This window comes from Erinaceus europaeus, chromosome 10 (assembly GCF_950295315.1).
Source record: "Erinaceus europaeus chromosome 10, mEriEur2.1, whole genome shotgun sequence".
In the NCBI taxonomy this organism is placed as follows: domain Eukaryota; kingdom Metazoa; phylum Chordata; class Mammalia; order Eulipotyphla; family Erinaceidae; genus Erinaceus; species Erinaceus europaeus.
The window spans coordinates 81655002-81798069 of NC_080171.1; the positions used below are offsets into that span (position 1 = coordinate 81655002).

Below are 143068 nucleotides of genomic sequence, written 5' to 3' on the forward strand. Positions count from 1 at the left end.
GTGGCCAGGAGTTGAGGTCAGAGTGACCCAGAGCTAGAAGGCGTCGGTAGTCTGCATGCTCCACAGCATCCGGCGTCTCCTCCCCTAGCAACAAGGCGCGCCTCCTAGGGCGGGAGTCTCCGCAAAAACCTTCCGGGCGCCCTCGCCCACCACCGAACTTCAGTTCCGCTTGCCTCCAGTGACCTGTGGATCAGAGTACGCCCCGCCCTGCTGTTTTCATTTCAACAGTGCTTTGACAAAGTTCCACAGAAGACACAGATTTCCAAGACCACGCTTCCAGAGAGCTACATAACTCAGAGGCCATGTGGTGACGCATCTGGTTAAGCACACACACACTACCGTGCGCATAGACCTGGGTTCAAACGCCTAGCCCCCTCCTGCACGGAAAAGCTTCAGTGGTAAAGTAGAATTGAAATTAAAGTAGAAGAGTGGTAAAGTAGAATTGCAGGTCTCTCTGTCTCGCTTCCTCTCTATCTCCACCTCCCTTCTCAATTTCTGATTCTATCCAATAATAAATAAAATATTTTTATTAAAAATTTTTAAAAGACAGAGAAACTGCGTAATTCAAGGAAAGTGGGTATTGTGGTAATAGCCACAGAGAAATAGCTTTATAAAAGCGTTATGCTTTAAATTAGTATTCGCCCAGCGGGATATACTGCTTTATTTCTATGCAGCTTTCCTTGATTCTATCCTGGCAAAGATTCCACCTTTGGCCACTTCTTCAGGATCTAACTCCCCCCCCCCCTTTTTTTTTTTTCACTTTTCCTTTCCTCAAATCTTTAGTCCTGACTTTACTACCTTTCAGTGTGAAGCAGGTTCTAGAAAACAATAACTACAAGAGAAAATATTTGCAGCTTGCAGTCATAATGCTTCAAAACCAGAGTCTGCTCAATGCTGTATTCTTACAGAACAGAGCTTAGTTTAGAGTAGGGGTTATTGAATGTTGAATTTATGAGGGAATGAATAAATGAATGTCTGAGATCCTTGTCTCTTGCACAGTAGATGTCTCCTGTAGTGCCAATCTCCATCACAGATTCCTTCAGTGTTGACTGTGGAGTCTCTGAAAGTTGGGTACCTGTGGAAGTGGGTAGTTGTAGCAAAGGTAATTTACTTTCACAGAATATGAGAGCTGGTCATTGGGCCTCTCAATCCAGAGTAGGAAACATTCTTCCAGCATCCCTGATGGAGTTTCCTTTAATATCTATTGAACTTCCCTCAGTGGTGATGCATTCATTACATTCTGAATCAGTGACCTTTTGTTAGCGAACTTCCTGGTAGGAACTGGATCTGCTTTCATGCCATTTGCAACAGTTTGTTGTTGTTTTGTTTATTGTTTTTAGAGAGACAGAGAGAGAGACCAAGACCCCTGAAGCACTGCTTTACTGCTAGTGAAGCTTTCCCTCTGCAGGTGGAGCCTGAGGACTTGAACCCAGTAGCTTGTGCACAGTAATGTGTATGTTCTACTGGGTGTGTCACTGCTCCACCCACAATTTACAACTCTCTCCTTTTTTTATTGGGGAAGATTAATGGTTTATAGTAAATAAAGTTTTTGATACATGTGTAAAATTTCTCAATTTTCTGTAAAAGACTCTCAACGCCAACCTAGGTTCTTCTCCACCATCATGAGTCTGAGGCCCCTCCCCCCAGAGTCCTGTACTTTGGTACAATACACCAACACTTAGCTCAGAGCTTTGGGTTCACCCTACAAACTTAATTCCTCTTTTTCCACTATAGCTGAGCAACCTTCAACCAGGAGAGACTAGTTGCTTTGCCCTGGAATACTGGGATATACTCAATAAAGGTAGTATTGACTTAACCAGATTCTTGCCCTCAAGATGTTCCAGTTCTGGGGATGCTGGAGAATCCAGCTTCTAGAAGTTGCTGTAGGCATCATAAGGTGCCTGAGACTTCCAAGCTGGTATCTCAAGCCAGACTTCTCCCTGAACCTGTATATCCACATGCTTTCTGCCCATCTCACCTGGCTGTGTAAAAGATATCTAATCCTTGATGTGACTCACATTGGAAATATCCTTTCCCATCACCACTACCCAAACTTGTTCCTCCTCTTTTCTCTCATGGAGCACTACCACTCATCAATCAAACACTCCAAGGATTTTGAGATAATTTGTAATTTCACTGTATCTTTCTTGCCCAGAAATAATCCCTAAGACTTCTCACTTCTGCCTCATAAATAGCCCCCAAATAAAAGTCACTTTAACTCTATCTGCTACTCTGGCTCAAGCCAACACCATCCCATAGTGTGAAAGATTTAAGATGACTTCAAGTTCTTTGTGGTTTCTGCCGGCATGCCTGACACTTTAATTTGAAAAAAAGTGACATTGTACTTCTTGTGAGTATAAGCCACAAAAGAACTTGTAATTTTTACTCTCATCTTCTTGGAGCACTTCCACCATGGGAGAAAGCTCAGTCTAGCCTGTTTAAGACTAAGTACAAATTCCTTCATTAGTTCTATAAGGCTATATAAAGTATGTATCACTTAAGCCTGTTTGACTTCTGTTATGTATCCCCCCCAAATTCATTTTGCTGTGAATTTTGAATCCTTGCACCTCATTCTGTCTTTGCTTGGGACATCTCCTTTACATTTACTCACCTAGCACTGTCTGGTTAACCATTTCCCGTTTTATTTATTTTCCCTTTTGTTGCCCTTTTTTATTGTTGTTGTAGCTATTATTGTTGTCATTATTGACGTCTTTGTCGTTAAATAGGACAGAGAAATGGAGAGAGGAGGGGAAGACAGAGAGGGGGAGAGAAAGATAGACGCCTTCAGACCTGCTTCACCACCACCAGCGGGACCTTGTGCTATGTGGGCTTAACCCCCTGCGCTACCAACCGACTCCCCCATTTCCCTTTCTATCTTTGTCTTTTCCAACCACTCCTCTCCTCTTTTAGGTTTGTGCTTCCAAAGTTCCCACTTTCCCCACTGACATCTCTTTCATTTGACTGTGAGCTCCATGAGGGCAGTGACTGAATCTTATACTGGTACTGCTGGTATCTCATACGAAGTGCTAGCACAATGCTGTAACAGAGTTTTCAACTATTTTGGAAATGTTCTATATCTGCATTGTCCAACATGCTATCCCCTAGCCACTTGAAATGTGGCCAGTGCTACTAACATTTAAATTATATTTAATTTTAGGGGATAGAGTAGTGACTTAGTGGTAGAACATGCGCTTTGCATGTATGAGGCTCTAGGATTGATCTCCTATTGCATACAATTTAAAATATTTTGGGGACAGGTGGTGGCACACCTGGTTGAATGCACATGTTGTAATCCGCAAGGACCCAGGTTTGAGCCTCCAGTCCCCACCTGCAGGGGGAAAGCTTTGCGAGTGGTGAAGCAGGGCTGCAGGTGTCTTTCTGTATCTCTCCCTATCTCCCCCTTGCCTTTCAATTTCTGGCTATCTCTATCCAATAAATAAAATAAATATTTAAAAATTTAAATAATAATAATTTAAAATATTTTAATTTTTTTTAAATTTTACTGAGTGGGAGAGAGTGACAGAGAGGAAGATACAGAGAAAAAGACCAGGGCACTGCTTAGCTCTGGTTTATGGTGTGTCTAGGGATTGAATCTGGGACTTCAGGGCCTCAGGAATGAAAGTTTTTTGCATAACCATTATTATTGCATATAATTTAAATTTAGCTTTATCTAGCCACCTGTGGCTAGCAGCTACAGTATTGAACAGTACAGACTTAGCACATAGAAGATGCTCACTTTGTATTTTTGAAGAAAGAATGGAGAGAAAACAATCATGGGACACAAGCTAAAATGCTAATGGACAGGGGGCCCGGCAGTTGAGCACACGTGACGCAAATCTCAAGGACCCGCATAAGGATCCTGGTTCGAGCCCCCGGCTCCCCACCTGCAGGGGAGTTGCTTCACAGCCAGTGAAACAGGTATGAAGGTGTCTTTCTCTCTCCCTCTCTGTCTTCCCCTCCTCTCTCCATTTCTCTCTGTCCTGACCAACAACGACGACAGCAATAATAGTGACGACAGCAATAATAGTAACAACAACACCGTTCAACAAGGGCAGCAAAAGGGAAAAAAAATGGCCTCCAGGAGCCGTGGATTCGTGGTGTAGGCACCGAGCCCCAGCGATAACCCAGGAGGCAAAAAAAAAAAAAAAAAGAAAAAAAATGCTATGGACATAAGAAGATAATTTTATGTATATCCTCAGTCTATGTCTCCAACTCTGCCTTATATAAATGCAATCCTAGTTCTGGTTTTTCTGTTCAATCTGATTATTCATTTGATAATATTTCTCCTATGAAGTGGCCTGGTCCTTAAGAGCCCTCTGGATACCAGATCTGGTCTCATCCTGTCTGATCTGGTTTGGTCTGATCCCATAAGAGAGGATTCTCCTTGGGGCCTTGAACTTTAATCACGTGAGACCTCTGTGGTTTGAGTTCGTCTGTACTGGTAAGCCTCCAAGTCCCTCTTAAAGGTGACCACTGAAGCTGGTTGTACTATGAAAACATCACAGGAGGGAAGAAAAAAAAAAAGTAAAGAAAGAAAGAAAGTCACAACACTGAGAGTCCTGGAAACCACAAAAACCTCAGTCAGATGATTTCCAGCCCTGGTGTTAAAGTTGTTGATCAAGATCTGAAAAGGAAGGAGGCTTGAGGACAGAGTGAAGGGGACAGGCAGTACTTGGCCAGGGGCCCTGCCAGCCAGGAAGAAAGCAGTGGTTGTGCATTTGAAGAGCACACTGAGGGAAGGTTGGGGAGACAGCATCTTTCTGTCTTATGCAAAAGACTCTCATGCTTGAGGCTCTGTGCTCTTAGGTTTAATCCCTAGCACCACCACAAATCAGAGCTGTGCAGTGTTCTTATGTCTCTCTCTTCATAATTAAAACTAAATAAGAAAAATATTAAAAAATAGACTCAAAAAAATAAAGAGCAGGCTGAGGGAGAGGGAAAGCCAAGATAGAGCTCATGCTTTGCATGTAGGAATCCCTAGGTTCCATCTTGGCACACATACACAAAATAAAACAAAAACCAGTAGTTGTAGCATCTTTTCAGAATAAAAAAAAAAATGTATGATTCTTTGGTGAGTGAGAGCAGAGTTCATCACCACTTCAAAAGAAATGTCATCCTTGCTATTATTACCTCTTACTGGGAAACTGTCTCCTAGATATTCTCATAGTTTGCTTGCTATCTTTTTCCAGGGCACAGTCTCAGTGCCATTCCTCCAAGAAACTTCCTAAATCATTCTTTTTAGATCAGCAACTCCATCAAGCTTTCTTTCTGAAAATGGTTCAATCTATCCACAACTCTTAGCACTTACTGATTACTGTATTACTGAGATTTCTATTTTATTACTATATATTTCTATATCTATGGTGTTTATATATAATTTATATATATTACTGGTATAACTATATTTCATATATATATCACAAAGATAGCTTTGCAAGTAGAGTGCTTGCCTTGCCATGCACATGTCCCTGGTTCAAGCCCTAGCATTACATGGGATTGCCACAGCACCAGTGGAAGATCCAGTGCTACGTAGTGCTTCTCTTCTCTCTGTCTCTCTATCTGAATGAAAAAATTGGGATGGGAACAGTGAACTTGTACATGACCAAGGCCCCAGCTCTGTAAAAATAAATAAATAATCCTTTCTTAAATAAAAAATTAAAAATAAATAAATAAATAATAAAGACAATAATAGGTTTTAAATGGAGGTTTTTATTAAATTCCAAACTTCATCAAAATTTAAAACCTAATCTAACTGCATTTTCAGGATCTCCCAATAGTAATATCTGAGCCAATCTGAATTTTCTGATCTGCAATATTGGGGCCGTCTGTATATAAGACCCTGCAGTCTGATCTGAGATAAGGTGGCGTTGTCTGAAATCACCTTTTCTCCCCAACTTATTTATTTATTTATTTATTGGGTAGAGACAGCCAGAAATTGAGAGGGAGATATAATGGGAGAGAGCCAGAGAGATATCTACAGCACTGCTTCACCACTTGCAAAACTTTCCCCCTACAGGTGGGAACTAGGGGCTTGAACCTCAGTCTTTGCACATTATAATATGTGTGCTTCACCAGGTGTGCCATCACCCAGCCTCTGAAATAATCTTTTTTTCTTTTCTTTCACCAGAGCACTCTCAGCTCTGTTGTTGTTTTTTTTTTTTTTTCGTGTGTGTGTTTGTGTGTGTGTGTATGTGTGTGTGTGTGGTGCTGGGGTTTGAACCTGGGTCCTTTGGAGTCTCAGGCATTAAAATATTTTCATATAACCACTGTGCTAATCTCCCTAGTCCCTATTCCCCCTTTTTGACTACAAAAACAAAACCAAAAAAACCTATCATTTTGACAGTTTGGTAAAGGGTGAGGTGTGCTAACATCTCTCTTGGGAGATGTGAAATTGTACCATTCTGATAACAGTCTTGTAAATCAAAATTTTCCCAATAAAGTGATACAATATTTTTTTGTGTTTTTTTCACCTTTTGTTGTTTTATTGTTGTAGTTTTTCTGCCTTTTGTTGTTTTATTGTTTTCCCTTGTTGTTTTGTTGTTGTTGTAGTTATTGTTGTTGGGATACAATACTTTTTAGAAAGCTTTTACTTTGTAACATGAATGCTCTACCAGGTTCACCACTACCCAGGCTTCACTTTGTATAGTCCTTTGCTGTGCCTTTCTATGTGTTGCATGGAATGGTGCCCAATTCATAAATCATTTAACTAAGTCAATTAGATCTTCAGAAAAACTTTGTTAGATATTTTGCTGTTATTATTTTAACATTACATAACCATGTATTATATTTATCCAGTAGAGTAGACTTTGTTCTCTGTAATTATAGCCTCAGTGCCTTTTTCTAAAAATAGATATTTTTAAATTTTATTTTGGATAAAAAAAGAGAGAAATTGGGAGGGAAGTGGGAGATAGAGAGAAAGAAACATTTGCAGCACATCTTTACTACTCATGAAGCTTACCCTCTGTAAGGTGAGGATGGGAGACTTGAACCAGGGTCCTTGAATATGGTAACGTGTGCTTTACCAGGTGTGCCACTCCCCCCTCCTTGCAGTGTCTTTTAAATAAATATGCCTGGTACATAGGCTCAATAAATCTGCTCAATGGCTAAAATGTAACAAAGGTGTGTATTCTTCTCTGTCTCCAGCTTAGGGTTTCCCATCTAGGCAAATCCTAAAGTCCAGCCTTCCCCACTGCCACTGAGACTCCAAAGGTCCCCTTAGAGCAGCAGGTTTCAGACTTTTGAACCATGATTCTCAGAGTTGGGCGGTAGTGCAGCGGGTTAAGTGCATGTGGCGCTAAGTGCAAAGACCAGCATAAGGATCCTGGTTTGAGCCCCTGGCTCCCCACCTGCAGGGAAGTCCCTTCACAGGCGGTGAAGTAAGTCTGCAGGTGTCTGTCTTTCTCTCCCTCTCTGTCTTCCCCTCATCTCTCCATTTCTCTCTGTCCTATCTAACAACAACAGCAATAATAACTACAATAAAAACAATAAGGGAACAAAAGGGAAAGTAAATAAATAAAAATAAAAAAGAAATACTTGTATGTTGGTATGCTTCTAAAATCTGCTATTAAGACCCCTTCTGTTTCATTGGTTTGGTCCTCCCTGCTTGGCACTGTGTTCTATTTACATAACCACTGTTAACTGAGCACCCCCTGCCTCCCGGACATTGGTTTAATCCTCACTGGTCCATGTTTTTTCCTTCTCCCCGCCCCCTATCCTACATACTTCCTTTTTTCCTGACTCTTCCGCCTCAGGAGAGAGGCAGGAGAGAGTTGTGTTGTGATTAGAAGAGATTAGATTGTTGAACCGCATCCCCGCTCCTCAATAAAGAGATACTGCTTCCCAGCTCAGCCATGATCGTGTCTCTCTCCCGCCCGCGAGGCTATCCCGGCACTTGTATATATAAATGTAACTGAAAAAGAAAAAGTAGATGAAACAAATAAAAGTCTTACTATGAGCAATGTTTCCTAGTTTTCCTTTTTCTGTAAGATGTTGACATCCACCCTGTAAATTGACTTTACCTATTAAAAGTACTTTTGCGACCTTAGGACCATGTTTCTAGGATCAGTTAGAGGGTTCATTAGACCCAAGCAACAGTTACAGATGTAAGTTCCTGGCTCTGCCCCAAGCTTGCTTAATGAATAAGGTTCCCACTGGAAAGTCTACCTGTTTAACTCTTCTCAGCCCACCCACCTCACTCACAGCTGAGGTGATTCTGAAGTCACTTGAGAGTCATCATGTAGGAGTTTATGAAGATCCTGGATGTACTTTTATGGAAAGGACTGATTTTTACACAGCCAGAACAAGTCAGCCCCTGAGTGGTGAAATAGATAGTTCCAATTTTATAAAAATAAATCCACTCCCACCATAACCTTTAGACTTTCAAGTCGCTCTTCCCAGAGGTGATTCTGCAGCTCTCCTTTCCTTCCTTCCTTCCTTCCCTCCTTCTTTCCTTCCTTCCTTCCTCCCTTCCTCCTCTCCTCCCTTCCCGCCACCCTCCTCTCCTCCCTTCCCCCCTTCCTCCCTTCCCCCCTTCCTCCCTTCCTGCCTTCCTCCCTTCCTTCTGCAGACAGACAGAAAGAACCTGCAGCACCAAAGCTTCTTTCAATGTGGTGGGAGCCAGGCTTGAACCTGCCTGGGTCATATATTTGGCAAAAAGATTGAACCTGGGACTTCAGAGTCTCAGGCATGAGAGTTTCTTTGCATAACCATTATGCTATCTACCCGAGCTCTCATAGTCTTAACTTCTGCTGATTTTGCTTCTGCCTTCATCTTCTCCTCCTCCTTCTTCTTTCTCTTCTTTTGTATTTATATATGAAGTGTTTATAAATTACATATAGTACTACTTTCTGTAACACATTTATATGCATACAATCCTTTATGTCTTTTTTTCTTTACTGGGGGGGGGAATTAATGGCTTATAGTCAACAGTAAAATACAGTAGTTTGTACAGTGTAAGCTACTTCCTTCTTGACTTCATCCTTCCTAGGGCCTCTGACCACTCTAGAACCACATCTAACAAAGAATTCCCTTTTCCCCCTAGGACTGTAACCCCTCCCCACCAACTCTTCCAATTCTTTTCTCTTTAGATTGCACACAAAATCACTTTGTCTCCTTTCTTTGTTCTTACTGTATTTGTATCTTTGTTCTTACTATATTTGTATCTTACTGTGTTCTGTGTTCTTACTTTGTTCAACAGACCCCCTCCTTAGACTAAAACAATTACAACCACAGCCTACAATTATGGTGCCCCAATGTACCCTTCCCTGCCCCAAAAAGGTAAACACCTTTATGAGACTTTCACTTTCCCACTGGGATGCATTAGAAACTTCTTTTGATCCCAGAAACACTGCACCACCACTCCAAATTTACACAAGTTACATTCTGAAGCCTGCTATAATTATGTTTATATATATATGTGTGTATATGTATGTATCACATTTATGAACTATCTCTTTAGTATATGCCAGTCACCCAAACTAAGCACCTTGAAAATAAAATCTCATTTAATTATTTTTTTCCAGAGCACTCCTCAGTTCTGACTTATGGATTAAACTGAAGGCCTCCAGTGCCTCATGCTGTTGTGCTACCACTGTGGTATCCCCCTGCCCTTGAAATAGCCTTAAGAGATAGGTATTATTATCGTGCCTGATTTAGAGATGAAGAAACTGAGGTACAGAGGAACTGTACCGGACCAAGAGTACATGCATAACCAGAGATCTGGTACTGAAGCTGTTGGTTTGAATCAAAGGAAAGGTTCTCCTAATCATTTGTGTTGCTTAGAAAGCATAAGGGTAGAAGTGCCTAAATTCCAGCACTCAATATGGTATAGTAGTGTTTCCCTCTGGGATTTTGATCTGACACAAGTTCAGACTTACTAACTATAGGATACTCTCTTGGGTCCAAGGACTGATCTCTTCTCTTTTAGCTGGCTCCTCTCATCAATCCTCTGTCAGGGCTTCTTAGTGTGGAGTTGGGGTGTTAGAGAGTAGTTTTCTCCTTATATGTGCAGGTAGCATGGAGTGGTTCTCCTGCAAAGAGTTCTATCTGGGCCTACACAGGTTTCTCAAATTCATTATTTTATTTTAATTGCCACCATGGTTATCTTTGGGACTCTGTGCCTACACGATGAACCCACTACTCTCAGCAGCCATTTTTTTTTAAATCCTTTATTTGATAGGACAGAGAGAAATTGAGAGGGGAGGGAAGATAGAGAAGGAGAGAGACAGACACATGCCACACTTGCTTCATCACTTGTAAAGCTTCCTCCTTGCAAGTTGGGACTGGGAGCTTGAACCCTATTTCTTGAGCATGATAACATATGTGCTCAGCTGGGTGAGCCACCACCTATCCCCAGATTTATCAAATTCTAATTAAACATCTCCAAGAGTTTAGTTACATTTTGGCAGTAGTTCTTTCTGGAGATGAGACTTTCACTCACATGCCTATTTGCACATTCTATTTTCTCCAATAAGCATAATTTCCCAACACTAGTTAAAAATTCAAACTGAGAACATTTAGATATAAATATTTTGGGGAAATCAACCCAAGATGAATGTTTTCTCATGGGCCTTACCATGCAATTTAAAAATCTATTTCATGGGAATCACTTGACTTCCATGGTAATAAAGGACCATAGTACCATTTTCCTAGCCCTGTTAGCAGCATCTGTATGTTTTACAGATACTTATTTAATGTTTTTCTTTTTTTAAATTAAGCTTTTGCTTGTTTGGTTTTTTTTTTTTTTTTTTTTCCCTACTAGAGCGCTGCTCAGCTTTGGCTTATGGTGGTGGCGTTGGGGACTGAATCTGGTACTTCAGATCCTCAGGCATGAAAGCCTTTTGCATAACCATAATGTTGTTTCCTCCACCCTAAATTAATGGTGTTTGTTTAAAAAGATATATTTATGAAAACAAGAGGAAGAGGGAAAGAGAACCAGACTCAGGCACACTCAATGCTGGGAATTGAACTTAAGGCTATGCTTATGAGTTCACTACTTTATCCACTACACCACGTTTAGGGCGGCACTGACTTAATGTTTAAAGTGATTGACTCTTCACAAGACTGTGGGTTACATACTCTCATTCCTATTTTATGGGTGAAACCCTTAAGGGTATTCAGTCAAATAGCAGTTAATTGGAATATGAGCTTTAGCAATCTGACCCTGGAATCTCATTTTAAACTACTTTTTTTTTAATCTTTTAATATTTATTTTATTTATTTATTCCCTTTTTGTTGCCCTTGTTGTTTTATTGTTGTAGTTATTATTGTTGTTGTCGTTGTTGGATAGGACAGAGAGAAATGGAGAGAGGAGGGGAAGACAGAGAGGAGGAGAGAAAGATAGACACCTGCAGACCTGCTTCACCGCCTGTGAAGTGACTCCCCTGCAGGTGGGGAGCCGGGGTTCGAACCGGGATCCTTATGCCGGTCCTTGTGCTTTGCGCCAACTGCGCTTAACCCGCTGCGCTACAGCCCGACTCCCTTAAACTACTTTTTTAAATCTGTCCCTGTAAAAGGACTATTATGATAATTAGGTGAGAAAACGTTTGTAAAGCTCTTAGCAAAAGACTGGCACTTTTTAAGTGCTCACTAAAGTTTTCTATGGCTATATTAATGTTTGATTTTTACATTTGTTATAAAACAACACGCAAGCAATATGCTTTGACTTAGCAAAACACTTTTTTATTGGGGGATTAATGTTTTACAGTCGACAGTAAATACACTAGTTTTATACACGTATAACGTTTTCCAGTTTCCCACATAACAATACAACCCTCACTGGGTCCGCTGCCATCACGTTCCAGGACTTGAACCCTCCCCCCACCCACCCCAGAGTCTTTTACTTTAGTGCAATACACCAACTCCATTCCAAGTTCTAGCAAAAAACACTTTTTATAAAAGACTTGGGACCCCAACCGGAGCGGGGCAGTGGTGCAGAGCAAGCGAGGGCGGAGCAGCCAGAGGCTGGCGGCCGCAGGAAGCTTAGTAGTGGCCCCCAGAACCCCGGGTTTGAGCCCGGGGCGGGGTCAAGGCGCCCCGCCCACAGCCACCTGCGGCAGGTGCGGCGCCTGGCCATGTCCGCCGAGAACGCAGGGCAGGTCTCGGGGTCCGGGAGGCCCCGCCCAGCAGCCACCTGCCTCAGGTGGAGCGCTCTGTGCCCGGCGCTCGGCCATGTCCGCCGAGAACGCGGGGCCGGGGCCCGGACAGGGGTCGGAGCCAGGGCCGCTGTGCCTCGAGCATGGCCAGGCGCTGAGCTGGTTTTGCTGCTCTGAGCGACTGCCAGTGTGTGCCGCCTGCGTGGGGCTGGGCGGCCGCTGCCGGGGACACCGCATCCGCCGGGCCGAGGAGCGCGCGGAGGAGCTCCGGGTGAGCGGACGAGGAAGGGCGGCCGGGTTTGGGGCTGCGCTCTGGGCCTGGCGCGGCGCGGGCTCGGGAGCCGGGGAACCGCAGACCCCGCGGCTGGTCAGGGGCCGCACGCTCCGCGGTGTTGTGGGCCGGTGGAATCCGACGGTTAAGGGTGTGGCCTCTGGAATCCGTAGACTTGAATTCCAATTCTGCTTCTCCAGACTGAGTCCTCTCGGAGTACGGTGACTGATTCTCTGTAATCTCGTCTGTAGTTGGGGTGCAGTACTAGACGCGTGTGTTACAGTCGTGAGACATAAGTAAGGCAGAGTGGGCTGCCATTTAGCTGTCGCACCTATCTTACAGTGGCAGATCCACCTGCCTGCCCCCTTCCCATCCCTTCCTTGCTAGTGAGGGGTTCAGAAAGGAGATTGTCCTTTGGACAATAAAGAATTCCGTTGATGCGTGGGTGGGAGGCGGTAATAGCATAATGGCTATGCAATAAGACTCCCGTGCCTGCCGCTCTGGCTCCGAGGTCCCAAGTTCAATCCTTCCACTCCACTGTAAGCCAGAGATGAGCAGTGCCCTGGTAAAATAAATAATAATATTACTTTACTACAGTTGCCTGGGATAAGTTGTGCCTCCTTGGTGAAAGGTTATTTTTAAAATTTATTTATTTATTTATTTTCCCTTTTGTTGCCCTTTTTTTTTTATTGTTGTTTTAGTTATTATTATTGAAGCGACTCCTCTGCAGATGGGGAGCCGAGGCTCAAACTGGGATCCTTACACCGGTCCTTGCGCTTTGCGCTGTGCTGCCGCCCGGCTCCCGAAAGGTTATTTCTTAAAGTCGTTTTTCCTCTTCACTCCTCAGAGCCCAGGTAGCCTCCTCCCCCAGTTGTCCATTCTTCAGGCTTCCCGGAAAGGTGATTTTTACTTTTAAGGATTGATCTCTACTGAGGAGGTGACAGGGTGAGTGTCAGGATGTTGCTGCTGGAACCCTTCACCTAGGGGTTTCTTCCCACTTTTTCTTTCTGTTTGATTCTAATCAGATCATCATTCCTCCTGAGCTGTTGAGATTGGAGGGAGTGGAAGTCATCCTGTGATTTGCACCTTCCTGCTTTAGTCCCTAAGGATTTCCTGGCAATTTGATTAAAGGGGTTGATTATTTCAACCTCTCTCAAGTTCTGAGAGTTCTCAAGTTCACCTACTTCTCTGGATTGTACTAAGCACAACTGATGGAATGCTGTAGAGGGGAGGGATTCAGCTATTCAGGAAAACTTTTGGTTTGCCTCATTTGGACACTATCTACAGTAGTCATGATGTAAACAAACTTGAATATTTACTTATGATAGGATAGACACTGCAAGTTTTCAAAGTACTTAAACATCCATTATTTCATTCAATTCAGATCAAGCCTTCATTGGTCTTTTTAAAAAGTATTTTAATTATTTTTTAAAATTAACTAATTAATTAATTTATTTATTCCCTTTTGTTGCCCTTGTTTTATTGTTGTAGTTATTGGTGTTATTGATGTTGGATAGGACAGAGAGAAATGGAGAGAGGAGGGGAAGACAGAGGGGGAGGAGAGAAAGACAGTCACCTGCAGACCTGCTTCACCGCCTGTGAAGCCACTCCCCTGCAGGTGGGGAGCCGGGGGCTTGAACCAGGATCCTTATGCTGGTCTTTGCGCTTTGTGCCACCTGCGCTTAACCCGCTGCGCTACCGCCTGACTCCCTTTTAATTATTTTTTTAATGAGAGAAACTTCAGAACACAATTTTGGCATCTGTGAAAGGGATGGGTATGTGTATGAAGGGGGAGGTCGTGGTGATCAAACTACTTCATGTGCTGTTTAAGAAAAAAAAAAATCTTGTGGTCCGGGAAGTGGCACAGTGGATAAAGCACTGAACTCTCAAGCATGAGGTCCTGAATTCAGTCCCCGGCAGCACATGTACCAGAGTGATGTCTGGTTCTCTTTCCCCTATCTTTCTTATGAATAAATAAATAAAATCTTTAAAAAAAAAAGAAAAAAATCTTTGGGAATTAGGCGGTAGCACAGCAGGTTAAACGCAGGTGGCACAAAGCATTAGGACCGATGTGTAAGGATCCTGGTTCGAGCCCCTGGCACCCCACCTGCTGGGGAGTTACTTCACAAGCGGTGAAGCAGGTCTGCAGATGTCTATCTTACTCTCCCCCTCTGTATTTCCCTTCTCTCTCCATTTCTTTATGTCCTATCCAACAATGATGGCATCAATAATAACTACAACAATAAAAAAAAAAAAACAAGGGCAACAAAAGGAAATAAGTAAATATTTTTTAAAAAACTTTAAAAAAAATCTTTGAGAGGGAGACAATAGACCAAGCAGTTCTACCTCTGTTTTATAGATGAGGAAACTGAGGCCCAAACCAAGGCATTAAGTTACCCCTCCAAAATCGTTAGTGTTCAGGGGCTGATCAAGGGAGTCACTGACTAGACCAGAGGAAACTACCTCTTTGCTGCAGTGGTTAGAAAGAGGAAGTGATACTATTAGAGTGAGACTTTAGTTAAAACTGAAAAGAAAAGAAAAAAATATATCACTGAATAAAAGTGGCAGATTAAGATAAATGGCCTGGTGTTTGTATTCAGATTCACTCTTCCAGGTATGTAACCCTGGAATATTTCTGATACTCTAAGCAAATTCATCTCCTTTGATCAAAGAGAGGTCGTTTTTAGAGCTTGCTCTTTCCATCTAGAGTAGTTTATGATTTTACATCCTCTTTCCCCTATCCTTCAGTAAAGAAATTCTAACCCATGGCAAACTTGTTGCTAATTTAAGCAAAATACAGCACTACCTCAACAACTCTCTGACCTAGGTTCCCACCTCTTTAGTTTTTTCAGAAGTTAGTCTCAGTTCCCCCAGTCTTGTGGTGTATAGTGATCACAACTTCCTCCCAGTTGTGTTTGTATATTTTATGTGATACTCAGGATTGAACTCAGCCTCACTCATGCGAGGTATGTACTCTACCCACCACTGAGCCAGCTCCCTACCCTTCCCTATAACTTAGTATCTGGACCAGGAAAATAAAAGACTGATTACCAAGTGTGATAAGAAGATTTTTACAAGGGATTCTCAAAAGTATTTTAGCTGCCCAAGAGGTGCCACAGTGGCTAAAGTATTAGACTATCAAGTATGATGTCCTGAGTTTCATCCCCAGCCTTGCACATGCCAATTTGGGTCTTTCTCCCCCCCTTATTAATAAATAAATCAAAAAATTAATTTCTTTATTGGTAAATTAATGGTTTACAGTTGACATTAAAATACAATTGTTTGAATATGCATTAACATTTCCCAATTTTCCACAGAACAGTTCTACCCCCACTAGGTCCTCCTCTGCCATCATGTTCCAGGACCCGAACCCTCCCCCATCCCAGAATCTTTTATTTCCTTTATTGGGGGATTAATGTTTTACATTTGACAGTAAATACAATAGTTTGTATATGCATAATATTTCCCAGTTTTCCACATAACAATACAACCTCCACTAGGTCCTCTGTCATCCTTCTCCAGGACCTGTACTCTTCCCTCCCACCCACTCCAGAGTCTTACTTTGGTGCAATCCACCAACTCCAGTTCAAGTTCTGCTTAGTGTTTTCCCTTCTGATCTTGTTTTATTATTATTATCTTTATTTATTTATTTACTGGATAGAGACAGTCAGAAATCGAGAGGGAAGGGGGTGACAGAGAGGGAAAGCCAGAGAGACACCTACAAACTGCTTCACCACTCATGAAGCTTTCCCCTTGCAGGTGGGGACCAGGGGCTCAAACCTGGGTCCTTGTGCAATCAGGTGTGCCACCACCCGACCCCAAATCTTAAAAATTTAATGGGAGGGAGTCGGGCGGTAGTGCAGCAGGTTAAACGCACATGGCGCAAAGCACAAGGACGGGCGTAAGGATCCCGGTCCCCCCCCCCACCAGCAGGGGAGTCGCTTCACAGGTGGTGAAGCAGGACTGCAGGTGTCTTTCTCTCCTGCCTCTGTCTTTCCCTACTCTCTCCATTTCCCTCTGTCCTACCTAACAATGACAACAACAACTACAACAACAATGAAAAACAACAAGGGCAACAAAAAGGGATAATAAATAAATATTAAAAAAAAATTTAATGGGAAGTATTTGAATTGCTTTTTGACAGATATGAAGTTCATAGAGAAGTAGTAGGGGCAACTGCCTAGAAAGTCCCTAATTGTTACCTAGTTAGCCAAGTCACTTCTCTGTGGATTTAGCTTCTTCATTTCTAAAACTTTCCCCAGCTCTCAGGGGTAAAGGTCACAGCTGTGGGCATGTCAGATTTGTGAACCCCTTGTGTTCAAGGAAGTGGGTGTTAATCCATTCAATAAATATTTATCCAGGGCCTTCTTTTGTAGGAACTCTCTCATAGATAGTGGAACTTAGAAACAAGTCAAAATTGTGATGTTATCCAGTGGGGGTAGAGGAGGGAAAAGACACAAAACAGAGAATTGGATTCTCAAGCATGAAGTCCCTAGCAGCACATGTACCAGAGTGATGTCTACTTCTTTTTCTCTCCTATCTTTCTCATAAATAAATAAATTAAATATTTTTAAAAGATACAAAACAGGGAATCGGGCAGTAGCACAGCGGGTTAAGCACACATGGTGCAAAGCTCAAGGACTGGTGTGAGAATCCCAGTTCGAGACCCTGGCTCCTCACCTGTAGGGTAGTCGCTTCACAGGCAGTGAAGCAGGTTTGCAGGTGTCTGTCTTTCTCTCCCCTTCTTTGTCTCCCCCTCCTCTCTCCACTTCTGTGTCCTATCCAACAATGACAACATCAGTAACAACAACAATAATAACTACAACAATAAAACAACAAGGGCAGGGGGTCAGGTGGTAGCGCAGTGGGTTAAGCGCACATGGTGTGAAGCGCAAGGGCTGGGTGTAAGGATCCTGGTTCAAGCCCCTGGCTCCCCACCTGTAGGGGAGTCGCTTCACGGGTGGTGAAGCAGGTCTGCAGGTGTCTATCTTTCTCTCTCCCTCTCTGTCTTCCCCTCCTCTCTCTATTTCTCTCTGTCCTGTCCAACAACAACATCATCAATGACAACAATAATAATAACCACAACAATGATAAAACAACAAGGGCAGCAAAAGGGAAGAAATAAATAGCCTCCAGGAGCAGTGGATTTGTGGTGCAGGCACCAAACCCCAGCGATAACCCTAGAGACAAAAAAAAAAAAAAGAAAAAGAAAATTAAGAACAAGGGCAACAAAAAGGAAATAAATAAATCTTTTTTAAAAAGATACAAAACAGAGCAAATAAGAATATACTGCCATCAAATGATAAGTACAGGGTAAAAAAATAAGCAAAGTAAAAGAATGCTATATAGAGAAGGTCTGGTAAGGCTTCTGGAGAAGTGACCTGAATGGGGGTGGGGGGACAGGATATGTGTGTGAATATGTATGTATATACACACAGAGAAGAAAAGATGGCTGAAGACAGAAGAAACAACAGACACAAGTCTTATTTACCTGTAAAACAAAAGGAAGACCTGTGTGGAGGGTGGGAGGAGGCGATTTTGGATAGAAGGCAGAATTACATCAGGTAGGGAGGGCCCTGTAGGTGATGGGAAGCTGCTTGATCTCCTGGGTCTTCTGACTCCTAGGCCAGTGCTTCTGGTATATTCCACTGCCTCATCTTTGCCAGTAGATTTATTGCCACTGTTAATTTGTGTATGTATCAGAAAGCCTTTGGAGAATTTTGAGCAGTGACATTTTGGAATGGAGTGACTAGACTCCATTATTTTTATTTTTCCCCCTTTTGTTGCCCTTGTTGTTTATCGTCGTTATTGTTGTTATTATTGCTGTCGTTGTTTGTGGACAGGACAGAGAGAAATCGAGAGATGAGGGCAAGACATAGAGAAGGAGCAAAAGATAGACACCTGTAGACCTTCACTGCAGTGATCCCCCTCTAGGTGTGGAGTCTGGGGCTCGAACCAGGCTTCTTTTTTAAAAAATTATTTATTTATTTTTCCCTTTTGGTGCCCTTGTTGTCTTTTTATTGTTGATGTAGTTATTATTGTTGTTGTTACTGATGTTGTCGTTGTTAGATAGGACAGAGAGAAATGGAGAGAGGAGGGGAAGACAGAGAGGGGGAGAGAAAGACACCTGCAGACCTGCTTCACCACCTATGAAGGGCTTCCCCTGCAGGTGGGGAGCCAGGGCTCGAACTGGGATCTTTACACCTGTCCTTGCACTTTGAGCCACATGCGCTTAACCCACTGCACCACCACCCTGCTCCCTATACTCCATTATTATTTCATTATGGAAGATCTCAAGGGCTAACTGTGGGAGTCAAAACCAGAAACTTAGTTGGAGACACTAACAATGTTTTCATTTATATATATATATATATTTTTCCCTTTTGTTGCCCTTGTTTTTTTATTGTTGTTGTAGTTATATTATTGTTGTTGTTGATGATGTCGTCATTGTTAGATAGGACAGAGAGAAATGGAGAGAGGAGGGGAAGACAGAGAGGGGAGAGAAAAATAGACATCTGCAGACCTGCTTCACCACCTGTAAAGCAACTCCCTTGCAGGTGGGGAGCTGGGGGCTTGAACCAGATTCTTAAGCCGGCCCTTGCGCCATGTGCACTTAACCTGCTGTGCTACCACCGGACACCTACAATGTTTTCTTTGAGAGATAATGGTGGTCTGGCTAGAACATCAGGAGCGGAGGTGACTAGCAGTAGCATGGGGTGAGAGACTAAGGAGATAAAACTGATAGTACTGATGGGTTAGATGCAGGCTGGGGAGTAACTTGTGCATTTGGGGCCTGGATAACGAGAGCGCTCATTGCTGGTGCTGCTTGATAAGTGAGTATAATGGAAAATGTATTTCAGGAGCTATGTGCTTCTGCTCAGGGACAGGTGTGGAGAGTCAGAGGATTGTATAAGAGGAAGTATGTGCAAGAAAGTGATTATCACATGATTCACAAGATTTCAGGATAAAGAGGCAAGGCACTCAAAGAAGATGATGGACAATGAAAAGTAGTGAGACTAATATATTGACAGCTCCAAATGAACTGAAGAATTGCTGGAAATTCTAAAGTTAGTAATCTTAAAGGCTAGAGAATGCTGGGCAGAGTAAAGGACCTTTGGAGTAAATATTTCAGAGTTGGTATTATTTCAGTATTTTCAAAGAATGACCGTGGAAATAGGTAGTTGAAGTAGATTAAGAGAGAAAAGTCTTTGGAATGGAATGATTAGATAAACGTAGATTGATATACCGTGAATGTCCTTTGTGTTCCAGAACAAGATTGTGGACCAGTGTGAGAAGCTGCAGTTGCAGAGTGCTGGAATCAACAAGTATGTTGCTGAGGTCCTTCCAGGAAAGAACCAGAAAGCAGTGGTAGGTAATTCTTTTCCTTTCCCTTCCTTTTTCTTGCTAGGACTACACCCCAGTCTTCGGGGCTTGGGCCAATTGCTAGGTCTCCTCCTAACCTCACATATTTAAAAAAAAAATATTTATCAGCTAGAGACAGAGAAATTTAGAGAAGAAGGGAAGTAGAGAGGGAAAGAGACAGAGAAAGAGGGACCTGCAACCCTACTTCACCACTTGTGAAGCCTTCCCTCTGCAAGTGGGGACCAGGGGCTTGAACCTGGGCTCTTGCACACTGTAATGTGTGCACTTAACTGGGTGTGCCACTGCCTATTCCCCTCCCCAGCCTCACAGACTTCATTGTGCTACTGGCAAAGCTGGACAACCAGAAAGAATAGTTTCCTGTCTCTCTTAACTTTATTTGTTTGTTTGTTTATTTACCTACTTATTTTTTACCAGAGCCCTGTTCAGCTCTGGCTTGTGGTGGTGCGGGGGATTGAACCTGGGACTTTGGAGCCTCAAGCATGAGAGTCTCTTTGCATAACCATTATGTTATCTACTCCTGCCTAATTATTTATTTAACCATCGGAACAGACTGAACTCTTGTTAGTACTGTACTGGATACAAAAATTCTTACTGAAAACTGCTTTCTTGGTATGGGGGATCAAGAAACATTCTTCTGCCATTGAATTAATTTGTGTTTAGCTCCGGGAATATAAAAAAGCAAGAGTTTTTATATTGAGTATTTTTTTTTCAAGTGTTATATATTCTTAATAGTCAATAACATACATTGTTAGTGAGTACAACATGCATTTTGTTCTCAGTATTCATTGGGTACATCTTATGTACATTATATCATAAAGTATATTGACTGGTGGACCGATAAATTCTTATGGTCTACTCACCCAGCTAGAGAATATGCCCTGCATGCCCCAATGAGGCTGTTTATCTCAGAAGCCTGCTACTGAGTCAGTTTCCTCATTCAGCTCTAGCTGAGTTCTTGACTCAAGAATCTAGGTCCCAGCACCTGCCCAAGCACTGTTTCTCTTATCTGAGAAGAGGAATAAAAGCAAAGACACACCCAGAAGTAGTAAGAGGTTTAGGTGTGACGTGGAGAGGAAGTACAGGCAGGACCATAGGAAAAAATGGGCACACAGACACAAACACAGAGTCAGTCCATGTCTGTGACCTTGGGAGAACCACTGTAGTTTCCAGTGGAAGAAATGGGGACACAAAACTCTGGTGGTGGGAATGGTGTGAAATTATACCCCTATTATCTTCTAATTTTATAAATCAATATTAAATCAATAATAAAATAATATTAAAAAAGAAAAATTCCATTTCTTTTTTTTCCCCAAGTTGATTTTACTTACCAACACTCTGATGGATGTTTAGGATGTTTAGACTCTTGGCGGGCTCCGAGTCTGACAACAAGGATGTGAGGTTCCCCCTGGTCTCCTTATCTGGATCCTCTTTCAGAAGTCTAACAGGATGTGATTTGGACTAAGCTTCCCTGTGAGTAGTAGCTTTGAAGCCTATGGCTTTGGCATCCTGGTTGAAACTCCTTCAGGTCACTGGTAACTCAAGCCTCATAGTGAGCATGTCAGACTGAGAGAAAAGGCATCATAAAAAAACGTTTCTGGCACAACTGGGTAGGTTAGTGGGGCCCAGAGACTTAGAAATCTGAGCTGCGGCTTCTTCCAGATCATTTCTCTTGCCTTACCTCCCCTCACCTCCCCACCCCCCTCACTCAGAAACATGTGCATTTGCCAGACTCCAGGACGGTGTGATTATCCGCCCAAATCTCCAAGTATCTAGATGTCCGTATTTTTTTTTTTTTCCTCCAGGGTTATTGCTGGGCTGGATGCCTGCACCATGAATCCACCACTCCTGGAGGCCTTTTTCCCCGCTTTTTTGTTGCCCTTGTTGTTGTAGCCTCGTTGTGGTTATTATTATTGCCATTGTTGATGTTGTTCGTTGTTGGATAGGACAGAGAGAAATGGAGAGAGGAGGGAAAGACAGAGAGGAGGAGAGAAAGATAGACACCTGCAGACCTGCTTCACTGCCTGTGAAGCGACTCCCCTACAGGTGGGGAGCCGGGGGCTTAAACCAGGATCCTTACGCCGGTCCCTGCGCTTTGCGCCACATGCACCTAACCCACTGCACCACCGCCGGACCTCCATGTCTGTATTTTTAAAAATAAGATTTACTTATCCATAAATATGAGGGGGACAGAGAAAAAAACAATATTGGATGCCAGGATGGAGCTTGGGACCTCATGCTTTTAAGTCCAACACTACGCCACATCCTGGGCTACTGCATATTCTTATTTATTTATTTATTTATTATTATTGAATTAATAATGATCGACAAGATTGTGGGATAAGAGGGGTACAATTCTTTTTTTTTAAAGATTTTTAAAATATTTATTTCCTTTTTGTTGCCTTGTTTTTATTGTTGCAGTAGTTATTATTGTTGATGTCATCAGTGTTGGATAGGACAGAGAGAAATGGATAGAGGAGGGTAAGACAGAGAGGGGGAGAGAAAGATAGACGCCTGCAGACCTGCTTCACCGCTTGTGAAGTGACCCCTGCAAGTGAGGAGCTGGGGGCTGGAACTGGGTTCCTCACTCAGGTTTTTGTGCTTTGCGCCACGTGGGCTTAACCCGCTGAGCTACCAACAGACTCCCCAAGAGGGGTACAATTCTATATAGTTCCTACTACCAGAGTTTCGTATCCCATCCCCTCCATTGGAAGGTCTCCTATTCTTTATCCCTCTGGGATCAAAGATATTTATGTGGAGCAGATGGTGGGAGGTCTGGCTTCTGTAATTGCTTCTCCACTGGACATGGGTGTTGGCAGGTCGATCCATACCCCCTGCCTGTTTAAGTATCCTCCTCCTTTTTTTTTTTTTTTTTGTCTCCAGGGTTATCGCTGGGTCTCGGTTCCTGCACTAGGAATCCACTGCTCCTGGAGGCCATTTTTCCCATTTTGTTGCCTTTGTTGTCATTATTATTATTGTTGTCATTGTTGGCTAGGACAGAGAGAAATGGGGAGAGGAGGGGAAGACAGAGAGGGGGAGAGAAAGATAGACACCTGCAGACCTGCTTCACTGCCTGTGAAGCCACTCCCCTGCAGGTGGGGAGCCGGGGGCTCGAACCGGGATCCTTACGCCAGTCCTTGTGCTTTGTACCATGTGCGTTTAACCTGCTGCACAACAGCCCGACCCTCCTGTTTAAGTATTCTTTGGGTTTTTTTTTCACTTTTTTTTTAATTGGGGAATTAATGTTTCACATTCAACAGTAAATACAATAGTTTGTACATGCATAACATTCCCCAGTTTCCCATTTAACAATACAACCCCCACTAGGTCCTCTGTCATCCTTCTTGGACCTGTATTCTCCCCAGAGTCTTTTACTTTGGTGCGATAGGCCAATTCTGGTTCAGGTTCTACTTGTGTGTGTGTGTTTTTTTTTTTTTTTTATGATCTTGTTTTTCAACTTCAGCCTGAGAGTGAGATCATCCCATATTCATCCTTCTGTTTCTGACTTATTTCACTTAACATGAATTCTTCAAGGTCCATCCAAGATTGGCTGAAAACGGTGAAGTCACCACTTTTTACATCTGAGTAGTATTCCATTGTGTCTATATACCACAACTTGCTCAGCCACTCATCTTTTGTGGGACACCTGGGTTGCTTCCAGGTTTTGGCTTCCAGGTTCTTGCTGCCAAGAATATACGTGTACACAGATCTTTTTGGATGGATGTGTGGGTTCCTTGGGATATATCCCCAGGAGAGGAATTGCAGGATCATAGGGTAGGTCCATTTCTAGCCTTCTGAGAGTTCTCCAGACTGTTCTCCACAGAGGTTGGACCAATTTACATTCCCACCAGCAGTGTAGGAGGGTTCCTTAGACCCCACACCCTCTCCCGCATTTGCTGCTGTTAGCTTTTCTGATGTATGACATTCTCACAGGAGTGAAGTGGTATCTCATTGTTGTCTTTATTTGCATTTATCCGACAATCAGAGACAAATAGATATTAATGCCTGTGATCCGGGAGGTGGCACAGATAAGGCTTTGGACTCTAAAGCATGAGGTCCCGAGTTCAATTCCTGGCAGCACATGTACCAGAGTGATGTCTGGTTCTTTCTCTCTCTCCTCCTCTCATTTCTCATGAATAAATAAATAAACTCTAAAAAAATGTTTTTAATGCCAAAGACTCTGAGGTCCCAGGCTTAATCTCCAGCCAGGGCTGAGGAGTTCTCTGGTCTCTCTCTGTGTATATCTCTCTTTAATTAAAAAAAAAAACCATATATCTCACCCTGGGCTCTCAGATTTAAAAAAAATTTTTTTTAATTTTATTTTTGAGAGCGATACAGAGAGAGAGAGAGAGAGAAACACTAGAGCACTGCTCAGTTCTGGCTTATGGTGGTGCGGGGGATTGAACCTGGGACTTTGGAGCCTCAGGCATGAGAGTCTTTTGCATAACCATTAGGCTATCTACCCCCACCCCTCTCAGATTTCTTTCTTTCTTTAATATTTTATTTATTAATGAGAAAGGGAGAGAGAGAGAGAGAGAACACCATACATCACTCTGTTACAAGTGCTGCCAGAGATTGAACTTGTAGCCTCATGCTTGAGAGTTCAATGCTTGATCCACTGCATCACCTCCCAGATCACTCAAATTTCTTTACCCTAAACCATTTTTGAGAAATCTTATGGTGGGGACTGGTGGTGGTGCGCGTGGCTAGATACACATACTGAAATGCATAAGAACCTGGGTTCAGGCTCCTAGTCCCCACTTGCAGGGGGAAATCTCCACAAGTGGTGAAGTAGGGCTGCAGATGTCTCTCTGCCTCTATTCCTCTCTAGTCCCCCTCCCTTCTCAGTTTCTCTCTGTCTCTATCCAGTAATAAATAATTTTTTTAAAAGACAGACTGAATAATAATAATAATAGAGAAATCTTATGACTTAAACACTATTTCACCTAATACTATACCCATGACAGACAGCACTAATCAGTCTTCCTTCCAGGTGGATTGGGGCTTTTCCAGGACCTGACTCTGTTTTATCTTTTGTCAGAGCACAGCTAGTGCAGCGAGAGAGCAGGTCATCCAAAGGTTGGGTCTTGTGAGGAGTCTATGTGAGAGTGAGGAGCAGCGTCTGCTAGAAGTGGTGCATGGTGAAGAAGAGCGGGCCCACCAGAGTATCTTGACACAGCGAGTCCACTGGGCTGAAGCGCTTCAGAAGCTGGACACCATTCGCACCAGCCTGGTGGGCATGCTTACCCATCTGGATGACCTCCAACTGATTGTAAGTCAGCTAAGACTCCCCAAATTTCTGAGAACAGTAGGCTGGGTGGTAGCACGCCAAGTTGAATGCACACATTACCATGTATAAGGACTCAGGTTCAAGCACCCAGTGCCCAGCCTACTGGCAATTTCATGAGTGGTGAAACCGTGCTGCAGGTGTCTCTCTCTCTCCCTCTGTATTTTCCTTTTTCCTCTCGGTTTCCCCCTGACTCTGCTGAAAGAGAGAAAGAGAAAGAGAGAGGATGAACACAAAGAGAGAATGAGAGCAGAGTGTATTCATTACTAGGAGGCTGGACAGGAAATGATAATTTGGAGCTGGGATGGGGAAGGAAAATGAAGTTATAGATTTTTGGGGGGAGGCATCTCATTATTAATTTCAATAATGATAAAATATTTCCTAAGTCCTACTACATGCTAAGCATTGTCCTGTGGGATGGTAGGATACAGATGTTAATGACTTATAACCTTACAGAGAAGAGGAATATATAAAATTATGATTGGACAGAGACTCTTAGGCCTTTACCAAGTTCACACTTTAGGTCCCACTGCTCCTGGGACAGTTAGGATATAGAGGGTACTCTGTTATGCTGGGTGATACCACTGAGAGCTAGGGACTGCATAGCCTGGACTTGAGGGGAGTGGTAGGGAAGCCTTTGAAGATAAATTAAATGCCCCAAAGATAAGAGCAACAGTTATATTAATGGAAATAGGGAAGAGGTAAGAGGTCAAACAGAGAATACAGCCTACAAGGAGCCCAGTATGGAAATATAGAACTTCATCCTACACCTTGAAGTTCTCATGACTACTATTTTGGTAGTATCCTTTCTAAGTATCTTACATAGATATGCAGATACCTGTGGTTTTAAGGGAACAGTGTGATGTCTGAGTAAATCTATCTAAAAGAGAAATGAGAATGTGGAACAACTGAGCTGTCCCATTACAGTCCAAGTAGGGCAGTTTCCTATTCAGTCACACTGCTTTTAAGTACAGAGTACCTTCTGTCCTAAGCACTGGTATAGCCACAGTAGAAAATTCAGAAGCAGTTTAGTTCATATTGACACTGACAGTCTTCATGTGGAATGGAATAATAATGTTGAGTAAACATGTGATTGTCCTAAAATGTAACTGATGGAAATTCAGGACAGTATGGGACACCTGGCCCAGACTGAATCATTCTGTGTGATGGAATATGCAAAGAAGATTCCATAATGCTAATGCTGGACTTTAAAAGGAGCAAAACTTTTTTTTCTATTCAAGAATCACTGTCCAGTTGGAATGCTCTATACTGGTTGAATATATTTATGTCTTGACTGCTTTCTGGGTGTCTGGTGCTATGTCTGACACTGTTTTCTCTCCTCCACAGCAGAAGGAGCAGGAGATTTTTGAGAGGTAAGTAATGATCCCTATAATGTACTTGGGCAACTGTAGAAGGCTCTTAGGCTGCTATCTAGTTCACTGCATTTCATGTCCCCTCTGCTCCTAGGAGAAAGCCCAGGGTATGTGGCTTCCCTGGAGTGGGGCTCAGTGGACACAGGTCTTCCTGACCTAGCTTCAACAACTGTTGTAATCCTCAGTGGAATAAACAGATGCTTATCAGGGACCTGCCATAGGCTTTCTATCTTTGAAAAAAAAAAGGGGGGGGGAGTCGGGCGGTAGCACAGCAGGTTAAGCACAGGTGGCGCAAAGTGCAAGGACCGGCATAAGGATCCTGGTTCGAGCCCCTGGCCCCCCACCTACAGGGGAGTTGCTTCACAAGTGGTGAAGCAGGTCTGCAGGTGTCTATCTTTCTCTCCCCCTCTCTGTCTTCCCCTCCTCTCTCAGCGTAAGGATTCCAGTTCGAGCCCCTGGCTCCCCACCTGCAGGGAAGTCACTTCACAAGCAGTGACACAGGTCTGCAAGTGTCTATCTTTCTCTTTCCCCCATCTTCTCCTCCTCTCTACATTTCTCTCTGTCCTATCTCACAATGAAGACATCAATAACAACAATAATAACCACAACAATAAAACAACAAGGGCAACAAAAAGGAATAAATAAATAAATATATTTATTAAAAACAATTATATTTAAATGAGAGATACAGAGAAAGATACATACAGAAAGAGACCAGAGCACTTCTCAATTCTGGTGTATGGTGGTGCTGGGGTTTGAATGTGGGACATCAAAACCTCAGGTATGAGAGTCTTCCTTGTTCACACTATGCTATCTCTCTAGCCCACCATGGACTTCCTTAAATGTTGTCCTGTTATAAACATTTTATAGTCATCCTGTTGGAAGTTTATCATCACTGCCCAGAAGCTGAACCTCCAAGAGGGGACAGGACTTGCCCTAGCGCTGGGACGTGGACCCATACTTGACACATGTGCGGTGCTGTCCTTTTTTCTTTTCTTTTCTCTTCTTCTCTTTTCTCTTCCTTTGTCTTTTCTTTCTTTCTTTTAAAATATTTATTTATTCCTTTTTGTTGACCTTGTTGTTTTATTGTTGTGGTTATTATTGTTGTCATCGTTATTGGATAGGACAGAGAGAAATGGAGAGAGGAGGGGAAGACAGAGAGGGGGAGAGAAAGACACCTGCAGACCTGCTTCACCGCTTGTGAAGCGACTCCCCTGCAGGTGGGGAGCTGGGGCTCAAACCGGGATCCTTAAGCCGGTCCTTAAGCTTTGTGCCACCTGCATTTAACCCACTGCGCTACCACCAACTCCTTCTTTCTTTCTTTCTTTCTTTCTTCCTTCCTTCTTTCCTTTTTTTCTTTCTTTTACAGCAGGAAGCTAAAGATACATTTTAATTAAGATAACATTGAATTCATGTTACAGGAGATTTAAGATCGTTCTAGTGGTTGGACACAATACTTGTATAGATGAAAAAAAGAAATATTTTATATTTACAATTTCAAAAAAGAGAAGACTTACAGGTAAGGTTATGGAAGAGTTATACCCAGGAACTCAGTAACTGGGTATAACTAGTAAGCTGGACCTATAATGAACATCTTACATACAGGGGAAATGGGTCAGTTATATATTTTTTGGAATTCTGTGAATTACAAGTTTAGTTTCAGGGTACATAAGGATTGCTCTTATTTTTCTCATACCTACTGTATGATGACTATGGCAGTTATGAAATGACCTCACATATGTAAGTAAGCAGAATGTGGACTTAATCACCTACTCAAAACTAAAAACTGGGGAGTCAAGCGGTAGCGCAATGGGCGCAGGTAGCACACAGCGCAAGGACCAGCGTGAGGATCTCAGTTCGAGTCCCCAGCTCCCCACCTGCAGGGGAATTGCTTCACAGGCAGTGAAGCAGGTCTGCAGGTGTCTACCTTCCTCTCCCCCTCTCTGTCTTCCCCTCCCCTCTCTGTCCTATCCAACAACAACGATCTCAATAACAACAATAATAACTACAACAATAAAACAACAAGGCCAACAAAAGGGAATAAGTAAATAAAATAAATATTTTAAAAAAGAATGATTGGAAATCTTCTTTTAAAATAAATAAATAAAAAAAAATTAGCCAGTCCTCTGTCAGGGTCTCAATTGGTTTAATCCAATGTTAATATAACAACAAAACATGTAAGCTTTTAATATAATTTATTAGCAAGTAATCTCAGAATTTAGTAACCTCAGGGTTATTGCTAGGGCTTGGTGCCTCCTCCACAAATCCACTGTTCCTGGAGGCCATTTTTTCCCCATTTTTGTTGCCCTTGTTGTTATTATTGTTATTGTTGTTATTGCTGTTGTTATTGGATAGGACAGAGAGAAATTGAAAAGGAAAGGAAGACGGGGAGAGAAAGATAGACATCTGCAGACTTGCCTCACCACTTGTGAAGTAACCCCCCCATTCAGGTGGGAAGCTGGGGGCTCAAACTGGGGTTCTTGAGCTTTGCGCCATGTGTGCTTAATCCCCAGCACTACCGCCCAGCCTCCGCAGTGCTATCTTTTCTATTTCACTTCCCTTTCCTGTGGTGAAGGACTGTTTTGATATTCGAGTCTGCATTACCATTCGTTTAAATTTTTTATTATACAATAATAAAATAATTTATCTAAGGGACTGGGTGGTGGTGAACCCAGTAAAGTGCATGTTACCATGCAGTGAGAACTCAGACTTAAGTAGGAGAGGGAAACTTCATGAGCAGTCTTTCCTTTTCTCTGTTTCTCTCTCCCCCTCACTCTTTCTCTGTCTCTCACTGTTCATCAAAGAAAAATTGTCACTGAGAGCTGTGGAGTTGTAGAGGCACTGAGCCCCCAGTGATAAGCCTGGTGACAAAAGAGAGAGAGAGGGAAGAGAAGAAAAAAAAAGGGAGGGGGGACTTTGCTAGGCTTTTCCAGGGCCAAGGTCCTGAAAGTCTAACACCCATAAGCCCAAGGGAATAGCCAAGAGGATGGGATGTACCTCCCATGTGGTATTTAGGGCTTGAAGCTGGGCCTGCCCATGACAGGCAGATACCCTATCTGATGAGCACTCTCTCTCCAGCTCTACTTGTGCTGTTTAGTTTGTATTTTTAAATTTAATTATTTGTTTTCATTATTATTGTTACCTATATTTTATTTATTTATATTTTTATTATATTTTATTTATCTGAAGCCTATGTTATAAAGAAGTTTCTCTGACTTTTAAAATAAACTGATTTTGTTGGAGGCTGGGCGGTAGTGCAGCAGATTAAGCACATGTAGTGCCAAGCGCAAGGACCAGCGTAAGGGTCCTGGTTCGAGCCCCCGGCTCCCCACCTACAGGAGGGTTGCTTCACAAGCGGTGAAGCAGGTCTGCAGGTGTCTGTCTTTCTCTCCCCCTCTCTGTCTTCCCCTCCTCTCTCAATTTCTCTCTGTCCTATCCAACAGCAATGACAGCAATAACAACAATAATAGTAACAACAGTGATGAAGAACAAGGGCAACAAAAGGGTACAAATAGCCTCCAGAAATAGGAGGAGTGGATTCACAGTGCAGGCACCAAGCCCCAGCAATAACCTTGGTGGCAAAAAATAAAATAAAATAAAATAAAATAAAATAAATAAACTGATTTTGGGGCCTGAGCACAGTAACATGTGATCTAAACTGACTGCACCACCTGGCCCCTGTTGTTTATTTTACTGTATACTTGACTGATTCACACATCTTCGCTCTTATAATCTTTATACACTTTTGCTAGTCTTCTTTTTAGTGTACTTCATCAACTTCCTACAATACAGTCTACGAATATTAAGCTGAGCTATTTTTTTTGTTTTAGAATGTTTCATTTATTGTTTTTACAAAGTAATAACTTTAATATAAAATGACTTCAGATGGGGGTCGGGTGGTAGTGCACCAGGTTAAGCCCACATAGTTCTTCTAGCGTTTGCCCTTCTTCCGTAGCCAGTCAACAGCGTCAGGTTGAGCCTGATGTAAAGTTTCGAGACCTCCTTTGAATCTGGAGAGGTGGCTGTCATTGACTATGTGGGTCATAGTCTGTCTGGAGCTGCAGGGGCAGTTCGGGTCGTCTCTGGCTCCCCAGCGATGGAACATAGCGGCGCACCGGCCATGGCTTGTTCGATAGCGATTGAGGAGGGCCCAATCATAACGTGCTAGGTCAAAGCCGGGTTGACGCTTGCAGGGGTCTGTGATGAGGTGTTTGTTCTTTACCTCAGCTGACTGCCAACTCTGTTTCCAAGAGACTGAAACAGAGAAGTTCAGTGTAGGCGTAGGGGACCAGATTGGGTGACGAGACGTCAAGCATTGGACAGGGTGGGCGAAGATGTCCGCGTATATTGGCAGGTCTGGTCGAGCGTAGACGTGGGAAATGAATTTAGATGATGCCACATCCCGACGAATATCTGGCGGGGCGATGTTGCTAAGAACTGGCAGCCATGGAACCGGGGTGGGATGGATGGTTCCAGAAATTATCCTCATGGAGGAATATAATTTGGAATCGACCAAGTGGACATGGGGGCTACGGAACCATACTGGGGCACAGTATTCTGCAGTGGAATAGCATAATGCCAGAGATGATGATCGCAGTGTGGAAGCGCTCGCACCCCATGAGGAGCTGGCCAGACTTGCAATGATGTTATTCCTCGCGCCCACCTTTGCTGCAGTTTTTATGAGATGTTTGTGAAATGACAGAGTGCGATCGAGAGTAACGCCAAGATAGACTGGCTGGGCTTCATGCCGGATTCTCATATCGCCAAGCTGCACATTAAGCTCACGCGAGGCCGAGGCATGGTGTAGATGGAAAACAGATGATACCGTTTTTGCAGTGCTAGGGATTAGTCGCCATTTTTTACAGTAATCAGATATCAGAAACATGTCTTTCGTGAGTGTTTCCTCGAGGATGTCAAACTTGGATGCCTGAGTTGCACAGCAGATGTCATCGGCATAGATGAACTTCCTTGAAGAAGTTTCTGGGAGGTCATTGATGTAAATATTAAATAGCGTAGGAGCCAGAACAGAGCCCTGGGGGAGGCCACTTGAGAAAGTCTCCATCTGCTAGACTTGTCACTCAGATGTACCCGGAATCTTCTGTTTTGGAGAAGAAACGATATAGTGTTGGCCACCCATGGAGGCAGGCATCTTGAGATCTTGACTAGGAGACCACGGTGCCAGCCCACATAGTATGAAGCACAAAGACCTGCACAAGGATCCTGGTTCAAGCCCCTGGCTCCCCACCTGCAGGTCACTTCACAAGTGGTGAAGCAGGTCTGCAGGTGTCTATCTTTCTCTCCTCCTCTCTGTCTTCCCCATCTCTCTCCATATCTCTCTGTCCTATCCAACAACGACGACAACAATAGTAACTACAACAACAAAAAAAGAAACAAGGGCAACAAAAGGGAATAAATAAGTAGAATAAAAAATAAATTAAAAGAGATAGGTACTCATAGAATGATGTTTAGTTTGGAAGCTACTTTGGAGAGTACATTGGTAACATCAGCAGGCATCTTAAAAATTTCTACATTTAGGAGTCGGACGGTAGCACAGTGGGTTAAGCCCACGTGGCACACAGCGCAAGAAAGAGCATAAGGATCCTGGTTCGAGCCCCTGGCTTCCCACCTGCAGGGGACTCACTTCACAGGTGGTGAAGCAGGTCTGCAGGTGTCTGTCTTTCTCCTTCTCTGTCTTCCCCTCCTCTCTCCACTTCTCTCTGACCTATCCAACAATGACAACATCATCAACAACAACAACGATAACTACAACAATAAAACAAGAGCAACAAAAGGGAATAAATATTTTTTTTAAATTTTCTACATTTATCTTGATTTCTCTACTTTTTTTTTAAATTGATTTAATAATGATTGACAAGACGGTAGGACAAGAGAGGTACAATTCCACACAATACCCCCCCCCCAGAGTTCCATATCCTGTCCCCTCCATTGGAAACTTTTTTATCCCATTGCCAGTATGGACTCAGGATCACTATGGGGTGCAGAAGGTGGAAGGTCTGGCTTCTGTAATTGCTTCTTCGCTGGACATGGGCATTGGCAGGTCAGTCCATACTCTCTAGCCTGTCTTTGTCTTTCCCTAGTGGGGTGGGAATCTGGAGAGGTGGGGCTCCAAGACACATTGGTGAGGTAGTCTGCCTAGGGAAGTCAGGTTGGCATCTGCAACTTGGTAGCTGAAAAAGAGTTAAGATATAAAGCGGGAGTCGGGCTGTAGTGCAGCGGACTAAGCGCAGGTGGCACAAAGCATAAGGACCGGCATAAGGATCCCGGTTCAAACCCCGGCTCCCCACCTGCAGGGGAGTCGCTTCACAGGCGGTGAAGCAGGTCTGCAGGTGTCTGTCTTTCTCTCCCATTCTCTGTCTTCCCCTCCTCTCTCCATTTCTCTCTGTCCTATCCAACAACGACAACAACAATAATAACTACAACAATAAAACAACAAGGGCAACAAAAGGGAATAAATAAATAAAAAAAAAAGAGTTTCAAAAAAAAAAGATATAAAGCAGAGGGAGTTGGGCGGTAGCGCAGGGGGATAAGCGCATGTGTCTCAAAGTGCAAGGACCGGTGTAAGGATCTGGGTTTGAGCCCCCGGTTCCCCACCTGCAGGGGAGTAGCTTCACAGGTGGTAAAGCAGGTCTGCAGGTATCTATCTTTCTCTCCCTCTTTCTGTCTTCCCCTCCTCTCTCCATTTCTCTCTGTTCTATCCAACAACGACGACATCAATAACTACAACAATAAAACAAGGGCAACAAAAGGGAATAAATAAGATTTTAAAAATCTATGTAAAAAAAAGATATAAAGCAGAACAAATTGTTTAATAATCAGCAATCTAAAGGTAAGAATATAACATGAGATTTATGGTCTTAACGTTGGAAGATGCTAGGAATTCTATTTTAGATATATTCCAAGGGGTTCATGACTTTACTAATTTTTGCCTGAACCCAATAGCTAACATGCAGGTAGGCTAAAGGTATTGTCTGGGGAGAAGGTGTCAGAGTTGGAAATAGGACTAGAATGCTGGATCAGGGATGAGAGTAGTTCCCAAATCTGGGAAAAGTATATAATTACCATTAACTGTAAACGACTACTCTGCTTTTTTAAACACTAAGAAAACAAAAAAGGGGGCTGGGTGGTGGCACACCTGGTTGAGTGTACATGTTACAGTGTGCAAGGACCTGTTCTAGCCCCCAGTACCCATCTGCAGGCGGAAAGCTTTGCAAGTGGTGAAGCAGTGTTGCACGTGCCTCTCTCTCTCTCTATTACACCTTCCCCTGTTGATTTCTGACTGTGTCTATCCAATAAATAAAGATTAAAAAAATAAGAAAAAACAAAAAAGTGCTCAGGGATTTATGTAGCATAATTTTTACATCATGGTGGTGAACAGTAATCTAAATATTCCATAATAAAGAGTTGGTAACATCAAAATATAGTTGGAGATACAATGGGCTATTGAAGTGTGAATAAGAGGTTTTTAATGTCACGTGACACACTCACATTTAGAAATTTTTTAATCCCCTTTTGTTGCCTTTGTTTTATTGTTATTATTATTGTTGCTGTTGTTATTGATGTCGTCGGTGCCAGATAGGACAGAGAGAAATGGAGAGAGGAGGGGGAGACAGAGAATGGGAGAGAAAGACAGACACCTGCAGACCTGCTTCACCACCTGTGAAGCAACCCCCCTGCAGGTGGGGAGCCGGGGGCTCAAACCGGGATCCTTACGCTGGTTCTTGCACTTTGTGCCACCTGTGCTTAACCCATGGTGCTACCACCCAACTCCTCCCATTTAGAACTTTTTAAGTGGTTGCACATATATCACTCTCAATTTTTTTCTTTATTGGGGGAATTAATGGTTTATAGTCAACAGTAAAATGTAGTAGTTTGTACATGTGTAACATTTCTCAGTTTTCCATATAACAATTCAATCCCCTCTAGGTCCTCCTATGCCATCATGTTTCAGGACCTGAACTCTCCCTACACCCCCAGAATCTTGTACTTTGGTACAATACTCCAAACCCAAGTTCAGCACTCAATTTTTACGACCAGACTATTCCTTTTCCAGGTGCATATTACAGAACTAGTCAGTTCTCTTATACCCATCACCAATACTGACATGGCACAACATTAATATTGCATTAAATGTAATTTTAACTTTCTTTCATAATTTATTGGGCATTTCAGTGTGTCTTAGTTCATGAATCATCTTTATGAATACTTTGCCTTAAGGGTAAAGAGATTTAAGTGGTCAATCACTGCTAGGCTTCTACCAGCTCTTACTCATCTCCACAAGATCCCTTCCCACAGGTTTCTCATATTACCAGTTATTTTACTCTTACAGCATAAAAGAACTAAGCCACAAAATTACTTAAAATTACTTAAAATTTATTTGTTACATATGAGAGACATTAGACAGCAAGAAAGAAACAGAGCCCATGCTGGTACATGCTATACCAGAAAACTAAGTATGCTAATCCAGTGCTCCACCTCCCTAACTACTAAAATTATTTTGAATAATTAAATCAATCTCTACTACAGTTATTTTCTTAATTATACATATCTGAATACTATTAACTTTGCTGCTTAAGGCATGATTTAATAGAAATTGGTTCAAAAATGGCTCTTATCGGGCCTGTGGTAACGCACCAGACCAGGTTAAACGCAGGCAGTGAAACAGGTCTGCAGGTGTATATCTTTCTCCCCCCCACACCCCCAGTCTTCCCTTTCTCAGTTTCTCTCTGTCCTATTCAACAACAATAGCAGCAGCAATAACAGCAACAATGGAAAAAAGATGGGTGCCAGGAGCAGTGGATAACCCTGAAGACAAAAAAAAAAAAAAAAAAGAAAGAAAAGAAAAGAAAAGGGAGGGGAAAGGCTTTTATGAGAGCTACTTATTAATGGTAAGATAAAAAAAATAGTAATTAAGGGGAGTCGAGTGGTAGCGCAGCAGGTTAAGCACATGCACGTGGCTCAAAGCACAAGGACCACGTAAGGATCCCAGTTCGAGCCCCTGGCTCCCCACCTGCAGAGGAGTCGCTTCACAGGCAGTGAAGCAGATCTGTAGGTGTCTTTCTCTGCCCCTCTGTCTTCCCCTCCTCTCTCCACATCTCTCTGTCCTATCCAACAAGGACAACATCAATAACAACAATAATAACTACAACAATACAACAACCAGGGTAACAAAAGGGAATAAATAAAATATAAAAAATAGTAATTAATAGAAAGTAAACAGTGATATTTAATGCAACAGTTTTGAGTTTTCTGCATAGCAACCCTGTTTTTTGTCTGTTCTCTTTTTTTATTCTTCAGTCTTCACAAAACATCAATAGTTCTGACCAAAATCTCTGGATATTTTCCTATTTATCTTTTTTTTTTAATCCACCCATAGCCAATTCTGTGATTTCTATAATCAAAATTCCATAATCAACCTCGTTATGTCCTACCACCTCCATTTCAGCCACTCTGTCCCAAGCCTATTATTCAACATTTAAAAAAAAATTTATTTATTTTCCCTTTTGTTGCCCTTGTTGTCTTTTTATTGTTGTTGTAGTTATTATTGTTGTTATTGATGTCGTCGTTGTTAGGACAGAGAGAAATGGAGAGAGGAGGGGAAGACAGAGAAGGTGAGAGAAAGATAGACACCTGCACACCTGCTTCACTGCCTGTGAAGTGACTCTCCTGCAGGTGGGGAGCCGGGGGCTCGAACTGGGATCCTTATGCTCTTTCTTGCGCTTTGCGCCACTTGCCCTTAACCTGCTGCACCACCACCCGACTCCCTGCTCCAGATTTCTATCTTCCTTCTTTCACAGCAAAAGCCCTGGCTCCCAACAATAGTGTTGTACTTACTCACTTGCTCAGTCTGATAATACACACAAAGCATTTGAGAACTGCTGAACCATACTGCTATTGACAACCCTACTAATAGAGTTCAAGATTTCTTTGAGGTTCTTTTTTTTTTTTTTCCTCCAGGGTTATTGCTGGGCTCGGTGCCTGCACCATGAATCCACCGCTCCTGGAGGCCATTTTTCCCCCTTTTTGTTGCCCTAGTTGTTGCACCCTCGTTGCGGTTATTATTGCCATTGTTGACGTTGCTTTGTTGTTGGATAGGACAGAGAGAAATGGAGAGAGGAGGGGAAGACAGAGAGAGAGGGGGAGAGAAAGATAGACACCTGCAGACGTGCTTCACCGCCTGTGAAGCGACTCCCATGCAGGTGGGGAGCCGGGGCTCGAACCGGGATCCTTACCCCGGTCCCTGCGCATTGCGCCACGTGCGCTTAACCCACTGCGCCACCGCCCGACCCCCATTCTTTGAGGTTCTTTGTGCCATTTGACCAAGGATAGAATCTCTCAAATTATTGTATTCAAGAGTTGTCAAGCCCCATTCTAGCTGGGAACTCACTTGTCTTAAGAAATGTCATTGTTGGTTCCAGTGTGTTCATATCCACGGCTGGGCTGTGCTTTGGCCTGCCACGAACAGATGGGGCATTCTGATCCCAGCCAGGACCCTGCTGTATCTGAGCTCTGTTTTTTAAAATTTATTTATCCCCTTTTGTTGCCCTTGTTGTTTTATTGTTGTGGTTATTATTCTTTTTGTTATTGATGTCATCGTTGTTAGCTAGGACAGAGAGAAATGGAGAGAGGAGGGGAAGACAGAGAAGGGGAGAGAAAGATAGACACCTGCAGACCTGCTTCACCACCTGTGAAGCAATTCCCCTGCAGGTGGGAAGCCAGGGGCTTGAAATGGGATCCTTATGCCGGTCCTTGCACTGTGCCACATGCACTTAACCTGCTGCACTATTGCCTGACTCCCCTGAGCTCTATTTTTTAAAAGAATTTATTTATTTATTCATGAGAATGATAGGAGAAAGAGCAAGAACCAGACATCACTCTGGTACATGTTGCCACGGATTGAACTTGGCACCTCATGACTGAGAATCCAATGCTTTATGCACTGAGCCACCTCTCACACCACTGAGCCCTATTTTTGTCCTTTAGAGTCATACATTTTTTTCTTCTGTGCTGAGGTAGCTGGACCAGCTGGTTCTCTAAAATCCAGTGTCTCAGATTTTTCCTGGGATAATAATAGCATTACCAACTTCAGCTCTGCACCCCCTCCCCTACCTGATGACTGGGCTTCCTCCATACATAGCTTCTGTGCTTTGAGAGATACCAACAGACCCTCTCTTGTCCCGATTACAAAGAACCTTTGTTACCAGAGCCTGCTCTCAGCTTTTCTAGGGCTCTGTTCACTTCACTCTTACTAAGCAAGATAGTCAGCAACAATCTTCAGAAAACTGGCATTCATCTGTCTATGTCCTGCCTTCTGTCTCCCCTCCTTCATTTATGGATGGAGCCATGAGATTTGAGGAAAAGGTGTGTACTCTCAAAAGTCATCTTTGGGGCTAGAGGTGGTGGGAAAGTTCTATCTTGGGACCCAGTCCAGGGGCTCAAACAGTTCCAAGGTGAAGCCTCACTTTGCCCTGCATCCCTTTGAGATGCCACTTTAGGTTAAAAGAAAAATGATGTTGAATGGTGCTTAGACTCCAGCCTGGGTTTATTGTTTTGCACAGTAGCCAGACTTGAATCCGGCTCTCCTTGTTAGCCAGCTATCTCCTCTGAATCTTTGTTCATTCTTTCCAGTTTAAAGCAAAGGTTACAAGGGATTGGAAATAGAAAGCAGCCAACTGAGAGCCAGGCTACTTAATCCATAGAGATGCTCCCTTTTTAGGTATGTCCTCCAAATCTCTCCAACTGCTCAGTTTTTACAGTGAGCTAAGGAACCATAGTTATTGGGAGGAAGATGCTATGGCTAGGTTGGGTTGATAACTGATAGTCCTTTCCTGTATGAGTCTTCAGGCCTATTTGCTTTTGAAGAGCAAAGTGACTCCTTCCTCACCTAGCTGATAGCCTTTACAGAAGTAAGTTTTGGAAGGAAGCAAGGTTTCCTCCTGAACTGGCTGGTGGAGTGGAAAGACTGTTCCACAGTAGCTGGGTGGTTGTGCATTCAGTAGAGCACATATGCACAAAGACCCTGGCTCACACCACCACTCCCCACCTACAGGGGGAAGCTTCAGGAGCAGTGCTCCAGGTGTCTCTCTCCCTCTCTTTTTTTTTTAATCGTTTATTTTTATTTTTTACTATCTTTATTGATTAGATAGAGAAAGCCAGGCATTGAGAGGAAGGGGGAAATAGAGAGGGAGAGAAACAGAGAGACACTTGCAGCCCTGCTTCACCACTTGTGAAGCTTTCCTCCTACAGGTGGGGACTGGGGGCTTGAACCCAGGTCTTTGCACATTGCAATGTAGTGCTCAACCAGGTGTGCCACCACCTGGCCCCTCTCCCTCTCTATCCCCCCCCCCAATTTCTCTCTATCCTATCAAATAAAAGATATGGGAAAAACAAGGAAAATAAATGGCCAGAGGAAGTGGTGGATTCTTCATATAGGCACCAAGCTCCAGCAATAACTGTGGTGGCTGTATATAGAAAACAAAAACAGAAACTATTCCACTAGGTTTCCAGAAATCCAGGTCCTAGTCCCAACTCTGCTACTAATTTACTGAGTTGCTGCTTCTCTTGCAGAGCAGATTGGCTTCAGGTTCTAATATGTCAAATATTACCTTCCTATAAACAGTCCTGGTTTACTTTGCTGGAATTAAGGTTTATGAGAGAATGACCTCCTCCCCTTTTGATTCAACACCCCCTTTTTAAGGTTTCCTGTATAGGACCTCTTGATTCAAATCTCCTTTAAGGGCTCCTGTCTTCCTCCTTATGGGAAGAGGGTTTTACCTCTGTTACTCTGTATTGCTCTACATAGATTTCAAGACCCTTCCTGAATGTCTCTTTTCTCTTTTCTCCGCATAAGGTCTGAAGAAGCAGAGGGCATTTTGGATCCCCAGGAGTCGGAAAAGTTAAACTTTAACGAGAAGTGCACTCGGAGCTCACTACTGACACAACTCTGGGCGACAGCGGTGCTTGGGTCTCTCTCAGGTTAGGAGTTGCCAAAATCCAGACAAGTTGGACACCTGAATTTCTATCTGGGGTCCTTGCTAGGGGTCACAATGAGGACCAGTGTATCTGGGACGGTGATTTAAGTAGTCAGTGATGCTGGGTACAGACCTGTCAGTGGAGACAAGACTCTAGACAGGCCAGAGGAAGCAAGCCCAGTCCTCCTGGTTTTTAGACCAACCTGTGCTATGGTTGGGTCTAGAATAATCTTTGTTCCTGTAAATTACATCTTCCTTATGTCCTGCCCCACTGATATAGGTTATTTTTTTTTTCTTGAAAACCTGGTTTGTTAACAGATATAATTGATGGTCAGTTGACAAGCATCTGGACCAAGAACTGAGCTGCCAGGATATGTCTCATTTCCTCACTTCAATATTAACTTGGGCTGTGGGCCTAGCTCCTGTTACATCCTGTGGTGACAGAGGTTAATGTGACATTGCTTCCTGCCTTGAAGGATTCCCACTTTGCATAGGGATTCTCAAAGCAGATCCCCCCCACCCCCAGCTGGATGGAAGCTTCCATACTCCCATTTGTGGTCTTTGAACAATTCACAGAAAGACTAGGCTTTCTTTGGGTTGAAGACTTTCTCAGTTATTTTTAATGTGGTGCCAAGGAACATACCTTGCACATACACACCACTGAGTATCTCTCTGTCCAAATTTTTGAGACACCAAAGCACCACTCCACCATCCATTCTATCCATGGTGCTTCCATGTGGTGCTAGGGGTTGAACCAAGGGCCTCTCACATGGTAAGTAAGGCATTTGTTTTACCTACTGAGCCATCTTCCAGGCCCTTAAATTTTAACACTCTCCCACTACGTGTCATACTATATATATATATATATATATATATATATATATATATATATATATATATTTTTTTTTTTTTTTACTTATTTTGGATAGAAACATAAATTGAGAGGGAAGGGGGTAAGACAGACAGACACCTGCAGCACTGTGAAGCTTCACAGTGCTAAACTTCCCTCTTGCAGGTGGGGACTTGGGGCTTGTGCACTGGAATGTGTGCCTTTAACCAGATGTGGCACCACACAGCCCCTCAATCTCATGTGTTTCTTAAATCCTGGTACAAGCATGTCTACTCTAGATTCTGGTATCACAGTAACTGACTTACTAATAGTTGGAAAGTGATATCTGATACTTCTTGTGTCAGGTGTGTCTTCAGGCTGCAGCAATGCTCACAATTCTTGGATCTTCATTTTGGCCCTACCACTAATTAGGTTCATGGTCTTGTATGACTTGTTTCTTTTCTCTGGACCTTATTTTTATCAATGTTTACAGATGAGGCTTTGGGATTACTAATAGCTATTGTTCTCAAGGCCACAGTATATAACTGAGTGCTTATTATATGTAAAGTACTTTATACATATCACCTCATTCAAGACTCAGTTCATACCTGTGATGTCTTATGTTGATTCCCATTATTATAGATAAGACTGAGGCTTAGAGAAAGTAAATGGCTTGCCTGTCAGTGAATGAATGAGGCACAAGCACTTTGCTACCTGGCAAACCAAGTGAGGGCAGAAGGTAGGCAACTCAGACTTCTTTTTGGCAGGCACAGAGGATGTACGGATTGATGAGAGGACTGTCAGCCCCTTCTTGCAATTGTCAGATGATCAGAGGACCCTGACCTTCAATGCCAAGAAGTCTAAGGCCTATACAGATGGCCCAGAGCGCTTTGATCACTGGCCCAATGCCCTGGCGGCTACCTCCTTCCAAGCTGGACTGCATGCCTGGAAAGTAAATGTCCAAAATAGTTGCGCCTACAAGGTGGGTGTGGCCCTGGGCCAGCTGCCCCGAAAGGGTTCTGGCAATGACTCTCGGCTGGGCCACAATGCCTTTTCTTGGGTCTTCTCCCGCTATGACCAGGAATTCCGCTTTTCGCATGATGGTCAACATGAGCCCCTGGTGCTGCTGCGTTGTCCAGACCAGCTGGGTGTACTACTGGACCTGCAGGCACAGGAGCTGCTGTTCTATGAGCCAGCCTCTGGCACTGTGCTCTACACCCACCATGGGTCCTTCCCTGGGCCCCTCTTCCCAGTCTTTGCTGTGGCCGACCAGACCATTTCCATTGTCAGCTGTTAGCCACAGGGAGGCCACATCTACCTCCCACCACCCTTGCAGGCCAAGTTCTATCCCATATTCTTTTCTCAACTGTTGCCTATGCCCAGTGGGTAATTTTAGGAGTGAAGATCTGTCTCAGATCTGTTAAATACTGGTGTCTGGAGTGGGAAAACTGCTGTTTCCCAAATCTAATGTTTTAGCCCCTCCAAGGGTGTCTGGTTCACCATTTTCTCTCTAACTTGGTGCCTGGTATACAGTGAGTGTGCAATAAATAGCTGGCAAATCGATTGGATGGATGGCTGAGTACATGATAGAATCTTATGGTGAAACACTGCTTTTTAGCTTCCTGCCCCAAGCTTCTAGCATGTGAAAGTACTTCTCTGGTGGAACTATCTATGACTAGAACTCTCATCTGCTCAGTTCAGTGGTTCTCAATCCTTCTCAGGACATGGCACATAGGGAAAATATTTTTCTAGAACACAAAGACAACATGTTAGGAATTTAGAGCTCCTGCCAGGATGCTTCTGGTGAGGGGACTCTGGTAGGAGGTTGGGGTGTCTGTCTCATCTGACACTCTCCACTCTTCTCTGGAAGATTCCGGGAATACTGTCTCTGGGTAACCTGACTGCAACACAGTGCAGCGCTGCCTCAGACTTTCAAGTTGAGCTGCAGCCTGTACCCACTTGGATTCAGGGGTGAGGACATCAGCCAGAAAGATCTAAGAGAATAAGGGAACAAGCCTTAGGGGATATGTACATCATTAAAGGTTTTAAAAAAAATGAGGAGTTTGTATTTATTGGTAATCTGGGTAGCTATTATGTATTATCCCAAGTGCCAGCTCAAAGCATAAATGTGTATATGGTGGGGGAATCAGTATCTCCTCATTCTCAGCCACATTCCCAGAATAAAAGGGCAACAGCTCATCATACATAGAAAGAGCTTGGCCATGAGGTTCTGTATGTTGCTTCTATGAGGGCAAGTACCTTCCTGTTGTCCTCTGAGAAGGTTGTATAAAGTGGCCTTCACATTTTGTTTCATCTGGGAATACAAAAGAAAGTCAACTTGCCTATATATTCACAAGCCTCCAAATGGGAGTCAGTTCCCAACGTAATCAATTTCCTTGAAATACTGAGCAGATAAAATTGAGCCCACAGACAACTGGCAGGTGGATTGGGGATTGACATGATCACTGTCACACTTATAGTCTAAGATCACAGCTCATAACTATGTTCTCACTGTCTGCACTCACAAATTGATCACCTGCCCTTAACATCAGGGCCAAGGTAGATAGACTCAGAAGGCTGGCCAAATCTTATTAGAGCTTACTGCAGTGTAGAAGGTGGTATAGTTAATGCAGAGACTCTCATGACTGAGGCTCAGGTTCAATCTCCTACACCACCATAAACCAGAGGTTAACAGTGCTCTGGTACAGAGAGAGAGAGAGAAAAAAAAAAAAGTGGTGCCATGAAAAAAAAATTGGACTCTCAAGCATGAGATCCCAAGTTCCATCGCTGGCATTTCATGTGGCAAAGTGATGCTCTAATTCTCCCTTTCCTACTATCATAAATAGGTAAATGAACTTCCCTGTCTACCTGGATATAGCCTCTGAACAAAAACCTGGTCAAAGTCAGTTCCTTTTACATTGCCCCCAAGACATCATGTCAATGTTCCCTAAAACTACCAGTCTACCTCCCCGACATCCTTCAGTCTAGATTTGCTGCCTGGAATACCTCTTATCTCTGCCCATGAAAATGAAAATGCCACCCCCCCACCCCGGATCAGGTCTACCCCAGAGCCCTCCCTGGTGTGGAGATCAGAATCTACATGATATTCCCATGCATTTCTTACCTGTTGGATCTGTGCTACTGGGCAAAGCGTAGGTGATTAGAAAGTACCAGATTGAGGGGGAGCTGGGTGATGGCACACCTGGTTAGTCACACATAGTACTAAGTGCAAGGATCTATACAAGGGACCCTCACTCCCCACTTGCAGTGGGGACACTTCATGAGTGGTGAAGCAGGTCTGCAGGTGTATCTTTTTCTCTCCCTCTCTGCCTTACCTTCCCCCCAATGTCTCTGTCCTATCGAATGAAAGAAAGAAAAAGGCCACTGGGAGCAGTGATTGCTGGCATGGAGTGATAACCCTGGAGGCCAAAAAAAAAAAAAAAGGAAATTGAGAGAGAGATGAAGAAGTGAAGAGAAGAGAGAGACATGGAATTAAAAAACCCAACCTATGTGGTCCAGGAAGTGGTACAGTGGGTAAATCATTAGACTTGTGCATGAGGTCCCAAGTTCCATCCCTGGCATATGCCAGATTGATACTCTGGTTCTCTTCCTCTCTCATAGAAAAACCAAACAGGGCAGGGGTAGACAGCATAATGGTTATGCAAACAGACTCTCATGCCTGAGGCTCTGTCAAGTCCCAGGTTCAATCCCCCGCACCACCATAAGCCAGAGCTGAGCAGTGCTCTGGTTAAAAAATAAAATAAAAAAGAAATTGTTTATATAAAAAAAAGAAAAAAACATGGGAGTTGGGGCAGTAGCGCAGCGGGTTAAGCCCAGGTGGCCCAAAGTGCAAGGACCAGCATAAGGATCCCGGTTCCAGCCCCCGGCTCCCCACCTGCAGGGGAGTCGCTTCACAGGCAGTGAAGCAGGTCTGCAGGTGTCTATCTTTCTCTCCTCCTCTCTGTCTTTCCCTCCTCTCTCCATTTCTCTCTGTCCTATCCAACAATGATGACATCAATAATAACTACAACAATAAAACAACAAGGGCAACAAAAGGGAATAAATAAATGAGTGTCATTTAAAAAAAAAAACCCTACTTCAATTTCTGGCAAGATTCCCTCCATATTCCCTATAATTTTGCCACCTCATGTTCTGGCCCTGTCTCCTGTACTTTTCTACCCCTTCATGAGCCCCTATGACTGGGGTGTACTTCGAAACTGACATCCTTTAATTCCCCTTCAGCCCTGGATCCCAGCTGTGCTTAACCTCCAGTGACATAGCCCTTTCTACATTCTACCTAGTGGTCAAACCAATAGGCTTTAGAGTCAGATGCCTAAATCGAAACTCCAGCCAATCTTTCATGTATTAGCTATGATCACCTAACCTAAATCCCTTCCTTCAGTTGTAGAGCAAGGGCCACACCACCTATATATACACCCAATAGCTTTGAGGGTTAAATATCAAAAACCAGCACAGAACCTAAAATATACATGGTGGGTATAAACAGTTTCTTCTCATGACTAACCAAGGTGTCCCATGTTAAAAATCTTTTTAGATTTTTATTACTGATAAAGAGAGAGGGTGAGCCAAAGTATCGCTCTAGCACATGTAGTGCCAAGGATCAAACCTGGAACACCTCATGCCTGACAATCCAATGCTTTACCCAGTACACCACATCCCAGGTTACCCTTCTCTATAATCTAATACTGTGTACTCCTAGAAGACAGTATCCCAAAAGCATGGATTTATGCCTTGGTAGTCTATGCCCAACCCCTTCCCCCTTTTTTTTTCCCAGAGGTGTTGGGCATTATGCCCTGCTCCATCGTTGATCCTATGGTCTATTTACATAATCATTGTTTTGCCTGAGACCCACCCTGCCTGCAGGGTATTGGCTTATCCCACTGGTTAGAATCTTTGCAACAGGTGCTATGGAAGCTTTCTATGTTAGCACTTTTTAAAAAAATATTTATTTTATTTATTCTCTTTTGTTGCCCTTGTTTTATTGTTGTAGTTATTATTGTTGTCATCATTGTTGGATAGGACAGAGAGAAATGGAGAGAGGAGGGGGAGAGAAAGGTAGACACCTGCAGACCTGCTTCACCACTTGTGAAGTGATTCCCTTGCAGGTGGGGAGCCAGGGCTCGAACTGGGATCCTTACGCAGGTCCTTGTATTTTTGCGCCACCTGCGCTTAACCCTCTGCACTACAGCCCAACTCCCTAGCGCTCTTTTTCTTTTCTCCACCCCTTCTCCTAGCCATTTCCTTTTCCCACTTGCCACTTCCGGTTAAACAGATATATAAAAAGCGGTGTCTCTGATCAATAAAGGCATTGCATTGTGTTCCCGCTCAGCCACGAGTTCCTGGTTCCTCTACCGCGTCACTGAGTAAGCAGCAGCCCAAGTTGGCTCCCGTCGAGTTCTCTCCAACCCAGAGAGCATGTGCCCGGGAAGAAACACCCTCACGCTAGCCTGGCACAGAGGCATGACCTTTTTTGGGGTATGGTAAATAGTCTATAATTAACAAGAAAACTCCAGGTTACTTAAACTACTCTAGTCAGTGGTATAAGTAGCATAGCTTATGACTAGATGAAATTCCCATTATTTTTTCCTTACAGGGCAAGTTTCATCATTCTTTATTCCACTTGAATATGTCAACATTATCTTCATTAAGAAATAAAAACTTGGGAGTCGGTCTGTAGTGCAGCGGGTTAAGCGCAGGTGGCACAAAGCGCAGGACTGGCGTTAAGGATCCCGGTTCTAGTCCTGGCTCCCCACCTGCAGGGGAATCGCTTCACAAGTGGTGAAGCAGGTCTGCAGGTGTCTATCTTTCTCTCCCCCTCTGTCTTCCCCCTCCTCTCTCCATTTCTCTCTGTCCTATCTAATAACAACATAAATAATAACAATAATAACTACAACAATAAAAGACAACAAGGGAAACAAAAGGGAAAATAAATATATATATAAAAAAAAAAAGAAATAAAAACTCTGTGGTCCGCAAGGTGGTGCAGTGGATAAAGCACTGGATTCTCAACCATGAGGTCCTGAGTTCAATCCCTGACAGCACATGTACCAGAGTGATGTCTGGTTCTCTCTCTCCTCCTATCTTTCTCATGAATAAATAAATTATTAAAAAAAAAGAAATAAAAACTCAGCTCTGGCTTATCGTAGTGCTGGGGATTGAATTTGGGACCTCAGAGCCTCAATCATTATGCTCTCTTCCCAGCCCCCTTCCTTTCTTCTGTCTCTTCAAAGCTTATTTAATTATCTATTTAGAGAGAACCAGATAATTAATTTGGCACATGTGATGCAGGAGACTGAACTCAAGACTTTATGTTTGGAATGCTCTCTACTCACTAAACTACCTTTGTGGACCACGTACCCTGGTTTTCAAACTAAACCCTTGAGGTATATTAACTTGAACAAGGTGCACTTTGCTTCAACTGAAGCAGTTTGTTTGTTTTTCCTGTTTAGCATATAGGGGGTCTCATATAGTCTCTCCCTTCATAAAAGATTTTCTTCTGCTAATATAGAATTTTTAAGTGCCTGGTTTTTGAAGCTCATTGGGCCCTGAAGGAATCTTGCTGGAGAAGAGGGAAATGCACAGTGGAATAGAAACTCAAGTGTGACAAATGAATCAGTTTGGTGATGGTAGTGATGGTAGTGCTAAAAGCCCCCCCACACACACACTATATACATATATATATATATATATATATTTTTTTTTTTTAATAATTAGAACATCTTACAGAGGTTGCAGGGGGGAAAGACCAAAGGCCAAATCTCAGGAAAGAAGGGCATCCCTGTTCAGTGCTGGGCCTAGTCACTTCCCTGACCAGATTTAGACTTTGGTGGGTGAGCCTTCCAGGCGATCAAGGGCAGGCAAGAGCTGGGGCAATGCGGATAGGATGTGCTCTTGGGGTACAGAATCCCTAACCACAGGGTCCAAAGATCCTGAGCCAACCACCAAGAAGCTGTGCATGCCCACAGCACGTGCACCCTGGTAATCACGGCGGTAGTTATCCCCAATATGGGCTGACACTGCGGGTTCCACCTGACCAAGTCTCAAAGCCTCATGGAAGATGCGGGGGTCTGGCTTGGGCCAGCCGGTAGCCTCGGAGGTCAACACAAAGTCAAAGTGCTCCCGCAGGCCAAGACCCATTAGAATGTTCTCTAGTCTCTGATCAAAGTTGGAGACCACTGCCAGCTTCAGACTCCGCTTGCGGCACATCATGAGGGTAGCCTCAGCCCCATCTAATACCTGCCAGGTGCAGGGACTGCTGAAGTCCTCATACAGCTGCTCTGCGAGGGGGGTCAGGGCTTGGGCATCCAGAACACCTGCCAGATGGAAGGTCTGAAGGACGACATCCAGCCACCACTGGCGGGATGTGAGACCGTGGCTCAGGCCATAATTGGGGAAACTCAGGTTCTGAGCCCTGTAAGCCTTCCCGAAGGCTTCTCTCAGGGCCCCGGCCTCCACCTCCAGCCCATAAGCCTTGGCTTTAGTGGCATATTCCTCCCCAACAGGGCGGCGGAGCCTAAGCAATGTGTCCTTCACGTCCCATGTCAGCAGTTGTAGCCGAAGCCTGTGTGCCATGGGTCTGCAGTAAGGGGTCACATCTAACACAGGTCTGCCACAAATCTCAAGACCAGAAGAAAATGGAATGGTGACAACTCCTCCATGACAATGTAAATAAAAGTCTTCACTTTCCAGACCTTGAGGGTCAGCTTTGCTGACAACTGGGAAAACAATTCCTGTAACACAAGTTCCTGAAATGAGATACAGTAAGTGAGGCAGGGAATTCCAGACATTGGTGTCAGACTCCAAGTTCCATACTGAGGCACTACCAATTCACTGTGTGAGTCTAGGAGTCACTTGAATCCCTGTCAACTCCTGTGGAGCACACTGACCTCAAACTGACAACTGTTACACTAAATGAGGTCATCTGTCCATCCCACAGTTACTGAGCACTTATTATGTAGATGATGCTGATGCTGGGGATGAGGGTAGATTTCCAGCATTTACAGGCATTAAAAAACAGGGGAAGGAGACTGCGTGATGGCTCATCTAGTTTAGTCATGTCACCATGAACAAGGACCCAGGCTTGTGCTCCTGCTCAACACCTACAGGGGAAAGTTTCATAAGTGGTGAGCTTCTATTTCCCTAGCTCCTTTTCTCTCTCAATTTCAATCTGTTTCATCAAACAAAGGAAAAGAAAAATGGCTACCAGGAGTGGTGGATTCATCATGCAGGAACTAAAACTCAATGATAACCCTAGTAGCAATAAAAAAATAACAGAAGCAGCCTGTGCAGTCAATAAAGTGTTGAACCCTCAAGTATAAGATCCTGAGTTAAATTCCTGGCAATAGATATGCCACAGTGATGTTCTGGTTCTCTCTCCCACTTTTTGTCATAAAAACATTTAAGCATAAAAAAGGCAGCATAGGTAGTCGGGCGGTAGCGCAGTGGATTAAAGCACACGTGGCGCAAAGCGTAAGGACAGGCATAAGGATCCCGGTTTGAGCCCCTAGCTCCCCACCTGCAGGGGAGTCGCTTCACAGGCGGTAAAGCAGGTCTGCAGGTGTCTATCTTTCTCTCCCCCTCTGTCTTCCCCTCCTCTCTCGATTTCTCTCTGTCCTATCTAACGACAGCAATAAAAACAATAATAATAACCACAACAATGGTAAAACAACAAGGGCAACAAAAGGGGAAAAAATGGTCTCCAGGAGCAGTAGATTTGTGGTACAGGCACCGAGCCCTGGCAATAACCCTGGAGGCAAAAAAAAAAAAAGGCAGCCTGCCCCATGGGGATATAAATCCAGGGACCTGACCCAATATTGTTACTAAGTTAGTGACTATATAGGAACTAGAAGGGCTGAAAACAGCAAAGGTACTGAGGTAAGACAAGGAGATGGACACTTTGCATACATAGGGGCTATATCTGGCAGAGCCTTGCAATTAGAGAAATAATTATGACTGTTATTTTCATCATTAGGATTACCAAAGATAAAAGGATTGTTGCAGAACATTTGACAGGAATGACAGAAGGGCAGATACTTGCCCAAGATTACAGTGAGTCAGCATAACAGCCAAAGTTAAAATACAAACTTCAGGCTCTCTAGCCAGTGCCCCCACTGTTTGGACATCTTTTATTTTGTGTTTCATTTGAGAGAAAGAAGCCAGAACACCAGTCCTATACATGGGGCACCAGGGATTGATCTGAGCATCTCAGACATGCATGTTCAGTCTTCTACTAGCCGTGTAATCTTCTAGCTGCTACTTATACATGGATTAAAAAAAAAAAAGTGAGACAGGATGGTAGTGTATCTGGTAGAGAGCACATATTACTATGCCAGAGGATCAAAGTTTAAACCCTGGTCCTTGGGACCTGGTGGTGGTGTTCCCTGTTAAACCCATGTTCAAGCCCCTGGTTTCCACATGCAGGGGGGAAGCTTCATAAGCAGTGAAGCAGGGCTGTAGGTATCTTTTGCTCTCCCTCTCAAGGTCTCTGTATAGATCCAATATAAGTAATTGATTTAAAAAGTATATAAACCCCAGCCCCCACAAGCAGGCAGGTAGTAAATTCCATGAGTTGTGAAGCAGTGCTACAAGTGTTTCTATCCCTATTTCTTAGAAAAAGGAAAGGGAAAAAAAAAATGGCTGCCAGGAATGGTAGAGTTACAGTGTGGGCACTGAGTCCTAGCAATAACTCTGGTGACAAAAAAAGGGGTGGGGCTATAGAGACAGCACAGTGGCTTCTGCAACTGATTTTCTTGCCAAAGACTCCCTCCCAAGGTCTCAGGTTTAATTTCCCACAAGACCGTAAAGATTCTGGCGTTGGTGAACTTGTACAACACAGGGCAAAAGGGCAGGAGAGAGCAGCCTAGTCCTACCTATCTCTAAACAAATCTTTATCTAACTTCATCTTTATGGAGGTAGTAACACCTTTTTGGGTGGAGAGCAGATGAAAGGCTAATCTGATGCAGTGCAGTGATTCCTCAGCCTGTACCCAGAGGCTGGATGCAGCGTCTTTCCCCATACAGAGTTGATTGTAGAATGCCCAAGTTATCTAGCTGAAACCCCAGGGACGAGAATTCAAAGCAAAAAGTTATTGCGGAGGAAGGGACAGGGCTAGTGAAGTTTATCAAGGGAGGCTGGGGAGACAACATAATAGTTATGCAAAAGAATTTCAGGCCTGAGGCTCCAGGTTCAATCCCAGCACCATCATAAACCAGAGCTGTGTAGTGCTCTAATCTCTCATTAAAATAAAATATTAGGACGAGAAGTTTATCAAGGAAATGAATTTGAATCAGTTTGGAATGTAGGAAATACCCACCCTGAGACCCTAATTTTTCAGGTTTGGTACTGGGTAGAGTCACTCCAGATCACAGGGGAGGGGATAGGGGACACTAGTACAACTAAGACATGAACAAATGCTCCCGGGGTAGGAGGTAGATAGCATAATGGTCATGCAGAGACTCATGCCTAAGGCTCTAAAGCCAGTGCTCTGGAAATAAATAATAATAAACTAAACGCTCTTGCACCCGACCCACAGCCACAGCTTCTTCCATTTCCAGAAGCCTGAGTTGGGGACTCTGGGCTGCAGGCCTTAACAGTTCACCCTTCCTCCCCACCTGCGGGTCCCGCCAGCGGTAAAGTCAGACAGACCCCGCAGTTAAACAGCCGCCGTGGTTGCAGCGTGACCTGGGGCGGAGGGTTCTCGGGCCGTCGCGCTCCCTGGTCACCTTCTCGGCTCCGGCGCGCTCCAACAGCTCTGAGTTCCTGGCCCACCGCTTCACGGTGCAGTAGTCGGGGGAAGGCGAGTCCGCAGGCCCGCGCCAGGAAGCGCCGTCTCCGCCTGGCCCGCACTCGCCCCTCCTCCACACGTTACGGGTCGCGCTCTACACGCCGCCTCCTCCGCCCACGAGCCCCTCCACTTCCTTCTCCGCGCGCTCACCCCCACGTCCGTGCCCACCGCCCTGCTCGCCCAGCCTGCCGGTCCTTGCGCTCCCTTTTCCTCCCGCCCGGCCCTACAGACACACTTTCAGGTTACGGGGTGCGCCTCCTACTCTGCCTACGTGCACCTTTCCTCGCTCTCCCGCCCTCCCCAGCCTCTCCACCTTCCTTGGGTCGGCCCCTCCAGAAGGTGCCGGGAGTTGTGTTAATCAGAATTTGGATCCCGCCCAGGTTTACTGAGTGCTGTGTGGATTTGGGCAGGGCACGCACCTCTCTGGTCTAGGTACCCAAGTCGTTACCAGGAGGGAATTGCATTTGGTTGGAAACCTTCAGTCCACTTTGTTGAATGTAGAGATCTTTGCAGTAACCTAGCAGCTCTCCCCCACCCCACCCCCTTGTTGGAAAAATTGCATATTCACCTCGAGATGTTAAAAAATACGAAGCATACTGTGTAAAACAGAAAATCCCGCCTTATTTACTACTTACGGCTCTCCGCTTTACCTTCTCCTCAACTAAGGATACACTGAGAAATACACTGCTTTCGTAGGCCATGAAAGAGACAGGCAGAAATCAAAGATAAAAATAAGACTTCAGAGAGGGACAAGTATTACGGAGGCAATAAAACAGCATGGTTTCAGGAAGTGACTGGGGGCCTCTTTGGATAAATTAGGGGAGGAGCAAGATCTGAATGGCAGACAGGTGAAGATTAAGTTACAAATACTCCAGGTGAGGAATCACAAGTACAGAGGTGCCCCTGGGGCCCAGAAAGTTTGCTGAGCCAGGGCAACTGCCATGGGAAGGTATGGGAGAAAGGAGCACCTCCCTACCTCCAAGGGTTGCAGCAAATGGCAGATTTTAGTTAACATACTCTCATTTTTTTCTGGGCAAATACAAGCATGCATGTAGTTATGTTTTCCTTCTTTCCACAATCCCTTTAAATTTATGTATAGTCAACCTTGGGAGATCAAGTCAGGACTTCATACTTTTCCCCCCTTTTTTTTCTTTTTTATTAGTGATTTAATATTGATTTACAAAATTCCACACCGTTCCCACCACCAGAGTTCTGTACCCCCACTCCCTCCATTGGAACCTACAGTAGTTCTCTCAAAGTTGCAGATATGGGTTGACTATTATTTCTATAACTATATATATTAGCCCATTTTTTCTTTTTAAAAATTTTTTTATTTATAAAAAGGAAACATTGACAAAACCATAGGATAAGGGGTACAGCTTTGCACAATTCCCACCACCAGAACTCTGTATCCCATCCCATCCCCTGACAGCTCTCCTATTCTTTAACCCTTTGGGAGTATGGACCCAAGGTCATTGTGGGCTGTAGAAGGTGGAAGGTCTGGCTTCTGTGATTGCTTCTCTGATGAACATAGGCATTGGCAGGTCAATCCATACTCCCAGCCTGTCTCTCTCTTTCCCTAGTATGGAAGGCCTCTGGGGAATCAGAACTCCAGGACACATTGGTGGGGTTGTCTGTCCAGGGAAGCCTGGTTGGCATCATGCTAGCATCTGGAACCTGGTGTTTGACAAGAGAGTTAACATACAAAGCCAAACAAGTTGTTGACCAATAATGGACCTAAGGGCTGGAATAGTGCAGATGAAGAGTTGGGAGGTCCTCCATTTTGTAGTTAGCTAGTGGGCATATTTTAGTTAAATTCCTAAGGACCTGTGGCTATACTAGTTTTTTTGTTTGTTTTTTCCTTTTTCTTTTTGCCCCTGAGCCTGAAATCTGATATGCCAGTGGATCCAAGTTATTGTCTGGGGAGATGATGTCATAGCTGGAAAAAGGACCAGAAAGCTGGATCAAGGAACAGAGTAACCCTCGAATATCGGAAAGGTGTATAAATATTGTTGACTGTAAACCCCACCGATTTGATGTGCTCTGGGGCCCATAATTAGCTTAGGAGCCTATGTGACCTCTGCATCCCTCTAGATCTGAGCCCATTTTTTTATTTTAAATATAGGACCTCATACTTTTATGTACAACTTTCTAGCTCCCAGGCTACTTTTTAAAAAATATTTATTTTCCTTTTTTGTTGCCCTTGTTTTTATCATTGTTGTGGTTATTATTATTGTTGTTATTGATGTTGTTGTTGCCAGATAGGACAGAGAAATGGAGAAAGGAGGGGAAGACACAAATGGGGAGAGAAAGACACCTGCAGACCTGCTTCTCCACTTGTGAAGCGACCCCCCCCTACACAGGTGGGGAGTCGGGGGCTGGAACCAGGATCCTTATGCTAGTTCTTGTGCTTCGCACCATGTACGCTTAACCCACTGTGTTACAGCCTGGGGCCTCCACCCCCAGGGTACTTTTCTCTTTTGTTAAGATTCATTAATGAAGGGCTGGGGTTATGCAAAAAGTCTCTTTCTTAAGGCACCAAAGGTTCCAGTTTAAATCCCCAGCACTATCACCATAAGCTAGAGCTGAACAGTGCTCTGGTTGTAAAAACAAATGAACAAACAAAAAAGCCAAGAGTATCACTCCAACACATGACACTGAGGTTAGAACCTAGGGCTTCATGTTTGAGAGAATTTACTACTTTGTCATTACATCACCTCCTAGGCTGTTTTCTTTTCTTCTTCTTCTTTTTAACCACAGCATTTAGTTTTGGCTTATGGTGGTAATGACTGAACCTGGGATCTTTGTTACCTCAAGCATGAAAAGTCCTTTTGCATAACCTTTATGCTGTCTCCTCAGCACTGTTTTCTTTTGCTTGAACAAAAACTTCCAAGGCTGGCTTGTTCACTTCATTCAGAACCACCTCATCCTCACTTGTGCTTAGGCCTGGAAGGAAGTACATATATGGGGTATGCAAGGAAGAACCTCATTTTAGACTTGCTAGCAAAATATGCAGTGTGTCAATAGCAGGAGTCCCAAAAAATGGGAGTGGAAAAGGTGACTGGGTGGCCAGTGACTCACCTGCATATCACAGGAGCTGAGGATGTCTAAGATTGCCCTCTTTCTGGGGTTGCCTAAAACCCAATCCCACAGATCCTAGTTCCAACTTTGCCACCTGACCCTCTGTGAGCCCCCCACTGAACTACCCTTTTTGAGCCTGAGTCTCCAATATGAAAAATGGGGGTTGCAAAAATAACTTCTAGGTAAAGTCCAGGCTAACTCTAAATTAATTTCCAAAATAACCACCCTTGCCCCTGGAACCAACCTCTATTTCTCCAAATACAGAGTATGTCTACTATAACAGGATCCAAAGAAAGCACAGAGAAAGGTCCTTTGAGAAGTAGACTGCTTTCTGTTGAGAAAATTGAGTCTCCAGAAAAATTAGGGTTTTTGCTCTGGGTCACATGACTACCATTACACAAAAGGGATATATGATCTGTGAATGTGTCCTCTGAAGTTGTAGGTCTAATTTAATTACGTGACCTCTAGATTCTGCCCTTCACTCTCTGAGTACTTTTTCTAGAATAATGAAATCCATCACAGGAAATCCACTGAAAGCTCCCTGTTATTCTGAGATAGGCCTTTTTGCCAATTTAGACATGGCAGATGCAACAAGTACTTTCTCCACTATGTCAGATGACAGAAATCCCTGGAAGGTTTTTATCCTCTATCTATAGACCCAGTGGTTGTGTTACTATACTTAGGATTGGCTTGGCTGATTCTTGAGAAACCAACTTACACAAGGATTTTTTACTTGAGATTTTTTTTAAACTTTTTTTTAAAATTAATTAATTATTCCTTTTGTTGCCCTTGTTGTTTTGTTGTTGTAGTTATTATTGATGTCATCGTTGTTGGATAGGACAGAGAGAAATGGAGAGAGGAGGGGAAGACAGAGAGGGGGAGAGAAAGACGGACACCTACAGAGCTGCTTCACCGCCTGTGAAGCGACTCCCCTGCAGGTGGGGAGCCGGGGGCTCAAACCAGGATCCTTCCGCTGGTCCTTGTGCTTAGCGCCACCTGCGCTTAACCCGCTGCGCTACCGCCCGACTCCCTACTTGAGATTTTTATACACAGAGTAAGCAAACCCAGAAATTTCTGTATAACCACTGTGCTACTTCCCACTACCCACCCTCCTCCCCCCCTTTTTTTAAATCAAAGCATTGCAGTTCTGGCTTATGGACTGAATGAGAGAGCTCTGACATGAGTATGTAACATTAATGATGGTATTATCTCCCCTGTCCACGCTTTGTGACTCATCAAGTACTAATTTTTGCTGACCATCACCCAAAGGCTGGGGAAAAAATAAAACCAAGTTTTAAAAAAATATTTATTCCCTTTTGTTGCCCTAGTTGTTGTTATTGTTGTCATCGTTGTTGGATAGGACAGAGAGAAATGGAGAGAGGAGGGTAAGACAGAGAGGGGGAGAGAAAGATGGACACCTGCAGACCTGCTTCTTTGCTTGTGGGGCCACCTCCCTGCAGGTTGGGAGCCAGGGGCCTGAACCGGGATTCTTACTCTGGTCCTTGCGCTTTGCACCACGTGCACTTAACCCACTGTGCTACTGCCTGCCCCCCAATAAGTTCAGGTTTTAAAGTGAGTTGTCTACAGTTCTGAGGAAGAGCACCAGGACTTGAGAGGCCTAGTCTGCAGGAGTTGCTGGACAATCCACTGTTTAAAATGGGTATACTGCTTTAAGCTCTTTATTGAATGTGCTTTGGCCCTAGAGTTAAAGATTCCATTTTGCACAAAGATAGTTGGACTTGCAAGCTGGCTAAGGAGTAGCTGGATCTCACCCATCATTATGTCTTGTCAAAATGAATTGAAACCACCTATCCAATAGCTTGTCAGAAATTCTTGTTTCTCTATCCCTCCATCAACCCTATGTTTAATGCATCTGCCTGCCAGTTGTTTCCAAATTACATATCAAACACATATGCATCTTCCTCTCTCCACTGCTACCACCTTGACCCAGGCCACTGTTACTACTCACTGGGCTCTTGCACTCTGCTTTCTTCTCACTTGTTTTTGCATTACAGCAGAATATGGGAAATTGGTGTATACAACTTCTGTGTCAGGTCCTTTGAATGGCTATCAGATGCAGAATATATGTGAATCTTCCCACAAGGTGCAGAATTTACCTTTCCAGTCTCAGTTCTGTAACCAACCCTTCCTCCCCCACTCCCAGCAGGATCTTTGCACATTTCCTGTCATTCTCATAGCTCCTCATATGCTCTCTGTAAGGATCTTTCCTGGTTGTTCAACATGGTGGCTTCTCAGCTAACCTTCAATAATCTTGGCTTGTTACTTACCTTTTTTTTTTTTTTTTTTTTGCCTCCAGGGCTATCGCTGGGGCTCAGTTACGGTTCTGGCACTTTTAATGCATTGCTCTTGATGGTCATTTTTAAAATTTTTATTTTATTATTTATTCCCTTTTGTTGCCCTTGTTGTTTTATTGTTGTGGTTATTATTGTTGATGTCATCATTGTTGGATAGGACAGAGAGAAATGGAGAGAGGAGGGGTAGACAGAAAGGGGAAGAGAAAGATAGACACCTGCACACTTGCTTCACCACCTGTGAAGCAACTCCCCTGCAGGTGGGGAGCTGGGGGCTCGAACCGGGATCCTTATGCTGGTCCTTGTGCTTTGCGCCATGTGCGCTTAACTTGCTATGCTACCACCTGACTCCCCATTTTTTCCATAAAAAATTATTTATTTTCCCTTTTGTTGTTCTTGTTTTATCACTGCAGACCTGCTTCACAGCTTGTGAGGTGATGCCCCTGCAGGTGGGGAGCTGGGGGCTTGAACCAGGATCCTTACCCAGTCCTCGTGCTTTGTGCCATGTGCACTTAACCCTCTGCACTACCACCCGACCCCCCTCATTTTTTCCATTTTTATTGGATAGGACAGAGAGTAGTTGAGAGAGGTAGGGGTGGGTAGAAAGGGAGAAAGATAGACACCTGCAGACCTGCTGTGTCACTTGTGAAGCATCCACACAGCAGGTGGGGAGCCAGAGGCTGGGACCTGGATCCTTGTGCTTAGTACTATGTGTGCTTAACGGGTGTGCCATCGCCTAGCTCCCTGGGCTTGTTACTTTCGATTTCAGACCCTTTCTCTCCTTCAAAGTAATCAGTACAATTCAAAACTGCTTTATTTATCTGCTTCTTGTTGCCCATCTCCCTCATTCTCCTTGTAAGGATTCCACACAGAGAAAAGCTGAGGTACATACTGCTATCTCCCCAAGCACCATGCCTCTGCCAAAAGCATACATTCTCAAACATTAGTTCTTTAATAAAAAGCCTTTTCAGTGGTAGAATCCCCAACAGTCAAGAACTCTCTTGGCTTCTGAAGTTTGATCCTTAGGTAATAATTCTGCTCATTAAATAGCAATTCTTCTTTGGGTTTATGGCTCAGAGTAGAACAAAATCTCAGATGGTCAGGCAACCACTGGGCTATGCTGGAAGTGCCTTCAGTGAAATTACAGAAAGTCTCAACTCTAAGGACTTTCCAGAACTTAAGATTCAAGATCCAACGACTCTCCTCTTACTTAGTGTTCCAAGTCCCTCTTCTAGGGTCCACCAAACTTGAGTCCAGGACTCTCAGCTGGTTTCTCCCTTAAATCAGAGGGTGGCAGAAAGGAGTGGGCCTTAAAGCTGATGCAAGGGAAGGGAGGGGAAACTTGGGAAAGTCTGTGAGGATGTGGGTGCAGAGGTAACATCTGGCAAGCTGCAGAAAACATCCAGGGCTGGGTAACAGTGAGCAGGAAGATGGCAAGAGGGCATGGTTCAGAAAGATCATTTACTTTGGTTTGCACTTCTCTGAGGCTCTGGAAACTTTCCAAAAGTTGTAGTTCTTGTGTTCTCTGTCACTCCTTCAGCCACTGCAAGAGCTGAGGTGTGTAGTAGGTGATGATGATGTCAGCACCTATGTTGGGAGAGAAGCCGGGGACAGAGGAGGTTGCAACACCTGGGAGTTGGTAGAGGGAGGCTACCAAGAGGAGGCACAGCCCCTGGGCATCACAAAAAGATGGAGCCTAGCTCTGTATATTGCGAGACTGTGGCAAGTTGTTTTCTCTTTCTAGGCCTGTTTGTCAGTGTATAATATACACAGTGCAAGTGGCAGGGGAAATAATCTAGCTGGTAGAGTACAGAATTTGCAAGCCTGAAGCTCCCAGTTTGATTTCCAGAGCCCACATGTACCACAGCAGTGCTCTGGTTTCTCTTTTTCATTTGCTCTTTCTCTTGCATATGAATTTCTCTGTAGCTCATATGAAATGAATAAAATAAATATTAATTATCATTTATTTTTACCAGAGCACTGTTCAGCTCTGGTTATGGTAGTGCAGGGGATTCAATTTGGGACTTTGCAGTTGCAAGCATGAGAGTCTCTTAGCGTAATCATTATGCTATCTCCCCTGCCCAAAATAAATCTTTTTAATTTTTTTTTTTTAACCAGATCACTGCTCAGCTCTGGCTTATGGTGGTGTAGGGAATTGAACCTAGGACTTGAGAGCCTCAGGCATGAAAGTCTCTTTGCATAACCATTATGCTATACCCCCACCCATCTTTTTAATTTTTATTGCCACCAGGGTTTTACATGAGAGTCTCTTTGCATGACCATTATTCTATCTCCTCTGCCCAAAATAAATACATTTTTTAAATTGCTACCAGGGTTATCATTGGGGCTCAGTGCTGGCACTATGAATCCACTGCTTCCCATGGCCATTTTTGTTTTTCCTTTTCTATTTTCTTTGACAGGACAGAAAGAAATTGGGGGGGGAGGGATGATATGAGGGAGAAAGACAGATACTTGCAGACCTGCTTCACCATTTGTGAACACCTCTGTAGGTGGAAAGTGGGTTCAAACCCGGGTCCTTGTGCATGGTGATATGTATACTTAACCAGATGTACTGCCACCCAGCCTGCCTCCCTCCCCTCAAAGAAACAAAAAAAATCTTTAAAACAAAAGCATGGGAGTTGGGTGGTAGTGCATTGGGTTAAGTGCAGGCGGCACAAAACTCAAGGACCAGTGAAAGGATCCTGGTTGGAGCTTCTGGCTCCCCACCTGCAGGGAGTCACTTCACAAGTGGTGAAGCAAGTCTGCAGGTGTTTACCTTTCTCTCTTCCTCTCTGCCTTCCTTCCCCTCCTCTCTCCATTTCTCTCTGTTCTATCCAACAATGATGACATCAATAACAATAATAACTACAACAATAAAAAAACAACAAGGGCAACAAAAGGGAATAAATAAATAAATATTTAAAAAAACACAAAAGCACAAGACAGGATATAGGCAAGCTGTGAGTTCTCTTCACATGCCCTGTGCTCTATACCAGTAAACTCAATTCTCACTAGCAGAGACATAAGCATATGCCGATTAAACAATTGCCTCATTTAATCCTCTCAATGATCATATACCAGATATCTTTTTTTCTTTTTAAAAAATATTTATTTATTCCCTTTTGTTGCCCTTGTTGTTTATTGCCGTTGTTGTTATTGCTGTCGTCGCTGGATAGGACAGAGAGGGGGAGAGAAAGAGAGACACCTACAGACCTGCCTCACCGCTTGTGAATCGACTCCCCTGCAGGTGGGGAGCCGGGGGCTCGAACTGGGATCCTTATACCAATCCCCTTGTGCTTTGCGCCACCTGCGCTTAACCCGCTGCGCTACCGCCCGACTCCTGCACCAGCTACCTTATCCTTCACTTAGTTATGAGGCCATTGAGGTTCAGCAAAGCCAAAACACAACAGCAGGCTCTGTTCTCAAAACCAAAACACAATAGTAGGCTCTGCTTTCTTCACTGTCCATGTTCTGCTCTGTGGTTCCAGCTCCCTTTCTCAACCTGTGTCTGCTTAACTCACCAGTTATTTCCAGGTGTAAATCTCTAGGCTGTCATATGACTTTGTTTCATTTTCTGTGGGACCGGTCAGCCCCACAACCCCCCCCCCCCCCCGCCCTGTCTGCTCACCTGCTCTGCGGAAGGCGGTCATAGCCTCCAGTACAGCGGCCTTGAGATCAAATGCCCCAGCCTGGGCTCCGTGCCACAACATGGCAAACTCTCCAGAAACATGGTACACAGCCAGTGGGAGCTCTGGGTGCTGCAGGTAAGTCATGGTGGGCAAAAAGGTTGAAATGGAGGGTGGGCATGCCTCTAGACACCTCTTTGCCTCCTTACCCCATCTGAGACTATCTGGAACAACCAATCTTGAATTATTGTGGCTGGTAGCCTGATGTCCCTTTTTTTTTTTTTTTTTTTTTTTTTAAGATAAAGACAGGCAGAGAAACAAGAGGAGACAGAGAAAAGGAGACTACAGCACTGAAGCTCTCTTTACCGTGGAGGGTGTGGGCTCAAACCTGGGTTGTGCACATGACAAAGCAGTATATTATCCAAGTGAGCTATTTTGCAGGGCCTGGTACCCTAAGACCATTCTTCAGAATGTGGGTTTTTTTTTTTTTTTTTAACCAAATCACTACTCAGTTCTGGCTTATGGTGGTATGGAGCAGGGGATTGAACCTGTGATTTCCAGACCTCAGGCATGAGTTTTTTTTTTTTTTTTCTTTTTTTATAACCATTAGGTTATCTCTCCAGCATGCCTACCTCCAGCCCATTCTTTTTGTTTATTTTTATTGAGACAGAGAAGAGAGAGAGAGGGGGAGAGGGAGAGGGAGAGGGAGAGGGAGAGGGAGAGGGAGAGGGAGAGCGAGCCCATAGGATGAAGCAAGCTTCAGTGCAATGGGGGCCAGGCTCAAGCCTGAATCTCATACATGGCAAAGCAGCACACTATCCAAGTAAGCTATTTCGCTAGCCAGCCCAGTCTATTCTTAAACTATTGGAGCAGAGATGCTCAAAGAGCAATTCAACAAGCATGGCCCAGATACATGAAGTTCTTGGGCAGGAACAGGGAGCAGAGGGTTCCTGGTCAGGGGTGGGGTGCTTCCAATACTGAGATCCTGCAGCACTTTAATCTAAGGTCCCAGAGCCTGCAGATGCACTCATCTCCTAGAGTGTCCTCTTGTCTGCCCCATGCACACCTTGTCTTTGACCTCACGCACAAGGTCCAGGTAGGGCATTCCTGGCTTCACCATGAGCATGTCAGCTCCTTCTCGTACATCCCGGTCCTAAGGGATAAGAAGGTATATATGGTATAAGTGACACTCAGGATATGAGGTAAGAGGGGGGCAGGCTGGGAAGAGTCAGGTTCCTATGACTCACCACTGCACGGAGGGCCAGGCCTCGTGCTCCGGGTGGCAGCTGGTAGCAGCGGCGGTCTCCAAAGGCTGGGCTTGATTTAGCCGCATCTCTGGGAAGCAGAGGCATTGGGGTAGGCTCCACTCTGGGGCAAACAGGTCAGATATTCCAGCTTTGGGCTAATAGGTCAGGTATTTCCCCACTCACCGGAAAGGTCCATAGAAGCAGGAAGCAAATTTGGCACTATAGCTCATCACTGATACCTAACAGGGAGACAGGGGGGTGGTCTAGTCTCAGTGAACCCTCTCCAAATGTCCCAGGGGGGTGTGGCAGGGACAGGAAGGACCTAGGCTGGGATGCAGAGTGTCTGTGGTTTAATCCCATTAAAGTTCTGGGGCTGAGTCTTGATTTCCCCACCTTGGAAGCAGAGGTTGAGGCAGATCCCAAAGGCTTTGTTCAGCTTTGTCTGGTTCTCTGATCCTTGGCAGATGGGGTCAGTTGGCCCAAATTCTTCCCTCACCTTTCCACAACCTCCGCTGTATCCCTGGTCCCTACCCTGTTTCCAAGTCCATGTGCCATCAGAGCTTCTTTGATGGCCTCCACTCGTCCATCCATCATGTCTGATGGGGCTATCACCTGACATCCTGAGGGACAAAAGTGTGGCCTTCAGAAATCTCCTAACCATTCTGCCACCTCCCTGACCCAAAGGTGTCATCCCTGTTGATGGCTCACTCACCTGCCTTGGCATAGGCTAATGCTACCTCTGCCAGCCGGCGGCGGCTCTCCTCAGCCAGAAATGCCCCATTCTCACTCAGAAGACCTGCAGGACAGAGAGTTGGGCCTTGCAGGTACCTGTTGGTCTTTCTCTTCTAGGAAAAGCTGAACAATGGGAGTGCATAGGACTGCCAGGCTGGCTGGAGGGAGCTCACCACAGTGCCCATGGGAGGTGTAGGGGCACAGGCAGACATCACAGGCCACCAGGAGGCTGGGGAAGATCTTGCGCAATAGACGGATAGCCTCAATAGCTGGGGAGTCCTCAGAGTCAGCTGCAGAGCCCCGCTCATCCTAGTGGGAGGACAGACAAAATGGCTTGTGTTAGAGAAAGCCTTTGGAGGAATATGAGCACCTTCTTCAATCACAGCCTCTGGATGTGGAAGCACAGTGCCCCCATTTTGCAGAGGGACTTGATTTGTCAAGTTAGGGTGGCATAGTCTTGGCACTCCATGGGAGCTGTTTAAGGGCAGGGGCCACATCCAATGCAGAACCTCAGTTACTCCCACCTCCCCTGCCAGTCTCCCGCTATCATCTTTTACCTTGGGTACTCGACTAGGGACGCCAAAGAGCAGGACACAGCGCAGGCCTTCTTCCACCAGGGGCTTCAGCATCTCTTCTAGCCGGTTCACACCATACCTGCGTGGGAGCAGGGTAGAAGGGCTGAAACAAGGCAGGCCCCTCAACCCCTTTTGTCTATGCCCCTGTTAACAGCCAAACTGCACAGGGCATCAGGGAGGGGGCAGGAACTCCCCCAGAGAACAGGAAGCAAAACCTAGGCCCCAAGTAGCAAGGTTAAGGAGCTCAGCTATGGGAGACTTCTTCTCTCCCACTGCCTCTGCCAGGACACCTCTTTCAGAGGCTGCATCTTCGATTGTAGAAAAGCTCTGCCTCTGGGGTAACCCTTGTCCCTACTGAGCTGCAGTTAGCCTCTTCAGGGCCTGCTTCTGCTTCCTGACACCTCCTCCTGTATAGCTTCTCCCTCTCATCCCTCGGGCCTTCCCCACCACTTGTCTTACCTGGCCACACCTGGGAGGCTGGCGATGGGCTGAACATCCTCGGGAACATCCCTGCAAGAGTAGGGGGTAGACAATGGACTGGTAGCTGTGGGAGCGGTCAGTGGTAGTGGTGGGGTCACTGGGAGGGATGTAGGGGAACTGGGAATGGACATGAAAGTGGGGATGGTGGGAGGAAGATGGGGTTCAGAGTCTAGTACCCATGCCTGGCAGAGCCCAGGGCCTGAAATAATAATAGGTGCAACAAGAACAACAGTGACAACAACAGCAATTGTCATAAAAGAATAGCAGTCATACAAGTGACAAGTGGGTAAAAGCCTGAGTTCTGAAGTGTGAAGGGCCTTCCTTGCTATCACAGTCATTTAGTGACTAAATGGCACTGACTGAGCTCTACCATATCTTTGAGCCTAGGGTCTTTCATCTAGGTGAACTCATTCATTCAAATATTCATTTTGCACTTATTCACCAGTTACAGTTCTAGGCTCTGGTAGTACAACAATGAGCAGAATAGACAAAAATCCCTGTCCTCTGGAATTACCCTAGGGGATACTATCCATACTTTCCTCATATGAATGCTGTCAGGATTGAATGAGAATACATATGTAGGTGCTTAGCATAGTACCTGGTACCCAGTAAGTACTTAATAAATATCAGCTGTTGCTATGATTAATAACCGCAACATATATAGGCTATGAACACCATTTCAACTTTTGCTTTATTGCAAAAGCTCAAGGGACAGAAAAACAGTTCACTTGGATAATGTATTGCACTGAAGGAAGCTTTGGAGTTGTGATCTCTTTCACACTCTCTCTGCCTCTCTGTAAAATGAAAAAGGGGGGGGGGGCACGGGTAGTAGTGGTGCACCCAGCACAGCACACAAATACTACAATTAGCAAGGACCTGGGTTTAAGTTCCTGGTTCACACCTGGAGGGGGAAACTTTATAAGTGGTGAAACAGTACTGCAGATGTCTCTATGTCTCTTTTGTTTTCTTTATTTCACTCTTCTTTCAAATTCTGTATCCAAAAAAAAAAAAAAAAAGTTGGTAGATTCATAGTGCAGGCACCAAGCCCCAGCAATAGCCCTGGTGGCAACTAATTAACTAACTACACTCAGAATGACAAGTCTTCTCACTCCTTAAACAAGAAGACTTGAGATCTTTCCAAGGCTTATTCCATCTATCCCAAGATGCTTCTTCTCATGCCTTGAGCTCCAAGCTGACAGTGGACTTCACTACCCTCCAACAAACACCTGCCTCAGTCATACCTATACACAGACCCCATGCAAAGCAGTGTGCTGGCGCCTTCATAGAGACTCACGTGACAAAGATGGGGTAGATGAGATTGGAGGCATTGAGGGTGGAGGTTGAAGCCTGCCATGTTCGAAGCAAGGGGTGGAAGTAGCCACTGTGCAGAACAGACTGGGGCTGCATGGTGGATGGCACGGGGGCAGGCACAGCTGACTCGTTGAAACTGAGGGCTCCTGAGGTGTCTGCAGTGTGCTCAGCTCTGTGAGGCAATGGGAGGCACATGAGACAAGTCCCTGTTTCTATAAGGCGATCACATATACCCAGGTTCTTCCAGACTCCTGCTTCCCCTGCTCAGGCCAGTTGTTACTCCGAGTAATAGTTCACCAATCCCTCTTAGTTTACACAAGCTGAGTGGACAAATGAATTAAGGCCTTCAGAAACTCTTAGAACAGTTTTTCAAAATCCAGTTAATAATAATAATAAACATGTCATATTAGTTTCAGAACTCCAACACACTGATATGATATGTGTATACATAAAGAAATGATTTCTGGGGAGTCGGGTGATAGTGCAGCGGGTTAAGCGCACGTGGCGCAAAGTGCAAGGACCCAGCGTAAGGTGCCCGGTTCGAGCCCCCGGCTCCCCACCTGCAGGGGAGTCGCTTCACAGGTGGTGAAGCAGGTCTGCAGGTGTTTTTCTCTCCCCCCCCCCGTTTTCCCCTCCTCTCTCCATTTCTCTCTGTCCTATCCAACAACAATAATAACTACAACAATAAAACAACAAGAGCAACAAAAGGAAATAAATAAAAACAAACAAAAAAAACAGGTTAAAAAAAAATGAAATGATTTCTGGGGCTGGGCAGTAGCGCACCAGGTGAAATGCACATATAGTGTGAAGCACAAGGACCTGAGCAAGCATCCTGGTTCAAGTCTCTCACTTCCCACCTGTGTGTGTGTGGGAGGTCACTTCACAAGCAGTGAAGCAGGTCTGCAGGTGTTTATCTTTCTTTTCCCCTCTCTATCTTCCCCTCCTCTCTCAGCTCCTATCCTATCATCCTACCCTACCCTACCCTACCCTACCCTACCCTACCCTACCCTACCCTACCCTACAACAACAATGGCAGCAACAATAACTTAACAGCAACAACAATGGAAAAAAGATGGCCTCCAGGAGCAGTCATAGTGCAGGCACTGAGCCCCAGAATAACTCTGGAAGCAAGAGAAAAAAAATAAATGATTCCCACAGTACACGGAGTTAATATCCATCACCATGAATAATTAAAATGTTTTTCTTCTAGTAAGATTTTTTTTAGCCTCTAGGATTATTGCTGGGGCTCAGTGCCTGCACTACAAATCCACTGCTCCTGGAGGGTATTTTTTCCCCTTTGTTGCCCTGTTGTTTATCGTTGTTATTATTATTGTCATTGCTGTCATTGTTGTTGGATAGGACAGAAACGGAGAGAGGAGGGGGAGATAGGGGGAGAGAAAGACACCTGCAGACCTACTCCACCACTTGTAAAGTGACCTAACTGCAGGTGGGGAGTCGGGGGCTTGAGCCGGGATCCTTACTCAGGTCCTTGTGCTTGTGCCATGTGCATTTAACCCACTAGTAAGAATTTTTTAAAAAATATTTATTTATTCCCTTTTGTTGCCCTTGTTGTTTTATTGTTGTAGTTATAGGTGTCGTTGTTGTTGGATAGGACAGAGAGAAATAGAGAGAGGAAGGGAGACAGAGAGGGGGAGAGAAAGACACCTGCAGACCTGCTTCACCGCCTGTGAAGCAACTCCCCTGCAGGTGGGGAGCCAGGGGCTCGAACCAGGATCCTTACGCTGGTCCTTGGCACTCTGTGCTACCTGCGTTTAGCCCGCTGAGCTATTGCCCAACTCCCCATAGTAAGAATTTTTAGCATTTACTCTCAGCAACCTTCTTTTTTTAAATTTTATCTTTTTAATATTTATTTATTTATTCCCTTTTGTTGCCCTTGTTGTAGTTATTTTTGTTGTTGCTATTGATGTCATTGTTGTTGGATAGGACAGAGAGAAATGGAGAGGAGGGGAAGACAGAAAGAGTGAAGCAACTACTTTGCAGGTGGGGAGCTGGGGGCTTGAACCAAGATCCTTATGCCAGTCCTTGTGCTTTGCGCCACCTGGGCTTAACCCGCTGTGCTACCGCCCAACTCCCCCTTCTTTGTTATTTTAAAGATTCTTCCCTCTTATTTAAAAACAATCTCTTATGGGAGGGGAAACAACTTAGTGGTTATAAAAAGATTCATATGCTGTGGTCCGGGAGGTGGCACAGTAGATGAAACATTGGATTCTCAACCATGGGGTACCAAGTTCGATCCCAGGCAGCACATGTACCAGAGTGATGTCTGGTTCTCTCTCTCCTCCCATCTTTCTCATGAATAAATAAACAAATTCTTTAAAAAAAAAAAACAACTCATATGCCTGAGGGTCCAAGGCCCCAAGTTCAATTCCCCTGCACTATTGAAAACCAGACTTGAAGAGTGCTCTAACCCGCCAGATATTCGTCGGGATGCGGCATCATCTAAGTTCATTTCCCACGTCTACGCTCGACCGGACCTGCCAATATACGCGGATATCTTCGCCCACCCTGTCCAACGCTTGACGTCTCGTCACCCAATCTGGTCCCCTATGCCTACACTGAACTTCTCTGTTCCAGTCTCTTGGAAACAGAGTTGGCAGTCAGCTGAGGTAAAGAACAAACACCTCATCACAGACCCCTGCAAGCGTCAACCCAGCTTTGACCTAGCACGTTATGATTGGGCCCTCCTCAATCGCTATCGAACAGGCTATGGCCGGTGCGCTGCTATGTTCCATCGCTGGGGAGCCAGAGATGACCCAAATTGCCCCTGCGGCTACAGACAGACTATGACCCACATAGTCAATGACTGCCACCTCTCCAGATTCAAAGGAGGTCTTGAAACTTTACATCAGGCTCAACCTGACGCTGTTGACTGGCTATGGAAGAAGGGCAAATGCTAGAAGAAGAAGAGTGCTCTGGCAAAGAAAAAAAAAGTTTTATTTATTTATTTATTTATTTATTGTGGTGACCCCAGCAGGAGTTTGGGACTATTAGCATACAAATGACCTCACCCTGAGGAGGTGCTTCAGAGAAGGGAATGTATAAAAGCAAGGGACTTGGAGCACATGGCTCTCTTTGGCTGGTTGCTGCTGCTGCTTTTGGTCAGAAGCTTCTTCTGGTCAAGTGTGCCATGGCTGCTTTTCCTGGGAACTGAACACATGTGACTCTGCTAGCCAGTAAACTTTTAGAGCCCTCTACAGCCATGAGTAACCTTTATTAGAGCTGATAATTGTTTATCTTATGGGACTAAACTTTGATAACCATATTCAGACAGCATACGCTTAGCCCTTGATAAGTGCTTATTTTGCCGTTTACCTGTTTCACCCTAATAAACCCTGTATTGATTAAACCGGTTCCCAGCTCCCGCTGTGAATTCCTTTATATGCGCCACAAGCATCCCCAACCCCCCATACCTCTTTTTAAGTTAATTTACAACATTTATTACCTGAGCACTGCTCAGCTCTGGCTTATGGTAGTGTGGGGGATTGAACTTGGGACTTTGGAGCCTCAGGCATGACAGTCTCTTTGCATAACCATTATGCTATCTACCCCCACCCCCCCAAAAAAAAAAGTTATTTATTCAGGACAGAGGCAGAGAGAAATTGAGAGGAACAGAAGAGAAAGAGAGGACACACACGCGCACACCCCTACAGCACTGCTTTACTGCTCATGAAACTTTGCCCCTTGCAGGTGAGGACCCAGGGCTTGAATACAGGTCCTTGTGCTCTGTAACACATGTACTCTACTGGGTGTGTCACTGCCAGGCTTCTTAGCAATTCTGAAATGTAAAATATATTTTTAATTTGACAGGACAGAGAGAAATTGAGAGGAGAAAGGGATATAGAGAGGGAGAGAGACAGAGAAACATCTGCAGCCCTGCTTCACTGCTTGTAATGCTTCCCACTTGCAGATGGTAGAGCTAGGTTTTGAACCGGGGTGCACTCAACCAGGTGCACCACCGCCCAGCCCCACAATAGATACGTTTTGATTTGATAGAGACAGAAATCAAAAGGGGATGTGGAGATAGAGACAACTGCAGCACTGCTTTGGCACTTGTGAAGTTCGCCCCCCTCCCCACCCACTGCTGGTGGGGACTGGGGGCTAGACTCCAGGTCCTTATGCATTATTATTATATTTTAATTTTTTCATTATCCTTAGTTATTTGATAGATGGCCAGAAATTGAAAGGGGTATATATATATATATATATATATATATATAGAGAGAGAGAGAGAGAGAGAGAGAGAGACACACACAGAGAGAGAGACAGAGAGATACCTGTAGCACTATTTGACCACTTGAGAAGCTTTCCCTCCTGTGGGTGGGGACAAGGGGCTTGAACCTAAGTCTTTGAGCATTATAGCATGTGTACTCAACCAGGTGTGCCACCACCTGGCCCCTTAAAATCTAAGTGGACAATTTGATTTTTTTCCTCCCAAAGCACTGCTCAGCACTGGTCCTTGCATTTATAACACGCTCAACTGGCTACACCACCACCTAGCCCCCCTCACAATATATTCATAAAATTATTAATAAGATTCACCAGATTACACATGCTACCCCCAGGGCTGATTTTTTTCAAGACTTGTTTATAATATTAATGAGAGAGAGAGAGAGAAAGAGACAGTGAGAGAAACAGAGCATTACTGTGGCACATGCAACGCCAGGGACTGAATTTGTGTCCTCATACTTGAAATAGCAGAGTACTACCTCCTGGGTTGCCCACCACAACTTTATAACTGAAGGGCTACACATTTCAACCCACTCACCCATCTCTGGCTTCCATTATATTTTAAGTCTAAAATACAAAATTTGTTTTTGTATTTTACATGACCTCTCTATTAATTTTTTCTTTAGTAATTGACTTTGATTATAAGGAATCTGTAATTGAAAATAAATGTTTGATAAATTAGAAATTAGTATGAGAAGCACTGACAAGAACAGCATTTAAACTTTATTTATTTATTTCCAGAGTATTACTCAGCTCTGGTTTATAATAGTGCCAATGATTGAACTTGGGTCATCAGAGCCTCAGGCGTAAGTCTACTGCTTTAACCACTGTGTTGTTTTCCCGGCCCCACTTAAGCTTGTTTATACTATGAAAAACATTCACCAGCCTGGCAGAAATTCTAGAAGAGTACAAATAAGCAAAAGGGAAATAAAATTCCTGCAATTCTCCCTTTAGAGAAAAGCACTGCAGGGGCTAGGTGGTGGTGCATCTGGTTGAGTGCATGTTACAATGCACAAGGACCAGGGTTCAAGCCCTCAGTCCCCACCTGCAAGGGGAAAGCTTTGCAAGTGGTGAAGCAGTGTTGGAGGTGTCTGTGTCTCTCCCTCTATCTCTCCTTCCCCTCTCAATTTCTGACATTCTCTATCCAATACATAAATAAAATAATTTTAAAGAGAGAGAGAAAAGCACTGCTACCCCCCCTTTACAGGGATTTATCAGGCACAACACACAGGAAGAGAATGAAACAGCACCATGCCTGAGCCTGATAGGCAGACATGCCTGAAGCAGCCATGAGAGCTCTCCTCCAGTCCCAGAGTCTCTGGCTGCTTCCCAGGAACAAGTATGCTAAGCCACCTCCTCTTGGCTTTGCTCACCTTGTTCCTTTTCTCTGGGTGGCTTGTGTTCTCTCCTCACAGATAAATGCTAGCAAGTTCTCCTTGAGATGCCTTCCTCTTTAGCCTGCTCCCACTGTGGCTTCTCTGGAGTAGACTACGTATGATCCCTTATGTAACAGCACTCTCTGGACCTCTCTTATCTACTCCTAGTGATCTGAGCACCAGCAGGGCAGGGTCCAGGATTAGTTCACTCTGACACAGCAGATAGTGAATTACATAAAGTGCATGACATTATGCTCTAAAAAAATAATGTTATGTCAAATAAGTGATCCAAGACACTTGGATGTATTTGATATTTGTTTCTGGTCTACCTACTGTGTGCCAGACCATGCTGGGCCCCCGTACATGTGCCTTTTCAAGGAACTGGGACTATAGCCCTGGAAGGCTGGACTGAGAGCCTTTCAAAACCTGGGACCTCCCGTGCCTTATCATGTCATCTCCCCTGCCCTTGAATTCTATTTTGTAGGGTTGGTAGACTCAACTTGGCCAAGGGGCCATAATGGATGTACTCTTAGGAAGAGACAAAGGGGGAAAAGGTAGGGAAGGAAGGAAGGAAGGAAGGAAGGAAGGAAGGAAGGAAGGAAGGAAGGCAGGCAGGCAGGCAGGCTGGCTGGCCAAGACTGCTCTGAGAACTGGAGGCAATAAAGTCGTGTGAGTAAGAAGGCAAAAGACCAAGAGCACCAGACTGAGGACAGGGAAGATTTCTTTGCAGGGGGTAGGGAACTGGTCTGGCCAGAGTCTGGCTTTAGGAGGGTCATCAGAGAAAGCAGACAGGAAGCAGAGGAACACAGAGGCTGGGGGTGGGGGGCAGGGAAGTGGAGAAGGAAGGGCCATCAGCAGCAGCCAAGAAGACAGTCTCTGGGGGGCAGATGCTTCTAGTCTGTAGGGCCCCAAGGGCAATGAGAGAGGGACAAGGCAGGAAGAGGGCTGTGGGCTGCCACACTTGCAGAGGAGATGGAGAAACTTTTAGAAGCTTATTTTTGCATATGTCTGTGGGAACACTCAGTAGCTATGTTGTGAGCGGGCTGGGGGGCAGTTTATCCAATCTATTCTCCTGAGAATGGAACCTCAAGGCCCAGAAAGGGGAAGAGACTTACCCAAGGCTACACAGCAAGTAGGTTAAAGCAGCAGAACCTGAGTCTTGACGCCCAGTGCAGATGAAGTATGTCTCCCAGGTCCTTCTAGCTCTCCCCCAACCTATACTGGGGCCTATTTTATCCAATTCTCTTCCCTGGTGGGGCTGGGGTTATCAGGAACCACACAGGGACTCGCCCCAGCACTATGCACTGGGCCAGCCGTATCTCTGACACAGGTGCATATCAGGGCTCCCCAAAGATGTCCCAACCCCCAAATGAGAAAAAGTCCTAATGTCCCCTTCGTGCAAGATTTTGCTCAGTTTAGTGAGGCTAAGTAACTTGCCCAAAAACATACAACTAGTTAGTTATTGGGCTAGAATATGAATTTCTAACAGTGCAGAGTTTTATCTACTATATACCAGAGTGCTAATAAACACCTCATTTAGGGGAGTCGGGTGGTAGCGCAGCGGGTTAAGCACAGGTGGCACAAAGCGCAAGGACCAGAGCAATACGCAAGGACCGGAGCAAGGATTCCGATTCGAGCCCCCAGCTCCCCACCTGCAGGGAAGTGGCTTCACAAGCGGTGAAGCAGGTCTGCAGGTGTCTTTTTCTCCCCCCTGTCTTCCCCTCCTTTCACCATTTCTCTGTCTTATCTAATAACAACAATAACTACAACAATAAAACAACAAGGGCAACAAAAAGGAATAAATAAATAAATATTTTTAAAAGTTTTAAAAATTAAAAAAAAATAAACACCTGATTCAGTCAGTGGTTATCTCTGCTTATACTATCTCTGTCTTGGGGGCTGGAGAGATAAAAAGAAAAACATACTTAATATATGTTAAATGCTAGACACTAAGAACTAGACTATGTAACTAGTATGTAACTATGTAACTATGTAACTAGTCTATGTAACTAGACTAAAAAGCTAGACTATGTCCTCTAAATGCAGGGAGAGTCTAGCTTTAGTGAAACAGGTTGAAAGAGGTAGGGTGATTTATTCAATGTCACTCAGAAGAGTCAAGTCAGATTTTGAAGTTAGGTCTACAGGTCTCTAACTCACTTCCCAGAGTATAATCTTTGTAAGTAGGCCCTTGGCTTCTGGAATCCAAAACCATATTCCACTAGCTCTAATTTTCTATTTGTGTTAGAAGGTTAAGGGAGGGAGCAAATGTCTCAGCTTATGAGAAGAAACAGAGTAGGGCCCCCTAGGAGCTTTAGCTGTTGGGAGAGCAGGGAGCAAGAGAAAAAGATGAGGGCATGAGGGAAGGCCACAGAGAACAGACTCACTTTTATCTGTTTTTACAATCTTAGGGTTAGGAGAGATATTTGAGTAGATGTTGTTAGAGCTGAAAATAACTTTAGAAGTCTAACATCACCAATCCTAGTTAATCCTTTATTCTGCTATGGAAAGTGGGGTACAGAGAGGTATAGGACTTGTCTGACATCCACAGCGAGGCAGGGATAGAGCTGGCTATGACCAGGGGTAAAGCTGGCCATGACCTGATTCCAGTCCAGTGTCCTGTTACCTATACCACACACAGACATCCTGTTGTAATAGATGCTTAATATATATCTGTGGAATAGGAAAAAACATTTCTGGAGCAACAGAATTGTGTCTCTGTTGGCATAGTCAAATGCAGGCCAGGTTTCACTGTTGATATATATATATGTATATATGTATTTTTTTTTCTCCAGGGCTATCACTGGGGCTTGGTGCCTGCACTACAAATCCACTGTTCCTAGAGGCTATTTTTTTCCCTATTTTTTGTTGCCCTTGTTGTTTATCGTTGTTGTTGCTGTCACTGTTGGATAGGACAGAGAGAAGTCAAGATAGGAGGAAAGATGGGGGTGGGGGTGGGTGGGTGGGGATAGACACTTGCACATCTGCTTCACTGCTTGTGAAGCGACCCTCCCTGCACGTGGGGAGTCAGAGGCTTGAACCAGGATTATTTTTTTAATACTTTTTTTTTTAATATTTATTTCCCCATTTGTTGCCCTTTTTCAAAAATTGTTGTTGTAGTTATTGTTGTTGTCATTGTCGTTGGATAGGACAGAGAGAAATGGAGAGAGGAGGGGAAGACAGCGAGGGGGAGAGAAAGATAGACACCTGCAGACCTGCTTCACCGCCTGTGAAGCGACCGCCCTGTAGGTGGGGAGCTGGAGGCTCTAACTGGAATCCTTGTGCTGGTCCTTGCACTTTGTGCCACTTGCGCTTAACCCGCTCTCCCACCGCCCGACTCCTGAACCAGGATTATTACACCAGTCCTTGCACTTGACCTACTGCACTACCACCTGGCCCCATTTATATATATATATATTTTTTACCAGAGCACTGCTCAGCTCTGGTTTATGGTGGTGCGGGGGACTGAACCTGGGACTTGACTGAGCCTCAGGCTTGAGAGTTTATTTGTATAACCATTATGCTATTTACCCCTACCCTGTTTTAATATTTTTAAAACTTATTTTGGACAAAGGGAGAAGTTGGGTGGGAGATAGATAGATAGATAGATAGAGACAGGGAGACACCTGCAGCACTGATTCTGAAGCTTCCACCAGGGCTTGAGGTGGGGTCCTTGCACACTGAAATGTATGCATTCAACCAGGTGCACCACCACCACCCTGCCCCTAAGCCAGGATTTGCTTAGCAAAAAGTCTTTCAAAGATCGGGAGACTGTCACACACATAGGAGGGCATTTCTTCCAAATCAAGGGAGCCTACAAGTCACAACTTGAATCCTATGACACCACACCAAAGGCAACTTATCCCTTGAGATCCAGCACCTCAGCCCACCCACATTAGAAACAGGTCCGCTTAGCTACAAGGCAATTTCGAACCATGAGAAAGTATAGAAAATGGTGCAGGAAGAACAATGTTTCAGGGTAAAATGGTTACAGGCCTGCCCTGTGCTGTGTGTCCTTCAGAAAGGCTTTTAGAATATTCATTTTGCAATCTATAAAATGGGAATGATACTATCAATCGTGCAAAGTCATGGAGAAGATTGGAGAAAGTGAATTAGTACGAGTCTGGCAGTTAGCATCTATATAGTAAACATGTAAGTACTTTTATGATTCTCATTTGGAGGAAAACTGAATGGGACCTCTGGGAGTGCTATCACAGCTGTGTCTTCTGCTCCACACAGAAGGAAGAACTTTCACTCACTGATGAAAGTCAAAGGGTATACTAAGATACTTTAGCAGGTGGAGGTGAAGTCCTTTCCTTTCAGAAGTTTGCATGGTAGAGGAAAAGTATTCACTATGTAGGGTAGAAGGGTGAACCAGGTACTGGTTCTCTCGGATTCAAGGAGAGGGCTTCATGTAAGATGGGACACGGAGGGAGTGCGTAGTTTTGTTTTTTTTTTGTCTTGAAGGTTTCTCCTTCCTTAGAGGGCAATTTCCTAATCTGAGAGTAACATCAGCTGGAGAAGTTGTCTCCAGAGAACTGCTACCAGGTGGAAAGGGGTGGGGGTGGGTGAGGCTAAGAAAGAGCAGCAGGACCTGAACCCCCACGCTTTACTTCCAAGGATTCCAGAGCCTGCAGTCTTGGCACTGAGTTTTGGGAGCTGCTGCCAGCTCTGGTAGAACTCTGCTACTAGCCAAGGAGGAGGCAGTCAGGAGAGCCATCTAGGCAGAAGGTGACCAGGGCTAAGACATCTAAAACCCCAGGAGGGTCAGCATAGCAACCACCAAGGCAATTCTGAAAAGGTACTGACTGCTCGTTTATTCAACTCACATTTCCTGAATATCTACTCTGAACCTGCCCCTATGCTAGACAGAAGCACTGAAGAGAAGGGTGAGACCCAGCCCTTGACCTACCCTTCCCAGCGGCTTTGAAAAGCCCAGCCACTGCTGGACTTAGCCATTTGTAACAACAAGGAGAACAGGCTAGTTCTATAAACTCCTTAAAGCTTTTTGACTGTATCACTGAAATGCTGGTAGAAAGAAGCTCAGAGGGCAGGCATGAATCTAAGCCTTGCAGGGGGTTTGAGGAAGATCTGGGGCTACAATTCAGGTGTTAGCCGGTCAGTCTTCAATGCCTACCATTATCCACCCCCCCCTCCACACACACACTTTAGTACAGATTTAAAAGTTGCTTGCAGCAAAGTTGGGGTTGTAGATAGCTCTGGGGGTAGGGGATAGGTGGTGGAGGCGGGGTTGGCAAAATAGAGACTGGTGACACCAGACCAGGTTGCAGCTAGCGAGAAGGTTAAGACAGACCTGGGTTCAAATCCTGGTTGTCATGGGCCAGGTGGTGGTGCATCTGGCTGAGCACATGTTACAGTGCATAAGGATCCAGGTTCAATCCCCCCGTCCCCACCTGCAGAGGGAAGGCTTCACAAGTGGTGAAGCAGGGCTGCAGGTGTCTCTCTCTATATATATCACCCCTTTCCTCTCTATTTCTACCTGTCTCTATCCAATAAATAAAGATTTTTTTAAAAAAGTGTATTAATTTTTTTTTAATCCTGGTTCTGTCACTCCATCTGTGTGATTTCAATGTCCTCATCTGTTAAATTATGACCAGAACCGACCTCAATTAACTGTTGTAAGCACTGAATCGATCAGTGCAAGTAATTTATGCACAATCCTAGCAAAAGGCGACAGTTATTGTTCCACCTCCCTCCCCCATCCTGCAAGGCACCTCGGGCTCTGCACTGACTGAATCTGCCCCTAAAGTCTCCAAGCTGGGGAACCCCTAAAGGTGATATGAAACCCAGACGCGGCCCCCCCATACATGACTATCACTTCGAGCGCCTTCAACCCACACTGGAGTGGGACCATTCACCTCGCAGCGTCCAAACCACGGACTCGGTTGCACTGCCAGGAATGCAGACGCAGAATCCGAGCCTGAGGACTCTTGTCATAGTCCCCCTCTAAACCCGCCATCTCCCCGAGTCTAGCTCCGGCTCACCGATCCTTCCCAAGGGTTCCGTCCTAGACGCGTCTCCCGCCACCGCTCATCCGAGTCCCTGGTCCACATGGGGGCGGGGCAAATCACCCGGAAGCAGCCCCCCCCCCAGCTCGCCTAGGCCAGCCGGAGGACTACGCCCCCCCCAGGGCACTGTGCTTGCTGGCTGGTCAACAACAATCGTGGCTCCGCCCATACCCTGAGGGTTGAGCAATGGAACGTGCTGAAGCACCGGCGGGCGAACCCCTCCCCCTGCCACCGCCCTTTGAAGGTCTCCCCCTAGGAACCCACGCGCAGGAAATGCGCGGGAGGGTCTCGCGTCTGAATTTGCTTTGAAGGCAGTCGCAGCCCCAAAGTTCTCTTTACAGTCTTCCTCCTCCCTGCCTAGAGCATTCTTGGCGCTGGTTAGTAGTTGACATAGCTGGAATGTCAAGGACATTGAAATAACACTATAATGCCTAACATAATAGTTTAGGTTCATGTTTGCAGACGAGCAATGTAAAATCATTGAGTTCAGCGCTGGGCTGCCTTTCAAGTTTTCAGAGAAAAATTATTCTAGCGTAATTAGTCAGGGCCTATTCTTCTGCCATGGATTGGGAAACTTGATGTGAAAGACACGGGCAGTTTGGAAAAGCTTCAAGTCTGCTTATGGGCATCTGTTTATGATGGGTGCAATGAGAAGTAGGATCAAAAGTGTCTGGGTTTGGGGTAGAGTTTGCTCAGTTTCAGGGAAATCTAATGAAGCCTATAGCGCTTGGGTGAACCAAAAGGATTGGATAGGTGAAGTTGGGGTCGGGTTCAACACTCTTGCAAAGGGATTATAGAAAATTGAATTGTAGAGGATACCAATGGGTTGTATTACGTTTATTTTCAGGTTTAATTTATCAAAATCTGTTCCCTCAAACCTGTTTTACACTTATTTATATTTCAGGTTAAAGAGACAGAGGGCTAATGCTAGGGAAATATGACACCGCTAAGTTTGCAGCTGTTAAAGAGTTCTGATGTTTTCAAATCACAGGTGGGAAGAAGTATTTTTTTTTTATATTAAAAAATGGAATTTATTTATTAATGAGAAAGAGAATGAGAGCATCACTCTGGCACACTGAGCAACATCATATATCTATATATATATCTTTTTTTTTAATTTTAAATTTTTAATTTTTTTTCTTTTTTATTTAAGAAAGGATTAATTAACAAAACCATAGGGTAGGAGGGGTACAACCCCACACAATTCCCACCGCCCAATCTCCATATCCCACCCCCTCCCCCGATAGCTTTCCCATTCTCTATCCCTCTGGGAGCATGGACCCAGGGTCATTGTGGGTTGCAGAAGGTAGAAGGTCTGGCTTCTGTAATTGCTTCCCCGCTGAACATGGGCGTTGACTGGTCGGTCCATACTCCCAGTCTGCCTCTCTCTTTCCCTAGTAGGGTGGGTCTCTGGGGAAGCTGAGCTCCAGGACACATTGGTGGGGTCTTCAATCCAGGGAAGTCTGGCCGGCATCCTGATGACACCTGGAACCTGGTGACTGAAAAGAGAGTTAACATACAAAGCCAAACAAATTGTTGAGCAATCATGGACCCAAAGCTTGGAAAAGTGGAGAGGAAGTATTAGGGAGGTACTCACTGCAAACTCTAGTGTACTTCTGCTTTCTTACTTTGGTGCCATACTCCAAACTCAGTCAATTTCTGCTTTGCGTTTCTACTTCTTTTTTTTTTTTTTTTACATGCATAACATTCCCCAGATTCCCATTTAACAATACAACCTCCACTATTTCATTCATCATCTTTCATGGACCTGTATTCTCCCCACCCACCCACCCACCCCAGAGTCTTTTACTTTGGTGTAATACTCCAATTCCATTTCAGGTTCGACTTGTGTTTTCTTTTCTAATCTTGTTTTTCAACTTCGGCCTGAGAGTGAGATCATCCCGTATTCATCCTTCTGTTTCTGACTTATTTCACTCAACATGATTTTTTCAAGGTCCATCCAAGATCGGCTGAAAACGGTGAAGTCACCATTTTTTACAGCTGAGTAGTATTCCCTTGTGTATATATACCACAACTTGCTCAGCCACTCATCTGTTGTTGGACACCTGGGTTGCTTCCAGGTTTTGGCTATTACAAATTTTTTTTTTGTGTGTGTGCATATAAAAAGTGAGGTGACTGTGTACATTCCTTGCATGCATGAGGCCCATGTTAGGGTTCCTTCCAGCATAGTATGACAGAGTGGTGCTCTGGTCTCTATCTCATAAACCAGTTGTGTTGGTGTAATAGCTTTGCCCCGCCCACAGTGCACTCAAGGAAGCTTTGGTCTCTGGTCTATTTCACTCTCTGCCTCACTATCTCTCTCTATTTAAAAATATAAAATAGAAAAGGTCTGGAAAGATAGTATAATGGTTATGCGAAAGATTTTTATGCCTGAAGCTCCCTGGTGTACCAGTTTTAATCCTCAGTGCCATCAAAAACTAGAGTTGAGTAGGCTGATCTTTCTCTGTATCTTTCTGTATCTCTTTCATTAAATAAAAGAAATATTTAAAATAAATAAGCTAGCAACATATACATTTAAATCATGGGTAGTAGCATGCAGTTTACCTCCACTTTAATTTTGACCATGTTACTGTTCTCATCTTTTAAAAGATATTTTATCTATTTTTTAATGAGTAAGAGATACAGAAAGATAGATACCAGAACAATGCTCACCTCTGGCTTATGGTGGTGCTGGGGAAGGCTGGGACCTTGGAGGCTCAGGCATGAGACTCTTTTGTATCGCCATTGTGTTGTTTACCCAGCCTCACTGTCCTCACTTTACAGACTGCTTAATTGCCAGTGCAATTAAATCTGTCCCATGTCATATTGTGTTTTCTCTGCAATATTTGCTATTCATGCTTCTTCAAATCACAGGGCTGTTACTGTTTATTTTCTTCCCTGCCCCTCCTCAGTTTAGGTCCCCTGTTCAACATATCTTTCATAGTCCCTCTTCCCTGAGTTTATAGGTAACTGAAGATAATTAGAACCAGAGTAAGAACCCCTTGATAGTGGATTTTTTTTTCTCATTACTGGGGCTTCACTTTAGGCTAACTTTTTTGGGTCCACAGAGATGGAGACAGAAAGAGAGAGGGAAAGACATAGGTTTCCCCAATGTGGTGGGAACTGGGCTCAAATGTGGGTTGTATGCATGGCAAAGCAGGTGTACTATCCTGGTGAGGTATTTTGCCAGCCTGTGGAAAAAAAAAATTGACATTGCTGTTTGCAGTAATTTTCGCACATCTCTGTTATCCTAGACTGAAAGACCTGTTCCTACTCCTTCCACCCATTAAAAAAATTTAATTGCTCACTCTTATCTGTAAATAGTATTATGAACATATCAATATTAATACATCTTACATCTAATCTTTGACAAATGGGCCCAGACTATTACATGGGGAAAGCAGAGTCTTTTCAACAAATGGTGTTGGAAAAAATGGATTGAAACATGCAGAAGAATGAAACTGAACCACTCTATTTCACCAAATACAAAAGCAAATTCCAAGTGGATCAAGGACTTGGATGTTAGACCACAAACTATCAGATACTTAGAGGAAAATATTGGCAGAACTCTTTTCCGCATACATTTTAAAGACATCTTCAATGAAACGAATCCAATTACAAAGAAGACTAAGGCAAGTATAAACCTATGGGACTACATCAAATTAAAAAGCTTCTGCACAGCAAAATAAACCACTATCCAAATCAAGAGGCCCCTTACAGAATGGGAGATCTTTACATGCTATACATCAGACAAGAGTTTAATAACCAACATATATAAAGAGCTTGCCAAACTCAACAAGACAATAAGCCCATCCAAAAATGGGGGGAGGACATAGACAGAATATTCACCACAGAAGAGATCCAAAAGGCCAAGAAACACATGAAAAAATGCTCCAAGTCTCTGAGTGTCAGAGAAATGCAAATAAAGACAACAATGAGATATCACTTCACTCCTGTGAGAATGTCATACATCAGAAAAGCTAACAGCAGCAAATGCTGGGGAGGGTGTGGGGTCAAAGGAACCCTCCTGCTGGGAATGTCAATTGGTCCAACCTCTGTGGAGAACAGTCTGGAGAACTCTCAGAAGGCTAGAAATGGACTACCCTATGATCCTGCAATTCCTCTCCTGGGGATATATCCTAAAGGAACCCACACATCCATCCAAAAAGATCTGTGTACACGTATGTTCTTGGCAGCAAGAACCTGGAAGCCAAAATCTGGAAGCAACCCAGGTGTCCCACAAAAGATGAGTGGCTGAGCAAGTTGTGGTATATAGACACAATGGAATACTACTCAGCTGTAAAAAGTGGTGACTTCACTGTTTTCAGCCAATCTTGGATGGACCTTGAAGAATTCATGTTAAGTGAAATAAGTCAGAAACAGAAGGATGAATATGGGATGATCTCACTCTCAGGCAAAGTTAAAAAACAAGATCATAAAAACACACACACACAAGTAGAACCTGAACCAGAATTGGCCTAAGGCACCAAAGTAAAGGACTCTGGGGAGAATACAGGTCCAAGAAGGATGACAGAGGACCTAGTGGGGGTTGTATTGTTAAATGGGAAACTGGGGAATGTTATGCATGTACAAACTATTGTATTTACTGTTGAATGTGAAACATTAATTCCCCAATAAAGAAATTATAAAAAAAATTAATACATTTTAATCATGTTGATCAAGAGGCATTATACTCAAAAGTATGTATGTATAATGTATGATTTCATTTACATAAAATACAGAATCAGGCAAAATTAATCTGTGCTGTTCAAAGTCAGAATAGTATTTACCACTGGGGAAGGAGGAAGTGACCAGGAGACCAAAGGGACTTTTATTTATTTATTTTATATATATATATATATATACACACACATATATATACACATATATATATATATACACATACACACACATATATATATATATATATTTATTTTTTTTTTTCCTCCAGGGTTATTGCTGGGCTCGGTGCCTGCACCATGAATCCACCGCTCCTGGAGGCCATTTTCCCCCCCTTTTTTTTTGTTGCCCTAGTTGTTGCAGCCTCGTTGTGGTTATTATTGCCATTATTGACGTTGCTTTGTTGTTGGATAGGACAGAGAGAAATGGAGAGAGGAGGGGAAGACAGAGAGAGAGGGGAGAGAAAGATAGACACCTACAGACCTGCTTCACCGCCCGTGAAGCAACTCCCCTGCAGGTGGGGAGCCAGGGGGTCGAACAGGGATCCTTACGCCGGTCCCTGCGCATTGCGCCACGTGCGCTTAACCCACTGCGCCACCGCCCGACTCCCCCAAAGGGACTTTTAAAGTGCAGGTTGTTTACTGACCTGATTGTGAGTTACCAATTGTTGTTTTCGACAGGTTATGTTGTTTTCAATGGGCTGGCTTCACGGGCGGGTAACAGACGACCAGGGATTCATGGTTGAGCTGTAGGCAGTATCTCTTTATTCATGCAGGACACAGCACAATCTAAGCCGAGCTAAGCTAAAGGTACTGTAAAACTCACAATGCTGTCTTTATATATACTTGTGAAGTAGGGTGGAAACAGGATGTGACATAGAGAGGGTGGAGAGAAAAGTGACTGGTGAAAATCAGAGTGTGACAAAGAGGGGGCAGAGCAGGCGAGAATCCTATCACTGAACCACAAATGCCCTGGAGGGAGGGTAGAACTTGTTAACAGTGGTTATGTAAATAGAATGAAGTGGTTATGTAAATAGAATAGTGTTAAGCAGGGGGGGATTTAAACCAAATGAAACAGAAGGGGTCTCATGCATACCAACAATTCCCCCTTTCTTTTTAACTAATGGCCATTGTGGGGTGAAAAGAAACCTATATCGTACAGGCGTTTTCAAAAGAACTGGCATAAGACATGGAAAACAAAATAGGCGAACAGCAATAACCAGTGTGATGCCAAGGGGAATGTTTCTTGTCTCAAAGGGCAAGGCCTATCAGGCGAAAGAGCATTTCTTGCCTCTGGGAGTGCTTTATGCCTCTGGGGGCATCTCTTGCCTCAAAGGGCGTTTCCTACCTCTGTGGGCATCTCTTGCCTCTTGGGGCGCTTCATGCCTCTGTGGGCATAACCTAATAAGGAGGGGGAGTTTTCTGCCTCTGGAGCAGAGCCTGCAGGCGAGGGGACACGGTCTATAAAGTCTCAAGGCAATTGGCTGAAGTTAGTCTTTGAGAAACACAGCAGCGTGTACCAGTAAGTCCGATGGAGGTGTCAGTCCAAAGTAGCTGACCACAGAAGAAAATGCCAAGGGATGAAACGCTGTACGTCTGTCTTGATAGGGAATGTCGGCCACCAGAATTCTGCTTTTCTGTAGAGAGTGAGCTTTGGAGTCTGTGAATCTGTTTCTTCAGGTTGTGCCAGGTCTCATCATTGGTTTCCGGGGGTGTGTTGTAATCATTCCATCTTGTGGGCAATGTCAGAGAACAGGCGTCCAAATGGGTTTCCAGAAATTTTCATTTGAGTAGATGCTTTTTCATGTGAAGACTTTGACAGCTGAAATTCACTTACTTGTCAAACAAAACTTGTAGCAGATTAGAAGTTTACTATAATTGATAACTCCATTAAAATTGGAAGTCCTTTCTAGTATGATTTTAAGGTTGTTTAAACAGTTTAAACTCAATAAAATGTGGAAAGGTAAACAGAAGAACCACGGTTAAAAGCCTCAGGCATGAGAATAATTAACATAATCATTGTACTATCTGCCCCACCCATAACTCATACAGTTTTCAGGATTAAACGTTTCAGATTCATGTCAAGACGTAAAAGAGAAATCAAAGGAGGGAAAAAGTTTTTTGGATTGTTTCTGGATGTCTCTAGAAATCATGGCTGCGTCCAGCATTTTTTTTTTAAGTCAATGTCAAACAAAAATTCAGTCATTCAAATCATTCTCTTATGAAACACAACTTGAACCAGATTATCAAGATCTCACCATGTAGGATTAAGAGTCCCCGGAGAGCGTCCTAGTTCAAAAAGCTCCTCGAAATTCCATTTAGGGTGCTTCAGGCACCCATTTTTAAAAGTGTCTTCCCATCGAAGAAAGAATCCAATCAGGAGAGTAGAACTAACCACGTGTCTCCATACTTGGGAACTGCCAGGGTACTTGAGAATGTTCTTCAAATTAGAGTAGCCCTTCTCCATGGGAAACATTTGAGAAGAAGTCCAGAAAGTTCCAGGGGAAATCCCCATGCATATCCCAAGGTCTACGATCACAGTCATAAAGAACCAAACTGTGGCCCGGAGCAAAATGTAGTCCTTTTCCTCAGGAAACATGGGAGAGGGAATCCAGAAAGTCCAAGGAGAAATCTCTGTGCATCTCCCAAGCTCTATGATCCCGGTCATAAGAAACCAAAGTTCCCGGTCAGGGAACCGAAATGTGGCCCAGAGTAAAATGTTCCAGAGACAGACTAACTGTCTCATGATGAAACAGTAGAGGCTTTGGCAAACCTCTTCATAAGTAGAAAGGCAACCCATGGTGGATGGGTAGCCAAGTTTACTTATCTGGACAATGGGTGGGTAGGGTCCCACGTTGATGCCGGTCCATGTTTCAGGGCTTATTTCAGTCCCTGTTCGGGCGCCATATGTTGTTTTCGACAGGTTATGTTGTTTTCAATGGGCTGGCTTCACGGGCAGATAACAGATGACCAGGGATTCATGGTTGAGCTGTAGGCAGTATCTCTTTATTCATGCAGGATGCAGCACAATCTAAGATGAGCTAAGCTAAACTAAAGGTACTGTAAAACTCACAATGCTGTCTTTATATATACTTGCGAAGTAGGGTGGAAACAGGATGTGACATAGAGAGGGTGGAGAGAAAAGTGACTGGTGAAAATCAGAGTGTGACAAAGAGGGGGCAGAGCAGGCAAGAATCCTATCACTGAACCACAAATGCCCTGGAGGGAGGGTGGAACTTGTTAACAGTGGTTATGTAAATAGAATGAAGTGGTTATGTAAATAGAATAGTGTTAAGCAGGGGGGATTTAAACCAAATGAAACAGAAAGGGTCTCATGCATACCAACAACCAATGTGTTTAGTTTGTGATAATCAAGACTAGGACTGGATGGTGGCAGATCCAGTTGAGAGCAGAGTGCACAAGGACCCAGGTTCAAGACCCTCGTCTGCATCTGCAGGCGGAAGCTTCATGAGCGGTAAAGTAGGTCTACAGGTGTCTCTATTTCTCAGTCTCTATCCAATAAATGAATAAATTAATTTAAAAAATCCATCAAGACCTAAGAGAGATCTAGAGAGCTGTCTGGATCCAGGAGGTCCAGGTTTAAGCCCCTGCAATACATGGTAAGTGCTACAGCCCTGGAGGATACTGGAGCACTGTGGTATTGCTCCGAGTGGAAAAAATGGCTAGAAGCAGTGAAATCATAAAAATGTAAGGCCCTGGCTCTACCAAAAGAAAGTCAAATAAACATAAAACCCCATCAAATTCCACACTTATCTTTTAGTATATATAATTAAAAATATTTTTATTATTGGATAGAGACAGAAAGAGATTGAGAGGGGAGGAGGATAAAGGGAAGGATGGATGAAGAGACTAAGGGAGGGAGGGAGTACCTGTAGCACTGCTTTACCCTCATAAAGCTTTCCCCCTAAAGGTGGGGACCAGGGGTTTGAACATGCCACTTGGCCCATTGTAACATAACTAGTTGCACTGTGAGCCCCCTAGAGTGATACTCTGGTTATCTAATAAGTAAATAAATCTTGGGCTGGTAAAATAGCTTATTTGGAGCCTCAGGAACAAGTCTCTTTACATAACCATTATGCTATCTACCCCCACCCTACCTCATTTGGATAGTGTGCTGCTTTGCCTTGTGTGCAACCCAGGTTCAAGCCCAGCACCCACTCACTGAAGGAAGCTTCAGTGCTATGGTCTTTTTCATTCTCTGCTTTTCTGTAGCCCCCCAAAAATGACAAAGCAAATCTTAAAAAAAAAAAAATCTGAATAGCATAGTTGGAGTGGGGTGAAGGGAGACAGCATACTCAGCATAATGATTTTGCAAAGTCTCATGGATGAGGCTTCAAAGAACCAGGTCAGTATCTTGTACCTCTATAAGCCAGAGCTGAGTAGTGTTCTGTTTTTTTTTTTTTTTTTTAATACATCTGGTTAAGTGCTCACATTACAGTGAGGACCCAGTTCAAGGCCCTGGTTCCTACCTGCAGGGGGAATGTTTCATAAGTGGTGAAGCAGGGCTACAGGTGTCTCTCTCTCTCTCTCCCTATTTCCTCCTCCCCTCTCAGTTTCTGTCCAATAATAAGTAAAAATAAATAAAAATGTGGCTGTGTCTACAGAATCTTGCCCTCAATGCAGAACAATGGTAGAAATTGCCTCAATCTGCAAAGGGAAGTAAGGGTCAACATACTGTCACTCTGAAATTAGTGCAGCCTAGAATATTCCTAGCTATGAACATGGAATATGAGCTCAGACCTACAGGGATGCAGGGGTTACACAGCCTCCTGTGCCGAATATGAATAGACATGGGCTCTACGTCAAATTGATGGGGCTTACAGTTAATGATATTTATATACTTTTCCCATATTTGGGTGCTACTCTGCCCTGAGCCAGCTTTCTAGTCCTATTCCCAACTCTGACACCATCTCCCCAGACAATAGTTTTAGCCTACCTGCATGTTAGCTATTGGGCTCAGGCAAAACTTAAAGTCATAGGCCCCTTGGAATATACCTAAAATAGACTTCCTAGCTTCTCCCAACACTAAGACTCCAAATTTCATAAGCCATATTCTTGCCTTTAGGTTCCTGATTATTAAATAATTTTTTCTGCTTTATATCTTAATGGTTTTTCAGCTAAGTTGTAGTTGCTACCATGATGCCAACCTGACTTCCCTGGGCAGAAGACCTCGTTGATGTGTCCTGGAACCCCACCTCCATAGAGCCCTGCTCCACTAGGGAAAGATAGAAACTGGCTGGAGTGGGGTTGGGCAGTAGCACGTCGGGTTAAGTGCACATGGTGCAAATTGCAAGGATACCGGTTCAAGTCCCTGGCTTCCTGCCTGCAAGGGAGTTGCTTCACAAGTGGTGAAGCAGGTCTGCAGGTGTCTTTCTCTTCTCCATCTTTCTTCATTTCTCTCTGTCCTATCTGGCAACAACATCAATAACAACAACAATAGTAACCACAACAATGATAAAAACAAGGGCAACAAACAGGAAAATAAATAAATAAGAATTAAAAGAAAAAAAGCTAGCTGGAGGTATGGATTGACTTGTCAATGTCTATGTCCAGCAGAGAAGCAACTAGGAAGCCAGACCTCCCACCTTCTGCACCCCATAAAGATCTTGGGTCCATACTCCCAAAGGGATGAATAGGGAACCTTGCAATGGAGGGGATGGGATATGGAGTTCTGGTGGTGGGAATTGTACCCCTCTTGTCCCACATCTTGTCAATCACTATTAAACCACGAACAAAAAATTTAAAGGGGGAGAAAATGTGGCTGTGAAAAACTGGTGAACATCCTTAAAGGTTTTTCTCAATACTTAAATTCTGTAGTTAAAGCTAAGAGCTCTTTCTGGGATTCATTTTTGACTGGAAACTTATGTTGGAGTAGGAGTAAATTAAGACTATAAAACAAGCCTTCCTTAAGGCAGGCTTAAAAAAGCCACAAGGAAGTCTTGTTTAAATAACAGATTAAAGTATAAACCTAATAGAGAACAAAAGAACTGTAACAGCAATAATCCAGGAAGAGCCTTTGGCAAGTAGTACACTGGGGAAGTAGTGATGAGGCAGGAAACAAAGCTCAAATGAAGTCACAGGCGTCCAAATGGGACTTGAGGTAAAAAGTTTAGCTGAGTGATTCTCCTAAGAATTAAGAAAGGGTGTTTTTGTGCTGGAAAAGCCACTGGACTTAATAATTTTGGGGGACACGTCTTACAAAACTATAATTTGGGAGTTGGGCAGTAGCACAGTGGGTTAAGCCCAGGTGGCACAAAGCGTAAGACCGGAGTAAGGATCCTGGTTCGAGGACCCAGCTCCCCACCTGCAGGGGAGTAACTTCACAGGCGGTGAAGCAGGTCTGTAGGTGTCTTTCTTTCTCTTCCCCTCCTCTCTCCATTTCTTTCTGTCCTATCCAACAACGACATCAATAACAACAACAATAAAACAAGGGCAACAAAAAGGGAATATTAACAAAAAAGCCTATAATTTAGGGAGTTGGGCGGGAGCACAGTGGGTTAAGTGCACATGGTGCAAAGCACAAGGACCGGTTTGAGCCCCACAGCTCCCCACCTGCAGGGGAGCTGCTTCTCTCTCTGTCTGTCTGTCTTCCCCTCCTCTCTGCATTTGTCTGTCCTTTCCAACAACGCGACATCAATAACAACAATAACTACAATAAAACAACAAGGGCAACAAAAGGGAATATTTAGAAAAAAACCTATAATTTAAAACAAGAGACAAAGATAAGTATGTTTGTTGTTGAGAACCTACTATGTATAGGTACCCAACAGACTCAGATGGTTGAAGAGCCTGTGAATGAGCAACATCTACTGGTCACTGAAGGCAATGCAGGATCCCATATTTACAAAGGTCTGGTCCAGTTCACACCCCCAAAACTCTACAGGCCAGGATGAAACTCAACAAGAATGTTCTTTATTTGTACAAAGCATTATAATTCTCAACATCATTTATCAACAACCTTTTCACTGAACTCAATAAACAAATTAATAGTGTCAAACTACACTTTACTACCTGTCAACCTTTAATTAAGACAACTTTAGAGACAAGTAAGTGCTTGGAGCACCAAATGGGGAAAGACTAAGAAAAGTCAACAAACATATACTTTAGAAGCAAAGGGTTGGAAGGTGAGATTACATTCCCAAGCACCATCAGATTTTCCTCATGGTCCAGAGAGGCTTTATAAAATAATTTTGAAAAAAAGAAATGAGATTAGAATTGAGGAGCCAGAGAAACCCACATTTTAGGTTGTTAAAGCAGGTCACTAAAGTTTCTGAACTGGCAGAAGTGGAAAAGGAAAAATAGGAATGGGAAAGCAGAGAACAGATTGAACAGAAACAGAAATGTGAAAATAAAGAACAAGAAATAAAGTTTAGAAGATGTAATGAATTAAAGGATGAAAAAATATATATAGTTACAAATCTGAGGGACAGACTACAAGAAAGCCTGGAATTTTACACCTTCCAGAAGGTGACTATAAATCCTAACGCTGTATGGCAGGCACAAAGTACATCTAAACCTAAACAATTTGTTTTGTTAAATAAAACTCTGGCACCCTAGCTTGACTAACTCTACCCCACACTAATTTAAAAGCTCATCGTATCTACAGTGCAGCCATCCCACCAGGTCAAATACCTATGGGCTCCAAGTCAACTGGGTCTGCAGTCACCAAATGAGTCAAGTGAAGAAAGAACACAATAGATTCCCTGTTTGGCCAGAGTCTCTTAAGTTTCCTAAACCTAAACCATTATGATCACCTGTGATCATGATTAAAGCCCTGAATTTTTGGAGAGTTGATTGCCTCTATGAACTAAAACACAACAGATAGTATGGAAATTACTCTTTTGGAGGGTGGGGTGGAGGGAAGACACAGGAGGAGCAAAAACTGCCTAGCCATATATATGTATATATATATGTATTAGTAAACATGAGTAACCAACTTGACTAATAAATTAGCCATTCAGAATTCCTCTTGCCCAGAAGTCACAACTTCAAACTGATTAAGCAAAACAGGATTCTGCTACTCAGATGCTCTGAGTCTGGGAAGCACTAGTTCTGGTAATTCGAATCAGTTTTTATTTCCATCTTTTCAGGTTCTTCTGTCCAAGACTAACATGGTCCCAGCACAGAAGAGTTTCACATAAACATATACCATGTTTCAGAGTGGTAGCTTCCAAAGTGTCAGTCTCTATACCCTATTCAGTTGTCCACTTCTTCCTCTTCATTCTGCTCCTCTTCTTCCAGTCTTTCCTCATCTTCATCATTGTCCTCATCCCTGCTCTTGTCCTGCTCTTCTGAATCTGTTTTTCGGTCTTTATCCTTCTTCTTTTGTTCTGAAGCTTCTTTCTTGCCTTTCTGCTCTCTCCTATATGCTTTAAGAAAAAAGAGTTAGAAGGAAAAGCTACAGTGCAAACCAGACCGACTACAGCAGCTACTTTAATTACAGAGCTGAAAAACCTAAGGCAGAGAAGGAAAAATAATGTGACAGTATTGGAAAACAGTGAGGTCACTGAAATGGTTCTGAGTCAGAGCCAAGACTTGCTTACTGGGCTTCCTAAGCTGAGAAAGACTGAAGGCCAGGGAAGCAGGTCACGCTGGATGACTACCTTCTACTTGACTAAGATAAAAGCGTCTGTACCTTCTAGAGCTTCTTTTAGTGGGGTAATGAACCGCTGGAATTCCATCTCCTCCATAGCTGAGAGCACATCACTGGCATTCAGTGTCTTCCGTTTCCCTTTCATTGCGAAGTTGTTGGCACTGGAAGAGGAGGCGACTACGGGTCACATGAGGCTTTCAGATGTCCCTTCTTGACTGCTTTATAGAAGAGGTGGGAAGACTGTCCCGAGGTGGAATGGGAAAGTCCCCATTTTAGATGAAGGGATTACTGTCTCACACCATTAACTCCCTCCTTTCCTTGTGCAAAATGGACTAAAACTGCGGCCAGGTGGTGGCGCACCTGGTTACGCGCACACATTACAAGGCTCCAGTCCCCGGCTCCCATCTGTAGGGGAAGGGAAAGCTTTACACGTGGTGAAGCAGGGCTGCAGGTGTCTGTCTCTCCTCTCAATTTTTGTCAATAACCAATAACAAGTAAAAATATTTTAAAAGGGCCTAAAACCAAAGCTTTTTTTGTCGTTCCAGCTTGCTGCAGTACTAGCAAGAGCTAGTTAAATGAGGGTCGTGGACCTGCCCCCACTGAGGTGACAGACGTTTGCGGCTTCCAGGCCTCGAACCTGAGCCTCCCTCCCGCTTCAGCCCCGGTCGAGCTAAGTCTCACCAGGACGTGGCGTACAGCACGAAGACGCTGGCGGCGCGGGAGATGGCGCTCCGGGCCTCCTTGGAGATGTTGACACCGTCCGGGAGCTGCGAGCCGAGCAGAGATGAGCAAAGGTACCCGCCCGCGACGTGCTTCCCTCCAGCCCGCTCGTCCGCGCCCACCCACCAGCCCGGGCCGCTCACCGCCTCCTTGATGATCCTAGTGATGACAGCATTAGGCAAGTTTAGGTCCTCGGGCCGCTCTGCCATTGTCGCCGCCAGGGACTGCACCTCCAACTCAGGCCTCCTCTTCGGGCAGCTACGGCGTCTGGACTTCCCGCGTCGCCACGGCTTGACCCAGCGAGGCTTCCGTCCCGTCTCCCAGAGCCCCACCGTCCCACAGTGCCCCGCGCGCACGACAGCCTCCCTCCGCCCTCAGTCGGGTTTCCGTGTCGAGTCACCGGAGCGTCGGAACTTTATACTCCAGGTCTTGGTCCGCTGGGGCTTCCGTCAGGCACACCAGTACTCCGCACACAGATTCGTTTCTCTGATTCCCTCACCGCCCAAATCTGGAGCATAGTCGCTAAATTAAATATGACTCTCGGGGCCTTCCGTCACTTACCCACAATGCTCTGCGCCGCTGCCTAGAGACGACGCAGCCTACCGGCCGACCTGAGGGCGAAGGCGTGGTCTCGGCGCACTGGGCGGGGCTCCTGCGGGCGAGAGGCGGGGCTGCTGGTGGGAGGGCCCGTCTCGGCTCGGCCTGGCCTCCTGCAAGGTTTTTACCCGCGGACTTCGATTTTGATTCCGCGGAACCTAGGCCTTTGTAGTCGTCTTTCTCATTCTTCTCTTTCCCGTAAAGAAGGAGGAAACTTCTGCCGGTGCTGCCGCCCTTAATATTTTCATGCTCCCCAACTTTGTAGCGGTTGTACTGAGGTTCTAGGGTTTTTGACCGCCGGCTGCTTAGCACAGCCTGGGAAGCAGGCGACGGCGACGGGCTGGCTGGACTAGACCTCGGGTCCAGCAGGGCGAGAAGCAGCTGGCAATCAAAAACCAGCCCTGTTCCAATTGGATGGACTGACCTTACCGCCACTTCCCAGGGTTATCGTTGGGGCTTGGTGCCTGCTTAAGGAATCCACCGCTCCGGATGGTCCCATTTTCCTATTTCTTTGATAGCACAAAGAGAGATTGAGAGGGGAGACAGAGGTGGAAAGAGACACCAGACACCTGCAGTACTTGCTTCACGCCCCCCTGCAGGTGGGGAGCCGGGGAGGAACCCAGGCCCTTGTGCTTACCCTGGACCTCTGGATTGACTTATTTTGTTGATTGTACATCTTTCCCTGTCAGAACCATTACTGTGGGCTTGCAGTGACTTTTTCTGTCATTTTTTAAAATTAGATGTAGAAAGGTTTCATTCCCACTGAGCAGTAGTGCTTCATTACTATTATTATTTTTTGTTTCCCATGAAATTTGCAGTCTCCCAAGTCCCTGCTTCGGCGGGACACACAAGTACTGAGAAATATAGCCCTATAGTGAGAAGCAAAACACAACAACCTAGACGACTGGGTAATAGTTTACCTCTGGTAGACTGTGGGCCTTATTATGAGAGAGACCATGACTGGAGCACCACATGGGAACACCAGGGATGGTGGAGTGTGCTGTGGTATATCTCCCTCTCTCTGTCCATCTCTCTAAAAGAATAAGAAAGGCCCCGGATAGTGGTATTATGTGTAGGGGAGACCCCAGGAGTCAGTTAAAACAGAAAAAAGATGAAGTATAAATGGCAATTGAAACGGCTTCAACTAGAAGCTGTAGGTTCAGTTTTCCACAGGGACGAAACAGAACTGGGGTAGATGTTTGGCTGTATTCAGCTGCTGTCTTGTTGGTATTAGGCCCTTGAATTGTCTGATATTTTGATTAAACAATAACAATAAAAAACGTTCCTTTCAGAGAGCCTAGGAGATCACAGAATGGTTCTACAAAAGACTTTGATGCCTGAGACTTTGAGGTCCCAGGTTTAGTTCCTACATGACTATAATTCAGAGATGAGTAGTGCTCTGGTTAAAAAAAAAAATTGTTTAAAAAATGGGTCAGAGATATAACTCAGTGAGGAAGGTATGTGGCCCAGATTCTAGCTCCTGTACCACCTGGTAGTGCCAGGTACCTGGGGAACACCAGGTACCGGGGGAACACCAGGTACCTGGTGTTTCTCCCTTTCTCTCCCTGTGTCTCTGACTGACTGAAAAAGTTGGCTTGGGAGCAGTGAAATCTGGTCTCAGTTACACACACATAAACACACTTTTTTTATTCGAGACCACAGCTCAACTTTGGTGTATGTTGAACATAGTATTTTGGAACCTCAGGCATGAAAGTCTTTTTGCATAACCATTATGCTATTCTCCTCCCCTCCATTTATACTATTTTATTTATTTTAATTATTATTGGATAGAGACAGAACTTGAGAGAGGGGCGGGGAAGACAGAGAGAGACAGATACCTATATACCTGCTTTACCACTCATGAAGGTTTCCCCCTGTAGGTGGGGACCAGGGACTTGAACCTGGCTCCTTGCATACTGTAATGTGTGTGCTTAACCAGGTGCACCACTGCCTGGCCCCCTCTATTATTTTATTTTATGCTAGAGAGAGAGACATCTTTGCTTTACCAATTACAGTGTTGTATTTGTTTTTTGTCTTTCCTGTTTTTATGGGGTATAAAAACCTATGGCCTCACACATGGAAGGCATGTGCTCCACCATTGAGCCACTGCCCAGGTCTTAGATATTTTGCTCTTTAAGAGGAGCCAGATAGGGGCTGGGTAGTGGCACACCTGGATGAGCATACATCTTACAGTGCTCAAGGACCTGGGTTCGAGCCTTCGGTCCCCACCTGCAAGGTGAAAGCTTTGCGAGTAGTGAAGCAGGACTGCAGGTGTCTCTTTCTGTCTCTCTTCCTATCACCCCCTTCCCTTTCAATTTCTGGCTGTCTCTATCTAATAAATAAATAAAGATAAAAAATTAAGCCTTTAAAAAAAAAAAAACGGAGCCAGATATTTGGACATTATGGATTACATCCATTTAAAAATAATGGCTTAAAGTGCAGGCCAAAGTGATAGAGTAGGTGCTATCTAGACCAGTAGTTTTGTAAGCTTTTATCTATATTATTAGCTCTTTAGGGACTTTTTTAATAATTGTTATTTTGTTAATAGTTTGTTAAAAGAATCTCAGATTACAATGTGTATTTCCACACCTTGCCAAAGTTCCATATTCCCACCCTCCAACCTCCCAAAGATAACCACCACAGTTCTCACAAGTCTTACAATTTGCTTGCTTCTGGTTTTTTTGGTTTTTTTTTTGGCAAGTTCATACAAATCAGATCTCTAGATTCTACATATGAGTGAAACTATCTAGTAGTTGTCTTTCATCTCTTTACTTATTTCACTAAGCATAACCACCTCCAGTTCTTTCCATTTTGCCCCAAAGGACACAATATCATCTTTTTTGATCACAGAGTAATATTCCATGGAATATATATCCCATAACTTCTTTAGCCAGTCATCTGTTGATGGGCTGCTTTTACTATTTGGCTACTGTGAATAATGCAACTATGAAAATAGGTGTGCATATGTAACTTCCAATTAGTGTTTAAGTGTCCACTGGATAAATGCCTAAGGGTAGTATTGCTGGATTATAAGACTTTCATTTGTCTAAAGACTCTCCATACAGTCTTTCAAAGGGGCTGTACCAGTTTGCATTCCCACTAGCAATGTAGTAGAGTTCCCTTTTCTCCACAACCTTTCCCATACCTGTGCTTTCCTGGTTTGCTGATGTAAGCCATTCTCTCAGGCGTGAGATGGTATCTCAGTGTAGCTTTGATTTGCACTTCTCTAATTTTAAGTAAAGTGGAGCACTTCTTCATGTGTCTGTGGGCTATGTGTATATCTTCTTTAGAAAACTGTCTGTTTAGTTCTTTGGTCCACTTTTTTAGTGGGTTATTTTTACTTCTTTTGTAGATCTGTACCAATTCTGTATAGATGTTTGATATTAGTCATTTGTCTGATGTGTTATGTGCAAATATCTTCTCCAATTTACTTGGTTGCCTGGTTATCCTTGTGTAGTTTGCTTTTGATGTATAGAAACCTTTTAGTTTCATGTAATCCCATTTATTTACTCTTGTTTTCATTTTCCATGCCCAGGGGGTTGAGTCTCCAAATACATCTTTGACATCTTTGATATGAATGTCCTGCAACATTTCATTAACATTTTCTTTTATAAATTTTAGAGGTTCAGCTAAGACTGATAGGATACCATCTTCTCAGAAAATAAAATTTTTTAAATATTTACTTACTTATTTTTCTTGTTTGTTGCCCTTTTTTGTTGTTGTTATTGATGTTGTTGTTGCTGGATAGGACAGAGAGAAATGGAGAAAGGAAGGGAAGACAGAGAGAGGTAGGGAAAGATAGATACCTGCAGACCTGCTTCACTGCTTGTGAAGCAACCCCCCCTGCAAGTGGGGAGCCAGGGACTTGAACCAGGATCCTTATTCTGGTCCTGAAGTTTTGCACCCTGTGCAGTTAACCCGCTATGCTACAGCCCGACCCCCCAGAAAATATTTTTGTCTAATTACATATTAGCTATAAAACTCAAGCAAAACCTCTGAAAATTATAGGCCCCTAGGAAATCTAAAATAGACTCACTTCTTTCTACCCTAAGATGCCTATTCTCATCTTCTGTAGTCCTACTTTTTGGTTCCTGTTCATTAATATTTTGTCCTGTTTTATATCTTACTATCTTTAAGATACCAAGTTGCAGATACTATCATGATTCCATTCTGACTTCCCTAGGCAGACAACCTGATCACCTTTCCAGAGCCCTACCCTGCTAGGGAAAGATAGAAACAGGCTAGGGGTACAGATTGACCTGCCAATGCCCCTGTCCAGCAGAGGAACAATTACAGAAGCCACAACACCCACCTTATGCACCCCAAAAAGAATTTTGATCCATTCTCCTAGTGAAGGAGAAATGATAGGGGAAGATGACCAGAGGCCTCTGAACTGCAATTACATCAGGACCCAGAGAGAGAGTAGAGGAAAAATGGAGGGACATTCTGAAGTAGTAATATGTGTAGGTGTGACCTGGAAAGGAAGAGACCATGGGGAAAAATGGGCATATATAGATATAAAAATATAGACAGATAGTTGTAGAAATAATAATTAATGCATATATGCAGCCTTCTCTATTTCTTTTAGCAGTGTCCTATAGGTTTCTTAGTAAAGGTCCTATACCTCTTTCATGCAAGTTATTTTATCTTTTTGGGCCCAATTGTAAAAGGGGTTGAGTCTTTCATTTCTCTATTTTTTTATTCATTAATTGTATACAGAAATGTCACAGATTTATGGGTACTGATTTTGTATTCTGCCACTCTACTGAATTTATTAATTATTTCTCATAGTCTTTTTTTGTTTACTTATTTATTTATTCCCTTTTATTGCCCTTGTTTTATTGTTGTAGTTATTATTGTCATTGTTGTTGGATAGGACAGAGAGAAATGGAGAGAGGAGGGGAAGACAAAGAGGGGAAGAGAAAGATAGACACCTGCAGACCTGCTTCACCACCTGTGAAGACTCCGCTCCTGGTGGGGAGCCGGGGGCTCAAACTGAGATCCTTAAGCTGGACCTTGTGCTTTTCGCCACCCACTGCACTACTGCCCAGCTCCTCCTAGTAGTTTTTTTGGTGGAGTCTTTGGGGTTCTCTATGTGTAATATATCATTCACAAATAGTGATAGTTTGATTTCTTCTTTTCCAATGTGTATGCCTTTGGTAGCTCTTACTTGTCTGATTGCAGTAGTGAGGACCTTGAGAACTATGTTGAATAACAGTGGAGATAGTGGACATCCTTTCCCTTAGGGGGAAAGTATAGCTGTGGGTTTGTCATAAATGGTTTTTATTATGTTGAGGAATAGTCTTTCTATTTCTAGTTTCTGGAGGGTCTTTATCATAAATGGGTATTGGATCTTGTTGAATGCCCTTTTTGTCATCAATTGATATGACCATGTGATTTTTAAATATTTATTTATTTATTTTTATTTATAAAATGGAAACACTGACAAGACCATAGGATAAGAGGGGTACATTCCCACCACCAGAGCTCCATATCCCATCCCCTCCTCTGATAGCTTTTCTGTTCTTTACCCTTCAGGGAGTATGGACCCAAGGTCATTATGGGGTGTAGAAGGTGGAAGGCCTGGCTTCTGTAATTGCTTCCCTGCTGAACATGGATGTTGACTGGTCAATCCATACTCCCAGCCTCCCTTTCTCTTTCCCTAGTGGGGCAGGAGTCTGAGGAAGCGGAGCTCCAGGACACATTGGTGGGGTCATCTGTTCACAGAGTTCCAGTTGGCATCATGGTAGCATCTAGAACCTGGTGGCTGAAAGAGAGTTAACATATAAAGTCATACAAAATGTTGATTAATCATGAACCTAAAGGCTGGGATATTGCAGATGAAGATTTGGGATCTCCGTTATGGAAATAGCTAGTAGGTCTATTTTAGGTGTACTCCAAAGGGCACATGACTTTATTAGTTTTTGCCTGAGCCTGACATCTGATATGCAGCTGGACCCAGGTTATTATCTGGGGAGATGATGTCATGGCTGGAAAAAGGGCTAGAGAGCTGGATCAGGGAAGAGAGTGGCTCCCAAATATGGGAAAAGTATATAAATACTGTTGACTGTAAACCCCATCGATTTAATCTGTGGCCCACATTCAGCATAGGAGCAGCCATGTGATTTTTATCTTTCTTTTTGTTGATGTGATGAATTACATTGATAGGTTTGTGGATGTTGAACAATCCCTGTTTCACAGGGATGAATCCCACTTGGTCTTTGTGAATTATTTTCTTGAGATGTTGTTGGATTAAATTTTTCAAGATCTTGTATAGGATCTTTGCATCAGTGCTCATCAGGGATATAGGTCTATAGTTTTTTTTACCTTTTAGAGTCTTTCCCTACTTTGGGGAGCAAAGTAATATTCACCTCATAGGTAGTGTTTGACCTTCTACAATTTTCTGGAGTACTTTGAGGAGCATAGATGTTAGTTCTTTTGTAAAAATTATATAGAGTTTGTTAGTAAAGCCATCTGGGCCTGGACTTTTATTCTTGGGAAATTTTTGATGACTGATCAATTTCTAAACTAGTGATTGGCTTGTTTAAGCTATCTACTTACTCTTGGGTTAGGTTTGGCAGGTAGTATGATTCTAGAAATGCATCCATTTCATCTATTTCCATTTTATAAATAAAAATTTTAAAAAAAGATAAGAAAATAAAAGAAAAGCCTCTGATGCAACTGTAAGTCTGTAGGCTTGATTTTTTTTTTTAAACAAACACATTTATTTCTGGTGGGTATTTTAGCTGCCTCTGTAAGAATTGGAGCATATTGAAAAACATAGCATGACCTCCAAAGTTTCATATCATCTAAAACATTTTTTTTGTGATAAGGCTTTTGGAGGTAGTAACATCTCCCTGATGATTAATAGACAGGAAAAGGAAAGGATGCTAATTTATTTTGAACTAATCCACTAACTAAAATTTTTTATGACTCTGTGAAATAGATTATCCTCATTTTAAAAAAAAATTTTTTTTTCCCTCACCTGGAGGCCATTTTTTCCCCTTTTTGTTGCCCTTATTGTAACCTCGTTGTGGTTATTATTATTGCCATTGTTGATGTTGTTCGTTGTTGGATAGGACAGAGAGAAACAGAGAGAGGAGGGGAAGACAGAGAGGGGGAGAGAAAGACAGACACCTGCAGACCTGCTTCACCGCCTGTGAAGCGACTCCCCTACAGGTGGGGAACCAGGGGCTCGAACTGGGATCCTTACGCCGGTCCCTGCGTGTTGTGCCACATGCGCTTAACCCACTGCACCACCGCTGAACCCCTATCCTTATTTTTTAAATTATTGTTGTTGTAGTTATTATTGTTTTTATTGATGTCATTGTTAGATAGGACAGAGAGAAATGGAGAGAGGAGGGGAAGACAAAGGGGGTGAGAAAGATAGACACCTGCAGACCTGCTTCACCGCCTGTGAAGCGACTCCCCTGCAGGTAGGGTCCTCATTTTACAAATAAGGAAAATGTGGCTCAGGATTGGCTAAATCCCAAGTCACTCAGCTCTTAGATGACCAAGTAAAATGTGTATTCCAGTTTCTTGGGATGAATGACTCTGAAAATGTCCAATAGTTTTAGTTTATCTATCTCTTCATTTAGCTCCCTTATGTCTTTATTGATTTTCTGCCTGGATGATCTGTCAAGTTGAGAGAGTGGGGTGTTGAAGTCCCCTACTATGATTGTGTTACTGTTAATATATTGCTGTAGCTCTTTCAGTAGAAGTTTGATATATTTAGATGGCTTCTGATTGGGTGCATAGATGTTAATAATTGTTAAGTCCTCTTGATTGACTGATCCTCTGAGCATTAAGTAGTGCTTATCTTTTTTAATCTTATCTATTTTAATCTTATCTATTCCTATCTTTTTTAATCTTATCTATTTTAAAGTCTATCATGTCAGATATGAGAATAGCTGTTCCTGCCCTTTTTTGTGGGCTATTGGCTTGTATGATAGTTTTCCATCCTTTCACTTTAAGTCTGTGTTTGTCTTGTTGAGTTAGGTGGTTTTCCTGTAGACAGCATATTGTTGGGTTGTATTTTCTGATCCATCTTCCTACTCTGTGTCTTTTAATAGGTGAATTCAGGCCATTGACATTTATTGATATCAAAGATTGAAGATACTTTAACGCCATTCTTGTAGAGTTTTAGAGTGTTTTGATATATGTCCTATTTGTGGTGGTCTGACTGTTTATAGAAGACCTTTCAGAACTTCTTTCAGGGCAGGCTTGGTGATAGTTGCTTCCTTCAACTGTTGCTTGTCTGAGAAGGTTTTGATGCCTCCATCTAGTCTGAATGACTGTCTAGCAGGATATAGTATTCTTGGCTGAAAGCCTTTCTCATTGAGCACTCGATAGATTGCCATTCTCTTCTGGCCTGTAGTGTTTCTATGGAGAAGTCTGGCAAACGCTAGAAGAAGGAGAAGTCTGCTGCTAATCTTATGGGTTTTCCTTTGTAGGTGACTCTTTGTTTTTCTCTTGCAGCCTTCAGGATCCTTTCTTTATCCTTATTCCTTTCCATTCTAAGTATGATATGTCTTGGTGTCTTTAGGTCTGGGTTAATTCTGTTTGGGACCCTCTGGGCTTCTTGAATCTTTATGTCCTTGATGTCTAGACTAGAGAAATTATCATTTATTATGGCCTGGAAAATGCTTTCTTCCTCTCCTTCTCTTTCTTCCTCTGGTATGCCAATAATGCGTATATTGTTTCTTTTGAAGTCATCCCATAGGACTCTGTTGTTGTTTTCAGTATCTATTAATCCCTTTTTGAGATTTCTTTCTTCTTTTTTAGTTGTCTCTAATTCATCCTCAATCTTGCTAATTCTGTCTTCAGCCTCATAGATTCTATTCTCTCTGCCCTCTACTGTTTTCTGGAGTTCATCTATTTTGTTTCCCTGATCTGATACTGTTTTAGCTTGTTCAGCTAGTTCTATTCTTAGCTCAGCGATTTCAGCTCTCAGCTCTCTAATAACCATGAGATAATTAGTATTTTCTTCCATATTCTCATTTGTTGTTCCTGTATTTCTGATTATAATTTTTTCAAATTCTTTACTCACTCCTGTGATTATTTCCTTAGCTAATGTTTGGATGTTGAACTCGTTGTTTTGTGCTTCACCCTCTGGAGGACTTTTAGCTGGGCTCTTGTCCTGGTTCGATTCTCCAATATTTCTTCTTGTTGTTTTAACCATTTTTATATATTATGTTATGAGTTCCCTTTATCAGTACTTTTCAAATTATTGATCACTATTGCCTGGATTGACTTGTGTCTAAGTAAGTTAACTAAAGGGTTCACAGTGGCGGAAGTTAACAGTTGTTTCAATAGTATTTAAATCTCTGAGTTGGAGCTCAGTGGTTTAAAAGCCTCTTTTTTTTTCTTCCCTGTAGGCTATGGGAGCCTGAGGGCTTTTAAACTATCAATAGGCTTCAGCTTAATCACTGACTCCTGACCAAGAGATAAAGCAGGGTGTGGCAGACATAATCCAGTGGTTATGCAAAGAGACTTTCACAGCTGTGCCACCGAGGTATAGGTCTTCTCCTGAGTTTCCTGGTTAGATCTCTGTCCCCTAGTGTCCCTCCCTGTCGCTGCTCCAGATTCTGAGGTTAGTAGCAATGGAGACTCAGAGTTGCACTTGGTGAGTCTCTGGGGAGTCCTCTCCTCCCTTAAGCTGTCTCCTTGTTGGTGGAACAGACTGGAGGTGGTGTCTCAACTGATAAACTGCTGAACTGTTAGCAGTCACTTAATCTCTCCTTAGGCTCCTCTCTCCTCTCTGTCACCAGCCACATGTGTTTGTACTCACCGGTGATTTACTGGGTTTCTGTGGTCATTCTAGTCCTGTCTTGTTTCAGTCCCAGGTGGTCTCCTTTAGTATTCCTAGTTGATCTGGGAGAGGAGAGACCTTAGATGACCAAGTAAGAGGTCTTCTGATTAGTCTGTGTCCAAATTCTTGTCATTCTCCTTCATGTTAAGATATTTCTATACTTTTTTTTTTTATCTAATTCTTTTTTCCCCTAATTAATTATTTATTTTATTAAGGGAGGAGGTGAGGTACTTTGGCATGTATGATGCTGGGGAACAAATTTAGGACTTTATGTTTGTGCGTCCAGCACTCTTAACTACTGTGCAATTCCCAGACCACTTACCTAATCCTCTTTAATGCAGTGCTAGGGACTGAATTTAGGAATTTAGGTTCTCCTATGTATAAGGCATGCATGGTACCATTGATACACCTCCCTGATCGAACACAATTTTAAATTACCCTATGACCATAATTTACCTCTGTGGACTCAATAGAAGTATATATTTTATGCTTTGAGTCCAAATTAATATTTGAACCGCATGGCTAGTGCATAACATTCCCTGATTATGTATGTGGTTGTTTCCCCAGAGTGCTAGAAAGCTACAAGGTTGGATTTTACACTGGGTCATTTGTAGCCATGGACTTGCCAGATGAGAGCCAGTGGGATGAAACTACCTGCCAAGAGGCTGTTTGTCAACATCCGCAATGTTGGGCAGCTATCCGCAGGATTGAGAGGGGCCACCCTAGAATCATGGGTGCTCCCTGCAAAGCTCTGGAAATTGAAGGTGAATCATACACTTCCTGGAAACCTCCTTCTAATACTCTTGAACTATTTTTGCTTGAGTCTCTTTTGATATGTTACATGCTTTCTTCTGGTCTGTGTCCTCAGACAAACTCCCAGTGCTCACCATTGTAAACATCTTAGATTCTTGCTTCAAGACCAACAGATGTGATCATCGTCGTTTTCCAAGAATTACCTTCACTAAAGTTTGCTCTTTGTTGCCTCATGGTTCAAAGTTTGACTCCAAATTTCAGGGCAGGTAAATTAATCATGAAATTGTCCATTAAAAACCTACTACCTCCAAATTATGGTTTGACTTCCTTTATCTATGTAGTAAACACTGAGAAAGCTGGATGAAAAAACAACAGTTCATTCAGTTAAGGTAAATAGGCAGTGGGGATTACAAAGGAGGAATTGTTATTTGGTTCTAGTAGTTGATTAACATGGGGTGTGTGGATGTGTGTGTTAAATTGCTAGTGTTACCATAGCAAACTACCACAATCTGGATAGGTTAAAACAATAGAAAATTTAATTTTATTTACTTTCACTTTTATTGGGGGATGTTATCATGCAACAGGACCTCAAGGTTCTCTTCACTTTTCCCTCCCTCTTCTTTCTCAGAATGCTTTGCCTTGGTGCAATACACCACACCAGTAATTTCCATCTCTTTGTTTATTTCTAAAGTTCCATTTGTAAGTGATATCATTTGGTATTTGCCCTTCTCCCTTTTTTCTAAATTTTATTTATTTATTTATTTATTTTCCCTTTTGTTGCTCTTGTTTTTTTATTATTGTTGTTGTTGTTAATGTTGTTGTTGTTAGATAGGACAGAGAGAAATGGAGAGAGGAGGGGAAGACAGAGAGGGGGAGAGAAAGACAGACACCTGCAGACCTGTTTCACCGCCTGCGAAGCGACTCCCCTGCAGGTGGGGAGCCGGGGGCTCGAACCTGGATCCTTATGTGGGTCCTTGTGCTTCATACCACATGCACTTAACCTGCTGTGCTACAGCCTGACTCCCCCCCCTTTTTAAAAACTCATTTCATTTAACATGATATCTTCAAGTTCCATTCAAGATGAGGCAAAGGAGGTGATTCTTAATTTTTAACAGCTGAATAGTATTCTGCCGTCTATATATATACCACAATTTTCTTAGTCACTCATTTGTTGTTGGGCATCTAGGTTGCTTCCGAGTTTTGGCTATTACAAACTGTGCTACTATGAACATAGGTGTACATAGATCTCTTCTAATATCTCTTCTGAAATAAATCTTAAAATAGTTTGTAGCAGATCTTAACTTGTCCTGTTTGTCTAAAGGACAAAGGCAAGCAGAAACAGGATAGTGGGTGTGAATTTCTGAATTTGTTCTTTCCATATTTCTTAGAACTCTCCAGACTAAAACAACTGAAGTTTATTTTCTTAGTTATGGAGGCTGAAAGTTTAAGATTAAAGTGTTGAGAGGACTATTTTCTTCTGTACTTTCTCAGAAGGCTTGACTTGTAGGTAGCTCACTTTTCTCTGTTTTTTTTTTTTTTTTTTAAGAATTTTCAATCATTTTATTTTATTTTAAATTATTATTGGATAGAGTCAGAAGAATTGAGAAGGGAGAAGAAGATAGGGAAAGAAAGAGACAGAGAGACACCTGCAGCCCTGTTTTACCACTCATGAAGCTTTTTCTCTGCAAGTGGGGACCAGGAGCTTGAACACGGGTCCTTGCATACTGTAATGTGTATGCTTAACCAGGTGCACCACTACCTGGCCCCCTGCTCACTTCTTTCTGTGCCTTAGCAGGATCTTCCCTCTGCATGTTTCTGTGTTCTAATATTGTCTTATAAGCACACAACTTAGATCAGGGCCTATATGTGTGATACCATTTTTACCTTAATTCTTTAAAGATCCAATTTCCAAATATAGTCAACTTCTGAGGTAAGGGTTAGGACTGCCAACAAAAGTACTGGTAGGCACTAGATAGAGAGTATCTTACCAGATTCTGTAGTTCATAAGAGAACTAGCACACCTGATTTATTGTCTTTATTTATTTAAATTTATTTATTTTCCCTTTTGTTGCCCTTGTTTTTCATTGTTGTTGTATTTATTATTATTGTTGCTATTGACATGGTCGTTGTTGGATAGGACAGAGAGAAATGGAGAGAGGAGGGTAAGACAGAGAGGGGAAGAGAAAGACAGACACCTGCAGACCTGCTTCACTGCCTGTGAAGTGACTCTCCTGCAAGTAGGGAGCCAGGGGCTCGAACCAACATCCTAATGCCAGTCCTTGCACTTTGTGCCATGTTCGCTTAACGTGCTGCGCTACCGACTAACTCCCTATTTTCTTTATTTTTAGATATGAAACTATTTGCAAACTCCTGAGGACAGAAGCAATTGCTTTATTCTTGAATTACTTAAAGAATTTACATGCCCAAACTAGTACTTACTAAAATATGAAGCTAAGGAGCAGATGCCCTTGGAAAAGAAACTTCTAAGATGTGAAGACCTTGTTGCCCGGAATCAAACAAAACACTTTGTAGCCCTTAGTCTGGTTTCTTTACTCCTCTTTAGTTAAATAGCCTTTGATTTCTCTGAGGCTAAACGAAGCATAAGGAAAGAGAGGACCACTTTCTAGTTCTTTAGGATTTGAACCTTGGAACCTTCTTCTAATTAGGGTCTGTGAAGACAGTGATCATAATGTTATTTATTTAGTCATTTGTTGCATTGAATCTGAGTGAGAGCCCACTTCCTGGTGCACAGGATGTGAAGCACTGTCACATCACCTTTTGCAAAAAGGGCAAAACTTATTTATTGCTACTTAAATATGCAATGAAAGCAGGAGCTGCTGTTCAAATTTAACTTCCCAATCTGTTGTTTCAGGGAATATTTATGTAGGTATAAGGGGAAGGAGGTCTGGAAGATCAGGTTTTTGGGGGCAAACAGAATGAATACTTGAGGACATCAGGTCATTAGGCCTTCTGGATTATGGCCTTCTAGATCCTGATGGGCTTTCTGCGAGTTTCCTCTTAAAGATTGCATGGCTGGAAGATAGCTCAGCTGGAAGAGCATAGGAATTGCTGAGGGTTCCTGGTTTAATCACTGGCACTGCATGTATTACAGGACATGGTGCTCTGACTTCCCTCTCTTTCATGTAAAACTTTATCTATCTCCAATGAAATCAATCTTAAAATTAATTGTAGCAGGTCTTCACTTGTCCCATTAGTCTAAAGCAGAAACAGGATAGTGGGTGTTTCTCAAGTTGTTCTTTTCGTATCTCTAGATTTAGTTTTAGCATATTAAATGTTCCTTGTAGAACAGTAAGCAGAGCATGGGTATTTATTTATTTGTTTATTACTAGCTGATTCCATTCATTATTCAAAGTGTATGTCCACATCTCTGAATATATTATTTTTAATTTTTATTAGTGATTTACAAAATTACAAGATTTCTGTTGCTGGGGATTGTACCTGGGATGTCAGAGCCTCAGGCACTAAGGTTCTTTTGTATAACCATGATGCTGTCTCCTTAGTCCAGCTATCTTCCCTCCTTCCCTTCCTTTCCATTTTCTTGGGGTGGGAGTAAAGATTTATAGTGTATCATGAATTTGTCTACTTCATTTCTTTTTTTATAAGTGAGAGTGAGAACGAGAGAGAGAGATATCAGAGCACTACTCATTTCTGCCTTAAGGTGACGTCACGCTGAGGATAGAAAATGTGGCCTCTGGTATAGCAGGCATGCTAGTTCTTTTCCCTGCCAGGCTGAGCTGCCTCCTGGTGCATGAAGAGTTTCATTTATTTTTATTTGCCTAATCTGATTTATCAACTCCAGATCACCAGCCCCTCCAAGTCCAAGCCAGGCAATCTTATCCCTTTGGGCCATGGTTTTTAAATTAACAAGTATATTTACTAGAGGCCACTTTGCTGGACACTGGGCATACAATAGTACACAAGCTATGTCTTTAGGGGCTGGGAGCTTGCCTGGTAGAGTGTGTGCTTTACTATGTGTGAGGTCTTGGGTTTGAGCCCCAGTAGCACACAGAAGCACCATGGATGGCACTAAGGAGCACCATAAATAAAACATGAAAAAACAAACAAGCAAAACAACAAAACAGGGAGTCACTCTATGATATTGTACATACATGAGACCCTGAGTTCACTCCCTAATGCTACATTTTGAAAAAGTCTTTCCCCTCAAGGAACTCAATCTAGTTGGGAAGGCAAAGGAACCAGTTCATGTGCTGTATGTGCTGGGAAGAGCACCAGCTGTGTATGTGCAAGCACACAGGACGGGTTATTTTCTTGCCCCCCCCCCCCCCCCCCGTTATGGTAGTATGGGATATTGAATCTGGGCTTCAGAGCTTTAGGCATGTGTGTCTCTTTGCAAAACCATTATCCTATCTACTCCTGCCCTTGGAAGGGTTTCTAACCCAGGGGCATCTGTACAATAGAAATAGCATATGCAAAGACTTAAAATCAAGAGTAAATTCTCCCTCTCATTTTTTCACCTTTTTTTTTTGTTCTCTGAGAGAGAGAGAGAGAGAGGTGAGGGAACAGCTATTTCACTGGCCCAAAATTTTAAGGTATTAGGAAAACAGTTCAGTGTGGCTGATACAGAAAGTAGAGCATGGGGGTCAGGTGGTGACACGCCTGGGTGAGTGCACACATTACAGTGTGCAAGGACCTGGGTTCAAGCCTCTGGTCCCCACCTGCAGGGGAAAGCTTCATGAGTGGTGAAACAGGACTGCAGGTGTTTCTCTGTCTTTTTCCCTCTCTATCTCCCCCTCCCCTCTCAATTTTTCTGTCTCTATCCAATAATAAATATTAAAAAAAATAAAGTAGAGCAGGAATGGACGAGTGATGAGGAATGAGTTTGGGGAACTGGTGTAGAAAGTAGGACCCCACATCATGTAGGACTTTATAAATCAGGATGAGGAATTGGGTTGTTTAAAAATAATTTAATTTCAGGAGTCAGGCGGTGGTGCAGCAGGTTAAGCGCATGTAGCGCAAAGTGCAAGGACCAGCATAAGGATCCTGGTTCTAGCCCTAGGCTCCCCACCTGCAGGGGAGTCGCTTCTCTGTCTTCCCCTCCTCTCTCCATTTCTCTCTGTCTTATCCAACAACAACATCATCAATAACCACAACAATGTTAAACAACAAGGGCAACAAAAAGGGAAAATAAATAAATATTAAAAAATATTTAATTTCTTTAAATATTTATTTATTATGAACCAAAGAGGACAAAAGAAGTAAGAGAGCATTAAGGCACTGCTAAACACAGGCATAATGTAGTGCCAGAAGTTGAACTTCTGACCTCTATGGCCTTAGGCATGCAAATTGGTTATATAACAGGTTGAACTGCCTCCTGGATCCTATTTTAATTTTGAGTTTTTGATCAGAGTGTTGTTATTTCTGGTTATTGGTGGTGCTGGGGATAAAATCTGGATTTGTCACATGCAAGTCTTGTGATATCGCTCCAACTGAAGATTTATATGAGAGACAGTATATCTATAACTGTCATTTTAAAATTTTTTTCCCTTTTGATACCCTTATCATCATTGTTGTTATTATTGTTGTTGCTATTGATGTCATTGTTGTTGGACAGGGCAAAGAGAAATCGAGAGAGGAGGGGAAGACAAAGAGGGGAGAGAAAGATAGACACCTGTGGACCTGCTTCACTGCCTGTGAAATGACTCCCCTGCAGGTGGGGAGCCGGGGGCTCAAACCGGGATCCTTAAACTGGACCTTGTGCTTCACACCATGTGTGCTTAACCTGCTGTGCCACCGCCTGGCTCCCTATGTCATCTTTAGGTGTATAATTTATATCTATATTCCCTCCTTGCTTCAACCCCAGGTACTCAGTATTTTTTTCTGTTTTTATGAATTTACCCATTTTTGGTATAGAAATGGAATCATACAATAATTGCCCTTTTCTGTTTTGCTTGTTCAACTTAGAATAAGTTCATGGTTCATTTATACTGCCGTATGTGTCAGAATTTCAATCATTTTTAAGGCTGCAACATATTTGAGTGTGTGTAAATATTTAGTTTTGTTGACTTAATATGTTTTTGAACATTTGCATCAAATTTTTATTGATAGTGATGTCACTATCTGTAGCTGAAAAGACTTATAGATTATAAATTAGGTTAGATTCAAGAAATAAGGCTGCTGGGAGGTGGCACACCTGGTTGAGTGCACAGGTTACAATGCACAAGGACCCAGGTTTGATTTCAGGCTCCCCACCTGCAGGGGCAAATGCTTCACAGGTGGTGAAGAGGTGTTGCAATTGTCTCTCTCCCTCTCCCCTTCCCCTTTTGATTTCTCTCTGTTTCTATTAAATACATAAACAAATAAGTAAAAAAAATATATAAAAGAAATAGTTGGTAAGTGTTTATAATGTCTGGTTCAGAGTAACTGTTTAAAGAAAAATCAAACAAAACTTGAGATGGTGAGCCCCTATTTATATGGTAAGTATTAAACTAAAGATTTGTAGCTAAGTAGAAGACTTTTCCTGACAGGACTAACTTTATCAGCCTAGTAAGTCTTTTGTCTCTTTCATGCTTGGAAATTCATTTATAGGCCTCGCAAGGATTTACCTGACCAAGATTTAACCTACCGAACTGATAGATTTCCCAAAATAAGTCACAGATTTAAAAAGGTACTTTCTTGACATTTTATCTTTATTAATGGGGATAGACTACTTCCCTATACTTAACATTCTTTCTGGAATGGCTATAATATGAATAATGATGATGTAGTAAGGGTGTTAATAACTATCAGATACTTGACTCTTAAAAAGTTCTTTGTTCATATACTATTTACGGAAATCCCAGACAAAAGTGAGATGGATTTATGGTAGTTAGGCATAGGTGAGACTTTCCTGTTGCTATTCTGCATTGATTATGCTCAACTGCTAGCTCATAATATGTGTTATTTCATAGTACAAGGAAATAAGGATTTGGGGGAGTGACCTTGGAGGTGGTGCAGTAGATAGTGTTGGCCTCAAAAGCATCAGGTCTTGAGTTCAGTTCCTAGCATTATATATGACACTATGGTTCTCTTGCTCTCTCCTCCTCTCATAAATAAATGTAAAACAAACTAAACTAATAAACACCCCCCCAGGATACTAGGAGGGGATTGTTGGAATATTAGACCTAAAGTGGACCTTAATATCATTTATGCTGATGACTTTCAAATGTTTTTATGTATGATGTATAGTAAGAACTATATTTTACAATAAGTCACCAGTGGAATAATCTTTATCTTAGCTATGGCTGATGAATGTATTATGATGTTTTTTGTCTATTGTTATTATTATTGTTGCTGCTGTTGTCATTACTGAAACTTCACTGCTCCAGGCCAAGTTTTTAAGTAGTAGAGACAGAGAGAAAGCTTTCTTCACTTCAGTGGAAGCCAGGTTTGAACGTAGGTCATTCACATGACAAAGCAAGCACACTATCTTGCTGGCCCTTCCTTTTCATTTTTAAACAATGTGGACTGTGAATCATAAAATTTGCTCATAACCTATGACTAAGTTTCAGTTATACTTTGAAGAATATTGCTATGGTCTTTCTCATTTATCTTACAGTTGAAACTGATGCCTAGGTAGGAAGTGATTTGCTAAGGCTGATAGGAACAGAGATAAGTTAGAGTTTAGCTTATCCACAATAAAGGAAATTTTAATGTTCTTCATAGTCCACCAGTGCCTTTTTTTTTTTTTTTTAGTGAGTTACCTCATTTTTCATTGTGTGGTGGACAGTATAATGGGCCAAGAGAAGGTAGATGGGTTTGAGTGGATGAATGAACAAATTAAGGTATCTCTTCAGAACAGGAATCCTGGATTCAGTTAGTTTAAAACTGCAGGGCTGGGCAGTGGCACACCTGGCTTAGTGCACATGCTACCATACACAAAGATCTGGATTCAAAACCTCACTCCCCACCTACAAGGTTCATGAGTGGTGAAACAGTACAATAAATGTTTCTCTTTCTCTTCCCCTCTTCTCTCAATTTCTTTCTGTCCTATCAAGAATAAATAAAAATTAATTATCTAAACTGAAACATTACTCACTGGCTATAACATGTACTTACTTACCATGAGTAAGGACCTGGGTTCAAGCCCTGATACCACATGGGAACACTATGGACGATATCAAAGGCAACTCCGTGGAGAGTGGAACTATGCTGTGGTCTTTATCTGAAGTGAAAAGAATGAAAAAGTTGGTCTAGGAGCAATGGAATTATACATGTGTGAGGCCCCAGAATATCTTCTACTACTCCCCCATTGTCACCCCCCCCAAAAAAAAAAAGAAAAGAAGGAAGGAAAAGAATAAAAAAGTCAAGTACTGGGGAGGTAGTTCCAGCAGTAGCACATAAAACTTTCATATTTGGGAGTTGGGTGGTAGTGCATTGGGTTAAGCGCAGGTGGCACAAAGTGCAAGGACCAGCATAAGGATCCTGGTTTGAACCCCCAGCTCCCCACTTGCAGGGGAGTTGCTTCACAAGTGGTGGTAGCTTTCTCTCCCCATCTGTCTTCACCTCCTCTCCCCATTTCTCTCTGTCCTATCCAACAATGACGACACTGACAACAGTAACTACAACAATTAAAAAAAAACAAGGGCAACAAAAGGGAATAAATAAATATTAAAAAAACTTTCATATTTGAGGCACCAGATGTCCCAAGTTCAATCCCTAGCACTACCATAAGTCAGAGTTGAACTGTGCTCTAGTCAAAAAAGAAAATGAAAAATTATTGAAATAGTATATGCACATGATTTAGATTTAGATTTAAAAGGCATGAGCTTATAGTGCAAAGAAATCTCTGCTACTTCTTTAAGCCAAGCAGTTCCTTATCTTGGGAACAATCTTACGCCTCCCCCACTATATTCTAGCAGACGTATGAATTAGAAGGTTTATAACATGCTTCTATAGCTATCAGGTCTCTCCTAAATTATATTATATTATCTAAGTGTTTGGGAGTAGAGTTTGTAGAATGAATAGTATTTCTCTAAGTAAACCCCAGAGTACACACATATAGGATGAAATTAAGAGTTGCTAAGTACCACCATGCTTCCTGACACTGTTCACTTCACTTTTACTCTTGCAGAGTACCTGCATTGATAACTGATTTCTAGGGGGAAGTATTATGAATATTGGTTGGGCATGAAAAATATCTTTTTATTTAATCATTTTGTGAGCCTCCAAATCCATCTGGTTTACATCACAATTTAGTCATTAGTCTGACACTAAATACCATCAGAAACTTCAAGTTATATGTAAATGTTATATCTTTCTCTTAGCTTCCAGTGCTGAATTTGCATGAGACAGAGATTCCCTGCTCTTATGATACTAGAAATATGGTTGTAGTCTGGATACCAGAAGAATCAGACAATGCTATGATGTGAGTATCATATCTTCAACTTTTACATTCTTCTTTTTTTTTTTTTTAACCAGAGCACTGCTCATCTGGCTTATGGCAGTGTGGGGGATTGAAGACCCTCAGGCATGAAAGTCTCTTTGCATAACCATTATGCTATACCCCCACCCCAACGTTTACATTCTACAAATTCTTCCTGTTCTCTTTTTGCGCTCTCCTGTTTTATTTTTTAAAAAATATTTATTTATTTTCCCTTTTGTTGCACTTGTTGTTTTTTTAATTATTGTTGTAGTTATTATTGTTGTCGTCATTGTTGGATAGGACAGACAGAAATGGAGAGAGGAGGGTAAGACAGAGACGGGGAGAGAAAGATAGACACCTGCAGACCTGCTTCACTGCCTGTGAAGTGACTCCCCTGCAGGTGGGGAGCTCTCCTGTTTTAGCTACTTCATTGCATGTAGCGGGAGGCCAGACACAAAAGATCATGGCCCAGAGACCATCTGCCTCTTGCTACACTGAAATTCCTTTTTAATATACTTTTTGAGATTCTTGCTTTACATAAGATTCTGCAAGGCTGTATAGCATACTATAAAGGGCTCTGTGTGTTTATGAGGTTTGGTTAGTAAACATGGCTGGAGTTAGCAAAAAAATTTTTTTAATTTACTTTATTTTAATGAGAGAGGAAGACAGAGACCAGAGACAGAGACCAAAACACTACTTAGCTCTGGCTAGTGGTGATGTGGGGGATTGAACCTGGGACCTTGGAGCCTCAGGCATGAGAGTCTGTTTACATAACCATTATGCTATCTCCCCAGCTCAACATTATGCTATTGTCCCAGCCCCAGTTTTTGTTACTATCTACCAGCAACTAGTGGAAATGGTCTAGTGAAGCACATAAACCTTTGATCTCAACCCCAAACCTAGTACAGTGGCACAAAATGAATAGCATATAAAACTTGTATACAAAATAGAAAATAACATGGATCACTAGGCAAAAGCCAAATATTGCTGATATTGACAACTATTGGAAAAAATGTTTATTTCTCTTCTATGACTTCTGAGACTTATTGTATTCATGTTAAGTGAATTTTAAATTGTATTTATAAGTAGATAGAAATTGGGAGGGAGGGAGTAGGGCGGTAGCGCAGTGGGTTAAGCGCACATGGCACCAAGCACAAGGACCTGCGTATGGATCCTGGTGAGTCCCCAGTTCCCCAACTGCAGGGGAGTCGCTTCACAAGCAGTGAAGCAGGTCTGCAGGTGTCTATCTTTCTTTCCCCCTCTCTATCTTCCCCTCCTCTCTCCATTTCTCTCTGTCCTACCCAACAATGACAACAACAATAATAACTACAACAATAAAACAACAAGGGCAACAAAAGGGTATAAATAAATAAATAAATATTTAAAAAAAAGAAATTGAGAGGGAAAGGGAAGATAGGGAAAGATAAAGAGAGACAGCTACAGCACTGCTTTGAAGCTTCCTCCCTGCATATGGTGACCAGAGGCTTGAACTCAGATCCTTGTGCTTAGTACTATGTGCACTCAAGTGGGGACACCACCACCTGCACCCAGTATTTTTATTTCATTTAAAAACAATTTTTTTAAATTAATTTTTTCTTTTTTAAAATGATCCTGTGATTACTTCTCCCTGCCTTTCCCTGTGTGTGTTTATATGTTGTGTAGACTTATTCCTCCAGAAGCTTTTTATTTTCATGTGAAAGAAACCAAGAGATTGATGCATCAGGACTAGTATGTCAGTTAGCCACAGCTGAGGACTCCAGTGGTGACGCTACACCCCCTCTAGTACATTTGCTTGAGCAACTAAGTTCAGAACCTGTATCTTTCTGGAGTCAAAATGACATGTAGTCAGAAGTTAGAACTTCTAGCTTTGTACTGTCATCTTTAACTTAAGCTGCTATCTTATAAGATCCTTTTTGGGGAGTTGGGTGGTAGTGCAGCCGGTTAAGCGCACATGGTGCAAAGCTCAAGGACAGGCGTTGCTTCACAAGTGGTCAAGCAGGTCTGTAGGTGTCTATCTTTCTCTCTCCCTCTCTGTCTTGCCCTCCTCTCTCCATTTCTCTCTGTCCTATCCAACAACAACAACAACAACAATAACTACAACAATAAAACAACAAGGGCAACAAAAAGGAATTAACTAAATAAAAAAAATCCTTTGTGGGTATTTTGTTGTTGTTTATTTAAAAAAACAGGATTATTGAGCTAATTCTAAGAATTACTCATATATATATATTTGAACAGTAAGTATCCAGTGACCCACCAATAGACTTTGGCCTCTGTTCTCCTGGGATCTCATGGTATGTGGGGATATTCAAACATTGCAAACATCATTACACCTAAGAATATAATTATTGGGGCTGGGGAAATAATATAATGATTATGCAAAAGACTCTCATGCCTGAAGACCTGAGGCCTCTGGTTCAATCTCCAGCACTACCATAAGCCAGACCTAAGCAGTGATTTGGTCTTTCTGCCTTTGTATCTTTCTCCTTATATCTCTTAAATAAATAAATAAATAAATAAATAAATATTTTAAAAAGAATGTAATTACTAATTTTGATTAAAACAATGAAAGTGAGTGACTGGATTGTGTGAAATAGTGAATAATCTTATTTTGATGTGCAAGTGAGGGTGTCATGGTTTTTGAAGCTTCTGTACCATTGGGCTGTCAATCAGTTCAGTAACTTTGAGTACTGATTAGAGGATAGTAATCTTATGGTTATTATTTACAAATATTCATGATGCTTCCAGTTAAGGTGTTTGAAAATAAGATGATCATTCTTATTTCAAGTCCAGCTGAGAAGCAGCATGGTGTTCTTAGCCAAGTTGGAAAGAAGAAAAAAAACAGCTCTGCAGTAGTAAGTTTGATATTTTGGTCAAATATTTATTTATTTTTGTTTTCTTTTCAGATGTCTTTTCATCCCACCCATTCTCTTTCTAAATGACCACAATGTACAAAAGAAATTTGTTGGCTATTCCTAAATTCCCCTGCTTAGGAATAATCAACAAGTCATTTTCTATTCAGAAAGTTTTTAAAAAAAATATTTTATTTATTTATTTTTATGGTAGTGAAATCAGATTAATTTTTTTTTCTTTTTTATTTCTTTATTGGGGGATTAATGGTGTACCATTGACAGTGAAATACAATCGTGTGTACATGCATAATATTTCCACATAATAATACAACCTCCACTAGGCCCTCCCTTGTCATATTCCAGGACCTGAAACCTCCCCCCACCTAGCCCAGAGTTGTTGGTATGCTTCTAATTCTACTTCTAAAAACCTTTTCTGTTTCATTTGGTTTAAATCCCCCCTGCTTAACAATGCATTCTATTTACATAACCACTGTATTCTATTTACATAACCACTATTAACAAGCACCACCCTCCCTCCAGGGCATTGGTGGTTCAGTGGTAGAATTCTTGCCTGCTCCGCCCCCTCTCCTTGTCATACCCTGATTTTCACCAGTCACTTTTCTCTCCACCTTCTCTCTGTGTCGCATCCTGTTCCCACCCTACTGGGCTAGTATATTTATAAGGACAAGATTTTTTGTAGTAGTTAGTTTAGCTTAGCTTGGTATAGATTGCGCTGCATCCTGCATGAATAAAGAGATACTGCGTACAACCCAGCCATGAGTCCCAGGTCGTCTGTTACCCGCCCATGAAGCCAGCCCAGCGAAAACAACACAGAGTCTTTTACTTTTGTGCAATACACCAACTCCAGTTATTTTATTTATTTTAATTAGAAGTACAGAAAGGGAGGGAAGGACAGAGAGGGAGGCGGGGGTGGGGTGTGGGGGGGAAAGACCGACCAGAGCACTGCTCAGCTCTAGCTTATGGTGGTGCTGGGATTGAACCTGGGACCTTGGAGCCTCAAGTATGAAAGTCTTTTTGCATAACCATTATGCTATCTCCCAGCCCTATTCAGAAACTCCTTTTCCCTGTCTCCCTTCTGTAGGGACATGAAGAACTCCATAAAGAGATGTTAGGAGGAACTGTTGGCCATTCGTGGGGAACTTTACTTTTCCTCCTCCTCTTCTTCCTCCTCCTCTTCTATTTTTTCTCTTTTTTTTTAATTTATTTTTTATTTAAGAAAGGATAAATTAACAAAACCATAGGGCCTGAAAGCAAAAGTACACTAGAGTTTGCAGTGAGTACCCCCCTAACACTTCCTCTTCTTCTTTTAAACTTTAACTCTATCTGGGGGAACTGTTTTGTCAATTAAAAACTCTCAGTGTGATGGAAATAAAATTCAGTGAACCAGGAATTATAATAGACATGGGTTTCCTATTTGAATTTTAGCATTATCCTTGGATAAGTCATGGAGCTGGTAGATTGCTATATCTCTGTGAGAGTTTTGACCCATGTTATTCACTGATGAATCTTCAGAACTAGCTCTGCCTGGTGCATAGTTGACCAATAAATGTTTGTTCAGTTGATAAATTAATAACCTTTTTGGGGGACGATGGGGGTCCCATCATCCTGGGTGGGGAGTCATCCCAAGATCAAGCTCCTCATGCTGCCCCTCCCTCTATAGGATTGCAGACAGTTCATTTTAATCACTTTTATAGAAATGAGGTGGGGTCCACAAGTGTGTCATGTACCCTTCAGTAAAGTACCCACAGGGGAAAAAAAACCTTTTTGGTGAGGAAGGGGGTATTAACCCTTGTATGATCTGAATTCAACAATAGGAGTAAGGCACCAAAGAAGGAAAATTGTGGTGGTTTCATAGTATAGAGGGAGGCAAGGGACTGCTGGAGTAGGTTGGGAAGCATGAAGTTTCACATGCCTAGGTTGTGTTGGGAGACTGGGATGTTAATTAGAAAAAGTGACATTGAAGAGAGTGCTTAAGGGAATTCCTTTCATTATTTCTCTTTCAGAGAAACAAATCATCTCAGGTTCTGTCCAGAAAAAGGCACACAAAAAGACAGGCTCCAGTGGTGGCTGTGCCTCCTCCCTCCCCAGTACACTTGCTTGAGCAACTAAGTTCAGAACCTGTACCTTTCTGGAGCCAAAATGCCATGCTGCCTCAGGATCTATTGAAGGAGTAAGTGTCATATAAACAGATGACCAGAGCCTGTGCTTTTCTTTGCTGTGGATAAGGGTCTGAGAAGCATTATCACTATGAGTAGGGAGTGGAGAGAATTGCCGTTCTACTCATTTATTGGGTTCTTAGACTTGCTAATGAGCAATGATGGACTGCCATCATCACCATCACTTATCAAGTACATAGCATCTGCCAGTCCCTATGCTAAGTACATGAAATATATTCTCTCACCTAAACCTTCAGACACTATTACTCTTCTATTTTTTAAAATTTATTTTTAAAATTTATTTATTTTCCCTTTTGCTGCCCTTTTTATTGTTGTTGTAGTTATTGTTGTTGTTATTGATGTCGTCAGTATTAGATAGGACAGAGAGAAATGGAGAGAGGAGGGGAAGACAGAGAGGAAGAGAGAAAGATAGACACCTGCAGACCTGCTTCACTGCCTGTGAAGCGACTCCCCTGCGGGTGGGGACCCGGGGGCTCGAACCGGGATCCTTATATTGGTTCTTGCGCTTCGTGCCATTGTGTGCTTAACCTGCTGCACTACTGCCTGAATTCCTACTCTTCTATTTTTTTTAAATATTTTTTATTGGGGGGGGATTAATGATTTCTAGTACATAAAGTTGTTGATATGTGTGTAAAATTTCTCAGTTTTCTGCAAAACACTCACTCTCAGCCTAGTTCCTCCTTTATCATCATGCACCAGGCCTCTCACTCTCCCCATAGTCCTTTAGTTTGGTGCAATACACCAACTCTCCTCCTTTTCCTTCTCCTTCTCCTCCTCCTCCATTTTCCTGTCCTCCTCCTTCTTCTTCTCCTCCATTTTCTCATTTATCCTCCTCCTCCTTCTTCATCTCCACCTTCTCCTTCTTCTCCCCTTCTTTTTCTTCTCCTCCTTCTCTTTCTCCTCCTTCTTTCCCTCCTCCTCCTCCTTCTCCTTTTCCTTCTCCTCTTTCTCCTCCACCTCCACTTCCTCCTCCTCCTCCTCCTCCTCCTCCTCCTCCTTTTTCTCCTCCTTCTCTTTCATGAATGAATCTGGCTATGTGGTCTGGGAGGTGGTGCAGTGGATAAAGCACTGGACTCTCAAGCATGACTGAATCTGGTTAAGTAGGATCCAGAATTTGGTTAAGTAGAATCTAGAATGGATATGTGATTTGGGATTTAGATAACTCTTGAGTTTTGTATTTAAACTGGCTTTGTGAACATTGGCAATTTATATAGCCTCTTTACACTTTATTATTATTATTTCTTTCATGAAATGAGCATAATAATACTTGTTCATGGAGTATTGTAGGACTCAGTGGTATAAAGCACATAAATCTAACCTTGAGTAAACAGTTAATCCATAGAGTTATGGCTATCATAGTTGCACCTGAAAGATGTTACTGAATGTGCCTGTTGGTACAGGCCTTTTCAGGCCTCAAGGAGGAGGAATTTCTTCCTATTTGGAATGATTTTCATCTCTTTTCTCAGTCACACTCTCCAGAAAGATCTATTGCTTACTGTTTGGCTCTCTCCCCTATAGACTTTTGATAGATGATGGAAAAACAACCATGCCTTGTCCTGAGATGAAGATACAGTTGGCCATGATGAAAAAAACATTGCCCTTGGAAAAGAGCCGACCTGGCAGTGCAATTTCTGCTAAGATGTATTTATCTATACACCGCCTAACTCTGCAAGTAAGAGTGAGGGAACCTCAGAGGAAGGTGTCTACGTGCAAATCCAAATTAATATCTCTTCTAGGCTGAGAGAGTTAACTCTCTATTCTTTCCTTCCCCTCCATTCCCTCCTTCCCTTTCTTTTGTTAATATATATTTTTACTTTATTAAAAATTTTATTTTTTTATGTTTGATAGGACAGAGAGGAGCTGAGACCAGTGGGGGAGATAGAAAGATACTTTAGCACTAATTCACTGCCTGTGAAGCTTCACCTTTGAATGTGGGGACTGGGGGCTTTGAACCCTAGTCCTTGCACATGGTGGATGTACATTTAAACAAATAGGCCACCACCCAGCCCCTCTTTCTTCCTTCCTTCCTCTCTTCTCTTTCTCTTTCTCTTTCTCTTTCTCTTTCTCTTTCTCTTTCTCTTCTTCCTTCTTTACTTCCTTTTTTTCCCTTTTCTTTCTTTCTCTCTGTTTTGGGCCCAAACCTCATAGAAGGGCTAGACTATATGTAGATGAAAGCACATGTATAGGAAGGGATTTGAGGAGAGCAATATTCTCTATTTTTAAATGCACTTCCTTTCTACTTCCTTCTCCCTAACCCCTATACTTAATGGGTTCTCAAAAAGTATTTGTTGACTAGATGAATAAAAGTATTTTGGGAAAGGGACAAACCTACAGTATAGCTATCCTTTTTTTTTCTTCTAGAAACCAGCACCGAGATGTCCTGAACATTTAAAAAAATTATATTGCAGTCTGAAGACAGGAGGTAGGGTTTGTTGTATTCTCAGGGCTCAAGGTACTATTCCCCTTTCAGTTCACATTTCTTTAATTTTCTAAAATTTATTTATTTATAAAATGGAAACACTAACAAGACCATAGGATAAGAGGGGTACAGTTCCCACCACCAGAACTCTGTATCCCATCCCCTCCCCTGGTAGCTTTCCTATTCTTTAACTTCGTGGCAATATGGACCCAGGGTCACCATGGGGGACAGAATGTGGAAGGTCTGGCTTCTGTAATTGCTTCCCCACTGAACATGGCTGTTGGCAGGTTGATCCATACTCCCAGCCTGTCTCTCTCTTTCCCTAGTGGGGAAGGGCTCTGGGGAGGTGGGGCTCCAGGAAACATTGGTGGGGTTATCTGTCCAGGGAAGTCTGGTTGGCATCATGGTAGCATCTGGAACAGGATGGCTGAAAGAAAGTTAACATACAAAGCCAAACAAATTATTGATTAATCATGAACCTAAAAGCTGGAATATTGCAGATGAAGATTTGGGGTCTCCGTTTTGTAGATAGTAGGCCTATTTTAGGTACATTCCAAAGGTCCCATGACTTTTATTAGTTTTTGCCTGAGCCTGATATCTGATATGCAGATGGACCCAGGTTATTGTCTGGGGAGATGATGTCATGGCTGGAAAAAGGGAAGTTCATATGTCTTATACTTTAAGTGGTGCTGGAGATCAAACTCATGTGTGCACTCTACTGATGAACCACTTCCTTGATCCAGTTAATTAACTTTTGTAATCACATCGGACTTTACTACTCTGGGCTGACTTTTTCTTACATAGAAAGGGAGAGGCTGAGATAGAACCACAGAGGGAGAGGGAGAGAGATACCACAGCTTTCCCCCGTGCCATGGGTTTGGGGGTTTAAACCTGGGTCATGCACATGATGGCAAAGCAGGTGCCTTCCAAGGCAATATGTAATGGCATATATGTATTTATTATTATTAGTGATTTACAAGATTATAAGATATTAGAGATGCAGTTTGTCACCATTTCCACCACCAAAGGTCTTTGTTTCCACTCCTCAGGGTTAACTGTCATAGTTTTCCAGTTGTCTGAAGGTCTTAGAGACAGGTTGGCAGTAATCCTTTCTTTCTTTCTTTCTTTCTTTCTTTCTTTCTTTCTTTCTTTCTTTCTTTCTTTCTTTCTTCCTTTCTTGTTCATATGTTTCAATTCTACATATGAATGAAACCATCTGGTGGTTGTCTTTCATATCATTATTTGCTTCACTAGCATAATCACTTCTAGTTCCATCCATTTTGTGCTGAAGGACACAATACCACCTTTTAAAATTGCTAGTAGTACTCCATTGAGTGTATGTCCCATAATTTCCTTATCCAATTATGATGACCCATATTTTTAATTTTATTTTAATGAGATAATAAGATACAGGTAGAGGATGAGAAAGAGAGGAGAACACAAACTACTGCTTCACCAACATTTGAGGAATTTTATGTTTTGTCTGTTGTCTCATATGGTGTTGGGGTTCAAATTCAGGGCCTCATGTATGTAAGGCATTGAGCCACCAGACCAAACCCATTTCTTTTAAAATATTTTATTTATTTATTTCCTTTTTGTTTCCCTTGTTGTTTTATTGTTGTTATTGATATCATTATTGTTGGATAGGACAGAGAGAAATGGAGAGGAGGGGAAGACAGAGAGGGGGAGAGAAAGATAGACACCTGCAGACCTGCTTCACTGCTTGTGAAGTGACTCTCCTGTAGGTGGGGAGCTGGGGGCTTGAACTGGGATCCTTATGCTGGTCCTTGTGCTTTGCACCACCTGCACTTAACCCGCTGCGTTACCACCTGACTCCCTTTTTTAAAAAAAATTTTTTTTATTTATTTCAAGCCCATTTCTAATACTTATTGTTCCCTAATTTCTAATATTTATTGAATTATGTTTGTGGCCATAGTCACAGTCATAGAAGGGTCACTTGTAGAGCTCAAGAAACTGCAATTTCTTTTTTTTTTTTTTTGAAAAATTTAAATATTTATTTTCCCTTTTGTTGCCCTTTTTAATAGTTCTTGTAGTTATTGTTGTTGTTATTGTTGTCCTCATTGTTGGATAGGACAGAGAGAAATGGAGAGAAGAGGGGAAGACAGAAGGGGAGAGAAAGAGAGACACCTGCAGACCTGTTTCACCACCTGTGAAACGACTCTCCTGCAGGTGGGGAGCCGGGGGCTCAAATCGGGATCCTTATTCTGGTCCTTACACTTGTGCCACATGTGCTTAACCTGCTGCGCTATCACCCAACCCCTGAAACTGCAATTTCAAGAAGACTATCCCCTTGCTGTTTGGTTAGTCCTGACTTTGGAGAATCTTTGTGGAACAGATTGGGGGATGGGTATAGACTGTTAATGAAAAGAGAATTGAGGGGGCTCTATGATCTCTAGCTCATAGGAAGTACCAGCATTGGCGGCAGCAGCAACAGAAGAAGATACTTACCAAGAAACAGGTAGAGTGGCAGTGAGAGGACCTCTGGGGCTTGCTGGGACTGGTATAGGTGTGAGTATGTGTAGCCTGGAACAAGCAGGAATGGATGAGAGGTAGGATTCTCTAATTTCCCTGTCTGTGTGTAGCTATTAACTTTTTTTTTTCTTTTTAACACCTTTTGAAAAGTTTAGTTACAAAAGCCCCTACTCACTTATTCCTCATGTGAATTTTAGGAGACTAAAAAGAAAACCAAGAATGAGCCAATGAGGCAGAATACTTCAAATGTCATGGTTTATGACTCATACCGTGGTAAGGAGAACATAACTTTGGGAATGATAGGATTCTAAGACATAGCTCAGGGCAAGAAAAGCTGAAAATTTATAACTACATTTTGGACCTGCCTTTGTCAAGTACTCAGAATTCTTCTTGGAATGCTGCTGTTTACCAAGTATCACCAATCAATTATTTACTAAGTAAGTTAGCTGGACCAGATGTCTGCTTCATCTAGGGATTTGGGAGACAACCCTGAGTATGAGTCAGAGTAATTTTCCCTCAGGTTTTACTTTAGAAAAGGCAAAGTGGTTTGAAGATCGAGAGTTACTGAATGACCCTAGAAATCTCATTAGACAACAAACCAGGGAAGAATTCATTCCCCTCAGAGTTCTAAGTGAAGAATATAGCACTCTGCCTTTCCTAGCCACAACTTGAATTCTCAGAAGCTAGGCTGAAACCGACACACCTTTTATCCATACTTATGAGTCAGGTAGTCAGTTCTTGACATAATTATTTTCCTTTATTATCCATGCTGGAGTTAAGAATGGACATCTCCCCCTTTTTGAGTCCTCATTACACCTGAGCTGAAGTATATACTTATCCCAGTACCTTTGACATTTCTCAGCTTGAGTACTGAATGACAAGAGGGACAAAGAATTCCCCTCTAAAGCTTAGAAGATTATTTTGCCCTACACAAATATTACTTTCCAATATGGGGTCCTGAGGGTTCAGGTGAGATGTTTCCTGAGAAAGATGTTTCTCTCTGAGTTAAAAAAGACCATGAAAGAGAAAATTTTTACACTGTATCTTCAGCATGTATGAGGATTTTCCCAGAAGTGAGTATTTGTAAAGGCACCTTTGAAGAACATGACTTATTATTTTTTAAAATTTATTTTCCCTTTTGTTGCCCTTGTTTTTATTGTTGCAGTTATTATTGTTGTTGTTATTGATATTGTCATTGTTGGATAGGACAGAGAGAAATGGAGAGAGGAGGGGAAGACAGAGAGGAGGAGAGAAAGATAGACACCTGCAGACCTGATTCACTGCTTGTGAAGTGACTCTCCTGCAGGTGGGGATCCAGGGGCTGGAACTGGGATCCTTAGGCCAGTCCTTGCGCTTTGCACTACATGCGCTTAACCTGCTGCACTACTGCCTGATCCCCAAGAGCATGATTTATTAGTGGACTTGAACAACCATTGCGGCTGTGGGACTGGGCATTTAAAGGAGAATGGTAAAGCAGGGCAGAGAGATTTAATAAAGGGGTCTGTATAACTTCCTAAGACATTTGACCTTTATCCTTAAGGTCTTCTACCTTGACTGCTTACTGAAATCAATTGAGGAGCTTTTAAAACAGCAATACTGAACTCACACCTCCAGGTTTAGTAAAGTAGACTATCTGATGTTGAAACCAGGCCTCTGATGTTTTTAGAGCTCCCTTGTACTTCTCTTACACAGCTGAGAACCAGTGCTGGTAGAGAACCACTGAAATGTTGAATGAAGAGACTCATTGGCTTTGCCTTCAAGTGTATTACCACTGGTGACAGGCTGAAAGATGCTAAAGAAAGGGAGATTGAAAAGGCAATGAATGAATATATTTAGGGACCAGTTGGAAGAAAAACAGATTGAAAAGAGTTAAGCTAACACTCTTTTGTGGGTGGGGCTTTGGTTTAGAGAAACCTGTATGTGTACATTAGGGATGGTACAAGAAAGGAAGAATCTTCATAAACTGAAAAGATAGAGTTAGGGCTTCTTTTGCTGCCATAGATGTGCAGGTGCCTGCCCCCTTAGGTTTCTTGTAGAAATACTGGGCCTTTTAACATACTTTACCTTAGTATATAGTTCTGTAATAAACATGGTCATAGTCTCAGGTGAACAGGATGATAAATACAACACAGAAATCCTAATTTCCACTTACCTACTTCTAAGTGAGGTGTCACTTTTAGACTAGGTAGGGTTAACCAACAAGATGGTATTTAAAAAAGTCCAGTGATAGTGTGTTAAAAACGCCTGGAAGGCAATAAAACTTGACTTTGTGGTTACTAGGTCAGATAAATCTATCAAGTGGGGAAAGTAACAAGAAGCAGCATCAGCGGGTGAAGATAGAAAAACCCATCTTGAAACAGGTGAGAGTATAGCAGTACCATTCTGCTAAGGCCCTATTTCAGTTCTTTAGTACTATATTAAAAACTTACCCTGAAATTTAAACCATAATACTTTGTTATTTCTCATGATTCTGTGGGCTAGCTGTAGTCTTTTTCTGGTGTTATTTGATTCAATTTGTCTATTAGCCAAATTGTCTTAGCCCTTTTTAAGAGGTCTCTGTATGTGCTTCCTGTGGTTTTTTTTTTTTTTGACAGCATAGTAATATCACAAAGACACTTTATTTTATTTTTTAAAAGATGTATTCATATTTATTTGTTTATTTTAATGAGAGGGGTAGGAGAGAGGAAAAGAACCATACTTCACTCTGGTACATCTGCTGCTGGGGCTTGAACTCAGGACCTCATGTTTGAGAGTCCAATGCTTTATATACTGCGTTACCTCCCAGACCACTTTATTTATTTTATTTTTATTAGTTATTAAAATGGTTTAAAATATTATAAGAATATACCCCACACCCATCACCAAAGTTTTACACAGTTCTCACAAAGTCTTAAGAGACAGTTTGGCTACTTTTTTTTTTTTGGCAAGCTCATGTGTATGAAAGTAGTTTCTTTCTTTATTAATTTAAGAAAGGATTAATTAACAAAACCATAGGGTAGGAGGGGTACAACTCCACACAATTCCCACCACCCAATCTCCATATCCCACCCCCTCCCCTGATAGCTTTCCCATTCTCTATTCCTCTGGGAGTATGGACCCAGGGTCATTGTGGGTTGCAGAAGGTAGAAGGTCTGGCTTCTGTAATTGCTTCCCCGCTGAACATGGGCGTTGACTGGTCGGCCCATACTCCCAGTCTGCCTCTTTCTTTCCCTAGTGGGGAAGGGCTCTGGGGAAGCTGAGCTCCAGGACACATTGGTAGGGTCTTTAATCCAGGGAAGCCTGGCCAGCATCCTGATGGCATCTGGAACCTGGTGATTGAAAAGAGAGTTAACATACGAAGCCAAACAAATTGTTGAGCAATCATGGACCCAAAGCTTGGAATAGTGGAGAGGAAGTGTTAGGGAGGTACTCACTGCAAACTCTAGTGTACTTCTGCTTTCAGGTATATATTTTGCAGTAGTTTATGGATACGTGTGCACATAAGCTCTCTCTCACAGAAACTAGTGTATATCTAGGTTATGGGACTTTGTTAGAAAGTGAACCACCTGAGATGAAATTAGAGTATACTATGAAAGGAAAGGTCTCACCCGAGTAATGAAGCTGAAGGGTTGCTATTCCACATGTGAAGTCTCTGGACACAGTCTGAAGTGAAGCATGTTGAGGTGGCAATCGTTGCGTTGGTTAGGTTGTGATCGGTGGATGCAATATTATTTGGTATGGATTGGGAGAGGCATACGGGAAAGTGGGCCCTATCCAAGGGTTCCAGGACTGGGGGAAGTAGGGGCTCTATAGTGGCGATGTGAGGTTCCTGCTGTCTTAGGGTTCAAAAAGACAATCGATAGTTAATGTTATCATCACATTATTTGGTAATTGAGTTAACTTTGAAAAGTCCTTTTGTTATGGTTTGCTGTACAGTACCCAGTATCTTGTATATAGCTGTGCTATTGGATGCTTCTGATCTACTTGGTCTAGGCTTTTGAGAGAGTCCGCATATCAAATACACAGCCTATATATTAAAAAGATTCAGTGTGTTTTGAAAAACTTTGAGACATATAATTGATTTTCCCCCTCTCATATTAATTAACTAGTGATTTATATGTCTACATTTTGCTAGGAGTGTACATAAACACCATTCCCACCACCAGAAGACTGTGACCCATCCCTCCCACCCACTCCCACCCTCAACTGGCCCAGGAAGCTGCATGTCTACCCCTCACCACAGGGTTTTTACTTTGGTGCCCTACTTACAGTTTGATCAGGTCCTGCTTTTAGTTTCCCTTTTAGGTCTTCTTAGTCAACTTCTGTTGATGAGTGGGATCATTCCATACTCATTTATCTTTATGACTTAGCTCACTTAACATAATTCCTTCTAGCTCTGTCCAAGATGGGTCAGAGAAGGTGGGTTCATTGTTCTTGATAGCTGCATAGTATTCCATTGTGTATATATACCACAGCTTTCTCAGCCACTCATCTTTTGTTGGGCACCTGGGTTGCTTCCAGGTTTTAGCTATTATGAATTGTGCTGCTATGAACATAGGAGTACATACCTCTTTTTGGTTGGGTGTTATGGAGTCCTTGGGGTATAACCCCAGGAGAGAAATTAGTGGATCATATGGAAGGTCCATGTCTAGCCTTGTGAGAGTTTTCCAGACTGCTCTCCAGAGAGGCTGTACCAATTTACATTCCCACCAACAATGTAAAAGGGTTCCTCTGTCCCCACAACCTCTCCAGCATTTGTTGCTGCTGTCCTTTTTGATGTATGCCATTCTTACAGGAGTAAGGTGGTATCTTAGTGTTGTCTTAATTTGCATTTCTCTGACAATCAGTGACCTAGAGCAGTTTTTCATATGTTTGTTAGCCTTATGGATCTCCTCTGTAGTGAATGTTTTGTTCATATCCTCTGCCCATTTTTCGATGGGGTCATTTGCTTTTTTGGTGCTAAGTTTGCTGAGCTCTTTATATATTTTGGTGATTAGTTTCTTGTCTGATGTATGGCATGTGAAGATCTTCTCCCATTCTGTGAGGGGTCTCTCTGTTTGTTTAATAGTTTCTTTGGATGTGCTGAAGCTTTTCAATTTGATGTAGTCCCATTGGTTTGTTTCTGCTTTAGTCTTCCTTGCAACTGGGTTTGATTCATCAAAGATGTCCTTGAGGTGTAGGTGGGAAACTGTTTTACCAATGTTTTCCTCTAAATATTTGATTGTTTCTGGTCTGACATCTAGGTCTTTGATCCATTTGGAGTTGATTTTTGTTTCTGGTGAGATAAAGTGGTTCAATTTCATTCTTCTGCATGTTACAACCCAGTTTTCCCAGCACCATTTATTGAAGAGAGCCTCCTTTTTCCATTTAATCCTTTGGGCCCCCTTATCAAAGATTAGATGTCCATAGGTGTGGGGAAAGTAGTTTCTTAAAGGATAGACATAACCACTCTTATATATTACTAGTTAAAAAAAAATCACAAGTCCACTGCCAATTGAAGAGAAAAGGGCATCAACTACATCTCACTTTTAAAATGTTATTTATATGCTTGTTTATTTATTTTAGATAAAGACAGAGAGAAAAGCTAAGAGGTAAGTTCAGAAAGGGAGACAGACACCTGCAACACTGCTTCACTGCTTATGAAGCTTCTTCTTGTAAGTAGGAACCGAGGAGGTGAACCTGGGTCCTAGCACATTGTAATGTATGTGCTCAATCAAGTGTGACACCACCTGGCCTGATCTTTCTTCATATATATATATATGGGAAAGAGACAGATAAAAATATCTCTCTATCAAATATTGTGCCAAGGATTGAACCTGGAAACTTACATATGCAAGGCAAGTGCTTAACCTGCTGAGCCACTTCTCTGGCCCATTAACTGTCTTTTAATTCAGGGAACAGCATGCACATACAGGAATGGGAAGAATTGTTGGAGAGATAGCAGGCACCTTTGAAGGTATTTTATCCTTAGCTGGGAATGTGAAAAAATAGGTTCTGGCTTTATGAGATCAACCTAAAGTTCAGAGAATATTTGATACTAGTTTTTTTCTTTTTCTTTAGTTTCATAAGATAACTGTTTTTAGTTGTGAATTCCTCCAAGAAAAGCATCTTTTATGAAAAATCTTTTTAATTTCCTAAACCTAGTTTCTAAGTTTTCTTACATTTATTCTAATGAATTTCAGGATTCTACAAAGAGAGCAAAGATGGGCTACTTTGATAGCTACTTGGATTCCCCCCTCCATAAGAAGAGTAAGTTCCTAGGGTAGTGTCCTTTATTTCCTGGGGAATTTTCCTTATGCTTCAGAAGGGTCCTAAAGTCACCTCAGCTTATCCTTTTCTGTTATCTTTTTGTCACTTAGTTGGGAGAAGATTACAGGCACAATTACTGACTGGGTCTCCTTTTAGATCCTGAGCTATTCAAGAATGGACCCACTAAGAAGAATATCAATCCTCTGAAGGAGGTTGTGCTACAAGTCCAAGGGAGGGGCAGAATGAATGCTTCAGTTAATACAGCGGCAAGACATTGGAACCCTGAGCTCAAACTACTGAGGATTCTTCAGGCCACTGATAAAGAGGAAGAGGAGAGCCAATACTATGAAGAGGAGAATGAAGAAACTGTAGAGGAAGAGGAAGACGTCATCACCAAAGAGTCTTATTTCAGAGCAGAATGTTCAGAGTCCTGAGTACAATGACCTTGAACATAAAGGCACAAAGGGGGAGAGGATCTTCTGCTACCTGGAACCTTACCAAGTTCTGATTTTAGGGAGTTTATTTTCTTCATTCATTTCTATTTGTCTCAAAAATAAATAAGGGAGAAAAAGTCCTACCTACTTTATAGCTAGAATGTTTCTTTTTCATGAGGACCAGAATAATTTTAGTGATTTAAAAATGTGTAATAATTCTTACCAGTACTTATCTTTTAATTATTTTATTTAATTTGCTTGATAGAGGCAGAGAAATTGAGAGGGAAGGGGAAGATATATATAGAGATAGACACCTGTAGCACTGCTTCAATGTCTGCAGAGTTTCCCCCTGAAGGTAGGAACTGGGAACTTGAACCCAGGGCATTATACATTTTAACTTGTGCACTCAACCAGGTGCACTACTACCCAGCCTCATTTTAGTGATTAAATACAGCTATTCTTGGGATGGGAGGAGAGAGATTTCTTTTCTTTTTATTTTAAAAAAAATCTTTTTATTATTAGATAAAAACAGAGAGAAATTGAGAGGACAGGGGAGATAGAGAGGGAGAGAAAGACCTGCAGCCCTGCTTCACTACTGGAGAAGCTTTCCCCCTGCAGGTGGGGACTAGGGGCTTGTACCCAGGTCCTTACGCACTATAATGTGTGCATAAGGGAGATTTCTTGGTATCTTTTTTGGGTCACTTTTTATTTTTTGTTTATTTTGGTCATCTCTGGGGTGTTACCACTCCAAGTTGATTTTTTTTTCAGATAGGGACAGAGAGGCAGAGAGAGAGAGAGAGAGAGAAGAGAGAGAGAGGGGTTGGGGGAGAACTGAAGTTAGCGAAAGTACCGAAGCTTTCTCCAATGCAATGGGGGCACAAGCACATATGGGTCAAGCACATAACAAAATAGTGCACTACTCAAATGAGCTATTTTGTCAGCTTTGGGTCACTTTTGAATCCTCTCTGAAACTTTGAAAGATTTCCAGTTGAAAAGAGATTAATTTAGCTTTTGGAAACCCCTACTGTGTTCCAACATTTTTCTCATAATTCTCTAAAATGTTTTTTTTTGGGGGGGTTTACATCTGCATCATTATCTGCATCATTATCCTTCTATTATATGTATATGAATAATGTATATTCCTGTGGGTATGGTATGAGTTTTTACTAACTCGTAGGAGAATTTAAGTTCTAGTTTTTAAGTATGGAGTCTGCAGGCAAGTTTCAGTGATGCTCATGAATACTCAGGATTAGGGGGACTGGGAGGTGGCTCCTGGGGTTAAGCGCAAGGACCCCCTCAAGGATCTCTGTTTAAGACCCTGGCTTCTCACCTTCAGGGGGGTTGCTTCACAAGCACTGAAGCAGGTCTGCAGATGTCTTTCTCTCCCTCTATCTCCCCCTCCCTTTTCAAATTCTCTCTGTCCTATCAAATAAGTAAATAAATACATACATACATAAAATAAATTGAAAAAATAGCCACAGGAGCAGTGGATTCATAGTGCAGGCACCGAGCCCTAGTGGCCCTATTGTTAACCCTAGAGGCAAAAAAAAAAAAAAAAAAAAAAAGACTCGGAATTAAGATTCTCAGTAAATATTGTACTTGGTTTTTGGAAGAACTTTTTTTTTCATGTTTTTGTCCATAAATGTGTTAATATAGAAAACTTTCAAAATTAAGTGAAAGTAAAGAGAATAATATATTAAGACTCTTATTTACCCTCTATCTTAGATTTAGATAATAAAGATGCTTGCAGCAGGCCTCAATTTTTAGCTAGTTTTACCTTGCCTGGGCTTCTTGCCAGTTCCTTTCTCACAGTGAAAGATGTTAGCAGGACATAGCCTGTGTCTCCCCTTTCAGGTCTTATTCCTAGTACTCACAACTCTGCAATTCTCTACCTCAGTGGCTTCAAGACTGCTTCCATGTCCTGTGCAGGCCTCTTTCCTGGACCCATATTCCCAAGGATAGACTGCCCTCACTAGCATGAGCTTTGTGGTATTTGAGGTGACTAAGAGAAGGCTATTTAGAGATGAATGTGCCCAGAACCTAGCCATGTGGACTGGATTATCTGCAGGTTTGGCCTTTCCTAATAAGGGTGTTGTCTGGGTATGAAAATGGTAGACCATGAACTGGTACTTCTCATTGCTATTCCAATAGTGTTTAACATGTTTTTCTGTTCATATGTCTCACAGCTGGCCCTTAGATTTGGAGGCTTGAACTCGAAACTTAAACTGACAGGGTGTGTGTGTGTGTGTGTGTGTGTGTGAAAACTTCATCAATGGCATGTAACTTCCATCAGGAGATCTATAGTGTCTTTTCTCTCATCTTAATGACCTTGCCTGATTTTTTACCCAGAGGCTCAACATAGAAAAACATTTCATTTTAATGTCTGCACAGTATTTAATAGGATGGAAGTGTCATAATTAAAAAAATTTTTATTTGTAAAATGGAAATACTGACAAAACTATAGGTTAAGGGGGCTACAGTTCTCACTACCATCCCCTCGCCTGATAGCTTTCCTATTCCATCCCCTCGCCTGATAGTTTTCCTATTCTTTAACCCTGTGGGAGTATGGACCCAGGGTCACCATGGGGGACAGAATGTGAAAGGTCTGGCTTCTGTACTTGCTTTCCCACTGAACATGAGCGTTGGCAGGTTGATCCATACTCCCAGCCTTTCTCTCTCTTTCCCTAGTGGGGCAGGGCTTTGGGGAAGCAGGGCTCCAGGACACAATAGTGGGGTTATCTGCCCAGGGAAGTTTGGTTGGCATCATGGTAGCATCTGGAATCTGGTGGCTGAAAAAAAAGCTAGCATATAATTTTTAATAGTGATTTAATAGTGGTTAATAAGATTATAAGATAACAGGGGTAAAATTTCACATAGTTGTCACCACCAGAGTTCTATGTCCTATCCCCTCCTATTCCTTTGACCAATTAAAAAATTATTGGTGATTTAATAGTGACTTACACAATTACAAGGTAATGGGGTTACACCTTTGCACTGTTCCCACCACCAGAGTTCTGTATCCCCATTCCTTCCATTGGAAGCTACAGCAGTTCTAAGGTTGCAAATATAGGTTAACTATTATTTCTACAACTACCTGTCTGTATTTATATATATTTGTCCCTCCCTACCTTTTAGGTCCTATCTTCTCTTCCTTTCCGAGTCACACTATTACTACATCAAAATGTCCCTCCATTTTTCCTCTTCTCTCTCCACATCTTGATGGAGTTGGAATTCAGAGCCCTCTCGTCATCTTCCCCTATCATGTCTCCCTCACTAAGAGTATGGTCCAAAATTCTTTTTGGGGTGCAGAAGGTGGGTGCTCTGGCTTCTGTCATTGCTTTTCCACTTGACATGGGAATTGGTGGCTTGATCCATACCCCCAGCCTGTTTCTACCTTTCCCTTGTGGAGTAGAGCTCTAGAGTTGAGGTTCCAGGACATATTGGTGAGGCTGTCTGCCCAGGGAAGTCAGGATGAAATCATAGTAGCTTCTGCAGCTTGGTGCCTGAAAGGTGGTAAGATATGAAGTAGGACAAGTTGTTTAATATACAGGAACCCAAAGGAGGGAATAGAGCAGTTGAAATTAGGGGTCTTTGGGTGGGAAGAAGCTAAGCAGTTTATTTTAGGTATATTCAAAGAGGCCTACAACTAGTAATTTTTTGCCTGAGTCTATAGCTGATATGCAGGTAGATTAAAATTATTGTCTGAGAAAATGGTGTCAGAGTTGAGAATAGGACTAGAAATCTGGATTAGGACAGAGAGCTCCCAAATATAAGGAAAGTATATAAATACCATTAACTGTTAGCTCTATTGATCTGCCCTTGTTCCCATATGTATTTTTGTTTGCACAGAAGTTGTGTAACCTCTGAGTCCCTGTCAGTCTGAGGTCACAACCCATGGTAACAGCTAGGAACAATCAAGGCTGCACTAATTTCAGGACCAGTCTTCCTCGAGTGGTATAGTAGGTTGACTTAGCCTCCATTCAGAGAGTGGGAAGTCCCTACCATTGTTGCTCTATAGTGAAGGCAAGGTCCTAGAGAGGCCCACAAGAGGGCTTATGGTGATGTTTCTGATTTAAGTCACCAGTGATGGTGGGGAGAGGGATCAGGGATCTACTAGAGGTCTAGAACCATTGTATCTATGTGGAAATCCAAGGATTCCCTGACTAGAGCCCCATATGATGGGTTGGCTGGTATAGACCAAAAGGAGCCAGTCTCTGACAATGTTAGATTTAAAGTGATTGAGGGAAGTGAAGTAGGGGGTAGGAATGGAGGGTGTCTAGGCCTAAGTAATAAATATTTGATTAGGTACTTTATGGTGTCTTCTTTAGATCTTTTTACTTGCTTGCTGAGTTTATGAATCTTAGTCTATCACAGCAGACTATTGAGCACTTTTACTTTGAGGTATATAATTTCCTCTAACTTATGGATATGTGTGCATGTGTATTCTGTCCCTTAGGCCCTGCTCTATATCTAGGTTCTGTAACATTGTTAGAGAATGTGCCATTTGAAATGGAACTAGGTAGCCCCATGTGTTAGGAAAGGTTCCACCACATTATTGGAGTTGGGAGGGTTGACATCTCAGACTTGGCATTTCTGGATATAGTACAAAGTGAAACATGGCATGGTGGCACTGGTTGTATTTATTTAAGTGAGATCAGCAGAGGCAGTATCACAAGGTAGCAGATCATGAGGAGAAGCATGAAGAAATACAGCAAAGTCCCAGAAGTTCTAGGACTGTGAGAAATACAAATTTTAAAGAGAATGGGGAAGGTTCCTTGCTGTAGGCAATAGATAATTATTATATATATTTATTTAATTTATTTTCCCTTTTGTTGCCCTTGTTGTTTTTATTGTTGTTGTAGTTATTATTGTTGTTATTGATGCCGTTGTTGTTAGATAGGACAGAGAAATGGAGAGAGGACGGGAAGGCAAAGAAGGGGAGAGAAAGATAGACACCTGCAGACTTGCTTCACTGCCTGTGAAGTGACTCCCCTGCAGGTGGGAGCTGGAGGCTTGAACCAAGATCCTTATGCTGGTCCTTGCGTTTTGCATCACATGCGCTTAACACACTATGCTACCGCTCAACTCCCGATAAAAATTATTATAGCCAAATTATTTGGGAGTTTGGTTTACTTTGAAAAATCCGGTGGTTAGGATTTACTGTACCATACATGACCTCACTATGATTTATGTTACTTACAAGTAATTGTATCTTAGATACTGACAGAACCAGTTGCTTCTGATCTACCTGGTCTAAGATTATAGGTAATTTAGTATTTTAAAAATGTTATTTTTAGAAATGCTTTAACAATTTAAGCCCAGTGTCAGAATTCAGTTTACAAATTTTAAACATTAAGTGCTTAGACTAAAGGGATATATACTCAGAATTGAAATCTAGGCATTTAAAGAACTCAAGACATTCAATCTATTTTCCCTTTCATAAGGGAATTGAATGAATAGTGATTTATAAGATTATAAATTAACAGGAGTGTAGAGTAACACCATTCTCACCACCAAGATCTGTGTCGTTACCCCCACACCCCCTACAATAAACCTGAAAATTTACCTTCCCTCCCTCCCTCCCGGAGTCTTTTACTTTGGTGCAATATACCAAAACCAGTCCAAATTCTGCTTTGTGTTTCCCTTTGTTTTCTTTTTTTTCCCTTTGTATTCTTTCTCAACTTCTGCCTATGAGTGGGAACCCGTAGTCATCCTTCTCTTTCTGGCTTCTCTCACTTAACATAATTCCTTCTAGCTCCATCCAAGATGAGGTGAAGAAGGTGAATTCATCATTTTTAACAGCTGAGCAGTATTGTATTGTGTTTATATAGTACAATTTTCTCAGCCATTCATCGGTTGTTGGATACCTGGGTTGCCTCCAAGTTTTCCTTGCCTGATTTTTATTTATTGAACTTGTATCCTGCAACCTTGCTAAATTATTAATTCTAGTGGTTGTTTCATTTATTTATTTATTACCATAGCACTGTTCAGCTCTGGTTTATGGTGGTGCAGGGGACTGAGCCTGGGATTTTGGAGCCTCAGGCATGAGAATCTTTGCTACTATCATTATACTATCTAATGGTTGTTTAAGGTGACCACTTTAGGACCTTCTAAATGTAGTTGACTCTTGAACAACATGAGTTTGAATTGCACAATTCATTTCAATGCCATTTTTAAAAGTTAGTTTTATCAATTCAAGAGTCATTATATTTATAGCTATGTATTAATTTTGTTTTATATTAACTTTTTATTTAATATGTCTAGTATTAGTAATACAGATAACCTATTTTTAATTTTTTTATGATATTTCTTCCCATGTTCAGGGCTTCAGTGCTCCAGGCTAACTTTTTAATTTTAATTTTAATTTATTTTATTTATCTTTTGCCTCCAGGGTTATCACTGGGGCTTGGTACCTGCACTACAAATCCACTGCTCCTGGAGGCCATTTATCCCATTTTGTTGCCTTTGTTGTTGGACTTGTTCTAGTTGTTACTGTTGTCATAACTGTTTTTGTTGGACAGGACAGAGAAAAATCAAGAGAGGAGGGGAAAACAAAGAGGAGGGGAGAAAGATAGACATCTGCAGACCTGCTTCACTGCTTGTGAAGTGACCCCCTACAGGTGGGAAGCTGGGGGCTTGAACCAGGATCCTTATGCAGGTCCTTGCACTTTTTTTTGCCTCTAGGGTTATTACTGGGGCTCAGTGCCTTTACTACAAGTCCACTGCTCCTGGAGGCTATTTTTTTCCCCTTTTGTTGCCCTTGTTTATCATCGTTATTATTATTATTGTTGTTGGATAGGACAGAGAGAAATTGAGAGAGAAAGGTAGAAAGAGAGGGGGAGAGAAAGATACCTGAAGACCTGCTTCACTGCTTGTGAAGCGACCCCCCTGCAGGTGGGGGGGTCGGGGCTCAAACTAGGATCCCTGCTCCTGGTCCTTGCACTTTGCTTCCATGTGCACTTAACCTGCTGTGATACTGGCCAGCTCCCTCAGATAACATTTATAGTGGTTTTTTGTGGGACTATGTGGAAGTTTGGTAGAGCTTAGGGAAGCTCCCCCCATCTTCATGGATGAAGGTCTGAAAAGACACCTCTCTTGTTAGCCTCTCTCCATAGAGATGAGCCAAGAGAGAAAAGTCTATCAGACTCAGCTTGCCTCTGTAAGACTCCCGAAATCCACAAAGAGCCTGCAAAGAGCCTATTTCCTCTCTCCCCTACTGTCAGCCAAATGGTTACACTCACTCAAAGTTCACACATTCTACTTCACCTTTTGATCACAAAGGAAGAGCACATCCTGTCACACACTCCTAACACCAGACAAGTGAAAAGCCCCCAAGACCTTATTTCCTGGAGCCCTTTAGATGTCTTTAAAGCTTTGTTCTTCCTTCTCTATCTCACCTTACTGGCTCAAGCCCTATTCTCTCAAATGCCTTTGGCTAATTAAATGCCTGCATCAGGAGACTAATTGTATTGATCTTTATGTATCAACTCTTGTCATACCAGCCCCTACCATAGGGGGCATTCTGACCTTTACGAAACCTATGAATTCTGATGTATGTGAAAACGGTTCTTTGTCTAGCCTTCTATATTAACCCAAACCCACTCCCCCAATAATCGAGTGTGTTTGTACCAGAATCCTCCCTGAGTTTCTTTCTTTTCACGCAGTCTCTTGAACTGGTGATGGAAATTCGATAGTTTACCTTTCTAGCTGAGAACCAGCCCACACGAGTGCCAGCAGTTTTTATCATATAAAATATGGATGAAAGTTCTGGCACATAAAAGAAAAAAAGAAAGTTATGGCACATGATTCATCTTCTAAATAGACTACTTATGGTATGTGGTAAATAACCTTATCGAATATAGTGCAATACTGTAGAATTTTATCTTATGATTTTCTTTTTTTTTTTTTTTAAGATTTATTTTCATGTGAGAGAAATACAGCAATGCTCAGCTCTGGGATATTATGGTAATTAGGACTGAACTTAGTACCTCTGGGACCTCATATATACAAGTTTGGTGTACTGTGATATTTCCCTGATTTATTTTTTATAAAAGACTTATTTGTTGGGGCCAGGTGGTGGCGCACCTGGCTGAGCACACATGTTACAGTGCACAAGGGCCCAAGTTTGAGACCCTGGTCCCCACCTGCAGGGGGAAAGCTTCTTAAGTGGTGAAGTAGTGCTGCAGGTGTCTCTCTGTCTCTCTCCCTCTCTTATCACACCCTTTCCTCTAAATTTCTGACTGTCTCTATCCAGCAAATAAATAAGATGAAAAAAATTTAAAAAAGACTTATTTGTTAATGAGAATGAGAGGGAGAGCAAGAGTGAGAAAGAGCATCACTGGCATATGCTGTATCAAAGATCATTGTGCTATTCCCCAACTGTTTTCCCCAGTTTTTTATAATTTTGTCTTTTTCTGGCTTACTTTATTGTAAGAACACAATATATAATATACTAATATGCAGACTATGTGCTGAATTGATTCTTGTTATTGGTAAGGCTTTCAGTCAATAGGAGGCTATTAGCAGTTAAGTATTTGGGGATTCAAAAATTACATATGCCCGTACATATGGACATCTAATTACTGGAAAGGGGGCTCAGTGGATAAAGGAAAGTCTTTTCAACAAATGGTGTTGGGAAAAGTGGGTTGAAATATGAACAGTGAAACTGAACCAATACATTTCATCACACACAAAAAGTAAACTCCAAATGTTAGACCAGAAACTATCAAATACTTAAAGGAAAATATTGGCAGCACTCTTTGCCATCTAAACTGAATGTTATAGGCATCTTCAATGACTTAAGTCCAATTGCAAGGAAGTCTAGAACAAACTGAAAAGCTTCTGCACGGCAAAAGAAGTCACCACTCAAACAAAGAGACCCCTTACAGAATGGGAGACGATCTTTGCATGCCATACATCAGACAAAAGTCTGACCATATAAATAACCAAAATATATGAAAAGCTCACCAAACTCAGCAACAACAACAACAAATGACTCCATCCAAAAGTGAGGCAAGGATACAAACAGAGGAAGAGATCCTAAAGTCCAACAGACATAAGAAAAATGCTCCAAGTCAAAGAAATGCACATAAAGACAAGAATGAGATAACACGACCCCTGTGAGAAAGGATGGCATCAACAAATCCTGAAGTGGTTGCAGGCAAAAGGGAATCCTCCTGCTTTGCTGGTGTGAATGAAAATTGATCCAACCCTTTTGAGAATAGTCTCAGAACTCTCAGAAGACTAGAAATGGACTATGACCCTGTAACTTCTCTCCTGGGGATATATCCTAAGAAACCACTCATCCAAAAAAGATATGTGTATACCTATGTTCATAGCAGCACAATTTGTAATAACCAAAACCTGGAAGAAACGTAGGTACCCAACAATAGATGAGTGGCTGATGAAGATATGGTGTGTTTATATACCCACTGGAATACTACTCAACTATAAAAAATGGCGAATCCATCTTCTTCACCTCATCTTGGATGGACCTTAAATGAATCATATTAAGTGAGATAAGCCAGTAAGAGAAGGATGAATATGGGATGGTTTTATATAGAAGTTGAGAAATAAGAACAACAAGGGGAAACACAAAGCAAAATGTGGACTGGATTTGGTATATTGCACTAAAGTAAAGGACTTGGGGAGGGGACTTTCAGGTCCTGGTGTATGATGGTGGAATAAGACCTAGGCTGGGGTGAAAGTTTTGCAGAAAATTGAGTAACTTTACACATGTACCAACAACTGTATTTTTTGTAAGCTATTAACCCCCCAATAACAATATTTTAAAACTTATATATGTATTTTCAATGGTGCAGGGGCTCATGCCCCTAACTAACCTAACCATTGTTCAAGAGTCTATGCTTTAAGATCATGCTGTTTGTGAATTCTCAATGTCACTGATAAAGTCTTGGAAACTGACTTTAAGTAAAATAACATAATGAGAGAAAGTCCTTAAAAGCATTGTTCTGTATGACAACTGGGGTTGCTTTTTTTTTTTTTTTTAATCATCAGTGCTATAAGGAAACTACATCAAATGAAATGACATTGGTAAAGTAGCTGATGCAGTTAGGTTTTCTTTCTTTTTTTTCTTCTCTCTCTTTTTTTTAATTGGGGAATTAATGTTTTACATTCAACAGTAAGTACAATAGTTTGTACATGCATAACATTCCACAGTTTCCCATATAACAATACAACCCCCACTAGGTATTCTCCCCACCCACCCACCCCCCAGAGTCTTTTACTTTGGTGCGATATGCCAGTTCCATTTCAGGTTCTACTTGTGTTTTCGTTTCTGATCTTGTTTTTAAACTTCTGCCTGAGAGTGAAATAATCCCATATTCATCCTTCTGTTTCTGACTTATTTCACTCAACATGATTTTTTCAAGGTCCATCCAAGATCGGCTGAAAACGGTCAAGTCACCATTTTTTTTTACAGCTGAGTAGTATTCCGTTGTCTGTATACCACAACTTGCTCAGCCACTCATCTATTGTTGGACACCTGAGTTGCTTCCAGGTTTTGGCTATTACAAGTTGTGCTGCTAAGAACATATGAGTACACAGATCTTTTTGGATGGATATGTTGGGTTCCTTAGGATATATCCCCAGGAGAGGAATTGCAGAGTCATAGGGTAGGTCCATTTCTAGCCTTCTGAAAGTTCTCCAGACTGCTCTCCACAGAGGTTGGACCAATTTACATTTCCACCAGCAGTGTAGGAGGGTTCCTTTGACCCCACACCCTCTCCAGCACAGCATTTGCTGCTGTTACCTTTTCTGATGTATGACATTCTCACAGGAGTGAAGTGGTATCTCATTGTTGTCTTTATTTGCATTTCTCTGACAATCAGAGACTTGGAGCATTTTTCATGTGTTTCTCAGCCTTTTGGATCTCTTCTGTGGTGAATAATCTGTCCATGTCCTCTCCCCATTTTTGGATGGGGTTATTTGGTTTCTTGTTGTTGAGTTTGGCAAGCTCTTTATATATGTTGGTTATTAGCCTCTTTTCTTTTGTATGGCATGTAAAGAACATTTCCCATTCTGTGAGGGGTCTCTTGATTTGGGTAGTGGTTTCCTTTGCTGTGAAGAAGCTTTTTAATTTGATGTAGTCCCACAGGTTTATACTTGCCTTAGTCTTCTTTGTAATTGGATTCGTTTCATTGAAGATGTCTTTAAAATTTATGCGGAAAAGAGTTCTGCCAATATTTTCTTCTAAGTATCTGATAGTTTGTGGCGTAACATCCAATTCTTTGACCCACTTGGAATTTACTTTTGTATTTGATAAAATAGAGTGGTTCAGTTTCATTCTTTTGCATGTTTCAACCCATTTATTCCAACACCATTTGTTGAAGAGACTCTGCTTTCCCCATTTAATAGTCTGAGCCCCTTTGTCAAAGATTAGATGTCCATAGGTGTGGGGGCTTACTTCTGGGCTCTCTATTCTATTCCACTGGTCAGTGTGTCTATTCGTTCCAGTATTAAGCAGTTTTGATGACAATGGCCCTATAATACAATTTGAGATCTGGGAGTGTGATGCCTTTGGTTCTGTTCTTTTTTCTCAAGATTGTTTTGGCAATTCTAGGTCTTTTCTGGTTCCAGATAAACATTTGTAGCATTTGTTCTAGTCTCCTAAAAAATGTGCTTGGAATCTTGATGGGGATAGCATTAAATTTGTAGATGGCTTTGGGTAGTATATTCATTTTGATGATGTTAATTCTTCCAACCCATGAACATGGAATAACTTTCCACTTCTTTGTGTCTTTTTCAATTTCTTTGAGTAGTGACTCATAATTTTCAGTATACAAGTCTTTCACTTCTTTGGTTAGGTTTACTCCTAGCTATTTTATTGTTTCTGTTGCTATAGTAAAAGGAATTGATTTCTGGATTTCAACTTCTTCTAACTTAGTGTTTTCATAGAGGAATGCCACTGACTTTTGAATGTTAATTTTGTAGCCTGACACCTTACTGTATTGCCTGATGATTTCCAAAAGCTTCTTGCTGGATTCCTTAGGTTTTTCCATGTATACTATCATGTCATCTGCAAATAGGGAGAGTTTGACTTCTTCTCTTCCAATCTGTATGCCTTTAATTCCTTGCTCTCCTGCCTGACTGCTATGGCAAGAACTTCCCACACTATGTTGAATAGTAATGGTGATAGTGGGCAGCCCTGTCTAGTACCTGATCTGAGTGGAAATGCTTCCAGTTTTTCACCATTGAGTATGATGTTGGCTGTAGGTGTGCTATATATAGACTCCACTATCTTCAGGAATTTTCCATCTATTCCCATTTTTTGTAGTGTTTTGATCATAAAGGGATGTTGTATTTTGTCAAAGACTTTCTCTGCATCTATTGATATGACCATGTGGTTTTTGGTCTTGCTTTTGTTGATGTGGTGGATCACATTGATTGATTTACGTATATTAAACCAACCTTGCATACCTGGCATAAACCCCACTTGGTCATGATGAACAATTTTTTTAATATACTGCTGTTTCTGGTTGGCTAGAATTTTGTTCAGTATATTAGCATCTATGTTCATCAGGGATATTGGTCTGTAGTTTTCTCTTTTGGTTGTGTCCCTGTCTTCTTTTGGTATCAGAGTGATGTTAGCTTCATAGAAGCTGGCAGAGAGTATTCTAGGGTCTTCAATCTTCTGGAAGACTTTTAATAGTAGAGGTATTAACTCTTCTTTGAAGGTTTTGTAGAATTCATTTGTAAAACCATCTGGTCCAGGACTTTTATGTTTGGGGAGATTTTTGATAACTGTTTCCATATCATTGGCTGTGATGGGCCTGTTCATGTTATCCAATTCTTCTTTACTTAGTTTTGGAAGTTGGTAGGTATCTAGGAAATCGTCCATTCCTTCAAGGTTCTCTAGCTTGGTGGCATATAGTTGTTCATAGAAGTCTCGCATGATATGTTGAATTTCTGCAGTGTCTGTTGTGATATCTCCTCTTTCATTTACTATCTGATTTATTTGGGCCTTCACCCTTTTTTCTTTGGTGAGTCTGGCTAAAAGTTTGTCGATTTTGTTCACTCTTTCAAAGAACCAACATTTACTTTTGTTGATCTTTTGTATGGATAATTTCTGGAACCATCCGTTCCACCCCGGTTCTATGGCTGACAGTTCTTAGCAACATCGCCCCGCCAGATATTCGTCGGGATGCGGCATCATCTAAGTTCATTTCCCACGTCTACGCTCGACCGGACCTGCCAATATACGCGGATATCTTTGCCCACCCTGTTCAACGCTTGACGTCTCGTCACCCAATCTGGTCCCCTACGCCTACACTGAACTTCTCTGTTCCAGTCTCTTGGAAACAGAGTTGGCAGTCAGCTGAGGTAAAGAACAAACACCTCATCACAGACCCCTGCAAACGTCAACCCGGCTTTGACCTAGCACGTTATGATTGGGCTCTCCTCAATCGCTATCGAACAGGCCATGGCTGGTGCGCTGCTATGTTCCATCGCTGGGGAGCCAAAGACGACCCGAACTGCCCCTGCGGCTACAGACAGACTATGACCCACATAGTCAATGACTGCCACCTCTCCAGATTCAAAGGAGGTCTCAAAACTTTACATCAGGCTCAACCTGATGCTGTTGACTGGCTGTGGAAGAAGGGCAAACGCTAGAAGAAGAAGAATGGTTTTCTTATTCTCAATGTTATTTATTTCTGCCCTAATTTTAGTTTTTTCTGTCCTTCTGGTTGCTTTAGGGTTCCTTTGTTGTTCTTCTTCTAGGTCTTTAAGATATGCAATCAGGCTGTTTATTTGAGTTTTTCTTGTTTCCTAATGTGTGCTTATATAGCTATGTACTTCCCTCTCAGTACTGCCTTAGCTGTGTTCCAAATATTTTGATAGCTTGTGTCTTCATTTTCATTGAAGTCTCAAAACATTTTGATTTCTTACGTGATTTCCTCTTTGACTCAGAGTTTGTTAAGAAGTTTACTGTTGAGCTTCCACATTTTGGGACTATTACTAATCTTTTGTTGATTGTTAAGTGTTAGTTTAATTCCACTGTGGTCTGAGAAGATCCTTTGGATGATTTCAATGCTCTTGAATTGGCTGATGCTGTCTTTGTGGCCTAACATATGGTCTATCCTTGAGAATGATACATGTGGATTTGAGTAAAATGTGTATTCCAGTTTCTTGGGATGAATGACTCTGAAAATGTCCAATAGTGCTAGTTTATCTATCTCTTCATTTAGCTCCCTTATGTCTTTATTGATTTTCTGCCTGGATGATCTGTTAAGTAGAGAGAGTGGGGTGTTGAAGTCCCCTACTATGACTGTGTTGCTGTTAATATATTGCTGTAGCTCTTTCAGTAGACGTTTGATGTATTTAGATGGCTTCTCATTGGGTGCATAGATGCTAATAATTGTTAAGTCCTCTTGATTGACTGATCCTCTGAGCATTAAGTAGTGTCCATTTCTATCTTTTTCAATCTTATCTATGTTAAAGTCTATCGTGTCAGATATGAGAATAGCTGTTCCTGCCCTTTTTTGTGGGCCATTGGCTTGTATGATTGTTTTCCATCCTTTTAAGTCTGTGTTTGTCTTGTTGAGTTAGGTGGTTTTCCTGTAGACAGCATATTGTTGGGTTGTATTTTCTGATCCATCTTCCTACTCTGTGTCTTTTAATAGGTGAATTCAGCCCATTGACATTTACTGATATCAAAGATTGAAGATATTTTAATGACATTCTTGTAGAGTTTTAGTGTTCTGATATATGTCCTATTTATGATGGTCTGACTGTTTATAGAAGACCTTTCAGAACTTCTTTCAGGGCAGGCTTGGTGATAGTTGATTCCTTCAACTGTTGCTTGTCTGAGAAGCTTTTTTAATGACTCCATCTAGTCTGAATGACAGTCTAGCAGGATATATAGTATTCTTGGTTGAAAGCCTTTCTCATTGAGTACTCGATAGATATCTTGCCATTCTCTTCTGGCCTGTAGTGTTTGTGTGGAGAAGTCTGCTGCTAATCTTATGGGTTTTCCTCTGTAGGTGACTCTTTGTCTCTTGCAGCCTTCAGGATCCTTTCTTTATCCTTATTCCTTTCCATTCTAAATATGATGTGTCTTGGTGTCTTTAAGTCTGGGTTAATTCTGTTTGGGACCCTCTGCGCTTTTTGAATCTTTATGTCTTTGATGTTGTCTAGACTAGAGAAATTTTCAGCTATTATGGCCTGAAGAATGCTTTCTTCCTCTCCCTCTCTTTCTTCCTCTGGTAAGCCAATAATGTGTATATTTTTTCTTTTGAAGTCATCCCATAGGTCTCTGTTGTTGTTTTCAGCATCTCTTAATCTCTTTTTGAGATCTCTTACTTCTTTTTTAGTTGTCTCTAATTCATCCTCAGTCTTGCTAATTCTGTCTTCAGCCTCATTGATTCTATTCTCTCTACCCTCTACTGTTTTCTGGAGTTCATCTATTTTGTTTCCCTGATCTGATACTGTTTTAGCTTGTTCAGCTAGTTACATTCTTAGCTCATCTATTTCAGCTTTCAGCTCTCTAATAACCTTGAGATAGTTAAGTGTTTTCTTCTAGAGTCTCATTTGTTGTTCCTGTATTTCTGATTACAAGTCTTTCAAACTCTTTACTCACTCCTGTGATTATTTCCTTAGCTAATGTTTGTATGTGTGCCTCGTTATTTTGTGCTTTACCCTTCGTGGGGCTTTTAGCTGGGCTGTTGTCCTGGTTAGTTTCTCCAATATTTCTTCTTGTTGGTTTACCCATTTTATATGCTATGTTATGAGTTCCCTCTCTTACTACTTTTCGAATTACTGATCACTATTTCCTGGATTGACTTGTGTCTAAGTAAGGTAATTAAAGAGTTCACAGTGGTGGAAGTTAAC

At 42.6% G+C, this 143068-nt stretch overlaps 5 protein-coding genes across 15 annotated transcripts; 2 read left to right on the forward strand and 3 right to left on the reverse strand.

Annotated features, from left to right (window-relative positions):
* Window positions 1-12033: 12033 nt before the first annotated feature.
* On the forward strand, window positions 12034-41784 carry BSPRY (B-box and SPRY domain containing). Of its 3 annotated transcripts, none has more exons than XM_007526761.3 (6): window positions 12034-12363; window positions 19633-19731; window positions 24785-25015; window positions 26378-26403; window positions 39272-39396; window positions 40989-41784. In XM_007526761.3, the coding sequence occupies exons 1-6, from the start codon at window positions 12169-12171 to the stop codon at window positions 41516-41518; spliced, it is 1206 nt and encodes a 401-aa protein (XP_007526823.1). In that variant the 5' UTR covers window positions 12034-12168; the 3' UTR covers window positions 41519-41784. The 3 variants fall into 3 exon arrangements, with proteins under 3 accessions (XP_007526823.1, XP_060055962.1, XP_060055963.1); XM_060199979.1 differs by having other exon boundaries at window positions 26381-26403; XM_060199980.1 differs by lacking the exon at window positions 24785-25015.
* A 5151-nt stretch (window positions 41785-46935) lies between these two features.
* HDHD3 (haloacid dehalogenase like hydrolase domain containing 3) lies at window positions 46936-51200 on the reverse strand. 7 transcript variants are annotated; one of them, XM_060199987.1, is made up of 2 exons: window positions 50964-51200; window positions 46936-47987 (listed from the first exon to the last, which is right to left on the reverse strand). In XM_060199987.1, exon 2 carries the CDS (start codon window positions 47812-47814, stop codon window positions 47059-47061), a length of 756 nt encoding a protein of 251 aa, XP_060055970.1. In that variant the 5' UTR covers window positions 47815-47987; window positions 50964-51200; the 3' UTR covers window positions 46936-47058. The 7 variants fall into 7 exon arrangements, with proteins under 7 accessions (XP_060055970.1, XP_060055969.1, XP_060055968.1 ...); XM_060199986.1 differs by having other exon boundaries at window positions 50923-51200; XM_060199985.1 differs by having other exon boundaries at window positions 46936-47972; window positions 50887-51200.
* A 6014-nt stretch (window positions 51201-57214) lies between these two features.
* ALAD (aminolevulinate dehydratase) lies at window positions 57215-76159 on the reverse strand. Of its 3 annotated transcripts, none has more exons than XM_016189834.2 (12): window positions 76016-76159; window positions 64373-64561; window positions 63058-63108; window positions 62581-62677; window positions 62197-62332; window positions 62004-62087; window positions 61823-61911; window positions 61475-61530; window positions 61292-61379; window positions 61111-61197; window positions 60047-60176; window positions 57215-58005 (listed from the first exon to the last, which is right to left on the reverse strand). In XM_016189834.2, the coding sequence occupies exons 2-12, from the start codon at window positions 64483-64485 to the stop codon at window positions 57947-57949; spliced, it is 990 nt and encodes a 329-aa protein (XP_016045320.1). In that variant the 5' UTR covers window positions 64486-64561; window positions 76016-76159; the 3' UTR covers window positions 57215-57946. The 3 variants fall into 3 exon arrangements, with proteins under 3 accessions (XP_016045320.1, XP_007526804.2, XP_016045321.1); XM_007526742.3 differs by lacking the exon at window positions 76016-76159 and adding an exon at window positions 75890-76005; XM_016189835.2 differs by lacking the exon at window positions 76016-76159 and adding an exon at window positions 70011-70124.
* An 11470-nt stretch (window positions 76160-87629) lies between these two features.
* On the reverse strand, window positions 87630-90543 carry POLE3 (DNA polymerase epsilon 3, accessory subunit). Its single transcript, XM_007526744.3, has 4 exons — window positions 90196-90543; window positions 90014-90099; window positions 89375-89493; window positions 87630-89108 (listed from the first exon to the last, which is right to left on the reverse strand). Exons 1-4 carry the CDS (start codon window positions 90259-90261, stop codon window positions 88936-88938), a joined length of 444 nt encoding a protein of 147 aa, XP_007526806.1. The 5' UTR covers window positions 90262-90543; the 3' UTR covers window positions 87630-88935.
* Window positions 90544-101048: 10505 nt separating this feature from the next.
* On the forward strand, window positions 101049-127362 carry C10H9orf43 (chromosome 10 C9orf43 homolog). Its single transcript, XM_060199988.1, has 13 exons — window positions 101049-101224; window positions 101329-101479; window positions 107781-107859; window positions 110498-110598; window positions 113384-113450; window positions 115472-115638; window positions 117164-117317; window positions 118007-118067; window positions 120482-120543; window positions 120755-120830; window positions 122838-122917; window positions 126719-126785; window positions 126942-127362. Exons 1-13 carry the CDS (start codon window positions 101077-101079, stop codon window positions 127217-127219), a joined length of 1491 nt encoding a protein of 496 aa, XP_060055971.1. The 5' UTR covers window positions 101049-101076; the 3' UTR covers window positions 127220-127362.
* Window positions 127363-143068: the final 15706 nt, after the last annotated feature.

Coding starts and splice junctions, on each gene's coding strand:
- HDHD3 (XM_060199987.1), bottom strand. CDS start 47,814: ATGGCACACAGGCTTCGGCTACAACTGCTGACATGGGACGTGAAGGAC.
- BSPRY (XM_007526761.3), top strand. CDS start 12,169: ATGTCCGCCGAGAACGCGGGGCCGGGGCCCGGACAGGGGTCGGAGCCA. Junction 26,404..39,271: donor GAGCAGGAGATTTTTGAGAG/GTAAGTAATGAT, acceptor TCTCCGCATAAG/GTCTGAAGAAGCAGAGGGCA. Junction 39,397..40,988: donor GGTGCTTGGGTCTCTCTCAG/GTTAGGAGTTGC, acceptor TCTTTTTGGCAG/GCACAGAGGATGTACGGATT.
- POLE3 (XM_007526744.3), bottom strand. CDS start 90,261: ATGGCAGAGCGGCCCGAGGACCTAAACTTGCCTAATGCTGTCATCACT. Junction 90,100..90,195: donor CTAGGATCATCAAGGAGGCG/GTGAGCGGCCCG, acceptor CTCGGCTCGCAG/CTCCCGGACGGTGTCAACAT. Junction 89,109..89,374: donor ACTAAAAGAAGCTCTAGAAG/GTACAGACGCTT, acceptor TTTTTCTTAAAG/CATATAGGAGAGAGCAGAAA.
- ALAD (XM_007526742.3), bottom strand. CDS start 75,990: ATGGCGGGTTTAGAGGGGGACTATGACAAGAGTCCTCAGGCTCGGATT. Junction 64,562..75,889: donor CGTGGTTTGGACGCTGCGAG/GTGAATGGTCCC, acceptor ATTGCCTCACAG/AGCTGAGCACACTGCAGACA. Junction 60,177..61,110: donor TGCGTGAGGTCAAAGACAAG/GTGTGCATGGGG, acceptor ACTTACCTGCAG/CACCCAGAGCTCCCACTGGC.
- C10H9orf43 (XM_060199988.1), top strand. CDS start 101,077: ATGGACTTGCCAGATGAGAGCCAGTGGGATGAAACTACCTGCCAAGAG. Junction 113,451..115,471: donor AAAAAAACAGCTCTGCAGTA/GTAAGTTTGATA, acceptor TTTCTCTTTCAG/AGAAACAAATCATCTCAGGT. Junction 120,831..122,837: donor GGTTTATGACTCATACCGTG/GTAAGGAGAACA, acceptor TGTGGTTACTAG/GTCAGATAAATCTATCAAGT.